Genomic DNA, 144179 nt, shown 5'->3' on the forward strand with positions numbered 1-144179 from the left:
TATGGTTATGGCAGTTAGTGTAGCTGGGTTTAAAAAAGGTTTGGTTAAGTTCCTAGAGCAGAAGTCCATAAACTGCTATTAATCAATAAGGAGTCGTAGTTTGGGATCTATTTATTTAATGTTTGGATACTTGCCAGGTACTTGTGACTTGGTTGGTCACTGTTGGCCACAGGATACTGTGCTTGATGGACCCTTGGTCTGACCCAGTATGGCATAATTTATATTCTTATGTTCTCATCTTGTCTGGACAAATGGACAGGGATGAATGTCTGTGAGATGGTAATAAGGTTCTGTTCTTTCTAGCTGTGCTGCCGATGGGGGTGAGCAATGGAAGCTCACGAGGTCCCACATGGACAGGATCTTTCCACATCTTGTGAGAGTAATTCTTGCACTAGACCAAATCCCCTTGGGTATAGGTAGAGCAATCTGGAGGTGGTGACCAATCAGTTTCCAGTTGTTGGGCTTGCAGCTCCCAGAAAACCTTCTGCAAACCAGAAGCACAGGAGACAACATATCGGGGTATAGTTACATCAGGAGAATATAGGTGGCCTCGCAGGTGCATGGGGCGCCCAGTCCAGAGCTGGAATGGGGTCAAGCCTGTTCATTTCATAGGTGAATTCCTGAGGGCAGAGCCTGCAGCCATGTCCTAGGTAAAGCCTTGAGAGTTTTTCTTATCTGAATTTTCAGAAGATCTTTAATCCATTCTACCAGACCATTAGAGGTGGGATGGTAAACAGAAACAAAGCGGCCCTTAATTCGGAGATCCTGAGTTAGCAGTGAGAGCAATTCATTGCGAAAATGTGAACCATTATCTGTACCTATAGGGCAGGAAGCCCGAATCGGGGTATTAATTGAGTTAGCAGTTTCTGTGCCATGACTTCTGCCATTTCATTTCTCCAGGGGTTCGTCTTCACCCACCTGGAGAAGGGGCAGGCTAACACTAGCAAACATCGGTATCCCTATCAGTAGAGTCTGCATGCCATTCCAGAAATGGGCCCTGACGTACTGCCAAACGTCCCCGCTTGGGGAGTGGAAACATAATGTATGCAATTTTTAACAAAATCAGTGTTTTCCTCCAAATTTGGGGCCCATAAGTGAGTGGACACTTGTAAAAACATCACAGCAGCAGACAGGTGTTCAGGGTAGTGCAATGTGTGTAAAATAAGGTGTAAAGCAGACATGGGAATGCATGGCAAAGCACTTGGAGAGTAGCAGATATCCCAGCTTCCCACATCCCTGGGTCTCCCATGCTGAGGTTGCAGTGATGGGTGCTAAGAAATGACCTCCTGAACATCAGGTCGAGCAGTAAACTAGCTGCCACTTCCTGAGCTGCCTTATCTGCTTGCATATTCCAGTAAGAAATCCAATCCTCTTTTCCTCTATGGGCTCTTACCCTACGGACAGAGGTTTTTAGTCCTTTCTCCTACCTTGCTTCCAATAATTCCAGAATGGTAACCCTAAAGGGGAGAAAAGATATAGGCAACCCTCTGGTCCCTACAAAACTGAAACAGGCTTAGGAGCGGGAACAGGTTTATAACCGCAGGCAACAGGGATGCCTTTCCTGAGGGCATCATTTGATACCATAAATGGTAAATTGGGATACAGCGGGGCTGTGTCTGACCCTGAAACCGGACTTTTTATGGCGACTGCCTCGGCGAGTCCTGATTGATCATACGGGGGCGGACTGGTCAGTTTATCTTTACTTTCTCTTACTAAATCCCATACTTCTAAAATTTGCAAATGTCTCTCAAGAGATTTACCCGTCTTATGTTCTTGTAGAAAACATCGGAGTCCTGAAAGCAAGACATCTGGTAGGGAACCTTCCTGTGGCCAGCATAAAAGGGGACTAGATTTGGCTGCCTTAAACCATTTTTCTGTTATGTTCTAATACAAGCTTTTTATCTAAAGTAAATGCTATACAAACTATACCTACAAAGTAGAATCACACATACTGAATCTTATATATCAAAGTCAGAGATAATCTGAGGATCAGTGGGCGTCCCCAAAAGAAAAAGAAGAAGAAATTTTTATACTTACAACCTCTGGTCCTTTTGGAGTTGTCTTCATATGGTTTAACTTACCGTCAGGGATTCCTCTCGGATGTCTCTGCCAAGGTTACTCTATATCTTTCTGCCCAGGTCATGCCTGGCAATCACGTTGGGGTCACCAAGGGTGGGTTTTCCCCGTGTATAAAAGGCAACCGATCAAATTCTTTATTGACAGTTCGTACTCAGTGTACAGAACATAAGAAGTTGCCATGCTGGGTCAGACTAAGGGTCCATCAAGCCCAGCATCCTGTTTCCAACAGAGGCCAATCCAGGCCACAAGGACCTGGCAAGTACCCAAACACTAAGAAGATCTCATGTTAGTGATGCAATCAGTAGCAGAGTATTGGGAAGGCAGACTGACACCCCAGACAGCTTGGGTATGCCTCAAGCTCGTCCTTCCCTGAATGCTTGTCATAGTTTGGGTATGTATACAATTTTCTTTATGCTCTTTTGAACCTTTACGACTTGCTTCACTGGGCCTTGGCCAAAATCCCCTACCACCCTCTCCTTTCCCAGCATCGTTGCCTTTCTTTTTTCCGTAGACGTGCCAGTTTTGTGTTGTTCCGTTGGCTGCGGTGCCTTGCAGTCAAAACATCACGGGTCATGCCATCTGCAGCTTGGCTGCTTCTTTCTGCCAGATTCACAGGTGTTAAAATGTGTTTCTATATCTCTGATTCTTCACAAAGTATGCAGCCCCAACTTAGCAGCCCACTAACAAGAGAATTTGTTTCATTACTCCTGGCTTACTGGAAGGGGGAACGGGCATGTATCGCCCTAGCCAAGAAAGGCAACAGGTTATGCAGTTGGGCCCCTCCATAAACCATCAAGTGCCTCCTCGTCGCTGTCACAGTGCATGTCTGGGATTGCCTCTTGCTCTAATGTACAAAGTTTAGCAAAAGGCACTAGATCAGGGACCTGTGAAGAAAAGCAAAATAGTTATTTGTGTCATGAGACAAAGGCTGAGCCACCCCCCGAGCTGCAGCATCTGCAAGGGCATTGCTTTTGCTTCAAGGGAATCTTCTTTGGAACATCCAGAACATTTCACCTCTGCTAGCTGTTTGGGCCAGAACAAAGCCATTAGTAATTCTTGTACACATTTCGAAATCTTAATAGGAGGCACTGAGGAGAGAAGACAATCTTGACTCTTCCAAATAGCTCTAAAATTGTGCACAACGCCAAAGGTATATTGAGAATCTGTCTAAATAGTGGCAGTAACATCTTTGGCCCTATGATATGCTCTAGTTAATGCCACAAACTCTGCTATTTGGGCTGAGTTGCACTGTAGAGGAAGATATGCAGTCTCAGTTACCTGAAAAGGAGAACATATGGCATACCTAGTAATCAAAGCCCCTGAAGGCTTCCAACTATAGGAGCCATCCACAAAAAAAAAAAAAGATGACGTCTGAATTTTGAATGAGAGTATCAAACATCAGGGCGAAAATCTGGCAGCCTGTTGCACTGCTTCTTCACAAACATGAGGGCCCCCCATCATCTGGAATGGGCAGCAATGATGCTGGATTCAAAGGAGAGGACCGATGGATAATCACATTTTGCTGACCAGTAAGTAAGTGATCATAGCAAATGAGTCGTGCATGAGACAGCAACTGAGATTTTGAATGAGTCAACAAAGTCATAACTGAATGTGAGCTATATAAATGTACATTTTGACTCAAAATGAAAGATTGAGCCATCTCAACCAGATCTGCAGTCGCCACCACAGCCTTCAAACAAGCAGGGAGTATCTGGGCAATGGAGTCTAATTGGTGTGAAAAGTAAGCCATGGGCCTATGATGACCTCTGTGAGACTGGGTCAAGATCCCAGAAGCTACTCCCTCTTGCTCATGACAGAACAAGAAAAAAAGGAAACTTTTGCATGAACTTAGGGAGTATGGAACACCACCATGTTGCAAAAAAAAAAAAACCAAAAACAAAACCAACTGTAGGTATGGAGAGTAATAAACCAATGCTTGTAGCTTGCTGACTCTTCCAGACAAAGTGATGGGGACTATAAAAAAAACCACTCTCCAGATAAGAAACTTTCAGGAAGCTGATGCCTATGGCCAGAGTTGTAGCCAGGTAATTTGGTACCTATGGCCAAGTGAGAAACTTGTGGAATACAATTTCAGGCAAAAAAAGCATTTAAGAAAGCTGTTAAACAATCTTTCTGCAAGCATTCCGTGACTTGTGTACGTCCTGTTTCATCTTTTTTTTATAATTTTCTGCTGAAACAATTTATTTTAAGTCTCATTTTTAGGTTATAAATTTTTTAGTTTTGAATATTATTTTTTATTATTTATGTGCTGTCATAACCTGCCTCAAACCTTGGAAGGAGCAGAATATAACTACTTTAAAATAAATAATTTTGGCTAGGTTTGCAGATAAGGAGGCAGACGGTAAAATAAATATAGCCTGTATGGCCATGGATTGTAATAGGCTTTCCTGTAAGACAGGTAATACTTCTTGCCTGAGGATTGTTGGTCTGTGGGAGACATCAGGGACAAGACCACTATATTCTGCTCCTTTAATAGGCTACAGTTTCATGTAGCTTGTCTCCAAAGAGGTTGTCCGGGAGACAAGGTGGTCAGCCAATTTCTCATGAACGTCCTCCCAACTGGTGCTGGCCTGAAGCCATGCTATCCTCGAGCGGCTATGGCTGCTGCTATAGTATGTGAGGATGTCTCAAAGGCTTCATATATTGTCCGCAACAGATGTTTAGCAAGTGTTACTTACCTGTAACAGGTGTTCTCACAGGACAGCAGGATGTTAGTCCTCACATATGGGTGACATCATCAGGATGGAGCCCAATCACAGAAAACTTCGGTCAAAGTTTCCAGAACTTTGACTGGCCCCTACTGGGCATGCCCAGCATGGCACTAACCCTGCAGCCAGCAGAGGTTCCCCTTCAGTCTTATTTGATAGCTACAGGCAGTGCCGAAAAAATAAAACAAAACGTTACGAACCCAACACCGCGGGGCGGCGGGTGGGTTTCGTGAGGACTAACATCCTGCTGTCCTGTGAGAACACCTGTTACAGGTAAGCAACACTTGCTTTCTCACAGGACAAGCAGGATGGTAGTCCTCACATATGGGCGAGTACCGAGCTGAGGATGTCCGAACATGCACCAAAGATACCCAACGGCGTGCAACAGGCACAATAACTGGGGTGGAATTTGGTAGAGGGCATCCTGAACCCCACCGGGCAGGCGGAAGGGTGTTGGTACGTCATGTTGGAAATAGGTTACGCAGGACAGATTGGCCGAAGATGGAATCCTGTCTTCCGGCTTTGTCCAAGCAATAGTGGGCTGCGAAAGTGTGGAGAGAACTCCAGGTGGCAGCCCTGCAAATGTCAGGAAGCAGCACCGATCTTAGGTGTGCTACTGAAGCCACCATGGCCCTTACAGAGTGTGCTTTAACACGGTCTTGGAAAGGAATGCCTGCTTGCTGATAGCAAAAAGATATGCAGTCCGCCAACCAGGAGGAGAGAGTCTGCTTACCCACAGGTTGCCCTAATTTGTTAGGATGGAAAGAGACGAATAACTGAGTGCTCTTCCTGTGGGCAACTGTACGATCTAGGTAGAACGCTAGAGCCCGTTTACAGTCGAGGGTATGCAGAGCCTGTTCCCCTGGGTTGGAGTGGGGCCTGGGAAAGAAGATAGGTAGTATGATGGATTGATTAATGTGAAACTCCAAAACTACCTTAGGCAAAAACTTAGTGCAGAGTACCGCCCGGTCCTGCAGGAGTTTAGTGTAAGGCGGATAGGTAACTAGGGCCTGTAACTCACTAACCCTGCGAGCTAAAATGATAGCCAAAAGGAAAATCACTTTCCATGTGAGATATTTTAGGTCACAGGAGTGAAGAGGTTCGAATGGTGGTTTCATGGGCCGCCCAAGAACCAGATTAAGGTCCCAGGAAGGGGCCGGAGGACATAAAGGTGGCTTGATATGGAGCAAGCCTTTAAGAAAACGTGTTACAAGGGGTTGTACCAATATAGGGACATCCCCAACACCTTTATGGAAGGCAGCTACCGCACTGACCTGCATTCTGATGGAAGAGGTCTTTAGACCTGATTCTGATAAGTGCCAGAGATAGTCCAAAAACCTTGGGATTGGACAGGAAAAGGGATCAAGGGATTACGAAGAACACCATGATGTATACCTTTTCCATTTATAGGAATAAGATTTTCTCGTGGAAGGCTTCCGTGAAGCAATCAGGACACGAGAAACCGAATCTGAAAGGTTAAATGGTTGAAGGATTAACCTTTCAACATCCATGCCGGCAGGGACAAGGCCTGAAGATTGGGATGGCGTAGACATCAGTCGTTCTGAGTAATCAGAAGCGGGTGCATTCCCAAGGGAATGTGCCTGCGGATGGAGAGATCCTGGAGTATGGGAAACCACACTTGGCATGGCCAGTGAGGTGCTATCAGGATCATGGTTCCCTTGTCATGACGGAGCTTCACTAGAGTCTTCGAGAGAAGAGGAAGTGGAGGGAATGTATAAAGCAGACCAGTTGCCCACAAGAGGGAGAATGCATCTCTGGGCTGAGAGCGCTCGCTCCAAATGAGGGAGCAGTAGTTGTCCATTTTGTGGTTCTGAGGGGACGCAAAGAGGTCTATTTGGGGATGACCCCATTGTTGGAAGAGAGAGGTCGCTACCGAGGGATTGAGAGACCACTCGTGCAGTTGGAAGACATGACTCAGTTTGTCTGCCAAGACATTGGGCACTCCCGGCAAATAGGTGGCCCTGAGGTACATCAAGTGGGAGAGCGCTTCAGCCCAAATCTGCACAGCTTCCTGACACAGAAGGAAGGAGCCTGTGCCTCCCTGCTTGTTGATGTACCACATGGCCACCTGGTTGTCCATCTGAATCAGGATGACGTGATTTGATAGGCAATCCTGAAAAGCTCTGAGAGCATATCGCATTGCTCGAAGCTCCAGGAAATTTATCTGGTGTTTGGCTTCCTCTGGAGACAAAAATCCTTGTGACTGTAGATCGTTCACATGAGCTCCCCATCCGAGGTTGGAAGCATCGGTGGTGAGAATGAGTTGAGGATCTGGTAGGTGAAAAGGCAGTCCCTGGAAGAGATTGTTCTGATCTTTCCACCAGGCGAGAGACAGACAGAGTGCATTGGTGATGTGGACAATGGTTGACAGAGGCTGAGTCGCTTGAATCCATTATGATCTCAGAGTCCAATACATGACTCTCATGGCCAGGCGGGCCATTGGTGTGAGATGGACTGAGGACGCCATGTGTCCGAGGACAAGGAATTGCCGAGCTGTTGCTGTATACTGAGACTGCAACTGGTGAGCAAGGGACACGAGGGTTTGCACTCGTTGTTCAGGTAGAAAGGCTTTTGCCTGTAAGGTGTCCAAGCCTGCCCCAATGAACGACAAGGTTTGAGATGGGACTAAATAGGATTTCTCGTAATTGACGAGAAATCCTAGTGAAATTAGAGTGCGTAGGGTCAAATCCAGGGACGATCGAGCGGCTTGCTGGGTTGGGGCCCTGATTAACCAGTCGTCTAGATAGGGGTAGACGTGAACACCTTCTTTCCTGAGAAAGGCTGCGACAACTACAAGACATTTGGTAAAGACTCATGGTGCAGATGCTAGGCCGAATGGAAGCACCTGGTATTGATAGTGCCTTGGGCCTACTAAAAATCTGAGGTACTTGCGATGAGCTGGAGCTATCACAATGTGGGTGTATGCATCCTGGAGGTCCAGAGAGCAGAGCCAGTCTCCTCTGTGTAGAAGAGGTAGAAGCGAGCCCAATGTTACCATCTTGAACTTTTCCCAGTGAAGGTACTTGTTGAGGGCACGTAGGTCCAGAATTGGACAAAGCCCCCAGATTTTTTGGGGATCAAAACGTACCGGGAATAGAACCCTAGGCCTTTTTGCAAAAGAGGAACAGGTTCTAGTACCCTTAACTGGAGAAGGGAAACCTCCTGCTCCAGAAGGACAGAGTGGTTGGTTACTCTCCACACTTGTAGAGGTGGTGATTCCGGTGGAAGAGCAAGAAAGTTCAGGTGGTAACCCTGAGCAATGATTGTTAGCACCCATTGGTCAGTAGTGATTGATTGCCACATGCCGTGAAAGTAGTACAATCGACCTCCCACTGGTATGCCTGGCAGAGGAATCAGGCTGCTGCTCTCCAAGGGAAAGTCAAAAACCTGAAGCAGGCCCCGGCTGGGGAGCTGCTTGTGGCTTTTGCTTCCGGGGCTGAGATTTTTTATAAGGCCTCGTAACTCGGGACCCTGTTGGTGGAGGATAGTACTTCCTTGGGCGGAAGAATGACTGCTTAGATTCCTTCTTGAAGGGAAGTCAGAGGGTATCTATGAGAGCTGTTTGAGGGTCCTTTAATTCAGCCACTATTTGCTGAATCTGTTCACCGAACAGATTATCTCCTATACAGGGCAGGTCAGAGAGCCTGTCTTGTACTTCTGAGCGAAGGTCAGAAGACTTGAGCCAGGCCCAGCGTCTTGCCGAAATGGCAGTTGCAGACACTCTAGTGGAGGTGTTGAAAATATCGTAAGCTGTTCTTATCTCATGCTTTCCTGCCTCAAACCCCTTGTTGGCAAGGATTTGAAGATGTTCTTGGAATTGGTCAGGCAGGGTTTTGGAGAAGTCCTGTATTTGCTTGAAAATGACCCTGTTGTATTGGGTCATGTAGAGCTGGTAAGAAGCAATTCTGGAGATGAGCATGGTCCCTTGGAACACTCGTTGACCAATATTGTCTAGGAACTTGTGTTCCTTGACAGGAGGGGTAGAGGAGTGAGGCTTTGTCCTTTTTGCTTTCTTTTGAGCTGATTCTACCACAACTGAGTGGTGGTCGAGCTGAGATTTTTGAAAGCCAGGGGCTGACTGTACTAGATAGGCTGACATTACCTTTCTGTGTACTGGGGCAATGCATCCAGGGTTTTTCCCAGTTCTTTTTGAGGAGGTCAAGAAGAACTTGATGAATGGGAATAGAAGTGATCACTTTAGGGGCATCCAGGAACTGGAGAAGCTCCATCTGGTACCTATCATCTTGCTCCGTCTGAAGCTGAAAAGGGACCAATTCTGACATTTCCTTCACAAAATTAATGAAAGAGAGGTCCTCTGGAGGAGAACACTTTCTACTTTCAGTAGGAGAGGGAGGTGAAGGTAAGTCATCGGTGTCTGTGGAAGTATCATCACCCCAGGTGTCATAAGGATCAGCAGGCTGACCTGTAGGACAAGAAGGGGGTTGGATACCCGAAGGGCCCGGTTGAGGCTCCGAGAAAAATCGAAGGAATCACCGGGGGCACCGTGGACACCCTGGGTGTATTGGTGCCAGCAAAGGCATCAAATGGCGCTGATGTGCGTATCGCCCCCGATGAATGAATTGGTGGCGAGGGACGACATGGCATCGATGGCTGAGGCAATACTCCTGAAGGAGGAATGCGGATCGGTGTTTCTCCTCCCGATGAACCTGTCATCGGGGAGCGCACCAGAGCCATCGGAGACCCGGGAATCACCAGTGGAAGGGCAGTCATGAGCGCCTCCATCCGGGAGTGCAGCAGTGCCAGCGCTGCTGGAATCGGGTCAGTGACCGGTTCCACTCTCGGTGCCGGTGCAACCTGGAGTCGTTGCATCGCCTTGTCGATGGCCTCCTGGACCAGCCGGTCCAGTTCTTCCCGGAGACCTGGGGCAATCAGCCCCGGCTCCATGACGGAAGAGGGAGGCTGAGGCACAGTCGGAGGGACCACCTTTACAGGCGGAATCGCGACTCCCAAACCCCGATCGGGTGAGGGTGGCCTCGATGTCCCAGTCGCAGGAGTGGTCGGTGCTGCTCCTGGACGGGGCTTCTTTGATGGTGGCGAGGTCGATGATTTCGCTCCCTCGACGGTCCGAGACTTACGATGCCGATGGCGATGTTTTTCCCTACGATCCCCTCGATCTTGAGGGGGAAAAACAGGAGTCGATGGCCGTGAAGACGTCGATGGCGGGCGGTCACCGGACTGTTGTCGATGCTGGTGCGACTTTGACGGTGCCGGTTCAGATGACGTCGATGCGATGGACAGTGTCGGGGTGTGAGCACGGAAAAGGAGACCCATCTTCTCCATTCTGGCTTTGCGACCTTTTGGTGTCATGAGGGCACATTTGGTGCAAGTCAGGACATCATGCTCGCGGCCTAAACACATTACACAGACTCCATGAGGGTCTGTGATAGACATGGTGCGAGTACAGTCTGGGCACAGACGAAACCCCGATGCCATGGCCATAGAAAAATCGAGCCGCGGTACGGTCGACAGCCAGTAGGCCGCGAGGGCCAAACTCGACGAAAAACGGTGAAAAACTTACCGGAGTACCGCGGCCTGAGAAAAGAGAGGAGGGACCCCTGTGGGGCAATTTAATTTTAATTAACTCCGTGAGGAAAATGCCTGTCAGGAATCTCTTCAGAGCTCCTAAACCGCGAGGCTACTGCTGCGCGGAAAAAAGAAGACTGAAGGGGGACCTCTGCTGGCTGCAGGGTTAGTGCCATGCTGGCAAAGCAGCAGTAGCTGCTTTACCACTGTGTAATGTAGAATTGGTGCTGCTGGATCTTTGCATGCAGCATGCCTGCCTCTAACACTCTTCTGCTGAAGTCGTCCAGGAACTTACAGTCACCCTGGGGCTTATACAAATGGAGACGTGATTTTTTGGCTCTCTTCAAGGCCAACTTGACCATGCTGTAGAACAGAGATGAACACATCTGGAATTTGAGATGTCTTCCGAGAGGTCACTTGACTGGGAAAGGGGGACTCCCAAGCCTTAGTCATGACAGAGTCTAGTACTGCATGGGGTGGAAAAGCAGTTGGCTCGGCCGGTGCTTCTAAGATCTTCAGGATCCCCAGCACCTCAGCGCGAGGTTCTGGCGCCTTTTGTGTTTCAATCATGCGAGTGCTTGGAATTATAGAGTCATCTAACAGTGACTGGTCCTCACTCACAGTGTTGGTGGCGAAGCCAGTTGGCAGCATAAGGTTTTGCATTGACTTTAAGGTCTCAAACTTGACACATACCCGATGACTCGAGAGGATAAGCTGACTAAACATCTGGGACCAGCAGAGTTCATCTCTACCCTGGACCTTTAAAAAAAAAAAAAAAAAAAAAAGAGTATGGGCAGGTGCCTCATGTCAGCAGCTAAGAAGACTACTGCATTCTCGATACTGGGGGGACTTTTCCAGTTCATTGTCGTCCCTTATGGACTCCATAGTGCCCCTGCAATGTTTCAGTGCTTGATGACCGCTTGTTCCACCCACATCAAGGGTATGTAGCCACCTATTTGGATGACATGGTGTACAGCCCAGATTGGAAAACACCTAAGCCAACTCTAGGCCATGCTAACCACTCTGAGGAAGCAGGACTGACAGCCAACTCGAAGGGCTTCCTGGGGGTGGGGGCAAGAAGTCCAATATCTTGGCTACACCTGGGAAGGGAAAGATTCATCTGCAGACTTGGAAGGTCAAGAACACCCAGGTGCCAGCACACAAACAAAAGCAAAAGCATTCCTAGAATTTTGGAGTATTATAGAAGATTTATCTCCAATTATTCAGAGAAGGCAGAGCCTTTCACAAAGCTGTTGGTGAAGAAAGCACACAAGAAGGTCCTCTGGTCAGATGAAGCAGAGGTCTTCCATGTTCTGAGAGAGGTGTTATGCTCTGAACCGCTCCTGATAAGTTTGGACTTCACCAGACCCTTTACAGTGCAGACCAATGCCTCCGAAGTAGGCTTTGGAGCAGTCTTAGTCCAAGAGAAGGATGGCCAAGAACATCCTATAGCATATATTAGCCAGAAGTTGATGCCACGGGAAAGGTGTTATTTAACAATCGAGGAGGTGGCTCTGGCAGTCAAGTGGGCCTTAGAGGCCTTGCGCTACCACCTGCACTGTTTATGCTCGTGATGGACTATAAACTACTCCTTTGGATAAATAGAAATTAGGAGACCAACACAAGGGTAATGATATGGTTCCTGGCCCTACAACCCTTCAACTACAAAATACACCATGGGGCAGGAAAGGAAAAACACCAATACAGATTTCCTTTCCCAAGAAGTGTCCCTGATGCAGGCAGGTGCTCAAATGAATAAGAGTGAGCTGAGGGGGAGGGTATGTGAGGGAGTCTATAGGAAACTCGCTCAGACTACAGCTGTCTCAACCAGTCCTCCTTAAGATCCAGATCTACAGGGAACAGCCTCCCACCAGAATATAAGAACCCAGGGCCTAGAAGAGTCAGAGAGGCCCCGGTGAGCAGAGAGGAACCCATTTCTATGCAAAGATCTGCTATGTGTGATTTCTGTGCACTACCTGAACTTAAGGTCAACTGTATTTCTTTGACTTTTCCTTCATTCTAAATAAATTGCACATAAAGGAAACAGCCTCCTGGCTGTTTCCCAAGCTGCTCTAAGCTACCACATGCCAACAGTTAATTTTAGCTATTTGGGAGAAATATGTTCAAAATTTGTCTTCTAGATTCAGGAGCTTGAGCTTATTTATCTGCCACTCTGTTCAACATATACCTTTTACCCATTTGCCAGCTACTAAATGATTATCAAATCACCCACTTCCTCTACGCAGATGACATACAACTCCTAATTCCCATCAAAAACTCCATTGACGAAACATACAAAGAAAGATCTTGACTCAAACAACTTCTAACAAAATTAAAACTCAATCAACATTGACAAAACCGAAATAATTATGGGCAGAAAACCCAATCCAACACCACCACCCCAACTCACAGCCAACAATCAAATGAACCCAATATCCCCTGTCACTCACACCAGAAACCTTGGAGTAATTATTGACAAAAACCTATCCTACAAAAACCAAACAACCAAAATCAAAGAAGGATATCACAAACTTCTAACCCTAAGACGTATAAAACCTTTCCTAAGTTTGTACAACTTCAGAACTGTACTGCAACTTCTAATTTTCTCAACCATAGACTACTGCAACTCCCTACTGATTGGCCTTCCATACAACATCAAACCTCTTCAGATTCTACAGAACTCAGCAGCCAGAATCCTAACCGGAAAAAAAAAAAAAAAGAACGATCATATCACCCCCATACTAATTTCACTACACTGGTTTCCTATTAAATCCCGAATTGAACATAAGACCATGACCATCATACATAAATTAGTACACACCAATCAAAAACAAACAGGTCTAAAAATCACCCCACAAAATGCCCATAGGAACCTGCAATCAAACACATTTCGTCTAACAATTCCTCCCCATCAGAGATGCTCACCTATCAACCACAAGAGATAGAGCATTCTCAATCGCCTGCCTGAAAATATGGAACTCCCTACCACCTGATTTGTGAACACAAACCAACATAAAACCATTCAAGAAAGATCTAAAAACATTGCTTTTCCACAAAGTCTACATTGACAATCAGTTAAATCAACGACCTAACAATCAGTACCACCAACCAAACCCACGCAAGAAAGAAACAAAAACCAACATCAACCAGTGCCATACCACTATGAACTTATAAGAAACACAAAGTCTGCCTCTAAGATGAATAAATCTCAATACCGTGACTATCCTCCTTTCCATTTCTTTTCCCCCCATCCAGTCATCCCTCCCACTGTTATTTTTGCAACGATCAACATTGTTTAATTATCTGTATTCTGTTTGAAGCTTGTAAACCATTGTGATGGCTGCACCGAACGATGGTATATAAAACTCAACAAATAAATATGTGGATAAAAGTTAACCGACTTTGGATTTTCAGAAGGCATTTGACAAAGTCCCCAATGGGAGACTCCTCAGGCAAATGTGGCTTGGTCAGAAACAGAGGGTAGGACTAAACTGGAAAAAGGTCATTAGTGGAGTACCACAGAAATTGGTATTGAGACCTGTGCTGTTTAACACACTCATAAATGATCTGGAAAAGGGAACAAATAAAGTACTCAAATCTGCAGATAATACAAAATCATTCAACACTGTTAAAAATAGCAGAAATGCTGATAAGAGTCAGTCATGGCCCTGTGAGCCCTCCTGTTCTGACAGGTTCTGTGGTGGGCCCACCTCCGGCACAGGTTTCCATGATAACTGGAAGCCATGTGAAGGCAGTGGTGTGGCCAACACAGGACCTTTCCATGCAGAATGATTTGCAGGCCCAATGCTGAATTCTGCTGGCATAGCTGCTGCTGTGGGGTTAGTGCCTGGAAGCGATGGGCCTGTTTGGCAGTATAGAAGCATTGGCTCTCCGACACCTATGTAAATTTAGCACCAGAGGCAGTTATCTATGCCTAAATCCAGGCCTGGATACCCAACATAGTTTCATTTGCCTCCCTTTTCCAGTGTGTGGAAAAAAATGATCACCACCAGTTTGGGGTAGCAAATATTATGTTTTTATTTCAGCCATCACAAATGTCAACACTGTTGCTCCTTGTCCTGTGACTGTCACCAATGGCTCATAGATGCAGTTCCCTGAAGATGTGTGTCATGGGTTGCTGTAGAGCTCCAGGTCCCCCTGAAAACCCATGGGAGGCAATGGCAGTTGCCCACAGAAACCTGGAGCTTTTCAGCAGTACTCCACAATGTCTGTCCCTTGCTAAATGCCATGCAGCTACCTGAACTTACAAAGTCACTCCTATAAGTAGTTTTCTGATGGTTTTAGCCTGTGTCGTGATTCAAAATTTAAAAAAAAAAAAAAAAAAAAAAAAGACTATGGTCCTACAAAAGAGTGACCATTCCTGATCAAAACAAAAATCTCAGAAGCAGACATTACAAGAGTCCAATACAAAGATTGTAAACAAAAGGGAAAGTAATCTTATTTTTGTTTATAACACTGCAGCAGAACTGTGTGTGTGCGCACACTTGTGTACAGAACACAAACACACATACCACCTGCATAAACAATATTCTGTCAGTTCCCATGCAGATCACAGAAAAGGCTTCTCCAGAATAAGCATTTAACCCTTTCAGCTGTAATTTCCACAGAGCACTGCAACAAATCATGTACAGTATACACAATTTTTATACACATGTGGATGTACAGTATATTACCAAGCAATACATAAATAAATACACTAGACAGTATTTGTATAGAAAAGTAACAGTCTGCATTGCTGTATTGCTCTGCTTTTCTTGGCCCTAGTGCTGTGTGAAAACACAGTGCAGGTTTCACGTGCTGGGAAATAAAGGACTGGTTTCACAAGATGTTATGTGAGCAGCGGTAGGAAACTTGCGTAGCGTTTTAATTTATTTTGGGAAACAAAATTCATTCAGCATTGGTTGGAAAAGTGACTGTGATGACTTCAAGCTTTGTAGATCTTGATACACACCTAGTGTACAACAGCAAGGAGGTGGGGAAGAGAAGGTCTGTCTGGTGCAAAGTCTTAGCAGCTGTGTTTTAGATGACCCCCTGGGTCCATGAAGTAAGTATTGGCTTCCAGAAGCAGGCACTTGACGTAGACTCGCAAGGTGTAGAAGAGTGTCAGGAAGTCCTGAGTACTGAAGATTGTATCTCCCAGAGCAAATCCCAGAGTGGAAGGAATAAAACCACGGCCATACTCCACCATCCATGTGCCTGCAGTCCACTGCACTGAGGTGGCCTCCCCCTCAGCGTGGATTATAGTGTCACCTGCATATACACACAGAAAGAGGGCAAGCATCATACATCTTTAATTCTTTAGATGCATATACCACACAATCTGACAACTTTAAACATTTAATGGTAAGAAGGTCTTGAATAAATGTGAAAGGGCCAACAGTTTTACATGAACGTGCATTAAAATGCTTAAAGGCATGGTTCTATCTTCACACTGAAAATATCACTATCAAGAATAAGATGATCTAGCACAAATCCTTTATCTTGATTTCTATCCCATTTCCATTTTTGGACTCCACTAGTGTACCTTTAAATAGGCAAGTATAAAGCATATGCTTTCTGGGGGATAGGGAAATACCTATAGTAGATGGAATGTAATAGGCTTTGAAGTTCCTGAAAAAGCAGAATATAATTAAAACAAAATGGAGAAACTGTAGTCGTCTTTACTTCCTTACTGTAAAGGCTAATTTTAATATTTTCTAAACATTTATCAACTCTTAAAATGCCTTCCTCTGTCCTCCTGCACTGTTCAAGGCAGGACCACCTGTTACTGAGGCAAGGCTAGGGAGTGCGGCTGGAGTTTATATACGCAGTTGTGTGATGTCATCAGTGAGCACCGGCAGTCCTGCTTTCCTGCCGCAGGGCCTTTAAGTAGCAGCCAGCACTTAAGGAGAAGCATCATGGAGGCATCTTGCTGCATCAGTATCCTGAAGGCGAGTGTGGCTGGTCATGGGGGTCATCCCGTGGCTGGCCAAGCATTACAGTAACCCCCCCACTTAAGCCCCTTCCTTCAGGTTCTAGGCTTAGGCTTCCAGGGAAAGCCCCAGTGAAAGTCCTTTAGCAGTTGAGGGGCTTGAGGATTAGAGACAGGTTCCCACGAGTTATCCTCAGGGCCAAAGCCTTTTCAAGAGATTAGGTATTGTATTTTATTCCTCACTCTTCTAGAGTCTAAAATCTCTTGGGCCTCGTATTGCATATCTTCCTCAGAAATGACATCCTCAAGTTTGAGAGGAGGCCTCGGCAGGATGGCCGGCTTAAAGAGTGGCATGTGGAATACATTATGTATCTTGAGTGTGGAAATAAGTTTCGGTTGGTAGGCTACACAGCAGATAATGGGGGAACAGCCCCACAAACGTCAATTTCATTTTTAGCAGAAGGCATCTTGATGTAGAGATTTCCAGGTGCTTAGCCACATCAATTTTCCAAGTATGAATTGAGGTGTGGGCCGGCGTTTTTTTTAATCTGCTTGTCTCTTGAATCAGGTGGCTGCCACCGTTAGAAGCTAATGTGTTCTTTTCTGGGCAGGCAACTGATACCAGAACTAGGAGTGGCATCTTAGAATGTCGAAGATGCAGACATGGTTGTGGCAGCAAAATTCAGCCAGAGGACAGAAGCCCAGTCATTTTGGCATTTATTAACATAGGCTCTCAAGAAGCCCTTGACAGTATGTGTGACTCTTTCCATCTATTTCTTGGTGGGGGATACACCGAGGTAAAAGTCCAAGGTGATGCCAAAATGTCTTACAGAGGCTTTTCCAAAAGCGGGCTGTAAACTGTACCCCTCTGTCTGAGAGAATGTGGGAGGGGAGCCCGTGCAACCAGAAAATATATTGGATGAATAATTGGGCCAACTCAGGCGCAGATGGAAGGCCAGGGAGCGGTGTGAAGGGAGCCATCTTTGAAAAGCGATCCACCACTACCCAGATAGTGGTGTAGCCATCAGAGAGAAGTCATCGGTGACAGTTAGTGGCCAAGTGGGTCCAGGGTTCCTGAGAGGCTGGCAATGGCTGTAACAGTCCCCAGAGTCAAGCATGAGAGCTCTTATGACTTGAGGCCACCAGTAATGGCAGAGAATTAGTTCTCGTGACACCAAGGTGTCCTGCTAGGCAGGAGTCAAGGGCCCATTTGAGTACCCTCTCTCTCACACATTTGGGAACTATTGTCTTCCCGGGTGGAACTGGTACCATGGCAGTGACTGCAATTCTTGCTGAATCTATGAGGTAAGGAGGTTCCAAGGAGACTTCTGTTTTAAAAGACTGTGAAAGGGCATCAGCCAGTTTTTCCTCTGCTGGGTGATATCAAAGTAAGTCAAAGCGATTAAAAAAGAAAGACCATCTGGCCTGTCAAGGGTTCAGGCGCTAGGCTTGTGGGAGATATTCCAAGTTCTCGTGGTCCTTATAGATCACAACTGGGTGTCTTAGCTCCCCCTCCAAGAGATGGTGCCACTCCTCTAGCACTAAACTTCACCACCAGAAGCTCCCTGTCCCCAATTGTGAGGTTTTTCTCTGCCAGCATGAATTTCTTGGAGAAATATGAAATTGGCATGAGTGTTCCTTAATCAGTGTGTTGAGAGAGGACAGCCCTGACCCCAATGGCAGAGGTATCTACCTCCACAATGAAAGACTTGGATGGATTGGTATGACAGACAGGGGTCTCTTAAGAACTCCTTCTTAAGGCAGTTGAAGGCTGTGACCACATCCTTTTTGGTAAGGAGTGTGAGCGGAGCCGCCAGCACAAATGGTCATTAATAAAATTGGCAAAGCCAAGGAAGCATTGCTTTGCTTTGAGGCAAGGCAAAAACCAACAAGGGGACAACCTTATACCGTGGAAAGATTTATTAATATTTAATTACAGAGCCCGACTCCGGCCGAGTTTCGCCAATTAAGGCTGCATCAGGGGATGACTTCTGATGTCAAACGAACCTACACAAATAGATTCTTTTGTCAAATTTCAATCTTGATCCTGCATATAATTATTTCCACTTCACAGTCTGACAGCGTGTCACGCTCAAATTTATGTAGAACTAGGGCAAAAATAAATCGATGTATCTGTAATATTTTGCAATGTCTCAAAAGCAATGTCTCAAAAGCAATGAGGCAGGTCCTCGTATCGCTAAAAAATCCGTCTCTGTAACAGACGGATTTTTTAGCGGACCACCTTCCGATTTGCTTTATTGGACCTTTGCTTTGAGGCAGATAGCTTTTACCTTTGTCTGGGTCTATATGTAGCCCACCCCAGAAACAATGTAGCCCAAGAATGGCTGCTCCGATTGCTCAAGTAATTTGGCATTTAAGTAATGTTTTTGAAGTTTTTGCAGAACTTGGCTTACATGCCCACAGTATTGTGCCAGAGAGCAAGAGAAAATGTCATCCAGGTAAACCACTATATGGGAATACAGGAAGTCCCAAGAGAACATTTTGACAAATAGTGGGGCCATTGCAGAGGCCAAATGGAAAGACCAGATATTCATAATGACCATCCCTCATATTGAAGACAGTCTTCCATTCATCACTTTCTCAGATACATATTAGGTTATACGCACCATGGAGATCCAGCTTTGAGAAACTCTGTGCTCCTCAGAGGCGGTAAATCTCCTCTGTATTGAGAGGCCATGGATAATGGTTCTTTGAGTAACTGCATTCAGACCACAGTAATCTATGCATGTGGTCAACAAGCCATCTTTCTCTACAAAGAAGCAGTCTGCTCCTGCAGAGGATGAGGAAGGTCAAATGAACCCCAGCTCCAGGTTTTCTTGTATGTATTTGGACATGGCATCAGTTTCTGATGCAGATAATGTATAGACCCTACTCCTAGGAGGCACTTTCCTGGGACGTAAGTCTATCGGGCAGTCATATGACCAGTGAGGTGGCAGGGTTTCTACCTGTTGCTTGCTAAAAAGGTTGGCAAAATCAACATACTGAGGTGCTACTTCTGATGGGGGCTGGCGTAATAGCTTGGGCTACCTTGACAGGTGGTAGGACACGCAAGAGGCAATGTTTCCAGCAGGAGAGGCCCCAATGGGTAACTTGGAAATCATTCCAGTCTATGTAAGGTTGATGTAATATAAGCCAGGTTACACCAAGGATAAATGGGTTAACTGTGCAGGGCAATGCATAGATCACAATGCTCTTGTGGTGGAAAAGGCCCATCTGCATGGTAAGGGGTAAGGTGGCCATGGTCAAGCGGCCAGGTAAAGGATCGAAATATACTGAGGAAATGGCGAGTGCTGTGGCCAAGGCGGTTGTATCAGCAAACCAATGCTCCTTGATAAAATTGCCACCTGCCCTTTAATCTAGAAACGCTTCAGTTTGAACCGTCATTTCTCCAAAGGTGAGGAAGATATACCACCAGTTGTGGAGAGAAGGGAAACTGGCCTAGGGTTGCCTATATGACCAATTCTAGGTTTGAGAGGTTCCCAACTTTTTGGTGTAATGGCTTGCGAAGTGCCCCTGGCCAGCACAGTAGAGAGAAAGATTAAGTTGTCTCCATCTTTCCTCATCCGAGAGTTTGGAATGACCCAACTGCATGGGTTCTGAAGGAGTTGCCATCACTGGATTGGCAGAAGACACAAGGAGACACTGGAACTTTGGCGCCAGTCAGACAGGTTGTTTGGGTACTCCTTTCTCCTGAGCTTGTTCCTGAAACCTTAAGTCCATCCAGATGGCCAGGGCAATAAGAACTGCCAACTCATCTTTTAATCACTCTGAAAAGCCCTGCCAGTTAGGCTGTCTTCACCCCAGTGCAGCTCAGAGGCCAGGGTATGAAAATGTATCGCATACTAGACAGTGCAGGTATCTTGCTGGATTCATAGCAAGTCCATGGTGCTGATGAAGTATGGCCAGGCTTGTTAAATAGAAAAAATTGCTGTGGAAAATTATCCACATTCTGCAGGAGTGGATCTTGTTCCCAACAAGAGGGAAGCCAAGCCAAAGGCAGGACCATTCAACAAGGAGAGCATGTAGGTCACTTTAGTGCAGGCTGATAGGAAGTGTGCCATGGGACTTTGAAATGCAATTTGTATAAATTTAGGCATCCCCTGCATGCTTTGGGGGTCTCCACCATACCTGGGAGGCAGTGGGAGATGTGGCATGGGTCCCTAACACGGACAGGCATGGCTATAGGAGAAGCCATAGAGAGACTGGTGCCGGTGTCAGTGCAGGTAGTGTCCATGCAAACAGCAAGACCCTTGAGTAGAACAGTTACTTGGTTAAATAGCTTCTGCTGGATTCACTGAGCCAATTCAGGTATGGCCTGGGCTGAATGAGGATCCACTGGGTTCATGGTCTCAGCAATCTGTAATGGTAGTGAGACCTTGTGCTGACACAGCCTAAGAGGCAAACTATTAGGCCCATGCCAACAACTAGCAGACATGCCCTATGCTGGGACTGGGCTGGGCTTTCACTGGTACCAGCCCTGTTCCCCGCAGATTGAGCCCTTGGGTTCTAGGGGCTGGCAGGACTTTGCAAGTGTCCCTGTGGGCGGTTAGAGAAGGAACCCTATAGGCAAGCTGATGGCCCGGCAGTCAGCGAGCAGAGTTACCAAGTTCAGGCCAAGGGTATGGGTTGGCGGTAAGCAAGGCATAGTCAGGGTTTGAGGCAGAGATAGGTACCAGGTAGCAGGCAAAAAGAGTGGTCTGGGTCCATAGCAGAGGTCAATGCCAAGCAGGCAAGAGTAGACATCGGACAAGGCAAGGCAGGAAGTAGTGATGAGACAGATAGGGACAAGGTAGGCTGGACAAGACAGACTGGAATGAGACTTCCGGGTATAGCAAAATGCACTGCTCACGGCAGGAGGCCCTGTTGCTGAGGCAAGCTAGAGAGCGCGGCTGGGGTTTACATCACACAGCTGAGCATATAATCTGTAAGCGCCGGCAGTCCTACTTTCCTGCCTTGGGGCCTTTAGGAAGCAGCACATATGCGCCTAGAGGAACCTGCAGGAGGAGCACCATAGTGGTGTCTTTCTGCATTACATTATTGTCAGGTGAACTAAAGAAAGGTATTGTTATCCCTGGGAGTGAGTAACAAGAATTACATCTATTTATGGGATCTGCCAGGTACTTGCAACCTGGATTGGCCACAGTTGGAGACAAGATGCTGGGCTCATAGGACCTTGGTCTCACACAACATAGCAATTCCTAGGTTTACTTTATATTTGGCATTGCAGCTTAAATCCAGCAAGTTCTGAATGAGATGGGTCCAGACTTCCTTTGAATGATTAAATTCTCTGCGTTTTTGGGGTTCCCCTCAGGCCAGCACAAATTGGTTTCCTGTGAGGGATGATTACAAATGGGAGGACACACTGCAGTGGGAGAAGAGTATGAAAGTGCATCAAATCTAGGACAGAAAATAAAATATAGTTGGATGGTTTTACTTGATTGGATTATTCCTGCCAAATGTGAATATCATGAAAGGAACGAACTTCATTTTTAAGCCGCAGTAATTTGGGTACAACCTCACTTTCCTTAACTTATTGTTAAGTGCTGTTCTCAATACTTGCATTGTGTGAAAAAGCTTCCTTCTTGAGCTCATACGGTATTGCGAAGAGATATGGACAGGAAGTTCTTTTTAATCACAGTGGTGATACATAAGATGATCACAACTATTTCTGTATCTTTGTCTTTTTTCTTTTCTTTCATTTTATTTCCTACTACTTGCTGAAGTTGTCTCTCTCCATATGTAAAAAAAACTAAGCCTTGGGGATGGGAAGTTTGTAGAATCCTCCTGGATTGCTAACCTGAGTTAGGAAACGGTTCTCCATGTTTGCTAACATGATACAAAATCTGGCTCTGTATCAGGCCACTTTCTAACAATACTCTTAATGGTCCCCATCCCTGTTTTGAATAGTGTGGCTATTTCAAGCTAAACCTTTGCCATAAATCTTACAGAATGCATTTGAAATTTGGCAGTCATTCTATAACGTGATCAATAAAAAGATGTAAATTCAATCAGGTGTTTTGCTTCTGTAATTTCTGCATTAATACAAATACAGTAGATATTGGTAATTATGAATTAATAGTCGTGTATGTCGATAAACAGAATAACTAGTAAGGCATCCTCCACAAACAAGAGGTTCAGAAGTACAAAAGTATAAAAAGCATTTAACAAATACAATGAGAGAAATATTGATATTTAAATTTATTTACTATCTAATGGGAACATGAACCTCTGTCCTCCCTCATCCCAAAGCCATTACTGTCCCCATATAAACACAAGAAAATTCTGTGGATCTGGACTAAATTTGGTAGTGATTTTTAAACAAGTTTTTGCTTCAACCCAAAAGGAACAGGTGGGGTCTGTCCTGGGTTGCAGGAGTTCTCTGTCCACAGCCCAATAGCAGGGGTGATCCTGGGACTCTGTAACTCACTTTTCCTTCAGTCTGGCAGCTCTCCCAAGGCTTCATTTCTCCCTATCAACTTTTCCCCACTCTCACCCCCATAAAGGCTGCTCATATTTACTGAGCGGGATTCTAAAGGGATGAACCCAAGTTTCTTCCAGCAGCCTCTCCTAAACTCTTCCTGGTTCTTTAAATCCTCTTTTCCTAAGAACACAGCCAAGATTGTGTTTCCCCCCAATCCCTGGAGAGGCTCGCTGGGAGATATGGAAAGGCTCTGATCTTCTGTAAGAAAGGCTGCTGGTGCCTTTCTTCAATGGACACATCAGTATGAAGAGTAGACTCACCTGGGTAATAAACCTCACTTTTGGTTGTACCTTCCTTCCACTGCCTGAAGGTACCCGAGATGATGGTGTCTGAGATCTCCACCCAATATCGCCCTGCAAGAGAGAGAAGATCCACATCACTAATTCCACAAACCTTGTATCTCCAGGACAAGCCATGTGGTAAACTCTAATTCTCATGGTGAGACTTCCTTGTTCAAAAACCTCATCCCCTTCTCTTTGGTCCCAAGTTCCTACAGCTTCTTCCTATCTCATCCTTGCCACAGTCTGTCCCTTCCTTTTCCAACTCCCCCCCCCCCCCCACACACACACACCCTTATTTATTTTTATTTATTTATTTAAAAGCTTTTCTATACCGGCATTAGGGGGTGCATCACACCAGTTTACATTGTAACAAAATGGTTGAAAATACATATAACAGGGCTAGTAAACAGTAAGGGTAGGGGGCACACTTGAGATAGTAAGGAAGGATAGAGCAATGGCTGATAAACTTCTTAAGAAAGTAAATCAGAAAATACAACTCTTAATTACTAATTGAATAGAGATAATTAGTAATTGACTGAGGCTATATACATATGTGAGTGAAGTATGATTGACTGGAGCTATATACATAAGTAGGAAAGGTTTAACTGGCATTATATACATATATAATTAAGGTATAAATACACGCAGGTAAGGTGAATTGGCATTGTATACATATGTAATTAAGATATAGATACACAATATCTGGATAGGACTTCAAGGAGGGGGCGGCGGCTGTTAATCAGGGAAGGGCAGTTTGAACAGCCATGTTTTGAGTTTCTTTCTGAATTTAAAGTAACATGGTTCGAGACGGAGAGTAGAGGGCAAGGAGTTCCAACGTGCAGGGCCAGCGATTGTGAGGGCGCGTTCTCTTGTAGAAGAAGTGAGATGTGCTGTTTTGAGGGAGGGCACGTGAAGGGATCCTTTGTTGATAGATCTCGTGGGTCGATTTGGGTGCGCAGCCGTGAAGGGAAGGTTGAGCCAGTTGGAATGGTGACAGTAGATGGCTTTGTGGATGATGGTGAGAGTTTTATATAGGATACGAGATGGGATGGGGAGAGCCAGTGAAGGTCTTTGAGGATGGGGGTAATGTGTTCTGTTTTTCGAGTGTTTGTTATGATTCTTGCCATGGAGTTTTGGAGCATTTGGAGGGGTTTTATGGTGGAGTAAGGGAGTCCTAGGAATAGTGAGTTGCAGTAATCCAATTTAGATGAGAGGGTGGTTTGAATTACTGTACGGAAATCATGCGAGTGAAGTAGGGGGTTTGAGTTTTTTTTAAAACGTCTGCCGATTCTAGTCTCTGTATTTGAAATCCACACTCAAAAGCTAAAACTATTTCTACCTAGCTTTTGCAGACTAATTCCGCTGCAATCTCTGTAGTCACAGTAGCATGGCAGTTTTAGGCTGACAGAAGGTGGCAAAAAGGCCATTTCTTTCAGCCTTCTCCATCTACGTCACACCCAGCAACTAAATACCAAAGAAGGGTAAGAGAAAAAAAACAAAATTATTATGTTATAGCACATTGTCTCTCAACAAATATCTGAAAACAGTTTCTAAAGTTTGTCTTCCTGACTCCTAAAATTACTTCCACCGTGATCCTGTGCACCGCATATGGTCTGCACTACTGAAGTGTTGCGCTGTGGTTGGAAGTGTTATAAAATGATTTAACTGAAACAGAAGTGTCCACGGTTCAGACCAGACCACGATGGAGTATATTTACTTGGGCAGAGGGCAGGCAGATGTGAAGAATTCTTAAGCCCTTTTCCTCTGGAAAGTAGTGGTCATAACAAATCTAAACTAATTATTCCAGGAACAAGAGCAATTTAAATAAGAAAAAAAAAACAACTGAGAAGAAAATAAATGTGCAGTGGGACACAGGAATTAGAGGGTGGTCTAACTGAAAGTGCAGAGAATAGATGCAAAAGTTTACAACACAGGAGCAGCTAAGACATTTGCAATTATCTTCTGCATTTATCGACCATGTCTAGTCCTGGGGGAATTCTGTGCTTCTGCGTACATGTCAAGTTAAGACCTTAGTGGATAGTCATTAAAAAAAATCAGCTAACATTGAGAATCATGTATAATAAATTACCATGCTTATTTTAATAGCTTAGAAAAGAAAGGAGATTTTTTTTTTTTGGCTAAAACTCAGGATCAATTTAGGTCAAAATCTGAGAAGTAGGCAGTGGTCACTAAACCCTCTGGTTTACTAATCCAGATTCTACATTTCAGTGCTTCTCAGAATTAGTACGCAAACACATATTGATCTTTGAAGAAGCATTTCTGTTGCCCAGCTACTTCTCACATCTGTGTTCAGACCCAGACTTCTGCATTCTCGAAGGCTAGCTCCTACTGACTAAACAGCAGGAATGGCGGGAGGAGAGGAGGTGAAAGGTTGCAGAGGCACTGGGTAGAAACTAGGAGGGCAGCTCCAGACCCCAGTGCTAGGAAAGAACACACACAAACACACACTACATTTAACAAGACATCCTACCCAGAACTCATGGCACCTACTCTCCGGGATGCACATGTACGTATGTCTGTGGTTCACACAACTGTATGCATCGAAAAAAAAAACTCCTCAAAATTCTCATGTCCCCCCTGAAATGTCTTGAAAATCTGGTGTGGCCTGGACACTCACACACAAGAGTCATTAGAGGGACAGACACAAACAATGGCAATCTCAGAAGTCTTCTCTCTCAGCGAAAAGTAGGCTAAAAAAGAAACACGAGGTCCATGTACTAATCGTCAATGAAGTCTGCCAATCAGGCTTCACATGCAAAATCCTGAAATTTCATCTTATTGTGCATTTTTGCATGTGAAGCCCCTTTGTTTTTGTTACATAGAGAGTAATATTTTCCATGCAGTTCACTGTGTGTGAAATTTTACTGATAAGCTGCTCTGCCCACCCACCATCCCGGTGGGGTAATCCCGGCAGCGGACCATCCAGCCACCGCATCAGTGGGCAGCTCGAGCTCTGACACCGTGAAATCGCACAGCAGACGCTCTACCAGCATAGCAAGAAGAAAGGTCGTCGGCACCAGGTAGGGGAGTCCGCCTTCCGCGAGCCCACCATCCCGGCAAGGTAATCCCGGCGGCCAAAGGAGCGCAAAAAAGCAGCTTGCCCCTTTGTGCAAGCCTGAAGTGCAAGCCCAAAGTGGTTATTTCATTAATTCCTGGCTGGCCTCACTACCTGGCCAGCTTGCGTCTGAAATTTTAACCTCAGCCCAAACCATACATATCATAAAATGGAGCCAGACCACTTCATTGAGATCATAGGACGTGATAAACATCATGGAAAGTGCCAGAGAATTTCAAAACACAAGCAAAGAGGGAACGAAACCCTGATCTATCCCAAGTTAAGTAACAACTCCTATGCAATTTCTCCCTGCCTAATATTTACTCTATGGCTAAATGCACAATCACAATAAAAAAAAAAAATCCCACTAATAAATTATCTACCAGAGGAACTAAAAATCCCTCTATCCTTTATATTACCAAAACATGCTGAAAGATAGTGATAATGTCCTTCTAGACCAGGGGTCGGGAACCCATGGCTCGCGAGCCAGATATGGCTCTTTTGAGGGCTGCATCTGGCTCGCAGACAAGTGTCGCCATACTTCGCGGTTCCCCGCTGACCCAGCTGCTCCCCGGTCCTCCGCCGCCCGGGCTTAAAATGCTGTCAGCCCGGGCGGAACGCGGCAGGACAGCTGGAGTCAGCGGCACCGGCGTGCTCTCTTCTCCTCCCCTCCCCCCCCCCCCCCCCCCCGCGGCCCGGAAGAGGAAGTGGAGAGCATCGGGTGCCTGCGCGGGAAGAAGAGACCACACTAGCGTGGTCTCTTCTTCCGCGCAGGCACCCGATGCTCACCACTTCCTCTTCCGGGCCGCGGGGGGGAGGAGAAGAGAGCACGCCGACTGGAGTCATCCGGGTGCCTGCGCGGGAGTCATCGGGTGTCAGCCGGGTGCCAGCGCTGGAGTCATCGGGTGCCTGCGCGGGAAGAAGACTGCAGCGCGGCTCGGAGGAAAATGAAAATCTTCAACCGCGGCCGATGGGACTCCGCCTTCGCCTCCGTGAGGGCTGAAAATGAAGGAGGTTAGCGTTGGGAGGTGGCTGCTGCTGCCGCGAGTTCCCGGGGGGGGGGGGTGAGAGAGAGTGAATGAATGAGCGAGCAAGCATGTGTGTTTGAGATCCTGTGTGTGTGAGTGAGAGATTGCATGTATGTGAATGATTGAGAGCCTGTATATGTGAAAGAGAGTATGTCTGTGATTGAGAGCCTGCCTGTGAGAGAGAGAGAGAGAGCATGAATGTAAGTTTACCATTGGGAACCTGTATGTGTAAGTTTGTAATTGAAAACCTGTTTGTTTGAAAGAGTATGTGTGTATGATTGAGATCCTTTGTGTGTGAGAGAGATCATGTGTATGTATGATTAAGAGCCTGTGTGTATAAGTAAGAGAGAGATCATGTGTGTCTGTGTCTGATTGACAGCTGGTTTAGGTGAGGGAGCATGTGAGTATGTGATTGAGAGCCTGTGTTTAAATGAGAGAGAGAGACCATGTGTGTCTGTGTGTGATTGAGAGCTGATTTAGGTGAGGGAGCATGTGAGTATGTGATTGAGAGCCTGTGTGTAAATGAGAGAAAGAGAGGACATGTTTGTAAGCATGTGAATGAGAGTCTGTGTGTGAGAGAAAAAGACAGCATGTATTTATGTGATTGAAAGCCTGTGTGTGTGTAAGCGTGAAAAGATAGACAGCATGTGTGTAAATGTGTAATTAAGAGCCTATATAAGTGAGAGAGAAAAAACATTTGTATATGTGAGTGACTGAGAGCATGTGTGTATAGGTGTGTCATTGAGAGCCAGTGTGAGAGAGAGCGCTGGTATGTGACTGAGAGAGGAGAAAGTTCCAAGCAAACCACCCCACCTCCTGCTAATTCAGAACAATCTCAGGACACCTGGATATCAAACGTTCCCAGGTATGCAGAGCAAAAAAATTTTTGTATCCTTATTATTTTTCATTACTGGATCTTTGTGTCTGCTATTTTGAAATATTTTGTTGGTATCTAGAAATGTTTTATATGAGTTTTTAATTATTGGATATTCCACTCATCAGCTGTTTCGAAATATGTTCTTTTTGTTAGTACAGTTTTACTGCTGATGATTTTATATTTCTTGATTTGTTTTATAAGGATGTGTGATGTTTCTTTTTTCCTTTGTTACACTGCATACAGAGACTCTGGCTTGTTGCAGTTTCCAATTCAGTTTTTGTCTGCATGCTTCTTGTTATGCGTTTTGGTCTCTTTATTCTATGTTAGGTGAGGGACAGCACGTGATTCAGGTGAGGTTTTCTGCTGGCGTGTAGTTTCTGTGTAGGACTCTATAGCAGCCTGACTTGGTCCGTTTTCCTAATAGGAGATGTATTGGTGTCTTAAGGCCTGGTGTAATATTTTCAGAGACTTATTGTACTTTAAAAGTGTGATCTTACATAAAATGCACACATTTACTTGTATTTAGTTTTAAACATATTGTATGGCTCTCATGGAATTACATTTTAAAATATGTGGCGTTTATGGCTCTCTCAGCCAAAAAGGTTCCTGACCCCTGTTCTAGACCAAATTGATCACAACTATATCTTTCACTTCCCCAGACAAAACCAAAAAGGTAGGGGTCTATTAACAGTCTGTAAAAAAAGAACAAACTTAAACCCCACAAAGCTGACCTAGACCCACCCAACGAGGTTTGCAATACTAAAGTCACCACTTCTAAATATTGGTTTGAAGTATTGCCCACCTGGATCACCCCAAAAAGACTTCTCACCTCTAATTTAAATCTTCACTAAAGTGTTTCCAGCTCCTGAATCAACTAATATTAGGGGACTTTAACCTACATGTAGACAACATACCTAAATCTACAGCATGTGAAATCTTTCTACATACTATGGAAGCCATGGGCTGGTCTCAGTTTATAACTAAACCCATTCAAAGCAGGACACATTCTTGAACTAATTTCCGCTAATCACAATAACTGCATAATCAGTTCTTCTCACAAGATATTGCCGTTGTGATGGCGAAACCGAACGACGGTATATAAAACCGATAAATAAATAAATAAGATATTGCCTTGTTCTGATCAACAGCTAATAAAAGCAGAAGTAACTCTCCTCACCACAAAACAAAAAAAAACACATAATAATCAAGCCTTTACGTATAGAAAAAAAGACCAGACCAAAAATACTTGAAGAAAATTAAAAATAAAGTAAATGGGCTCGATCACGATAATGCCGCCTCCTCCTTTGACTCCTGGGATAAAAAAATCAATGAAATAGCAGATACCCTATGCCCAATCCAGAAAAAAAGTTCCAAAATGAAGGCAACACAACTAAACAAAAGAAACATTGGTATAACCAAGAGCTAAGACACACTAAACAGACCCTGAGGAAATCTGAAAAGCAATGGCAGAAAGGCCAATTTACAGATTCACTAGGAAAATACAGATCCCTATTAACAAAATAACATGAACAAATCAATAAAGCAAAAAAGAATAACAAAACAGATTCATAGTTTAATATTTAATTCCAAATTACTCTTCGAAACAGTTAAAAACCTAATCAAGACCTATCCTCCTCAATCTAATAACTGAGTTTTCAAAGAATATGCCACATCACTGCTAAACAAAATTAATAATCTAAAAGCACAATTCTCCACCAGCTTAACAATAAAGCCTGAAGAAAAATGTGGTCAGGTGAAATGGAACTCATTCAACCCAGTATCGAAACCTGAAATAAACCAATCACTAAAACAAAGCCTACCACCCACTGGACCCTATCCCTGCAAGTGCCCTGAAAACAGTAAACAGCGTAATAACTCCGATATTCACCACCATAATAAAACCACTCGCTAGCAGAAGGATTGGTCCCCGATAGAGCAAAACAAGCTGTGATTAAACCAACCCTAAAAATAAAACTGGCAGAATCGATGATTGGGACAATTACAGACCAATATCCAACCTGCCTTTCATCGCCAAAGTCCTAGAAAAAGCAGTTTTTTCACAATTAGAGAACCACCTAGAAGACAATAATATACTATATCTGAACCAATTCGGATTTAGGGGAGGGGAAAAAAAATTGCTCAACAGAAGCTCTACTCATTTCCTTAGCAGACCTTGCACTACAGGGGTTTGACAACAATGAATCTTATATCCTGGTACTAGCTGAACTAACAGCAGCATTCAATACAGTTGACCACACCCTGCTATGCCACCAGAGAAATTGGAATAGATGGAAATATTAATAAATGTTCTCTTTCTTCCTAAAAGATAGGACATTTCAAGTCAAACTAGACAAATATCTGACACCTTCCCAATTGATACAGGTGTCCCCGAATGTTCAGCTCTTTAGCCACACTATTCAACATTTGTTGCCTCTATGCACATTACTGACAAATCTAGGAATCAAATTCTTCCTATATGCAGACGACATTCAATTCTACTTCCCTTTTGACAATACATCTGAAAAAACGGTGTCGTTTCCATCAATAATACATGAAGGAAATACAACAAAAGCTCTCTCAACTGAAACTCTAAACCCAAAGAAACCCTGAAATTGTGTGGTTAAGGAGAGATATGATGATTCCCTCACCCCAACATCCCTAATAAGATTTAACAGAAAGTCTCTTCCTCTGTAAGCTGCTGCCCTAGAAATGGTTGCGATGTTAGAAGAGAGAACTGTAGCTTTGAGATGAAACTGAGCATATGCCATATGCTGTTCCATGCATGTGACTAAAATTACACAATAAGCTTATAAAAAGCAAACTGCAACCTTGAAAAAGATAACAGAACATTTTGTAATCGTTTATTAAAAAAAAACAAAAAACCCCCCACAAGAAGTGTCCATGTTTTCCTATAAAAGTAACTGTTTGGCAGCCCAATGAACGGTCCCACGAGCTACTGCACTCACGCTGGTAAAAGATGCCGCCCAGCGCAGCACAACCCACTGAAGACGCCACCATGACCTGGGGCCTTCCTATGCACATGCAGTGTATGCACAGAGCTTGAAATGGGTCTTGGCAGGAAAATCCCTGCGACGCCCTTTGATGACATCATGCAGACTTCCACTATACAAGGCTACCCCGGAACCTCTCAAGATGCCTCAGCAACAGATCTCCCGCATATCTGTTCCAGTGCCTTGGCATTCCTTGTTCCCGTCTTCCAGCCTTGCCTGTCTCATTCCATCCCAGGCCTGATTTCCTGATACGGACCTCTTGCTTTGGACCTGGCCACGCTTGCTTGCCCTGATCCATGGCCTGTCCTGAACCCGGTGTGTCCTTGGACTCTTGCTCTCTCTACTGCCCCCAAGGACCCATCTAAGTCCTGCCAGCCACCAGAACCCCAGGGGCTCAAAACTCAGAGGGAGGCGGTTGGTATGGATGGAGCGTGTCCCACTTCAGGACCCGTTCGCCTACAAGGCTGCGTCAAATGCGCTACAGCATAAAGGGCTCACTCCCACACCACTCATCATAGTAACTAAAAGACTCTGTTGCTAAATAAATATCCTCAGGTATTGGCAGCTCGGAAAAGAGCAGACCTGTGATGTGGCTCTGGTTCCAGCACTGTCTCTATCACATGCTGGCTAACCTAAAAGGACACTTAATCCCACTTTTGTTCAAACTGATTACAAATTCTTGGAAGCAAAGACTCGGCAACAACGTGAATTATTCTGGATCATCCTGTGTGCACATGAGACACTTTATGAACAACTGCAAGGGAGTATGTACAGGCTAGGAGGCATAAGGCGGCCGTTTAAGGAAGCTAAGACCATGAAACTAAATTTCATGGGTACACATACAAGGCACTCTTGCTCAGCAATTATAAGTTATATTTTAGGTCTGAAATAAGCCTTTAAGAATTACAAATTTATTTATTTTTAAGTAGTTAAAAAAAAATCATTAATTACATACAGGCCGATACAGTACAGTGCGCTCCAGCAGAGTGCACTATTAACGCACGTTTTTGGACGCGCTAGCTTTACCCCTTATTCAGTAAGGAGTAATAGCGCGTCGGAAACGCGCGTCCAACCCCCCCCCCCCCCGAAACTAATAGTGCCCGCAACATGCAAATGCATGTTGATGGCCCTATTAGGTATTCACGCGCGATTCAGAAAGTAAAATGTGCAGCCAAGCCGCACATTTTACTTTCAGAAATTAGCACCTACCCAAAGGTAGGCGTTAATTTCTGCTGGCACCGGGAAAGTGCACAGAAAAGCAGTAAAAACTGCTTTTCTGTGCACCCTCCGACTTAATATCATGGCATAAAGCAACACATCCAAGATGTTTCCTTGTTTTACAGTTTTTCTCTTTCCTTATTCAGGAAAACCACTTTCCTCCCAAAGCAACCACATAAAAATATATAAAGCTCAGTCAATATCAGAACTTTGCAATGAATTTACATTATAACTCTGCGTTCTAGATGTTAAACAATTAATAAAGGAATTCCAGATTTGCAAAAATGTAACCTTTTTAGCTAGTTTATACTTATCCAAGTTTAATTTGATGTGTAGAGGTATCCAGTACACATGGAAAATCTTTACCAAACTAACAGGCCAATACAGTAAAGTTCGCGGGAGAGCCCGCTCTGTGCATGCGATTCAAAAAAAAATAAATATTGAAATTAGGGCCCGCTGTAAAAAGAGCAGACGCTCAATTTTGCTGGCCTCTGTTCTCAAACCCACTGACAGGCTCTTTTTACCGCGGGCCCTAATTTCAATATATATTTTTTTTTTTAGTGAATTTTTTTTTTTTAGTGTGTTCGCCTGCTCTCCCGCAAACTTTACTGTATTGGCCTGTTAGTTTGGTAAAGATTTGCCATGTGTACTGGATACCTCTACACATCAAATTAAACTTGGATAAGTATAAACTAGCTAAAAAGGTTACATTTTTGCAGATCTGGAATTCCTTTATTAATTGTTTAACATCTAGAACGCAGAGTTATAATGTAAATTCATTGCAAAGTTCTGATATTGACTGAGCTTTATATATTTTTATGTGGTTGCTTTGGGAGGAAAGTGGTTTTTCTGAATAAGGAAAGAGAAAACTGTAAAACAAGGTAACATCTTGGATGTATTGCTTTATGCTTACTGTTCATGTAGGGGTAGATTTTCAGACCAGCGCGAATAGCCTACTTTTGTTTGCGCTCCAGGCGCAAACAAAAGTACGCTGGATTTTAGTAGATACGCGCGTAGTCGCGCGTATCGGCTAAAATCCTGGATCGGCGCGCGCAAGGCTATCGATTTCGTATAGCCTGCGCGCGCCGAGCCGCGCAGCCTACCCCCGTTCCCTCCTAGGCCGCTCCGAAATCGGAGCGGCCTAGAAGGGAACTTTCCTTTGCCCTCCCCTCACCTTCCCCTCCCTAACCCACCCGCCCGGCCCTGTCTAAACCCCCATCCTACCTTTGTCGGGGGATTTACGCCTCCCGGAGGGAGGCGTAAATCCCCGCGCGCGAGCGGCACTCCTGCGCGCCGGGCCGCGACCTGGGGGCGGGTACGGAGGGCGCGGCCACGCCCCCGGGCCGTAGCCACGCCCCCGTACCCGCCCCCAAAACGCTGCCGACACGCCCCCGAAACGCCGCGACGACCGGGCCCGCCCCCCGACACGCCCCCCTCCGAGAACCCCGGGACTTACGCGAGTCCCGGGGCTCTGCGCGCGCCGGGAGGCCTATGTAAAATAGGCTTCCCGGCGCGCAGGGCCCTGCTCGCGTAAATCCGCCCGGTTTTGGGCGGATTTACGCGAGCAGGGCTCTGAAAATCCGCCCCGTAGTATTCTATGATTGTGTGACCAGCTGAGAGCGATACAGAAGTTTATAAACTTGGAGAAGTATGCAAGGAAGCATTTTTGCTCAGGCAAGCTTTCTTGTAAGCTTGGTTTTTGCTGCATAAGGATTGTACATGATTGTTTTAAATTTGCTTATATTTATTTGTAAATTGCCTAGCACTTCGGCAGTAAGTGATTCATAAATCCATAAAAAAAAATAAGAGATCTGGTGTGAGCAGAACCCAGAGTTGCTACAAAGCCTGTAAAAAGAAAATCCAAAACCCTTTTCTTCCACAGTTTATCCCAAATCCTTCATGTACAGAAACTTTAGAATGGATTCAAATGTTTCCATCTGAAATCTGGCTCAGTGTCTCATTTTTGCTTTGTATGCTTGGCATTAAGAAACCTGATGGACCTTTAACCCCTCCCAGCAAACATCAATGGCTGGGTACCCTGTCACCTTCTATCTTCTTCTTTAAATAAATTATTACTATAAACTGACAAACACACAAACTGAAGAAAGCAGGGAACCGGAACTTTCCCTCCATGACTTAGCTTTATGTTGCTCCCCGCTGGTCTTATTCCTGGCTCTCCTTTATTCTTCAAGCCATTTTCCCCTTTACATTAAAATAAAAATACAAGATGTGTGCTTTTCCCTCTGACTACTGTTATGTTTTTAATGAACTCCCCCTCCTTCCCCACGGGGCTCAACGCCTCAGCTTTCTAATAAAGCAGCTCTGGTGCGCTCACTAGTTTCTAGCAGTACAGCTTCACCTGTGATTGACATCGCTAACTGAAGGTGGTGTACAGGCACGGGAAATGTGACGAAGAATTAAACTAAAGGAACTCAAAAACTTTTCCAACAGATCTTAATCATCAGGGAGAAGAAACCCATAAGAAGAAAGAAAAAAAAAAAAAAGTACTGCACTAATTTTAGCTCTTGCTGAGTTATTTCAAAGAATAACTGCTATCAACTCAGCAACAGTAAGATGACTGAACACAAAGTAGAATCTTACTTTTCAAGACTGCATGCAACAGTAATATATAATACAGCTTATGCAGGAAGAGCTGTTCTGTTTCCTGGATGTAATCAATCACATTCATGTCATCTAACCTCGGCATAAGGCCAGTGAGGCAGCAGTGTTTTACTTTTCATTCCTGCTCTTACTGCTTCCTTTGAGTAGTAAAGCTGTCACAGACATGCATAATGAGCAAGGAATACAAATAAAATGCTATTTTATGGTCTTAAGCCAGAGATTTTCAAGGTGGTCCTCAAGTTCCCCTCTAGTCAGGCTAGTTTTCAGAATAACCACCAAAAAAAAAAAAGAAAATTGAAAAAATTCTGCACATTTGTCAACATATTTTTGCAAGTCATTCTACACTTCTGAACAACCCAGTATTTTCATTTAAATATTAGTTTCAGAAAACTAAAGAGCCTTCACATTTTTCTCAGTGGATTTCCTTCCGGCAAAAAACGAACAGAGAATGTTTCCCTTCTTCATTTGAGAATCAATTCGTTTTCTTTGTGAGCCCAGCATCACTCACCCTCAGTGACATTAGGCTCATCTGCCAGCAGTTGCTGTCACCCCTCCACCTGAGTGTCCCTGGCAACTTGGCTCATCTGCCAGCCGTGGCAGAAGTTGCTGCTGCTGGCAGATGAGCCAGTTGGCAGAGACCTCTGCAATTGTGGCACCACTCCCCCCTCCCTTTCTGGTTGAGAGGGATAGCATCTCAAGGTGTATCTGGTAATGTTCTGCTCAGGGTAGTGGGATGGTCTGGATGATATTCAGAGTTTTTGGAAAAAAGTGTCTGTGGTGCAAGTACTAGGTCTAGGGTGTGGTCTACTTCATGCTTTGCTTCATTGATCCTTTGGAAAAGATCTAATGCTTCCAGCGAGGATAAGAAATCCTGAGAAGTCAACTTTGTCATCAATGTGGAAGCTGAAGTCACCGAAGGTAAGCATACTAGAGTGCTCTAGTATATATTTCAGACATTAAAGTTAGAAGATGCGAGAGGGTCTTTTCTTTGCACCATGGTGGGCGGTATAGAGACTCCATTTGGAGTGAGGGTTTGTCAGAAGCAATATGGTTTTGATTCTGTCCAGTTCACAAATAAGGGTGAAGGGCAGACTCAATGTTTCTTTTAAGAGCATCGTTACTCCACCACCACTCATTTTGGCGTGGAGAATGGGAAATAGGGGTAACTATAGGGCAGATTTGAAGGATCTGGGTGGTTTCAGCCTTGTGTGCCCAAGTGTCTGTTAAGAATGCAACATAGAGAGTGGTCTGAGAGTAGGGTGGATGATTGACGATCAAAGCTTTGATTTTGGAAACTGGAATGTATAATGGGGAGTATTTGCTCCGGCCTGTAATTGTCTTGATGGGGGATGAGTTGGAGGTTAGGTGAGAGAATTATTTGGAGATTCAGTGATAAGTAGGTGTGGTGAATGGTTATAGAGGCTTCTGTTGGAGGACTGAAGTGGATGTTACTGGAAGTGTTTCTGGATGGTCAGGTGTGCAGAGTTGTTCAAGAATCGTCAGAGCATGATCTACTGATTTCTGAACTGCAGAAGATAGTGATCTCTCAAAAAACTGAGGAGGATACAATATCAATTTTGTTGGCGAGGTCAATTCACCTGGCTGGATCAAAAGGGGTATTAAGAGTCTGGAATCTGGGTTGCTATTGAAGGAGAACAAGGTAGACAATCCAGAGGGTGCACACAAAGGGGCATGCTGTTTGGCTTCGGGCCCTTAAAGGGTCGGACACTCAGCGATGAGATGAACAGGTGGAGGAGCTGTCTGCTCCTGCTGCCAAGCGACTGCACTGGTCAGCAAGCCTCAAGTGATGCACACTTCAGGCAGGGGTAGGGGGCCTGGCCATTCACTCACTCCCACTGCCGCAATCTGCTCTTTGTGGGGGGGGGGGGGGGGGGGGGGTTTCGGCACTCGGTGAGGAGGTGAGCAATCTGCTAATCCCCACTCACTTCACCTTTATAATCTAACCTGTAGTTCACTTATGGTTTACCATAAATCTTCTGACTTTACCTCCTCATTTTATTTGAACCTGACAAAGGAAGTATTATCCCCCAAAAGCTAGTCAAGAAAATGTCTCATTTTTTATTGACCATGCAACCAAAAAGTTAAAACCAATTTGCTCACAGTGCTGTGTTCCAGAGGGAGGATGAGTACCATCCCAGGAACAATCAGTACTAGCAAAGAGCAGCTCTAAAAAGGAAATCATTTCTCTGGCAGCAAAATAGGGGAGGAAGAAGAGAAGGCAAGAGACTAAGAAAAGTAGTGTGACAACTTAATACAGCTTTTTCCTGTAAGATATGCATAAAAGAGGGAGGAAGAATTTCTCTCTCATCCGCCCTGAGATCTCCCTCACCAGCATGACCCTCTCTGAGGATCCTCTCCCCCCCCCCCCCCACCCCAAATCAGGAGAAGGATCAGTGCTTCTAGCCTGTGACTGCTGCTGCCTCCTCCCTATGCAGTTCCAATCTCCGATTAAAGCTAGAAGAGGAGGCAGCATACACAGATAAACACTGCTCTCCTCATCTAGCTGGTGGGAAGGAAGAGAGAGTCGGGGGGATTTTACTAACAATACTCTTCCTAGCAGAGGCACCCATAGACATGTTTACTGTGCCTAAGGGGAAATCCATCTCTGAAAGCAAATTAACCAGGAGGAAGGTGGAGGATGACATGAGGGACAGGTAGAGGGCATAAAAAAATGAAAATGAATCAGTCTTTTTACCTGAGTGCCCCCCAGTGTCAACAGCAGTACCAAACAGAATCACATATTCCGTAAGCGAGGCATGTAGCAGGCACATGGATCCCATCCATCCCCCGGCATTCACAAACACCCACTGCAAGTCCTCATCCTGCAGGATGTGACCTGGGTGCTTCTTCCGCAGCTCTGTAATGATCTTGGAGAAGGCCACCTCATAGTCCAGACCTGGAATGCAATGAGCACAGATAGAATGAAACCTTTTCAAAACTCATTAACCTTGCTAATTTCAAAATCCCTGGAATACTATCACCATAAAGATCCAATAAGGCAGATATGGCCAACATTTCATGTACCAAAAGCCAAGAAATCAAAATGTACAGTACCAAAAAGCCACATGTTTTCAAAAGACAAGGGGCGAGGAGAGGGCAGAGTACCCCCTTCCAACAGTATCTCTCCCTCTCAATCAACCTACCTTGTCCCCACCAGTTTCTCTCAATCCCATCTTGTCCCTAGCAGTCTCTCTCTGTCCCACCACCTCTTCCCTTCTTAGTTTTTCAATCCTTTCACCCTATTCCCACAAGTCGGATAACAGAAAGACTCCATGAAGTTAGCATGTGGCACATTTAAAACTAATCGGAGAGAGTTCTTTCACTCAACGCACAATTTGTTACCAGAGGACGTGGTTAGTGCAGTTAGTATAGCTGTGCTTAAAAAAGGATTGGATAAGTTCTTGGAGAAGTCCATTACCTGCTATTAAGTTGACTTAGAAAATAGTTTTTGGGTACTTGCCAGGTTCTTATGGCCTGGATTGGCCACTGTTGGAAACAGGATGCTGGGCTTGACGGACGCTTGGTCTGACCCAGTATGGCATGTTCTTATGTCACTTTCAATTTCACACCCCATTCCCACCAGTCTCTCTCAAACCCATCCTATTTCCCCAATCCCTCAACCTTCCCACCAGCCTCTTTCAATTCCCATATCCTGTCCCCATCAGTCTCTCAATCCTCTCACTTTGTCCCCACTAGTATCTCTCTCAATTCATCTCTGAGTAGCATAACCTTCTTTCTCTTCCCCATGATGTGTCTCTTATCCCCATCAGTCTCTCCCAATCCCCCACCATGATCCCTTTCTAGGGTCTCTCTCGGCAGCCCCAGCGTAACATTCCCAAACCCTGACAAAAACAGGGGCTCAGCAACTCCAACCTTAAAACTCCCATCCCCTGTGCTACTCTGCCCCAACCCCACCCCCTCTGGCTCTCACGCATACATATTCCACCATTACACCTTCTGGCTCTTATACCCTTCCACCCCATTCAAGGCACTGCCACCCCTTGGGTCCCTCTGGGGGCCCTATGTCTGCATCCGAGCGTCCTGAAAACCACCTTGCTGAGCGCCTATCTCGGTGACCAAGTGGGTGTCGGAACGGCCAGATTTGCGACCAGCTGAGCACCTAGATACACGGCCAGAAGAGCACCTGAGCAGCAAGATTAGCTAGGTGCCTGATCATATTTATTTATTTATTTATTTATTTCTTTTGTATACCGACATTCGATCGAGATATCACATCGGTTTCCAGATAACTAAAGGAATAGGGTGGTAACAGCCCTATTTTACATTATAACATGGTATTAAATAGATATAAGAATATTTTACATTATTTACAATATTTACAATATTTTACATATAGATTTTTCTGCCACGAACAGAGTACGAGCAGCCTGATAAGCACCTAGCTCAGTGCCCAAATGCCAAGGTAAGCTAGGCGCCTTTCTGGGCACACGATCATGCAGATTTGCAAGCAACTAAGCGCCCAGCTCAGCGCCCAAACAGCAAGGTAAACTAGGTGCCTTTCTGGGTGTCCTATCATATAGATTTTTCTGCCACGAGCAGAGAACGAGCGGCCTGATAAGTGCATAGCAGAATGCCTCTCTCTGCTTCAGAGTGGCCAGCATAGCAAAGTGTTTTTTACGGCATCCGAGTTAGGTGCTTCCCTGGGCGGACAGATACATGGCCAGAAGAGCGGCAAGATGGTTGTGAATTAGCATCCATGAAAATATTTACCATGTTTTCTGCAGCATAGTTATTGAAAATATTAAATACTTTCCAGGGTCATATTTTCACTTAATAAGGAGACCCATTTGCTTGCTCGCTTTTATGCACAAATTATTGGTGCAGGTTTTGAGTGCGGCTGCGGCCGCTTATTATATAGGCTCTGTACCACGCTTAGGTACGCGCATTTTTCCGTACGTGTGCAGATTTCTGCGCACAAATCATTTGCATAATTTATTTTGTTTACATCCCACAGAAGCAGCAGCTTCAGCCAAGTGTGGTGATCAAAACCCACGCTCACAAGCACCTGTTTTGCCGCGGGTCTTATTACATAGGCCCCAATGTGATTTTTTTTAAAACTTTTATTTATACAGACCCTTATTATGCTGAATCATAATAGTGTCCAATGCATCTCAAGAAACCTTTAGTTTTCACACCTCAGAAGGATAAACAGTATACAATGGACAAATACTGCTCTCTGTTAAATAAATCTATTCTACTATTCTCTTTCATAGATTGGGGCTCTTCAGCTTCAAAAAGACTACTGAGAGGAACATGAGGAAAAATGTAGTCACACCTGTTAATTTCTTCTCCTTAAGTCTGCTAAACCAGTCCAGACAAATGGGTTTTACTCCATTCCCCCCCCCCCCCCCAAGCTGATGGAGACAGAGGGCATGCTTTTTCTGTGACATCACAACTGAATAAAGGGAGGTGCAGCTGGGCCCTTTCCAGTAACCCAAAGCAATGGAACAAGCCTCTAAATCAATGGTATATTTAAAACCAGGCAAAGACCATCTACCAGCATCTCCTCGGCAGAGGAAATGGAACAGATGATGGTAGGTCCAGCTGCTTCCCTATGTCTCTTGAAGGATAAGAACACAAGAAGTTGCCATACTGGGTCAGACCAAGGGTCCATCAAGCCCAGCATCCTGTTTCCAACAGTGGCCAATCCAGATTATAAGTACCTGGCAAGTACCCAAACATTTAACAGATCCCGTTCTACTAATGCCAGTAATAGGCAGTGGCTATTCCCGGAGTCATCTTGATTAATAGCAGTTTATGGACTTCTCCTCCAGGAACCTATCCAAACCTTTTTTAAATCCAGCTACACTAACTGCACTAACCACATCCTCTGGCAATAAATTCCAGAGCTTAACTGTGCATTAAGTGAAAAAATGTATTTGATTTGTTTTAAGTGTGTTAATCGCTAACTTAATGAGAGTGACCCCCCCCCCCCCCTAGTCCTTCTATTATCTGAAAGAGTAAAGAACAGATTCACATTTGCCCATTCTAGTCCTTTCTTGATTTTATAGACCTCTGTCATATCTCATCTTAGCCGTCTTCTCCAATCTGAACAGCCCTAAATCTCTTTAGACTTTCCTCATAGGGGAGACATACCATCTCTATTATTTTGGGTACCTTCTCCAGTACCTTATTTGGGTACCTTCTCCAGTACAACTATAACTTTTTTTTTTATATGCAGCGCTCACAACTGCACACAGTTTTCAAGGTGCGGACTCACCAGGGAGAGATACAGAGGCATTATGACATTTTCTGTTTTATTCACCATTCCCTTCCTAATAATTCCTAACATTCTGTTTGCTTTTTTGACTGCTGCAGCACACTGAGCTGATGATTTCAGTGTATTATCCACTATGACGCTCAGATCTTTTTCCTGGGTGGTAGCTCCTAATATGGAACCTAACATTGTGTAACTATAGCATGGGTTATTTTTCCCTAGCTGTATCACCTTGCACTTGTCCACATCAAGTTTAATCTGTTATTTGGACCCCCAATCTTCCAGTCTTGCAAGATCCACCTGCAATTAATCACAATCTGCATGATTGTGTATTTCTGTTAATTCTGTTATAATTGTTATATTTATTATCATGTTATAATGTAAAAGAGGGCTCTTACCACCCTATTCTTTTAGTTATCTGGAAACCGATGTGATATCTCGATTGAATGTCGGTATATAAAAGAAATAAATAAATAAAATTATATAACTACTCAATAATTTTGTGTCATCTGAAAATTTGATCACTTCACTTGTATCCTTTTTCCACATCATTTCTAAATATAATGAAAAGTGTAAATCCCTGAGGCACTTCACTGTTTACCTTGTCCACTGAGAAAATTGACCATTTAATCCTCCATTTCCTGTCTTAAGCATTTTTGCATTCAGAAACTACCTCCTATCCCATTACTTTTTAGTTTTCTTAGAAGCCTCTCATGAGGGACTTTGTCAAACGCCTTCTGAAAATCCAAATATACTACATCTACGGTTCACCTTTATCCACAGTTTTTTTTTTTAATGTTATAAATAAAGATGTATACAAGCAACAAAGCTTGAAAGTAATGTCATTCCAGCATAAGCCAATCTATATAAGGTAACTATCTACACAAGAAATAGTCCTTGAAAAACTGCAAGCACAAATACCACAAAAAAGGGGGTTGAAGAGACCACTGGAAACGCTCTAAAATTGGGGGGGAATGAATAAAGCCTATTTATCCGCTACTCCTGCAAATCTAAGATATAGGAGTAGAGGCTGGGAACAACACTCCTACTATCTAGTAATATTTTTAACTGACAGAGTTCAAAAGAAAGGAACATTGATTGCAGTCTAACTTAACAAGACATTGTAAAGGGTAATGAAGAAAAAATCTCCCCCTAGGCCAATAGCATTTTTTCTCAACTGGAGAAAAGCCTTCCTGCTGTTTTGAGTTTGTCTTGACACATCGTGGAATATCCAGTTTTGACCCAAGAACAAGACATGTCTATTCCTAAAGAACAATCTCTAATTCGAACAAGAAACCAAAAGAGTTGCCCCCTCTTGAATCACATCCTGAACTGGTTCCAGAAGTCGGTCAGATTTAAGGAGCCCAAGTAAAGTTATACTAACCGAGAATCATTTCCCACAGCTGTTTCTCTCGCCCCCTTAACAGCAACATAATACATTTTAGTAAAGGAAGGCATGTTTTGTCAGAATTTCTTAGGACTAAATAGAGGTGATCGAGGAAAATTAAGCAGACAGTTAAAAACCTTCATCAGTTTTCAAACAACTAATAATAATAGAACAATCATTTATATTGACTTCCTGATAGCTAGATTCACGAGACTTAAGATTTTTCAAATTTATCGAGTTCCTGTTTGAGAGACAGCAATTTGACCCTTAATCAAATCCAACAGAAAAATGTAGCACATTTGTGAGGCAAGACTTCCCTTGGGTTAATCCATGCTGGCTGTGTCCCATTAAAAAGAGAGAGAGAGACAGAGAGAGAGAGAGACACAAATGTGCAACCGCTGCATTCCCAGGTATGTTCTGGACTGGTCTAGTAGGGACTCAAGAAAAAGAAATTAACAGGTTAATTAACAATTTCTTCTCCCTTATCCTGCTAGACCAGTCCAGGTTAGTGGGAGTTACCCAAGATTAGACTAGTTTGAGTGGGTGGAAGACAGATCTACTCTAAGAAGCCTGACCCAAACACACCTGCCTTGGTGTCAACATCCAGTTTGTAATGTTTGACAACGGAATGCAAGGAAATTCAAGTGACTGCTTTACAGATACCTTCTGGAGCCACTGCAAAGGTTTCTGCTCACAATGACACCTGACCCCTCATGGCATGTGCATGGAGCACCTCTGGTGCCCATCAGCAAGCATGCCAATACATTTGCTTCTTTGATCCAGCTTGCCAGAGTAGCCTTGGAAGCTACTCCCTATGGGTGCCATTGAATTGTACAAACAGCCTGCCCATTTTCTGAAAGGGGATTGTCACCTTCAGATACCTGATAAGTATACCTCATATCTAAAAGATGGAGTCTGCTCCTTGCCATGGTACTTACTGCCCCCGAAGGATGGCAGTGAGAGACTGATTCCGATGTAAGGGAGCAGATAATAAACTTCACAGCATCTACGGTAATAATTGAGTGATCAGAACTTTTATTTGCAATGGCAGGTAGAATAAGACCACCCCAGAAATCCAGTAAACACATAGGAGTAAATGTGATATTGGCATCCATTATAATACAGACCTTTTCTATCAGATGCTAGAATTTTTGCACTGCCTACATATTTGAATATGTGACAGTCTCTCACATCCCTTCCAGCACAATGGACTGGATCTTGTAAAATGATGTCTCTGAGAAGACATTAAGACTTCTTGAGTAGCATGTCTAAATCTGGAGGCATTAACTACAAAAGGATAAAGACAGAATGGAAGCAGTTCAAAAGAAACACTACCAACTAGTGCAAGGTCTGTACCAAGTCTTATGAGAGGAGACATAAGAACCTAAACATGTCCAACTAAAAAAACAAACAAAAAAAAACAACACACTAGGAGTGAGAGGTGGGAGTAGGTGTTGAGGTAGATGAAGTTAAACAGGGTGTCCAGTTGTTCAGGTGACTAAAATTCAGCTGCTACCAGGAAGAAAACCAGTCTGGGAAGGTGATGATCAATTGTCACCCAGGGGGCAGACAGAACTGTGGCTACTGAGGCAGGAAGCAGTACTGGAGGTCCTAACTCCAAGGAGGAGCAGCGGGTGGAATGGGGACAGGAAGAGGGAGCAATGAGCTAGGAGGAGGGACTTATGCTGGAGCTGTTAAAAGAGTTAAAGAAACCACAAACGTCCACCTTCTTTCCCTTAAGGATTTTGACAAGCGGCTAAGTTTTCTAAAAATGTTTCCATCCCCACATTCAAATACCTGAAAAATATAGATAATGCATAAGAAAAACTTGAGTAGAAAGCAAATTCTACAAGAGATTATGAGGCTCTGAGGGACTCATATTAGAGAATATTTATTCGTGAAAAGGACAAATTAATATCTTTCTCTGGAAAGGGGGGGGACGGGACAATATAAACCCACCTGGGATAAGTACTAAGGGATCCTTTGTTACAAATGAGTAAAGGGGAAGATAGAAATCGCCTAGGGGCTAAGGCAAATCAATAAGAGTTAAACTGGGCAGGCTAGATGAGGTTTGTAGTCCTAATTTGTCGTCAAATTCGGTTTTTCTCTGAGATGTTAACATGACTGGGGGAATAAACAGAAGAAACTTGAATTGTGTGTCCAGAATTTTTTTTTTCCAAATTGAGCCATTACATTATATAAATCTTAATGACCACAATACTATTAAGAGGAACCACAGTGGCCAGTATTTTTTAAATTCCTCCTGAACCCTTGACTCGCAGATTAACTAACGCCAGCTATGGGGCTGGAGTTAAATTTACTGCGTTAAAAACTGTGCATTGGGTGCCCAGTGATTTTCTGCATGGTGGGGGGGTGTAGGGAGATATCCCATATTTTACCACTGAAAGCACCAAATATGAATCATAACCACCAAGAAATATGCAGTCAAATACCAAGAGGCCCCCAAAAGACACTGTCTCAGTGGAAAAAGAAAAACCCTTGCCTTGATGAGAACTTTACACTGAAGGACACTTTATCTAGATCTGCTTGTTTCTAAATGCCTGTGTAAATATAAGACACAGAAAGACAAAGCAACAACTTAAGCTCATAGGCAGGAGTCAGGGACTGGCCAAGGCAAGTCCAGAGGTCAGAAAGACCCCCACCCTTGGAGGAAGGGGGGCAGTCGGAGCCAGAGAAACACTGACTGATATAACAGCATGGCATACAGAGCTGCAACGTGGCAGGACCCCCCCCCAAAGAAATGGGGAGGGGAAAGACCCACAATGCGGCAAAACCCCTCCAGCCACCATGTGATTATGCATGAGCTTATGCATATTTATCAGCTGGAAAGTATAGGTCAGGGGGCTAAACAAGGAGAAAAAGAGTGACCCTAGGAGCAAAAGAGAGCGACCCCTGAAAGAAAAGGAACCAGAAGAGCAAAAAGGGGAGTCCTAAGCAGACCAGCACAACTTATTATCAAGGAGGGAGAAGACTAGATGTGGCCAAGAGACCGGGGCAGGAGACTGGAGATAGACACTCTGCTCAGGGAGGCTGAGATGGTGAGGGGCGATAGCAAGCCCCAGACAGCCCAGCAAGTACCGAGCCAGAAGCCAGTCTCCTTTCCAAATCACCGCCAGCTCTGCCAGTACCAAACCCAGGAAGCAAGTCCTTCCCTGCACACATTCTCCAGACCTCCAGCCAGCATCTGCTTCAGAGGTGAACAGAGGGGTATTTTCTGAAATTGGGACCAGGGGTAAGTCAACCATAAGTATTAATATGTTAAGCAGGCTAAGGTTTATGGCATGTTGGTAACCACCCTTGGTACAGAACTTTCTTTAGGGAAAGCTGGTGCTTAATGGCCAGGATGTTAGAGACGGGAATTGTTGTCTCTTCTAAATGCGAAGTTCTGCCAAATCTGATAAAAGTCTGTTTCTGAAGAGAACACATCTTTTTCCTAAGCTTAGGATCTTGAAGTGAAGTGAGAGGTGAACTGGAAGTGTCCTGTAGCAGACAGGTCCCTACACCCCTAAACTTGCTTACAGGGTATAATTGCTAATAGCCTCATCTACATGGAATTTATTTGCAATGAGCACTACTGGCTTCGCATTTGGGCATGTGTTTTGGATGTGCTAATATCCTTACTGCATTGGGTGCTAGTTTAGTGCTCAAACATGCGCACCCAACCGTGCATAAACCTGTACTTTAGGCTGGGTGCATTTTATTGTATCAGCCCCTGTGAGAGGTAAAGTGTTCATACCTTCTAGGGTGAGAAGGGAAGTACCTTAAAGTGCCCTCTGTTCGTGAATAAATGCAACTTTTACTTAAACCAGAAGCAAGAGGGGAACTGTTCTTCTTGGGGGAAGGGGGAACTTGTCAGGACAGAAGATAAAAACCTAACCATCCTTAGCCTGCACTGCTGGGATCTTAATGTCATTTTTGCCAGTGCATCTGGTGAATATCCTATTGATGAAAGATGCCATATCAGGCAGGGATTGGCTTACAAGTTAAAAAGCAACAACCATGTTTGGTCTCTGGCAGGCCCCTGCATGGTGCTTCTGCCCATTCTGAATTTAAAAGGGGGGGGGGGAGAAATCACCTCTTGCCAGCATTGCTTGTTAGAAATAAACCACGAGGTCCTATAGCTCTGATTTTCTGTACAGTCAAACTTTTTGCAGTAACATCTGAACACAAAAAGTTTTTTTTAAAGAAAATTGTCTCTCTCCATGGTGCATGGTTGTGCTATAAAAATGAGAGGCACCATTTCTAAGTATATCCCTGTTGAGCAAGTCCAAAGCCAGATTTGTTCAGTTTTCGATAGCAAAACTCAATTTTTCACCCTCTTGGTTACAGAAAATTGCAAAGCAATCATTCAGTAAAAGTTGCGTTATCCCTGCTCAAGCTGTATTAGACAATGAGCTGGCAGAGGCTCAGTGATGTCACAATCAAAGAACACAGCATGGGACAAAACTCATGTGGGCCGATACAATCAGTGCACTCAGCAGAGTGCATGGGTTAACCCGTGGTTGGACATGAGCATACAACTCCTTATGCTGCAAAGGGATTAGTGCATCCAACCCTCCCCACCCCCAAGCTAATAGCGCTAATCACATGTAAATTCATGTTTATGAGATTAGCTATTCCCTCTCCTGATGCAAAAAAAAAGTGCACCCAAAAAGTGTATAGAAAAGTAGAAAATACTGCTTTTCTGTACTTCCTCCGACTTAATAATGTGGCGATATTAAGTTGGAGTCACTGAAAAACTTAGAGCTGTCTAAAAAAAAGAAAAAAAAGAGAAGAAAGTATGCCAGCGGTTATGTTAGGAAAATTGAATGCTCATAAAACCGAGCATCTGTTTCCTTAATCCGCTGACAGCCACCTCTTCTGGGCACCCGCTGCCGAGGAGGCGCAGGGGCGCACAATTTTCCCCATGCGCCTCCTTTTTACTGCAGCAGTCGATTTAAATATTAAAACAGGTGTCTCGGAGAGGTTGATCAGTACACATTAGGATAGTGGGTGCTCAATTATGAGTGCCTGTTTTCCGTGCACCAATAGTGCAGTGGCCTGTTACTAAATTAGCAAAAAATGTATTTAACCCATTTTATATTTCACAACTTCCTTTATGTAGTCTAGTGTGTGTTACATTTTAACATTCACAAAATCTTGCCTGAAAAAGTGTTATACAATTTGCATACATAAAACTGTGCTTAAAGAAAAAGTAAGACAGTATTGGCAAATGAAAGGAAAAGGAGCACAAAGGGTGAAAAAAAAAAGTAAAACAAAAATATTTAGAAAAAAATTCCCTGCTTTATAAAAACTGTATGCTCATACCCATGTTATCTATTTTTTTCATTTCTGGCAGACAGCTTTCAAAATAAGTGGGCAAAGGACAGCAAGGTGTTAGCTAGCTTAGTCAAAATTTCACCTTGCCTGTTTCTAGGTTCTATTGCTTCTGAGCCTCCTTTGGTATTTTTTTGTGTCTCAATATATTTTTACACATTTTTCAGCCCGTCCCTTTTCAAGAACCCAGCCCTTCCACAAGTTACCGGCACATATGTGCATGGCCAGGCTGCATGCGTGCGCATGCCGAGCACATTTTCATTGCGGCCCGGCCACGTGCATTATTATTATTATTATTATTATTTATTTCTTTTATATACCGACATTCAATCGAGATATCACATCGGTTTCCAGATAACCAAGAGAATAGGGCGTAGTCCGTCCTATTTTACATTATAACATGGTAACCAAAAAACAATTATAACATATTATAACAGTAGTACATGGAACAAAAGGTTATAGGATATAACAAAAGGTTATAGGAATAACATATGTACATGAATGTGTTGTTGATAAAATATTTAGGATTAGGGACTTGTTGGTAAAGTAATTTAGGAATAAAGGAGGGAGGGGGGTGAGGGAAGGGAGGGGGGAAGGTGGGGTGGGAGGTAGTGGAGTGAGTGCGTGAGTGAGTGAGTGAGTGGTGAGTGGTGGTGCGTGACTTGGATTTAAAATTCTGTTAGGTACTAAGGTGTTTATTCCCTACCTCAACACCTTTAAAGCACTTATTGCTCCCCTCACGCACTGCATATTTAAACAGATGGCTTAACTCAGTCTTTACTCACTGTAATGGGATTGCTTGTCCTAAGTCTGGCAAGCTGGCTAAGAGAATACATTAATTTGGTAGATCTCATTGGACTCAGTGTTCTCACCAGTGACATCTGCTTCATGTGATTATACAAGTGTGGAATAAACAAACAGATGGATGGTCTCTGTGGTGTGGTAGGAGTTAATCACAACAGAAAGCCAGTTTTCTCTCCCTAAACTATGTTTTGGGAAATGACCTTGCTCTTAAAACATGATTTGAGATGTGCAGACAAAAAGGGTATAATTAACAAATGCATAGGAGGAAGGAGAACAGACAGAATCCTAAACCTTCAGCCCTCTTAATATTTGTAAGAAAAATATTTGTAGTACCTTATTGTAACTAATGTCTGCTATATTACTTTTGCTACAGTGCTTTCTGAAGTGCAAGTTAGTTATTAGTAACAAATCCTTATTTTACCTCTTTCTGTTTCTGTGGCCTGGAATGCTCTGGTGACTTATCTCCAGTTTATGTACAGTGAGATGCTATTTATTTGTTTGACTTGTTAATAAAGGGAGTTGAAGAAGTGGCCTCTGAGTGCTGTAGGTTCACTCTGGGGGTGTGGTAAAAACATATCCACTGCCCTGAAACACAAAGTAGGCCCGTACCCTGTGGGTCTCCTCTCCCCGACAGGATCCGCTGCCCTGAAACACAAATGAAGCCAGTATGCTGCAGCTTTCCCTTTCTGACAGTATCTGCAACACACAGCACTTTACTTCACCCCCACCCTGAGTAGATGCCGGGATAAGCAATGGTTTACTCTGCAGACCTAGTCCAGATCAGATGCTGAAGCAGGCAGATTTTAGCCAGAGCTGACTTGACAAACACCAGGAAAAACAGGCAGCATCCTGTGCTTCCAAGTCAGAGGCTGTTAACCCTTTAGAGTTTGGCGTCCGCTGCACTGAACACAGCAGCAGTGAAGGTGCAGGTGGACCGCCAGTTAGCAGCAAAACAGTCAACAACGAAAGTACACGGAGGAAAGCATCAACATTAGCTACAGAAACAGAAAGGTTACTGTATAAGCAAAACAGTAATTAAACGAATCCTACTTGTGGCCTGATTACTAGATGAATTACCTAAACATCTAATTTAGCTACTACCGCCTCTTTAACAGCCGCTCCAGCACAGATAAGGGCAATGTTTGTACCGTCCCCCATATATTGGAGGCGGGCATAGCACAATGGCCAGGGCGCACCAACTGCCCGAAGTACAGTGAAACCCCTAAAAGGGGAGCATCTCCACCCCCAACAGGAGAAGAGGCTGCGGTCCAGCCTAAGCTCTGGAGAGCGTACAGGCCGCTTCCACAGAAGGACCCGCCGCCGTGGCCGCCCTCTTACCCGCGTGCTGCCGGGCCAGCGAGGCCACCTCCTCGCGGCAGAAGACGTAAGACTTGGTGCGAAGCCAAAACCGGATGACCTGCAGCAGCAAAAGATTAAACAGGAACAGGAGCAACACGGCCCGCAAAGTGCGGGCGCCGAACATGGACATAACCGCTACCACGGCGACGACAGCGGCAGCTGCTCTGCCCCTCACGCGCACCGCAAACTCTCAGCCAATCGAGGAGGCCGGAGAGGGAAAAAAAAAAAAAAAAAAAGTACCGCGCTTCGGGCTGGGAAAAAAAAAAAAAAAACCCCCTCAAACAGCGCGCATGCGTCTTCAACTCCCAGCCCGCAGAGGAAGCTTCCATTGGCCATCGGAAAAGAGGGCGGCAGGACCGGAAGCCAGGGCGCATGCTCCCCAAACTCCCGGCCAATAGTCGAAGCGCGCCGCTCCGGCCGCAAACCCTGAGCGAAGCTCGACTTGGGGGGGTCTCCGCCCCCTTCCTGTCTTTAAAGAGCTATGACCCGCTCCCGCGTGATTGAGGCGTCTCGTGCCGGCTGATTTGGATACGAGGAGGGCTGTGCGAGAAAGAGGCATGGAGTCGGCTGGCACCTTCCATCCCAGCGGTACCGTAACGCGCTGCTTCCCTCTTCTTGTGTAGCGCCTGCTTCCAGCCGTTAGGCAAATTCTGGGCTCGGTAGACTTGCACGTCACACTTCCATCCCATGAACGTTCTGCGGTCTTTAGTTCTATAGTTTACCCAAACCAGGAGAATTCTGGGGACTGTAGTCATGCGGTGTATGCTCCTACTTCTCAGCCCTCCGAAAGTTATACATCTAAACTTTGTAGGAGACTCGTATGCTGCCGGCCCATAATATGGAATTTGTAATACTGCATTTTATCCTTACCAAATCGGAAAGCAAGTAAAGCATAAGAACATAAGAAGAACATAAGAACATGCCATACTGGGTCAGACCAAGGGTCCATCAAGCCCAGCATCCTGTTTCCAACAGTGGCCAATCCAGGCCATAAGAACCTGGCAAGTACCCAAAAACTAAGTCTATTCCATGTTACCGTTGCTAGTAATAGCGGTGGTTATTATCTAAGTCAACTTAATTAATAGCAGGTAATGGACTTCTCGTCCAAGAACTTATCCAATCCTTTTTTAAACACAGCTATACTAACTGCACTAACCACATCCTCTGGCAACAAATTCCAGAGTTTAATTGTGCATTGAGTGAAAAAGAACTTTCTCTGATTAGTCTTAAATGTGCCACATGCTAACTTCATGGAGTGCCCCCTAGTCTTTCTATTATCTGAAAGAATAAATAACCTATTCACATCTACCCGTTCTAGACCTCTCATGATTTTAAACATCTCTATCATATCCCCCCCCCAGCCGTCTCTTCTCCAAGCTGAAAAGTACTAACCTCTTTAGGCTTTCCTCATAGGGGAGCTGTTCCATTCCCTTTATCATTTTGGTAGCCCTTCTCTGTACTTTCTCCATCGCAATTATATCTTTTTGGAGATGCAGTGACCAGAATTGTACACAATATTCAAGGTGTGGTCTCACCATGGAGTGATACAGAGGCATTATGATATTTTCTGTTTTATTCACCATTCCCTTTCTAATAATTCCCAACATTCTGTTTGCTTTTTTGACTGCCGCAGCACACTGAACCGATGATTTCAATGTGTTATCCACTATGACGCTTAGATCTCTTTCTTGGGTAGTAGCACCTAATATGGAACCTAACATTGTGTAACTATAGCATGGGTTATTTTTCCCTATATGCATCACCTTGCACATTAAATTTCATCTGCCATTTAGATGCCCAATTTTCCAGCCTCACAAGGTCTTCCTGCAATTTATCGCAATCTGCTTGTGATTTAACTACTCTGAACAATTTTGTATCATCTGCAATTTTGTATCAGCAGCTGCATTGAACAGTTCCATTTGTTGCCCCATTTTTTTCCTGTTTGCACAGGTTGTTCACCTTTTATGCTAAGATTTTCCATTTCTCCAGCCTATGGAATGAGCTCAGCATTTGCCAATCACACAGATTCCTTACTCCAGCCTCTAGTTAATATACAGTCAGGTGGTGTCTTCTCTCCCAAAGAAGATAGCTCAAAATATAGCTACTTAGAGTAAACCTGGGAAGGTCAAAGCAGGCTGATCCATCAAACACTTTCATCTCAGAATGTATTTATTTATTTGTATTATTTTGTATACTGATATTCTGTATATCAGTCATAATGGTTTACAGCATAAAAGCAGAATAAAATTCACTTAAAACAATATACAAAATACAATATCAGATTTTACATTAAATAAAAGTTTCTTAGTAAATAGATCAGTCAGTAAACAAAGATTAAAGTTAAAACTAAAATAAAGCTAAAAATGAAATTAGCATTAAAATAAAAATTAGAATTAAAATAAAAAGTTAAAAGATTGAAGATAGAACCTATTTCTCCAGGATCTGCTCATCCTTTACATTGTTAACTCGTTACTAAAGGCTTTGTAAATAACCAGGTTTTTAAATCTTTTTTACATTTTTGAAAATGTGGCTCTAATCTTAACTCGGTTGGAATTGAGTTCCAGAGTTTAGGACCAGCTATTGATAATGCTCTTTCCCCTACTTTATTCAAATACGCCATTTTAACTATTGGAATTGAAAGCAAACCTTTATTCGCTGATCTCAGATTGCGTTGAGACATGTAAAAGTGAAGGGAAGCATTTACCCATTCCATTTTATCATTAAATATTCGGATTATTCATGTAAATATATAAATATATATATTCATATAAATATTCATTATTCAATAATCAGATTCGGATTATTTTATTAGCATGCGGTTATAAAGGCCGATGTAATAACAAGGCGGGCTATTTTAACTTGTTTTGGCACACTTTTTTTCTGCCTACATTAACTCTGGCATTTAACAGGGATTTTCACGCCTAAAAAAAATTCATGTTAAAGCCAGGAGTAAAAATCCTGTGCTAAAATGAATGCAGGTTCCTGCAAAAGAAGGCATCAGCTATTCCCCAGCACTGCATGGAGGTGCGTCAAAAGACAGATGGCTTAAAACACATTGGGGCTGATGCAGTATCCTGCACTTAAAAAACATGCATCCCAAGTGGACACATGCTTTTTGAACATACACTCATCCACCTCTCCTGGGAGCCCCATGTAATACATAAATCTTCTTTGAGGCCCTTGCAGCTACTTCAGAATGCTGCTGCCAGATTTCTAACAGGTAAAAGCAAATATGATCACATTACCCCTGTCCTCAACCAATTACAATGGCTCCCAATAAAAAAATGAATTAAATACAAATTTCTTTCATTGATCCACAATGCAATCTACAAAGCCGACTACACTGCCTTTGATGACATTATACACATACTTCGCCCTCAACGTACAACAAGAACTTCTAGTAAACTCCAACCTGTGATTCCCTCACTCCCAAATGCCAAACTATCCTCCACCAGAAACAGAGCCTTCTCCATCATCGGACCAAAACTATGGAATTCACTACCCCACTTCCTCACCGCGCAAGAAAACTCAAAATCCTTCAAAAAAGACCTAAAGTCTTGGCTTCTCAACCATACTCTTAAGGACAACTCTCAATGACTTTATACTATAATCCCATTAACTGCCAACTTTAAATATTCCATTTGGACAATCTCTACTGATTCAAGCCACTGATACCTCCTTTTTGAAGAACCCAGTTATCTCTGCCTTTCTATTCAGTGTATCTACCCTGTTTACACTATGTTCTTTGTTCATATCTCTTATTTTGGTGCCATTTCCCACATCTCCCCCATTCTCAAAAAATTACACTGGCTCCCAATTCACTTCAGAATACTCCACAAGACCATCACCATCATCCATAAAACCATCTACTCTCAAGCCCCACTCAATCTTCAGATACCACTCAGACTATACTCCTCGTCAAGACCAATCAGAGAAGCATACAGAGGATCCCTACACGTTCCACAAACAAAAGCTACACACCATCAAACATTCAGAGAACGGGCCTTTTCCACCGCTGGACCATCATTATGGAATACCATCCCCCCCGACCTCAGACAGGAGCCTTGCCTACCTACATTCAGAAAAAGGCTAAAGACATGGTTGTTTAGGCAAGCCTTTCCTGATCACAACTGACAATCACAATGGACTACTTTCTCCAAAAATACTACATCCACTATGTAATTAATCTGAACACTATGTAATTAATTAATTTATTGTAATTGACTAAATCGTTCCAGCTACTCTTCTTCTTCTCCAAGTTCTAATTTTCCCTTGTTTATTGTAACTTCTTCGCTACATATCAACACCAGTTTTCGTTCAATGTTTATCACTCCCCTGTTTTCTGTAAACCGGCATGATATGATTTTATCATGAATGCCGGTATAAAAAAGCTTTAAATAAATAAATAAATAAAGATTAATGAATCAAACAGAGGACCTTGTTCTCAATCTTAAATTTTATTGGAAGCCAGTGTAGATTTATAAGCATTGGGGTAATGTGATTGTATTTTCTTACACCCATTAGCTACATTCTGCAATAATTGAAGTGGTCTCAGGGTATTATTAGGTAGGCCTAGGAGTAAAGCATCACAATAGTCCAGTTTTGAAAAAATAATGCTTGAAAAACTGTCCGGAAGTCACCCGGGTTCAGTAGAGGTTATAAGTTTTTTATAATGTGTAATTTGATAAAACTTCCTTTTATCATATTGTTTATGCTTTTCTCCATACTCAATTCGCCATCCACAATTACGCCTAAATTATAGATAGCGAATTGAGCATTTAGAGAAACACAAACACGATAATCACATAAGCCCATTATAAACCACATAATAATCACATAAGCCCATTATAAACCAAGCTGGCTCGAAGTTAATTTGCAATGCTGTGTTTATAGTTCTAAGAGCTGCATTGGTCTAGAGAAAACTGCCCTTTATAGGTTGTTTTAGATTTGCTGTAAGAACGCTGGCTGAGTACATCTGATGATCTCAGGCATGTAAAATGATGGAAAAGTTTTCCTTGTTGCGTAAGGGTCGTCTTTCTCTAATTTTATGTAAAGGTTATGGGAGTGAGGTTATGCAGATGGTGAAATGAACCTGCATAGAGCCAGTAGGGGTAGTAATTTGCCACAGCTCTTTGACGGAACAGAGAGTCTTTCTCCCCTCCCCCCCATGAACTCTGGGCCCATGTTATTCATTAGTGCTGGCTCAAGTCTGATATCAATTGTGCAAGATAATTAGTAGGTGTAAAATTCCACAAATAAGTTGACAAATGTATTCGCGTAAACATCTTACAAGGTAGCAACTTGCATTGTGTAGCTCTTGGCCCTAGACCGCCCCTGTTTTTGCGCATAAATGTGTGCATGAGACCAAAATTACTCAGACTTTTGATGTTTTGAAAATAGCGTGTACTTGAGTAAATATTTTGAAAATTCACCCCAATGCATTTGTTCAATCCAGGAGAACTGTAAGAACTATCTAATCCTGATTGCAAGGAAAGCAATCCACAATTCATTTTGTCAAATGGATTTACTGAAAGATGGAGGAGAGAGAATAGGATTGTTATCTTGGGATTTCCTAACCTAAATTAGCAAGAAGCTCATTTAAAACAAATTGAAGAAAATTCTTTTTTTCCCAGCGCATAGTTAAGCTCTGGAATTCATTATGAGAGGTTGTGGTTACAGCAGTTAGTGTAACTGGATTTAAAAAAAGGTTTGGATAAGTTCCTAGAGGAATTAATTCATAAGGAATAGTAGCTTGTGATCTATGTAATGTTTGGGTACTTGCCAGGTACTTGTGACTTGGATTGGCCTCTGTTGGAAACAGGATGCTGGGTTTGATGGACCCTTGGTCTGACCCAGTATGGCAATTTCTTATGTTCTTATGTTCAATTAAAACACAAGCAGACACCACTTTCAAAATACCAAACATGTTAAAAGTTTATTTCTGGGTCTTCCAGCTAGCAACTATACGTGCTATATCAATAGGGGAAAATGGTCAATACTAAATCAGAATTCATGGGATGCAACAGTCAGGGTTAGCATTATCTTCCTCACATCACTCACCAGGAACATGCAATTAAGTTCTGCCAAAAAGATTTTTTCTTTCTGTCAATCCACCCCAGACCAAGGGTTAGGCTAAACTATCAAGTGCCTCTTCAATTTCACCTCACTACTTTGAACTACCACAGTAACCCCACTTCAAATTTGACATCCAAAGGGGATAATGCAATTTTAGGCCGATACAGTACAGTGCGCTCCAACGGAGCGCACTGTTAACCTGTCATTGGACGCGCATTGTCCCTTACCCCTTATTCAGTAAGGGGTGGAAAACGCGCGTCCAACCCGCCAAACCTAATAGCGCCCTCAACATGTAAATGCATGTTGATGGCCCTATTAGGTATTCGCACGCGATTCAGAAAGTAAAATGTGCAGCCAAGCCACATTTTACTTTCAGAAATTAGCGCCTACCCAAAGGTAGGCGCTAATTTCTTCCGGCACCGGGAAAGTGCACAGAAAAGCAGTAAAAACTGCTTTTCTGTGCACCCTCCGACTTAATATCATGGCGATATTAAGTTGGAGGTCCCGAAGAGTAAAAAAAGTTTAAAAAAAAAAAAAAAAAAAAAAAAATTGAAGTCTGCTGGCGGCTGTCGGGTCAAAAACCGGACGCTCAATTTTGCCGGCGTCCGGTTTCTGAGCCCGTGGCTGTAAGCGGGCTCGAGAACCGACGCCTGCAAAATTGAGCGTCTGCTGTCAAACCCGCTGACAGCCACCGCTCCTGTCAAAAAAGGAGGCGCTATGGACGCGCTAGTGTCCCTAGCGCCTCCTTTTGCCCGTTTCTACTGCCGGGCCTCATTTGAATACTGTATCGCGCGCACAGACGAGTGGCCTGTGTGTGCGCCGGGAGAGCGTGCGTTCGCCCGCGGACTTTACTGAATCAGCCTGTTTGTGTTTCCCATAGCTTGTAGGTTTCCCCGGCTTCCTCCATGTAAGGGATCTCTTGAGACATCCTTCATGTTGCAATCACTCTGGACTCCTGCTGCTCTGGCTCATTTCTGCATAGGGAGGGATCACCTTGTCTTCACCCCAGCTTCTGGTTATTATCTCCCTGGGAGGAGGAGTTAAAAAAAAGCAAAACCTATCTTCCTTCCAAGGCCATACGCCTGTCCCCACTGCAGAGCCCTGCACCCATGGGGAGGGGCCCCAGGCCACAAGCCCACAAACTAGCTACTCCAGGTGGCTAAATCCTGAAGGCCCCTTCCCTTGCCAGCCCCCTACCCAAAGGGTAGGATCCAAAAACAGGTTCAGAAGAGGGCTAGCAGAAAAAAGACAAGTCCTGCCACTTTTATACCGCCTGCTAAGCCCCTTTTCCCTTGGGGGTTCTTAAGGGAAAGCACACGCATCCCTTAACCCAAACTGTATTTACACATTTGGTCAGGATGCTCACTTCTCTAAAAGTGCCATCCAGTGGTTATTTGCTAGTACTGCACTTGCAAGCCTACAAAACAGTTCCCAAACAAGTCAACCATGATAAATCCCCAGTCTTCCCCATCCAGATCAGCTTGTGCCACTAGAAACCAAAGAAATTACTCCAAATTTCCCCACAGTAGTGAAATGGTGTAACAAGGAGGAAGCAGAGCTGGAAGAGTGCATATAACCAGCAATAAAAAAAGGAGGTATTGCCTCTACAGCTCATGAGAGGTGATCGCATCTGGAATATTATGTCCCATTCAGTTGGATGTTATCTAGAGTGGAGGCAGTTCAGAGAAGGGCTATCAGAAAGATATAGAGTCTGTACTGAAAGAGGGAGATGTAGCCACAATCAAATGCTACAGTGCGGTTAAAAAAAAAAAAAAAAAAGCTCAAGAATGTAACTTTTCTTTTTCAGCAGAAGGGAAATTCTAGAACAAGGGGGCAGGATATGAAGTCAAAGAAGGGTAGACTCATAAGTAACATTAGAAAATATTTCTTCTCAGAAAGGATGGTGGATACATGGAAGAGCCTTACAGTGGGGGAGGTATGAGGCAAATGCCCCAAAAGAATTCAGGAAATCCTGGGATAAGCACAGAGGATCCTAGTTGCAAAGAAGGGAAGGAAAAACCGGAGATCAGTGGAGGTCTGTGGCAGTGCAAAAGGAAGTGAGTCTGGTAGACTGGATGGGCCTTCCTGCCCTTATGTGCCATGAAGTAGCAGAGCACCACGGGGGTCATTTCTTCAGAGGTGTTCTGTTATGAGCGCCTTTTTTTCCATTGCTGAGGGCTGAGCTTCCAAGTCAGGGGCACATCTGACGACAGGACCTTTGTGGGCAGACAAGGTCTTGGGTAGAGCATAGTCTCTGAATGGTTCTTAGGTTGGTTCAACAGATGGTAGAACACCCTGGGAGCACTTTTATTTACAGTGTTTTCCCCTTATTACTCATCTTGAGTATGCTGTCCCCCGAGAGTAATTCATGTTAGTGTATCGGGTAAATGATTATTTAATCAAGAGTGCTACTGCTTGTTCCATCTGCTTTTGACATATTGAACAATATATATATATATATATATATATATATATTTATATATATATATATATATATATATATATACACACTGAATCGGGCTTAGTTCTTCTAGGAGTTTTATGTTAAAAAATGTTATGACCTGCTGTACACCCTGTTGAGCTCTGTTTGCAAACGCAGTTTATAAGTTGAATGAATAATAATAGGAATGACTGCCACTTTTGGGTCCATTGCCAGCCAAGTATCCTCCTTGGGGATTTCAGAGTTAGAAATGATGCATCACGCTGGAGAACGGCTGGCTGCTGACCTCAGCCAGCTAACCGCTTTGATTGGCAAAATGCCCTCAACGTTCACTTTCCTAGCATGTAGATAGATGGTTTCAGGACTAGTGGATTATGCACATCTACCAGCAGACGGAGACAACTGACGTCACAGTATATTTACTCCTGCAGTGACATCAGCCTGCCAGTATTCACAATCTCCAGCAGATGGTGGACATGCATCTCCCTACTGGGGATTGCTTCAAAATTTAGAGGAGAATTAATTGGATATTTGAGTTGCCCTACCCCTGCGGAGATACCTAATGGTCCCTCCCCCGAGTTGAGAATTCCTGAGGTGATTTCCGTGATCCCTCAGATGAGTGCCTTGGTCCGGTAGCTGGTTATTTGGACTGCGTGGGCTTAGCTGAATTAAGCAGCTGAAAGGCAGTGGGTGCAGGAAGCCGAGCGTGGTAGCGACAGTATATGCCCTCTCCCCTCGCAGCCGGAGACTGTGTCTCTATTCGGCCTGGAAGGATGAGCTCAGGTAAGTTTAAAAAAAAAAAAAAAAAAAAGTCCGAGGGGTTGTTGTAGGACTTCTTCCGGTCTCCGTGCTCGGCGAGCCATTCCAACGTTCATTCTCACTCCTGTGCGGCTTAGGGGTACTGGGCAGCCTGGCGGGTTGAGCAACCCAGGTGGGCTAGACCCCGCTGTTAGGCTTGTTTCTGTGTGCCGTGTGGTGGTAGGCCGCAGCGATGTTGTCACACGCTTTTTTTCTGCGCGTTCGTCTGCCCTCTACGAGACTGTAGGCGTGTGCAAGTGCGTCCAGCTGTGTGTCCGAAGCGTGCACCTAGTTTCCTTGGGCATGCTGCCTGTGCGCACATTCTGGCACATTTTGGTTGTGCGCCCAAGTTTGGCGCGGTGACAGTGTGCATAAGTTTTGTGCGCATAGACTATGTGCACCTAAATCTTTTTTTTTTTTTTTTTAGTGGGAACTTGGCTGGATGTAAATCTTCAGTTGCCTGGTAAGCATACTGATGGACTAATGGTGCTAGTGGCTAAGAAACCTAAGCTCCTTTCCCCCCTCCTCGCTGCCTGTCAATTTCGGGTATCTTAGCCTAGAGTGCCCTTTAATTTGTGCCAGCGCTGCTTAGAGACGCGGGGAGAATTATCTTCCTCTGATTTTACCAAGCCTAGTTTCTTCTAGGCTGATGATGGCCTGATTAAGGACGTGTCAGGAGGAACGCCAGACCTTGGGACTCCCTTGACTGGTTCCTCAGCAGGGGACGGCAGCTCAGTGGGGCCGCACAAGTGCTTCCTGGTTTTGGCATGGATCCTTCTGCCTTTTCTTGGGTAGAATTTTTTTCAAGGACTGCAATCTTTTCTTCAGGCGCAGTCCTCAGCCCTGTCAGGTCAGAGCCTCAGCCGGCGGCCTCTCCCTCTTCCGGTACTAAGTTTAAGCGTCGAAGTACAACTTGAGCTGCAGGTGTTTCCGACAGGAAAAAGGATGGGTCTGATTAGGCAGATTCTGACTCTCTGGAGGATGGGGCAATTCCTCCGTGACTGGAACCGTATGAGACTATATTGTGGTTCTTTCATAGAGATGAACTGCCGGCCCTGATTTCCCAGACGCTAAAGATGCTGGGAGTCCTCTGGGCAGATTCCATGTCTGAACTAAAGAAAAATGCCATTTTGGTTTCTTTGCGTAAAGCCTTGGTTTTTTTTCCCTGTTATGGAGGCCATTCAGGAATTGATTGATCTTAAGTGGGACGCCCCAGAGGCAAATTTTAAAGGGGTTGGCCCTTCGAAGGCCTGTACCCCCTGGATCTGGGAGTGAGAGAGCGTTTCCGTTTTCTGAACATGGATGCGCTTGTCTGTGCCATCTCTAAAAGGACGACTATCCCTGTGGAGGGAAGAGCAGCCTTGAAGGATGAGATTGATAAGAGGATTGAGGCCATCCTTAAGCAAGCATTTGAAGCAGTGGCAATGTCATTGCAAATAGCTTCCTATTGTTTCCTGGTGGCTCGCCTTTGTTTGCTTCTCTCTCAGGAGGTTGATAACGCTGGTGTGCATTCCCAGGCACTTATGGAACCTGTTGCCACCCTTTTAGCAGATGCGGGCTGCGATTTGATCTGCACCTCTGCCAGAGGAGTGGCTTCAAAAATAGCGGCCAGAGAAATTGGATGGCCGATGCAACCTCCAAAGTTAATTTTACGAAACTGCCTTTTAAAGGCTCGCTCCTGTTTGGGAGCGAGTTGGGGAAGATGGCTAGTAAGTGGGGCGAATCTCTGGTTCCTTGGTTGCCTCAGCTGCCGTGCCCCTTTGGTATGAGGGGGTCGTCTCAGGGGTTCCAAGTGGTTTCGTCCCTACAGACGGACGACCTTTCAGAGGACTCGGCCTTTTGGCAGGTCTCAGTCCTTTCGTCCTAAACAGCCCAAGTGAGGCGTGGGCTCGGGTAGAGGAACCTCCCGAGCCTCCCAATGAAGTTTTGCCGACCCACCCCTGGGAACAGGAGATAGGGGGGCGCCTCTCTTTCTTTATCAGAGATGGGTCAAGCTCACATTGGATCAATAGGTCCTAGAGTTGATACAAGAAGGATATGTGCTGGAGTTTCGCAGTGTTCCTTGGGATGTTTTCATGGTTCTCCCTGCCACTCTCCGCAGAAGAAGCAGGTGGTGGAGTGTATCCTGTCCAGACTCCTCTGAAGGCTGTGGTTCCGGTACCCATGTCTCAAAATATTGGTCAATCTTCCATTTATTTTGTTGTGCCTGAGTAGGAGGGCTCCTTTCATCCCAGATTTCATCCTGGATCTCAAAGGGGTCAACTCTTATTTGCAGGAGACTCATTTTTATATGGAAACATTGTGCTCAGTGATAATGGCCGTGCAGTCGGGTGAATTTCTGACCTCCTTGGAATTGTCTGAGACATACCTCCATATTCCCATCTGATTGGAGTACCAATGTTTTCCACATTTCACGGTGCTGGAGTGCCATAAGTTTCGGGTACTGCCTTTTGGTCTGGCCACTGCTCCCAGAACGTTTTCCAAGGTTATGGTGTTACTGGTGGCGGAGCTGAGAGAGGATGGGATCCTAGTTCACCTGTATTTGGACGACTGGTTGATTCAGGCCAAGTCTCTGGAAGAGAGCAACCTGGTGACCCGCAAGGCGATCAACCTGTTAAGGAGCTCAGTTGGGTGGGGAACCTAGCCAAGAGCAGTCTTCAGCCATCTCAGTCGTTGGAATATCTGGGTGTTTGGCTTGACATGAAGCAGGGCAAAGTTTTCCCACCAGAAGCTCGTATTCAGAAGTTGATGTCACAGGTGTCTTTTGGTGAACACTGTACGCCCGACAGTGTGGTCCTATCACACGTCGGGCGTACATGTCGGGCGTACAGTTGCCGCCGGAGTACCTACAGGTACTCTGTTTGGCGGCAACCCTTGAAGTGGTGCCATGGGCAGGGGCACATATGTGTCCTCTTCAGTGCTCCCTGCTGTCTTGTTGGAACCTGCAGTCTCAGGACAATTCGTTTTGGCTCCACCTGCTAATGGAAGTCTGCTCTCACTTCCAGTGGTGGTTGCAAGCAGATCATCTGAGAAAGGGAGTTTCCCTGTCATTGCTAGACTGGTTGGTAACCTCCAGGGTTGGGGAGTTCACTGTCAGGAACTAACAGCGCAAGGGTGATGGAATACAGAGGAGTCTCTGGAACATCAATCTGCTGGAAGCCCGGGCGATCTGGTTGGCATGCTTGCAGTTCATTGGCAGGCTGCGGGGTCAAGTGGTCTGAGTAATGTCAGACAACACAACAACTGTGGCTTACATCAATCGGCAGGGAGGAACCAAGTGCCAGCAAGTGTCACAGGAGATAGACCAACTTATGGAGTGGGCAGAAATGCATCTTCAGGAGATTTTGGCCTCGCACATTGCAGGAAAAGACAACGTAAGAGCAGACTTTCTCAGTAGAAAGAGTCTGGACCCAGGAGAACGGATATTGTTGGATGAGGCATTTCAGCTGATAGTGGATTGGGGCCTTCCATTCCTAGACCTGCTGGCGACTTCTTGCAATGTGAAGGTCCCTCGATTCTTCAGTCACAGGAGAGATCCAAAGACTTGGGTATCGCTGCTGTCATGCAAGTCTGGCTGGAGGACAAACTGCTGTATGCCTTGCCCCCATGGCCCATGTTGGGCAGAATAGTTCGGAGGGTCGAAGTCCACAGGGTGATGGTGCTTCTGGTGGCCGTGGATTGGCCCAGGAGACGATGGTATGCAGATCTGTGAAGACTCCTGGTAGACTCCCGTCTTCCGGTGCACAGGAATCTGTTGCAGCAGGGACCTGTCCTTCATGAAGATCAGACTCTGTTTTTTCTTATAGTATGGCCCTTGAGAGAGCTCATTTGTTGAAGCAAGGATATTCTACTGTGGTGATTGCCACCTTGCTATGAGTGTGAAAATTCTCCACTTCCTTAGCCCATGTGTGGGTTTGGTGAGTGTTTGAGGCTTGGTGTGAAGATCTATAAGTGCTTCCTTGTTCAGTTAAGATCCCACTCATTTTGGAATTTTTGCAGGATTGGTTGAATTAAGGGTTGGCTCTTAATTCCTTGAAGGTACATGTAGCGGCGCTTGCCTGTTTCAGGGGCCAGGTGAATGGTGAATCCTTATCGTCTCATTTCTTGAGGGGGGAATAAAACATCTTTGTCCTCGTTACTGGTTTCTTTGTGGAATCTTAATCTGGTGTTTGATTTCTTGGCTGGACCTACGTTTCAACTGCTGCGTAGCCTTTCATTGCAGTTACTGACCTTGAAACAGTGTTTCTGGTGGCAATGTGTTCTGCGTGTCGAATTTCCGAGCTGCAGGCCTTGTCTTGCCCGGAGCCGTTCCTTCGAGTGACTCCAGGAGTGATACAGCTACATACTGTTCCTTTCTTCTTGCCTAAAGTGGTCTCAGATTTTCACTTGAATCAGTCCATTTCCTTGCTGTCTTTGGATAAGGAAAGAGATTTATTTATTTATTTATTTTTAGTTTTTATAAACCGACGTTCCTGTATAAAATACATATCACACCGGTGTACAGTGAAATAAAACTGTCGCCACGTGGGCGGCTTACATTATAACAAATAATACCACCTGTTGTGTCCCTTGGATGTCAAGAGACAAATCGTGAGATATCTGGAGGTTTCCAACCCTTTCCAAAAGACGGATCGCCTGTTGTCCTTCATGGTGGAGGGAAACAGGGTGAGCCAGCTTTGTGGGCTACAGTAGCTTGCTGATTTAAGGGAACTAGTCATGGCCATGTATGTGGCTGCTGAAAAGCTGTTGCCTTCTCAGGTTAGGGCTCATTCCACTAGGGCTCAGGCAGTGTCATGGGCGGAGATTAGAATGTTGTCTCCCATTGACATTTGACGAACTGTGATGTGATCCTGTTTTCTAACCTTTTCCAGGTATTATCGTCTGGATATGCAGGCCCGGGAGGATGCAGCCTTTGCACTTGCAGTTTTGACTGGACCACCGGCAGCTTCCCACCCTATTCGGGAGTAGCTTGGGTACATCCCACTGGTCCTGAATCCATCTATCTACATGCTAGGAGATGAGAAATTACCCTTTACCTGATGATTTCCTTTTCATTAAGGTAGATAGATGGATTCAGCTTCTCACCCTTGGCTGCCAGTTGATTGTGTTATAGTCCTCCTGTGTGACTACGTGTCCAGGGGATTACAGGTAATTGTTTATCCAGTCCCTAGATTAGTGTTCATACATTCTTGCCTCAGTTCAGTGTTTCTTGTTGGTTGAGTACAGAAATGGTTGTCTGTTTTTAATTGTTTAGTCCACAATTGGCTTTTGAAGAGAATATTAGCAGGCTGATGTCACTCCAGGAGTATATATTCTGTGATGTCAATTTGCTCCATCTCCAACTGCTGATAGAGGTGCATAACCCATTGGTCTTGACTCAATCTACCTACCTTAAGGAAAAGGAAATGATCAGGTAAGTAGTAACTTCTCATTTTTTGCTAGCCACTAGTAGGAAATCCAGTTGATGTTAGGTCTTTTACAGGGCTGGCTGGTATTTGAAAAGCTACCTGTATGAATAGGTTTTGGGCTACTTGCAAGTCAGTGAGATAGCACGACGACTTGTAGGCCTATTAACGTGAGATGGCTCTTTCCATGTGTAGAACACCAGCACATCCGCTATAACCCACTGCGGGACGAGTGGGTGCTGGTATCGGCGCACCGGATGAAGCGGCCCTGGCAGGGCCAGCTGGAGAAACCCCCCGAAGAGGATATCCCACGCTATGATCCCTCCAATCCACTCTGCCCCGGAGCAAGACGGGCAAACGGTGAGGTAATGTGCATCTCTTGTGTCCAGAAAATATGCAGTTAAAATGTAGAACCACTGCTTTTTAAAGACAGTCCCTGCACCCACATTTGGGCCGATATAGTAAAAGTCGTGGGAGAACGGGCGAGCGATTTAGTATTCAAATGAGGGCCCGTGATAAAAAGAGACGCTAGGGACACTAGCGCCTCTTTTTTTGACAGGAGCGGCGGCTGTCAGCGGGTTTGACAGCCGACGCTCAATTTTGCCGGCGTCTGTTCTCAAACCCGCTGACAGCCACAGGTTCGGAAACCGGACGCCGGCAAAATTGAGGTCCGGTTTTCGAGCCGCGGGCCAATTAAAAATTTTTTTTTTAAATTAAAAATTATTTTTTACTTTTGGGACCTCCGACTTAATATCGCCATGATATTAAGTCGGAGGGTGTACAGAAAAGCAGTTTTTACTGCTTTTCTGTGCACTTTCCTGGTGCCGGCAGAAATTAATGCCTACCTTTGGGTAGGCGCTAATTTCTGAAAGTAAAATGTGCGGCTTGGCTGTATCGGCCTGATTGTTCTTAAAATTAAGGTTTTGTATATTGCATGATTGCAGCAGGTGTGAGCCCTTCCTGTGGTTTTAGCTATAGCTAATGAAATATAGACTTGTCCTATTAATAAAACCAACATTTCAAAAAGAGCAGGAAAGGAAAAAAAAATCTAACTCCAGTCAGGCCTGCTGGCTCACTGCTAAATGGCAGGCCTGGATTAGATTTCTGAATGCACTTTCTGCTTCCCGAGGTAGGCTGGGGATTCTGCGGAGGCAGTGTTCACAGCTCCAGGGAGGGGGCATTGTTCATTGCACAACAATGGCACCTGGTGGCCAGACTTGGGGTGGCATGCATGCCAGGATTCAGAGCAGGGTTTTTCACATTTTTATTCAGTGTATTTAGTTTACTGCAGCGGATTTTTCAAGATTCTGTAGCAAATGTTTATAATTTTGCATTGAATTTGCATAAAGATTCATACTTTGACTATGTAAAGAAGTCTTTTTTTTTTTTTATTGAAAGTCACATTTTTATTTAAACTATGAACAAAAAATGTACCAAGTAGAAAGATCACAATTTGAGTTAAGACATACTACGGTAGTTACAAATTTTGAACTGTGAAATGTCATTTTCTCCGAGGACAAGCAGGATGTTAGTCCTTGCACATGGGTGACATCATCAGATGGAGCCCATGCAGAAAACTTATGTCACAATTTCTAGAAACTTTGGCTAGGCACACTGAGCATGCCCTATACCACGCGTCCATGTGGGGGTCCCTCTTCAGTCTTTTTTTTTTTTTTTTCCCGTGGAGCCCCTAGGTTTGATTGATCTCTTAAAAACTTGCCTTTTTGCCTTATGGAAAACTTCGTTTTTCACAATTTTTGCGATCCTTTTCTTTGGTCCGTCACCAGGTCCCTCTCGGTGCCTCCCCATAGTGTCCCCAGTCAGGGTTTTTGGCGTTTCGAGTACGTTTCTTTTCATGGTCTGTTCCCACCATGGTGGCGGTGCCTGAGTGCCCGCCAGCCATCGACACCCACCGCTATTGTTCTGTCCTACTCTTTTGTTTCACCCCGTCATGGCCACATTTAGTTTTTGTTGATGCCCAAGGATCATGTCTGTCACTGATCATCATGAAGTATGCATCTTCTGCATAGGGGCATCGTTTGACGTCCGGGGTTGCTGCTTGTGCACTCAGATGACACTGAAGGGACATCTGCTTCGATTCAACAAGATGGATCTCCTCTTTGGGTCAAAGAAGTGCAAGCCATCAGCATCAAAGGATCTCTGAGCCACACTGATGGACACCTCACCGTAGACATCAGTGGGACTGTTGGTTCCATCGATATCGCTGGTGGATAGGGATGCTGGAGACAAAACGTTGTCAATCTCTGAGCCAAGGACAACTGGGTTCATCATCCTCGACCTGTACACCGGGGAAGGACCGGGCCGCGCATCTAGGGAAGCCTAAGAAGCATTGGCACTGGTCCTAGGCAATGCACTGGCTTTTTCCGCAATGCCCCGAAGCGACCCCATGGTGAGGAGTGCCCAGGCTCTGCGATTGTCTCCACTGGTCCTGGTGCCAGTCATGGATTCCCTTCGTGGGTCTGGGGAAGATCTGGCCACCCCTCATTCCTCCCAGTCGGTGTTGGCATCGGCAATGTTTGAGGAGGAGCTGGAGTGTCGAGTCCAGTTGGCGGCGGAGTGAGTGCTGCAGGGCTTTGGTCCTGTGGCACCGACTGCATGGAGCCGGTGCTGCCCATCCTTGTACAGCTTCTGGAGAAGCTCAGTATGCTTATTGGTGCGTTACCGACCCAGCTGGTTCCTGGGATGGCACCAGTGCCTGGTGTGAGACACTGAGGCCTCCCCCTACTGATATGGTGGTCATCGCTGGTTCCTCCGAGGAGGGGACGGAGGTCTCCCCCTACTGATATGGTGGTCATTGCTGGTTCCTCGGAGGAGGAAGTTCCGCCAAGGCCTGTTGAGACACTGAGGCCTATAGTCCCTCCATCCAGTTCCATCTGTGCCTGCACCTCTGGACAGGAAGTATCTCTAATTTGTGGTGGGGAAAACGGCACTTCCAGTACTGGGTGTTGCCGTTCGGGTTCACGTTCGCCCCACGGGTCTTCACAAACTGCCTGGCCATGTGGTGGCGCACCTCCACAGACTGGGAGTGTATGTTTTCCCGTATCTGGACAATTGGCTGTTCAAGCGCATGTCTCAGGCAAGACACACCAGGTCCATGCACTTGACCATTCAGGTGTTGGAGCCGCTAGAGTTTGTTCTCAACTACCCAAAGTCCCATCTCAGTCCGACACCTCAATTGGACTTCATCAGAGCAATTCTTGACACAGCTCAGGCCAAGATATTTCTGCTGTGCCAGAGGACTGTTGCCTTGGTGACCATTGTGGCAGAAGTTCAACAGAGCCAGCTGGTATCAGCCTAGCACATTTTGAGGCTGTTGAGTCACATGGCTGCGACCATCCATGTCACACCCTTGGCATGCACATGTGCAGAGCCCAAGGGACCCTGAGGTCACAGTGGCGCAGAGCCTCCAGAATTGCATCTGAGTTACCCCATCTCTCAAGGACTTCTTGTCCTGGTGGCAGGTACTTTACAATCTGGTACAAGGGATATCCTTTTGGAGTCTCCCTACTCAAATTGTGCTAACCACGGATGCATCTACCCTGGGATGGAGAGCTCATGTAGATGGGCTCTGCACCCAGGGCCTGTGATCTGCTCAGGAACGTTCTTGTCAGATCAACTTTCTGGATCTCCGGGCGATCAGGTACACACAGTGGGCTTTCAGAGATCGGCTGTCCAACAAAGTTGTCCTGATCCAGACAGACAATCAAGTAGCCATGTGGAATGTCAACAAGCAAGGAGGTACGGGATCGTACTCCTGTGTCAGGAAGCGGTCCAAATCTGGTCAAGGGCCTTGTCTCACGGGATGGTGCTCAGGGTCATGTACCTAGCCAAGACGGAAAATGTGGCGTACAGCCTGAGTCGAGCCTTCAAACCCCACGAGTAGTCCTTGGACCTGGAAGTAGCAAATTGGATATTCCACAACTGGTGGAACCCGGACATAGATCTTTTCATGTCCCTCTGCCTCAGGAAGGTCCCTTTGTTCTTCTTCCTATCCAGGTCAGACAGCAAATCAGCTTCAGATGCCCTGGCCCTTCATTGGAGCAAGGGTATTCTATATGCAAAAACTCTCTTGAAGCTTCGTGAGGACAAAGGGATTATGATCCTCTTAGCCTCTCATTGACTGAGACAGGTCTGGTTTCCACTCCTGCGGGAGTTGTCATTCTGGAAACTGAACAGTCTGGGGACTTCTCCAGATCTCATCATGCAAGATCAAGGCAGGCTGTGGCATCCCAAACACCAGGCCCTGTCACTCACAGCCTGGATGTTGAGAGGTTAATCCTGCAGCCGCTTGATCTTTCTGAGGATGTGTCTCTGGTCTTGGTGGCTTCTAGAAAACCTTCCACTAGAAAGTCCTATGGACTAAAGTGGAGGAGGTTTTCCGTGTGGTGTGACAAAAGGGCCTATATCCTTTCTCCCGTCCGACAAAAATGCTTGATTTCCTTCTACACCTTTCGGAGGCCGGCTTAAAAACCAACACTGTCAGAGTTCATCTTAGTGCAACTGGCGCATACCACCATGATGTAGATGGTACACATGTCTCTGTACAGCCTATAATTGTTCATTTCATTTGGGGCCTGCTTCAATTGAAGCCTCCCCTAAGTCCTCCAGCTGTCTTGGGCCCTCAACGTGGTTTTAGCTCAGCCGATAAAAGCTCCTTTTCAGCTGCTGTGCACCTGTGACCTGAAGTACCTGACCTGGAAGATCATATGTTTGGTGGCAGGGTCAGTGGGCTCCAGGCCTTAGTTGACTTATCCACCTTACACTAAGTTTTATCAGGACATGGTGGTCCCTTCCTAAGGTGGTGATGGATTTCCATTTTAACCAGTCAATCATCCTGCCAATTTTCTTTCCCAGACCCCATTCGTGCCTAGGTGAACGAGCACTGTACAATTTGGAATGCAAGTGAGCCTTAGTCTTATATATGGAGCGGACAGAAGCCCATAGACAGTCTGCTCAACTTTTTGTTCCTTTTTGATAGGAATAGGTTGGGCGTTGCCGTAGCCAAACAGACAATATACAATTGGCTAGCAGATTGCATCTCCTTCTGTTATACCCAGGCAGAATTGCATCTTGGGGGTCATGTCAAGGCTAATTCTGTCAGAGCATTGGTGGCTCACTTGCGAGCAATTCCTGTAGGGGAGATCTGCAAAGCTGCGATGTAGAGTTCTCTGTACACAGTCGCATCATGTTACTATCTGGATAGGAATGGCTGACTTGACAGAAGGTTCGGCCAGTCCGTCCTCCAGGACTTGTTTGAGGTGTTGAACCCAAGTCTCCCAACCTAGGGCCCATTGTTTGGGTTCAGGCTGTCTCATCCCTCTGTTACTAACAGTTCTGTTGTACCTGTTGGCATCTAGTTGGGTGTCTGTTGGCCCCCTTTTGTGTTGGGGAGTAGTCTGTAGCTAGGGATTTGCCCATGTGTGAGGACTACCATCCTGCTTGTCCTCTGAGAAAGCAGAGTTGCTTACTTGTAACAGGTATTCTCAGAGGGTAGCAGGATGTTAGTCCTCACAAAACCCACCCGCCACCCCACGAAGTTGGGTTTCTCTTATTATTTTATCATGATTCTATGTTATGAGACTGAAGAGGAACCCCGCGTGGATGCATGGTATAGGGCATGCTGGGCATGCTCAGTGTGCCTAGTCAAACTTTCTAGAAACTTTGACGTAAGTTTTCCGCATCAGGCTCCATCTGATGTCACCCATGTGTGAGGACTAACATCCTGCTGTCCTCTGAGAACACCTGTAAGCAACTCTTCTTACTTTCTAAGTATATGAGCCTATATGTGCTAAAAACGCCCTGAGCATCAGCATTTTGCCATGCTGTTAATTACACAGAAAGATATTTTCACATGTACTAGATACATGGTAATAAGTACAAAAAGAGGTTGAATTGGCACAAACTGGGTCTTGTCAGCAGTAATGCCAGTCATCAAGCTTCTTTGAATGGAAATGAATGCTCTCTGCCAGCTGTGAGGCGCCAGCAGTTGCAGACTTCCAAAACCACATCCAGCTCTTTGTAAATGGTGTATGATTGGCCACATCTGCAGGTGCAGGAATCTTTGTAAAAAGATGAAATTCTTCTAAACAGATATCATCCAGGATTTATATCAAGCTCATCTTTGGTATGATAAGGATTTAAGATGTCTTTGAGGGATCTTGGTGCACTCCAACTTCACTTCAGGACAGGAGAAAGGGGAGTGGGGAGAGCAACAGAAGAGGAAGGCTCCCTGCAGGCTGTACATGAGGGGAGGGGCTGAAGCAGGAGAGGAGACCGAAGGGAGTCAGGCACCCTGCAGCTTTCTTCAAAAACATTGAATTTTGAGGTGCGAAAACTTTCAGAAATGTTGTACTGGTACCGCAACCCCTCCAGTCACCCAAAGCAGGAGCTGTCATCCAGTGTGTAATGACAGGCCCTGCTCTTCTGCATGGGGTATTGCAGAAAGAGGGACGGGTCAGGGCTTGGCAGCTCCATCCTGACCGCTGCCGTTTGTCGCAAGGTTGGAGCAGAGATCCGTAGGAAGGCAGCACCCATGCTCTTTGTCTCTTTTTGGGGAACCATTGATCCAAAGGGAGTTGCGGTCTGTGGTCACGCCCACACTCCCAGCCCAGGACTGGTGCTGCCACGGGTGGGTTAGATGGAGAAGTGTGTGAGAGAGATTAAAAAATAAAAAATTGAGGAAGCCGTTCCCCATCCTTCAGGTAACTGCAAATAAGAGCCCGATAGCCCAGTTACAGGCTGGTTCTGATGGAACTGGAAGGCAGAGCCAAACAAAATGAATCCTCACGCCCCCTTCCCAACTTCTGCATATGAAATCAAGTTAAGAATAAGCTGTGACCCCCAAAATCATTATAAATAAATGGGACTCCATAGATTGTGCTCTCTCTCTCCAGCCGAAGAACAGAGGCAGATGGTACTATTGCAGTAATCAGAGACTCTTTAACGTGCATTAATGCAATTAACAGAAACACTGATCCCTTGATCAGGACGACAGATGAGGACCGTATGGCCAGTCTGGTGTGCCCAGTTTCATTTCTTCTGCAGTGCCGTTAAGGCCCCCACCCCCCTCCTTACTGATCTCTGCCTTTCCCCTCAAGTTCTTGGCAACCGGGGCTCCCCTGTGTTTCTCCTGGGCTTGCTCAAATTCCGTTGCCGTTGTGGCTTCCACTGAGAAGGCCGTTCCATGCATCCCACCACCCTTTACTCAGATAAATGTCCTAATGTTTCTTCTCAGTCTTCCCCCTTCCAGCCTATCCTGGCTTCTTGTTCTACAGCTTCTTTTCCACTGAAAACGGTATTACCTGTGCATAATTTATACCTGAGGTGTTTGATCCCTCCCCTCTGCAAGTTTGGGCCTCCTCTTGTGTTTAATAACCACATGCTGTCAGATCTGTGCTTAAAGTAGGCCTAGCCTCACAGAAGGCGCTTTGCCTCATACGCTTTGAGAACGTGCACAGGTGCCTCTGTAATTTGCACTCATCCCAATATGCCTGTGTCTCTCCTTCCTGTATCTCTGGTGGGCTGTTTTTGTAAAGTATCCTGTTTCTCCCAAGCCAAAACTTCACTCTGGCTCCAGTGTGGGAAGGAGGCTGGTGCAGGCTGGGCAGAGAGGTACCTGTACCCTGTACGTACCCAGATCAGTCCAGACAGTGGGTTGTCTCTCCCTTCCAGCAGATGGAGTCAGAGAAAAGCTTGAAGGAATGCTCTCTTATAGCCTGGAGCACCCTCTGCGTCTCTTCAGTATTTCTCTGACTCCAGCAGATGAAGGTTGCAGAACATGCGGTTCCCCATTTCAGCTACAGTGGGATAGAAGTTTAGATTTCTCTCTCTCATTCCTTCTTAAATTCTTTCACTGTCTGGATGGATCAAGTTTAAAAAAAAAAAAGAAAAAAATGGCTTCTCAGTCACTTCCAAACTTGCAGGCAGAACTGGTAGCAGTATTACCTGGCATTTTTCAGAGTAGACTTGGTAAGTTTTTGTACTTTTTCCTTCTCCGGCTTCTCTGACTTCAGGGGTGAATGTTGGTGGTCCAACCTCTCCCCCCTCATGACGGCATGCTGCCCTGAGACACCACCTTCCTCGGGGCAGCGCTAGCAGAGAGGTGACATTCCTCTGCTTTTTGTGAAAAAAAAAAAAAAAAGTCAAGTCGTTGTTTTCTAGGCGGAGGTTCTCTTACCCACTCCTGCCAGGCTCCGGGGGTGTTTCTAATTTATTACCAGACTTTCCCTTCCCCCATGCCGCGCTCAGCGCGATGTGCTGCCTGCGGAGAGCCCGGGACACGGCTTTCCCGCGAAGGCATTTGTTCGGGTTGCCTCCCCAGCAGGGAGGGTCCCTCGAGGCTGGCTGGACTTTCAGCTTTGCGCCCCCCAGACGCAACTGCTCACTGGAGGGGGCCAGCCCCGATCCCGTCTAGTGCGGGAACGGCGGCCATTTTGTTTTCAGAGCCGGGCGCTCCTAGGCAGCCAAATGAGGATTCAGACGGTGGTTTTTCTCCTTCCCCACTGGTTTTAACTCCAGTTAACCCCCCCGGGCCAGGGGGCAATGCCAGGGGACCTTCCTGCCATTCCTCACTCGGGACCTCCACCCCCCAGCCTTTTTTCTTTTGCACAATGTTTATTTAGCCAGTTTGGAACAGTGCCAGGATGCATCTTCAGGCCCCCCTCCTCCTAAGGAGATTAGATTGACAGATCCTCTGCAGTCTGCTGCAGTTCCTCAGGGGTCCACTGCATCTCCTCAGGGATCCTCCCGAGTCAGGGTGGCCCCCCCCCAAATCTGGATCCTTCTCCTCAGGGTACTCTCGGGCCGGACTTAGGACCAAGATGATCTGACTTCTCACATGCACATGGAAGGGGATGACCCTAGGGTCTTACGCCTGTTTCAGAGGGATGAACTTGATCCTCTCATCCCCCATGTCCTAGCAGAGTTGGGTATCGAGGCTCCAGAGGATCCACCTAGCACCAGTACGGTACCAGGTGGATACACCTGGCACCATCCTTGCCAGAATGCATCCACCAACGAAAATGTTTCCATTCATCCTATGCTCCTTTAATTGCTATCCAGAGAATGGGATTTGCCAGTCTAGTCTAAGAGTAGGAAGGGCTATGGACAAGTTGTATCCTCTCCCATCTTTGTCCTGTGGAGTGGACCCAAAAGGGGGAACAAGGCTTTTAAAACCACAATTGCTTGCTGATTAAAGGAAGCAATCTCTTCAGCGTATGTTCGTGCTGGTCGGCCACCTCCAGAGGGCATTAAGGCTCATTCACTCCGTGCTCAAGCAGCTTCCTGGGCAGAAAGCCAGGCAGTCTCGCCGCAGGAGATATGCAGAGCAGCTACCTGGAAATCGTTGCACACCTTTGCACGTCACTATCGCTTAAATCTCCAATCACCAGGTTTTGGCTCCTTTGGCGCTCAGGTCATTCGAGCAGGGCTCTCCGGGGCCCACCCAATGTAGGGAAGCTTTGGTACATCCCACTGCCTGGACTGATCTGGGTACATACAGGGAAAAGAAAATTATTCCTTACCTGCTAATTTTCGTTCCTGTAGTACCGCAGATCAGTCCAGACGCCCACCCTAAGAGTAGATATAGGTTTTGGGATCGTCTACATTACTTTTGAATATCAGCTTGAATGATTAACAGTATGAGGACTGTTTGTGTATTACCAATGGTTCCTTTTGCAAGTTTGTTCTCACTACAATTTCTAATCAAAACATTCTTATACATAGTTACAGTTTGAGGTTGGTTTACTTGATCCATTCAATGGTTTCTTCATGCTTTGATATACTCAATACTGAAGGGACGCAGAGGGTGCTCCAGGCTATAAGAGAGCACCCTTCAAGCTTTTCGCTGACTCTATCTGCTGGAAGGGAGACACAACCCACTGTCTGGACTGATCCGTGCTACTACAGGAACGAAAATTAGGTCTTCAGTGAGGGAAGGAGGCTGGTACAGGCGGATACCTTACAAGAGCTGGTTTTAGGGGCAGAGAGGGGAGGGGTGGTTGTCTTCTGGACCAGCACTGATGGTGGGGACGCCGAGAAGGGGCTACTCTGCTTCTCTTGCTGCAGATTCCTGTGATACTACTTGTGTCCTTGAGGTAGGGCCCATGTGTTGAGCAGATGAAGTAACACTGATTCTCTTGTCTCTTCTTTGTGAAGGTGAATCCTGCATATGAGAGCACCTTCCTGTTTGATAATGATTTCCCAGCCTTGCAGCCCGATGCCGTAGAACCTGGTAATGAGATGGAAGTTTTAATCAATGGAAGCCATTGAGGGGTGATGGGTGGGAAGATGGGTCAGCTGGGGGGGGGGGGTGCAGTTTGAGTGTCTGGGGCAGAGGTACTGTGTATTGATGGGCTTTTTTCGGTAGATGGACCCGTGTGGATGGGTGGGGGTGGGTTGGGATGTCTGGTGCAGATGGTCCCAAGTGGTGTTTGGGGCACATGGATCTGTGTTGGACAGGAAAGAGTTGTCTGGGACCAGAGAGGCTGCTGGATAATGCATTGCAACTAGAGCCTTGATAGTGTAGATCTAGATTTTTCAGCCTTGGCCGAATATCTTTGTCATTCCTGTACATACGAAGTAGGGTCTGACTCAGTATGTGGCACTTAGCTCTGTCTTTTTTCTCCTGCTTTGTGGCTCAGCTAGGGGTATTAGCAGCTTTTCCCTGTAGAGTCTTGGCTGGAGTACTGGGAGTAGCTGTGTCCTGCATGTCAGAGCTCACGGCAGTACCAGGAGAGGAGACTGGGAAAATTCCAAGGGGCTTCTCATCATGTCTCGAGCACAGTCTATCAAACTAACATGCAGACATGCATCTGCACTCAATGTCGTCCAAGCTCATCTCAGAACATCTCCAGTACTCTTATTCTTTTCTCACTCTGATTGTTTTCGCAGGTCCCAGCCAGCACCCTCTATTCAGAGCAAAATCCGCCAGAGGAGTTTGGTATGTAGAACGTTGAGCCTGCTGAAATTTCCATCTCTGCCGCCTTGATTACCTGGTTTTGGCTGCACAGTGCTTGCACCAAAGGCCTGGCTGAGTTTGGAGCAGGGCCATAAGCTGAGGGGAGGGAAGAGCATCCTCCAAGTTTCTGAGTATCCCTCATCTGGGTCAGCAATCGGTGATGCATTTTATTTCATGACCTTTCTCAATTGTCTGTCTTGTGCCCCAGGCAATTTACAAAATAAGTATCATAAACACAATAAACAATATAATAAAAAAAAAACTCATACAATAGTTACAAACAGTATATAATCATAAAATAAAAAGTTGCTTTACAGTTAAACCAATCAAGAAGTAATGATGTCCCTATAAGACCATCAGAAAGAGAAACTTAGATCTCCAGAACATTTAGGCATAGGCCAACTACAAGAAATGTGCCCTTAGAGAGTCCCCCAAATTTCAAATAATGTTTTGCCTAACCTCCGTTCCTTTGGTAAAAAATTTCATAGAACTGCAAGAACGCAGGCAAAGGCTTGAGGTCTAGCTTTGGCCAGTCCTGCATTCTGCAAGAAGGCAGAAGAAGCCGGCAATCATTTTCAGACCTGAGATAGCTGTTAGAAACTTGAGCTGGAGCCTGCCCATACAAAGCCTTGAAACTAAGGCAAAGAATCTTAAACTGAAATGTAGAATCGGTAATTGGTAAGCAGTGGAGCTGAGCAAGAACTGGAGAAATCTGTTCTTTCACACATCACCTGGAGATCAGCCCAGTGGCTGTATTCTAGACCAGCTGAATTTTTTCTGTGTTAACCAGTCTTCCTTTGAGAAAAGTTTAACAGTGAATTACAGTAATTCATTGAGATAAAACCAAAATTTGACTACAGTTTAAAAAAAAAAGTGTTTCTCCAAACATTTTGGTGTGGTATCCTTGTGTCCGTGGAGAAGCGCCTTAAGCGTGATTTGGCGCTTAACAAAAACCACCAAAGTTGCAATTTAAAGCAAGCCACCTTACCTGAAAGGTGTAATTTTCAATGTTAAGCAGGGGAATCTAAAGCCAAAGCTAGATTTCTGGCTAGAGATTTCCACATCGGAGAATTCCCATCCAAAATTAATTGGAAATCTGACAGCTTAGCCCCAGCCTGGCTAACCCTCATTACCTCTCTCATAACAACATCTAATGACAGCACATCGAGCCAATCTAGCACTTTCCTTAAGGCAAGCATAAGAGTTCTACCCCGTTGGCTAGGTTATCATTTACATGGAATTGTGACTGGAACCTGAACAGTCTTACAGTATCCAGACCTAGACATAGAATTTATATAAGTATTTCTTTGATTTATTTTCTGCTTTTTCAAGCACTTCAAAACCAATTACATTCAGGCACTGTAGGTATTTCCCTATCTCCAGGGGGCTTGCAATCTAAGGGCTCAGTTTAGTAAAGGTCTTCTCCAGTTCTGTCTCTATGGGAAAAAATTTGTACCTGAGGCAGTAGAGGGAAAAGTGACTTGCTGAAGGTCACAAGATAAGTATTGATGTGAGAAACAATATTGCTCCCTGAGCTAGGATGCAACATCCTCCTTGTCCATACCACAGAATGTCTGATTTGACAAATGATTCAAACCATTGACTCTCCAAGAAGCAGACAAGTCCAATAGATCCATCAGAAATTACCTCCTCTTGTCCAGTCCAAGCCACAAATCATCCACCGTATTCACTAGAGCTGCCTCTGTACTAAAACTGGCTCTCAAGCTAGACTGTCCAAGGGTCTAGACACTGATTTTTGGAGAGAAACTCTTTAAGCTGCCAAGAAAAGGCAAGTTAGCCCCAGGTCTGTCATTATCTACTTGACTGGCATCCAGAGTAGATTTCTTCGGCAGCAGTTTCCTTTGAGCAGATTTAAAAGGTTATGGAAAACTAAGAAGAGTTAATAACTGAAGTCACTGCATTAGTAAGAATAAGCCCTGACAGAGTAATCAGATGAAAGGAATAGGTCTGATTTCCAAGTGGATGGCCGATACTTGCATTGAAGGACAATAATATCAGTACTCGACTGCTCTAAAATCAAGCCACATAGAAAACACATGAGCCAGTGTTCTTATTTTGAGGTTTCAGTGAATTAAGAGTACCCATCATAAGCTGATGAATGTTTTCATTAAAATATACAAAACTCAATCTGAAAATACTAATGGTTGAATCAAATCCTGTACTGTTGCAAAAAGCTGTTGTAAGTCACTCTGACCATGCTCAATTCTAGATTAAGAGCATTTAGCCTTTCTCCATTGACAAGTGGACATGAATCAGCCATAGTTTGTGAGTGACACGGGATAGTGTCGACACGGACCTAGCTCTGAAAGCTCGGTAAAAATCTTAGCGAGCGTGTGAGAGTTCCATGTTGTGCATTCTCACTTGTGAGCTCCTAAGTCTGTCTTCCAAGCTACCGCCCAGACGTGTTCCCAGGCTTTCTCTGTAATTTTCTTTTTGGCCTTGTTAGTTGGCCTAATTATTTTGCATCATTGCATCTTTTTCTCTTTCCGTTGCCTTGGCAGTCTCTCAATAGAGCTTTCCAGTTATTAAAAAAAAAAAATATCCATAGAAAGAAATGGAAAAATCCAGGGCCAAGAAGCACAAGTTCTGCAGTTTTGAGGCCTGTGCTTATGGGCGCTGTATGTGCATTAGATACCCATTCTGTCTGTCGCTCCATGGGCCTGGATCATGATGCTTGCAAGAGTTAGTTTTGGTCTGATGTCCCCCAAGGTCGCAGCAGTACTGTGTCTGGATGACAGAGGCAGGAGGGGCTTTTCTGTGGGAAGCACTGATCTAGATGACCCATCTTATCCTGTTCTAGCTTAGGCTTGCACCATAGTTGTTCTGAGGGCTGATTATCCTGCTTCATTGCTCATGACTTGCTCATCCAAGGAGGAGGCTTTACCCAGGAAGCTACTTGAGATTTCTCAAATGCTAATTCTTTATCCATCCCAGCCTGTGGCCTATTCCATCCTATTGCTTGATATTCCAGTGATCCAGTCATAGGTAAAAGCCAGGATTTTAACTGCCCATAAAAATAGCCGAGGCAACTTTCCTCCTAAATCTTATCAAAGTGAGAGCTAGGGAATCAATAAGATGAATAAGATAAAAATAATCCATGCTGTAGTTACACGATGTTAGGTTCCACATTAGAGCTACACCCAGGAAAGAGATCTAGGTGTCATAGTGGATAATACAGTGAAATTGTCTGCTCAGTGTGCTGTAGCTGTCAGAAAAGCAAACAGAATATTAGAAATTATTAGAAAGGGAATGGCGAATGTCATAATACCTCGAGACCACACCTTGAATACTGTATGCAGTTCTGGTCGCCTCATCTCAAAAAAGATATAGTTGCACTGGAGAAAGTGCAGAGAAAGGCGACCAAAATAATAAAGGGGATGGAACAGCTCCCATATAAGAACATAAGAAATTGCCATGCTGGGTCAGACCAAGGGTCCATCAAGCCCAGCATCCTGTTTCCAACAGTGGCCAATCCAGGCCACAAGAACCTGGTAATTACCCAAATATGAGGAAAGACTAAAGAGGTTAGGACTGTTCAGCTTGGAGAAGAGATGGCTGAGGGGGGATATGATAGAGATTGGCTATTTATTCTTTCAAATAATAGAAAGACTAGGGGGCACTCCATGAAGTTAACAAGTAGCACATTTGAAACTAATCCGAGAAAATTCTTTCACTCAACGCACAATTAAGCTCCAGAATTTGTCGCCAGAGGATGTGGTTACGGCAGTTAGTGTAGCTGGGTTTAAAAAAAGTTTGGGTAAGTTCCTGGAGCAGAAGTTCATAAACTGCTATTTATCAATAAGGATTAGTAGCTTGGGATTATTTCATTCGTTTGGTTACTTGCCAGGTACTTGTGACTTGGCTTGGCCACTGTTGGACACAGGATACTGACCTTAATTGACCCTTGGTCTGACCCAGTAGGGCATTTCTTATATTCTTATGTAGATAAGGTGCAACCCCTTAAAAACTAACAATAAGGACGAAATGGTCTGGCCAGCAAACAGCATCAGGCAGTCTCCAATAGATAAACAAATGTTACTGTTTAAAGAGTAAAAAGCCAGGCCTGGTTTTTTTTTTTTTTTAAACTTCTGTCGCTCTGTATTCTGGGATGTGCGCTCTTGATGTCCTCACTATAGACTGAGCTGTTAAGCAACAAGTATCTATTATTGTGTAGCGGAGGGGGCGGGCGGGCATTTATTTCCCCAGTCCTTCCTTTAAGACACATGGGTTGCTTGAAACGTGGAGTATAGGACTGAGGTGGCAACGTTTGTGGTATCCCAGCTCATTTGCTGTGCAGAGGATGAGCGTTTGGAGATGTTGTGTATCCAGGAGCTGTTCTAATGAAGGTCTTGGCCAAGGGCCTGCATCTGTGGCCTCCACCTTCCTCCCCTCTCATGCCAGAGCCTTCGTGCACACTATAAGCCAGCCTGAGGGGTGGTGAATCCCAGTCTGCCTGTATTTGGGATCCCCAGCATCTATGACCAGATTCTAGGCAGTATCGCGCTATACGATCCAAAGTCAAGCCATGGAGATTCACATATTTAAGGCTTGTAATGGAACAAGGTGACTTTTTTTTTTTTTTTAACAAATACTGTAATACTGGCTCTGTTTGGGAGTTTCTTTTTGAGTTTCTTACTCATCAGGCCTTTGGTGAAACTTTATCTAATTTATTCCCTGCGAGTCCTTATGAGACTCGGGCCTCAGTCCAAACTCGGTTTAGAAATCACTGGGATATTGACCGTTTCCTGCTTCCCCCCCCCCCCCCCCCCCCGCACCATCCTCTTTGGTTTAAATGTCTCCAGGTGATTCATGTCTCTCTCTGCTGACAGACCCACTTCAGAGAGGCTGAACTTCTTGGCACAGGCCTAGGTTGCCTCATCGCCTGAAGGCAGCAGCTCTGCCGGCCGTGAGATGCGAGTGCTCATCAGCTTGGAGGGTGTTGCATGGGTGTAGGATGCACTGTTGTGATGCTAGCACTGTTCAGAATGTAAATACATCTGGCCCTGTATACTGACGAGATATCTGTGACTTGCGCCTTTGGTGGGGAGGGTGGTGGTGAAGGGTTCATTTGGTCATTCTCCTCCTTCTTATTTCACAGCAAGGTCATGTGCTTCCACCCGTGGTCTGATGTGACGCTCCCCCTGATGTCACTGGCAGAAATCCGAGCCATCGTCGACAAGTGGGCAGAAGTCATGGTGGACCTGGGGAACATTTACCAGTGGGTGCAGGTACAGCGAGTTTCAGGGTACTTTTGTACAGTAGTGGGATGCTATTTGGCTCTGCTTCACTATACAGCGCATTGGCGGGGGGGGGGGGTTGGTTACAGTGTTGGAACCAGAGTCCTGCCTTCTGATTAGCTAGAGCAGCGGATAGTAAATAACATTTTTCTCCAAGACAAGCAAGATGGCAGACCTCACAAGTGGGTTACCCCATCCGACTGAGCTCGGCCCAGAATTGTCCAGAATTTCCAGAACTTTGGTTGTGCTTCATTGGGCATGGCCAGTACGCTGCTGCTTATTTATTGATGAAGAATTGATATTATGCCATTTCTCAAAGTTGGTCTCGAGGTAGATTACGATAAATGTAAATGAAGAGGCATTAGAACAGCTTATAGTCAAATCAGTTTTTGCAGTTCGTTTATTTACAAATATGTATATACTGTCCTTCCATAGAGATCAGTGTGGGTAACTAAATAAAACATACATAATAAATTAAACACAAGATAAAAGTAATATACATAATGAGAAAATCTGCTTTTCAGTAAATAAGCATTATTCAGAAATAATAAACATACCTCACAGTAGAAACTCTTAATTTGTATCAAAGGCTCTTTTGAACATTCATGGTTTTAACTCATGTTTAAAGGTTGAGTAGTTTACAGTCAGTCCTCTGGCAAAGCACTCTTAACTATTACTTCACCAAAAACAGCACATCTAAATATGGTACAAAAGAGGGCATTATCATTGGCTGGCCCCAAAATTTGGAATTCATTACCATTAGACATCAGGCTAGAGGCAAATCCACATTCATTTAAAAAAAAATTAAAGAACAAGCTTTCATACAGCCAGAATGATCCCCTGTGCAGATGTTTTATCTATCTTTATTTTATTTCATTTTATTTTTATTTATTCTATTTTACTCTTATTTTATTGTAGTTACTTTTTATTCTATTTTATTTTACTGGAGTTTTTTTTTATTAGCCTGAGTTTCACAGCCTGCTCTTGTTTTTTTAAATTTATTTTATGGGTTTATGGATTGTTTAGGTATCAGTGTTTCTTCCTGTTACTGATTTTAGATGAATCGATGTTTTAAGAATTGTTTAGCCATACGCGAGTTAAATATTTATTATTTATTTATACACTTTTATATACCGACAAAGTGTATAAAAGTTATAAATAAATAATGTTTTGGGTCAAGCTAAGGAAATAGCTCTGTCATGGGCTTCACCCAAATGAGCACTACTTAAAGATGGAAGATTTAGCAAACCTTTGTTTGAGGATCTTAGCACTCTTTGTGGAACTTATAAATTGAGGGCTGTTCCAATCCGATGTATGTCATCCTTATTAATGATTTTATGTATTAATGTGGGTATTTTATATTGGATTTGATACTGGGCAGGTAACCAATGTAAAGCACTTAATATTGAGGTAATATGATCCAGCAAAGGAAAACCCATTTGTGAATAGTTACACAAAACAGACATAACTGGGTCTTGAAACACAATCCCTCAGGGATTCAGGAAGTTGGGCCGTAGGGGAAGGCCATATGTCGACTTTTTCAGTCTCTCCTTTTCTGCGGAGCCACTGGTCATGGTTCCTCACTTTCCTGCTGTTTGGGGTTTTGTCCCCAGCCTATTTTCAGCAGGATTTGTTCTTCACTGGACCCGATGGTCTTTTTCTTCCCCTTCTAGTATCTTAGGTTTTTTGATCCTTGCACCCAAGTAGTGCATCGGCTACACACAGTCATCAAGTCATTCAGTTTTGCATGATTAATTTTCAGGCTTGTCATGGATAAGCAAGCCAGCGGTTTCAAACAGTGCTCCCAGTGTGATGGAGTCATGTCTATCACGGATCCCTATGATAGATATCTTGTGCCCAGGGACATTGTATGACATCCAGAGACATTGCTGTTGCATGACCAGACCTTGAAATAAGATCGGTCTCAGCTACAGCTGATTAAAAAGAACTTCAGGGGGGCGCTGTTGCGCACGCGGTGTGGATGGACGTGTGAGACCTGAGCTCCCGAAATTGGGCTCTCTCTACCCTTATTTTTCACGCGTTCTACTTCAACGGGATACTATTTTTGCTGCCCGCTGTTCTTTATTGCACAAACCATGGCTGCAAAGAAAAAAACAGCTGATCTTAAGCACTACGGGTTCCACAGGCAACCGCCAGAGTTTTCTGCACCCAGCGAGTCGGGGGATGACGCGGCGCAACTCGAGGCGAGTAGCGGGGATGTGACTGTTGAGCTGGGCCCGACCCTCCCCCTCACTGATACAGTCGGGCGCGCGGAGCTCCGGGGCTGGTTTATGGAGATACGTGCAGACTTACGACAACACCGCAGTGAGCTCCTGGCTTCCATGGCGGAGATTAGAGAAGATATGGCGGCCCTGGGCAATCGAGTAGACGAACTAGAGCAGACGGTGGAGGCGCAAGCTATCAACATGGCGTCTCATAACACGCAGCACCATGCTTTGCAGGCTGAGAACCAGGCGATCTTAGAGAAGCTTGAGGACATTGAAAATCGTTCGAGACGCAATAACCTCAGAATTAGAGGCGTCCCCGAAACCGAAGCTTAAAGTGATGCCCTGGAGGTGGCTCGGAAAATTTGCCTTTTTTTTCTCGACCTGCGCTCAACAGCGGAGGCCCCGGAGACAGTGGAGGTTACTCCCTCTGTTGCCATTGAAAGAGCGCACAGAGCACTAGGCCCTCGTCTTCCTAACAAGACTAGAGACATTATTTTTTGCCTTCGTGATTTCCCATTGAAAGCACAAGTTTATGCGGAGTCGAGGAAACAGCCCATGTGGCTTTGGGACGGACTGACAATTGCTCTATTTCAGGATTTAGCTCCCACAACATTGAAAAAGCGCTATGATCTCCGAGAAGCCACAAAAACCCTGCGGGAGGCACAGGTCCGTTACCGATGGACCTTCCCTTTTGGACTTTCATTCCTAGTGCAGGGAGTCACGTATAGAGTAAAGACCCTAGCAGAAGCGGCGGAGGCCTTTAAAGCGGCGAATGTTCCGTTTTCCTTCACCCTGCCTAAGCCAGATTCGGGGCTACCAAAGAAGGCCACCATTGCTCGCTGGCAAAGGGTACCTAATGGGAGACTACGCCTTCGCAGACAGCCAGATGAATCGGGATCCTCTTTTCAGGAGCAGGGTTGACTGTTTATATGGGGACCCGGAACATTCTAACTCTTACTGAGTTTTTCTCATGCAACGCTTGTTTTGTTGTTTCAGATGTTCTACTGTTAACAGATTTCTTTGCTATACCTGGGGAAGGTGATATACATTACAATTCTTGTGCATGTGCTATATGCCTTCACTATATATCTATTCCTGTTGATGTATTTCTATTTGTTAGTTGGAGGGGGGAGGGGCCCTTTGGGGGGCTGTGTAGTCAGCATGCTGCCACACTCGCCCCTAGCGGGTGGGAGCTCTGCCGGATAGGTTGGGCAGACGTTGGGTTTTTTTGGGGGTTATTATCCCTAACACCTTGCACTTGTATTTATATGTCTCTTCTTGATGACAAGCATTTCCCTGTTCTCATTATTAGCTGGCGGACAAGTTTTGTTCGTGCGCTCCTTGCCTTTTATTTGACACACCATGCTTAAGCTGTTTTCTATAAATGTGAAGGGGCTACACACTCACAGAAAGAGACAACTACTATATCAGGACTTACGAGCCCTCCATGTGGACATTGCGTTGCTTCAGGAGACTCACCTGAAAAAGAGACATGAGAAACTGCTAGCTCACTCCTCCTATCCATACCAATACTTTGCTTCCAGCACTGTGCGATCCAAGTATACTGGAGTGGCCATACTGGTATCGTCAAATGTGGTACATGAAGTGTTGCATCAATTCAGTGATCCAGAGGGACGTATTTTGGTCCTGGTGTTGCGCATTGGATCTGACATCTTTACCTTTGTGAATGTATATGCACCCTGCACGGCGCAAGCGACCTTTTTCAAGACTCTTGAGGATTGTTTGAATTGCACTGCGAACAACCACTTGGTGATTGGCGGCGACCTCAACCTGACGCTTCGCCCTCATCTGGATGCTGTTAGTGGGGGTTCTTGTGCCTCTGGAGCGGCTCGTAGTTCTATCCTCCACCTGATGGATAAATGGAATCTTATCGATATTTGGCGTTAACGAAACCCCCGCTCTCGACAATATACCTTTTATTCGCATCCTCACTCTACTTATACCCGCATTGACTATTTACTAGTGGACAAAAGTTTGCAGAATTCTATAACCAGGGTGGAAATAGAACCCATTACATGGTCTGATCATGCACCTGTGTGGTTCGACTTCAAGGTTCCTGAGGTGATCCCGGGCACCCGGTACTGGAGACTTAACGAGAGCCTTCTGGAAGATGATGACTATATTAAAGTGGCTGATTGCCGTTTATCAGAATATTTCCGGAATCAATCATCTTCAGATACTTCTGTCCCTGTGATCTGGGAATGCTCTAAGGCGTTTATCCGTGGAGAGTTTATTGCCCGGGCATCTTACTGTAAGAAATTAGAAGGCGAAAAACGATCTAAGCTTCTACAGGACATCAGATCTCTCTCTCTGCAACATATGCTTAACCCAACTTCGGCGATATTTAAGCGGCTCAACCATGCCCGCCAAGCACTCCTACATTTGGATGATGCGCGCATCGTGCATGCTTTGAATCTTACGAAACAACTCTACTTCGAAGGCGGCAACAAGGCTGGTCGCATGTTGGCGCGTAGACTTAAGAAGTCCATGTTCCGCAACAGTGTTGCTAAAATCAAAAACTGTCAAGGTGTTATGCAAACCACCTCCACTGACATCGGTGCTTGCTTTACCCAATTTTATGCCACCCTTTATAGCGCCCGTGAAGACATCACACAATCCGCTATTGATCAATATCTGCAGACCATTGATCTCCCAGTCCTAAATTCTCGACAACAGCAGCTGTTGGATAATCCCATATCTTTGCTAGAAGTTCAACAAGCGATAAAAACTCTCAAATCAGGCAAGGCACCTGGCCTAGACGGGCTAACCAGCAAATATTATAAAACTTTCTCTACAACGTTGGCTCCACATCTAACTGATCTGTTTAACGCTCTACGAGAGGGAATGGTCCTGGGCCCACATTCTAACACCGCTGGAATTTCGGTTATTGCCAAGCCTGGGAAAGACCCCACTTTGTGTGGGTCGTTTCGACCAATCTCTCTAATAAATTTGGACCTTAAGCTCCTGGCTCGTATATTGGCTGAACGCCTTAACACTATCCTCCCGAACTTGGTACACCCAGACCAGGCTGGATTTATCCCAGACCGCTCAGCTTCAGACAATGTTCGGCGCACTATTGATCTCATCTGGTGGGCTCGCCGGGAACGTATCCCCAGTGCCCTTCTTGCTGTCGACGCTGAAAAAGCGTTCGACATGGTACACTGGCCATTTTTATTTAGCACCCTTTCCAAAATGGGGTTTGGTGTCCATTTCCTCCAGTGGTTGCATCAACTGTATCACCAACCTACCGCACAGGTCAAAGTTAATGGTAGCTACGGTACTAAGTTTCCCATTGCCAGAGGTACATGTCAAGGATGCCCGCTCTCCCCTCTTCTTTTTGCGCTATTCCTTGAACCCTTCGCCGCCATTCGATCTGATGCTGCTATCCAGGGAGTGCAGCTGGGAGAGCGGCAATATAAAATGTCTTTATTCGCGGATGATGTTTTGTTCACGTTAACTCGTCCCCAGACATCCTTACCAGCGGTTCTGGCTGCAATCCAACGGTTTAGCTCTGTATCCGGCTACAAAGTGAATTTAGACAAATCGGAGATCTTACCGATCGATATATCGCCGGATGACGCTCAGCTATTGCAAAGGGACCTACCTTTTCGCTGGACCACTAAACCTATGAAATACCTCTGGGTTTACCTTTCAGCGGATGTGGACCAACTCTTTCAACTCAATTATGTACCGCTGTTCAAGAATATTGATCGTGACCTCCTACGCTGGTACCAAGACTCTCACTCTTGGCTGGGCAGGATCGCTATCATCAAAATGAACGTTCTGCCACGATTGTTGTATTTGTTTCTTACTCTTCCAATTCATCTTTCTACTAATATCCTAAAACTCACGCAGCGGAAGATTTCTGCATTCATTTGGAGAAAACGTCCACCTCGGATTGCCCGCCCTGTCCTTTTTCGTCCAAAGATCAATGGGGGCCTGAGTGTCCCCAACTTGGCCTGGTATTATGCTGCAGCACAAGTGCGAGCGATTCTCCATATCCACAATTGCTCCTCACAGCCGTTACCGTGGCAGCTTATTGAACAGCACATGTTGGGAGCCATGCCGACCACAGCGACATTCTGGCAACCGAGAACGACTTGGAGGCGCACTATCGTTGTTCCTCCCCCGCTACATACCACTCTCCGAGTATGGTCGCGCTGGAAAGATAAATTAGTGGGCGACTTTCCTTATTGTCATTCATCAGCTTTATTTCACAATCTGCGCTCCCCTCTAGGATTACCTAAAGCAGCTTTTGCAACTTGGAAGAAGCTGGGACTTACTACTATGGGAACCCTCATCCATCAGAACTCGGTTATACCCCTCTCCGGTCTTCAGGAGCGTTACCCGGGCATTCCTTTCCCATTTTTAGAATACGCTCAATTGGCGCATTTTATTAGAGGGGAGATGGACTCAGCGCATTTTTGTTTCTCCAAATCTCTGTTTGAATCCTACTGTTCGCAACCTAAAGTGGTGAAAGGGGCGGTCACTTGGCTCTACAAGCTCATACAAGGCGCCTATACAACTAAGCTCCCCTGCGCTCTCAAATGGGAGCGGGAGTTGAACATTACGTGGGATGTGGAAAAGTGGGAGGACATTTTTCTTGTCGCACGCAAGTGTTCGCTGTCGGCACACTTGCAGGAACACTGCTTGAAAATTCTACATCAATGGCACTATGTCCCCACTCGCCTACATCGGATGTATTCAACTTCTTCCATAGATTGTTGGCGGCTATGTGGACAGCCTGGATCTTATGTACATATCTGGTGGGATTGTTCCATAGTGCAAATATACTGGACCATGGTGACTGCTTGGCTCTCCCAAGTTCTTGGGCAACGTGTACCTAATGACCCTACTATAGTTCTTTTGGGGGATTCAGTGGAACACCTCTCTATGTCCCAAAACAGGTTCTGTCTACAAGTATTCATAGTTGCGCGAATGGCTTTGGCCCTTCATTGGAAACAAACGACTATGCCTACCTTACGGAACATTGTGCATCGTCTACACACCATCAATCAGCTAGAACATATCACGGCACTCCGCCAAAAACGCTTGCAGGCCTATAAGTCTGTTTGGTCCGCCTTTCTCGAGTGGCATGGAACCTCGGACTTGTCACAAACTTGAATGTGGCCCCCTGCATGCCTCTTAGTGTTTCTGCAGGTATGTCCACTGACTTTGAACATCACAATCTGACAGGAGTGGGTGCCTGATGTAGTGTTGTTCTCTTTTCTTTCATTGCCTGGTAGTAGTCCAATGTCCTCGTTTACATTGGCTTGCAAGCTGACCAATTATTCTTTAACATTGTCCTCTTAGGCTTATGGGCTAACAGTTTGAGGCAGGTGTACGTAATGCTTCTTGTTTTTGCTATTGCAGATACTTTACTTATTTTATGTTATTTCTTTTCTGTGCAGGTGAGAGGGTGGTGGGTGGGAGGGGATGGTTACGGGATGAAAATCCACTATGTATGATAATGTTTCTATCCTACTGTATTGTATTGTTTTTATTGCTGTCATTGTCAATAAAAATTTCAAATAAAAAAAAAAAGAACTTCAGGCACCAAGAGACCGTCCAATCAGAATTGGCATTGGAGACATCAACATTGATGGATCTGGGAGCTGCACTGGCAATACATTAAACTCCCTCGACATTGAGCATTGGAAGGACCAGGGAGACAAGCTGATACCTGCCACTTGAAAAAGATAACAGATTCCAGCTCTTCGATTCCAACATGAAGCGAAGGCAAAAAGCATAGGCATCTGCCATCATCAGTGCACAATGCCGGGGGCATGTTGTGATCCTGCCTGTTATGCAGCCTCCCAACCACCAGAGGTCCGTATGGAGCTGCTTCTGCTTTCGCTCCAGTCTTAGCCATGACTCAGCAGGGCTCTGCCTATTTAACCCTGCCTCTGGTTTTGCTCTCACTGCCTTGTCATTGAGGCTTGTTAGCTCTCTGCTTGGCCCTGTCCTGCATTGGACTGGGCTTTGGCCTTTTCAGGTCTTCTGCCTTTGCCTTGTCCTCTGGTCTTCTCAGACCTTCTGCCTGGTGGCCTTCTCAAGCCTACTTTCCAGTCTGTTGCCTTCAGGCATTTGTCCTGTCCTTGTCCTGTCCTTGTCTTGTTCTGTCTGTTCCAGTCTGTTCCAGAGTACCATGCTTACTTGCACTCAGTTCCTGATTCCAGCCTCGCCTTGTCTCAAGTCTCCAGTCTTACTCTGCCTGCACCTCTGTCAGCCACAGTCTTAAGTCCTGATGGCTGCCAGAACCTAAGAGCTCAACCTGCGGGGTAAGTGGCTGGTATAGGCAGAAGATCCTTAGTTCTGTCTGTATCTATCCTAACGTCCTGGCCTGTCCATGTGAGGGTTCACCAGCCCTAAGCAGGCCTATAGTTGTAACAGTGCAGGGACAATCTGGCTGCAGCAGTCACTCCCTCAGAGCACTCCCTTGCATTTTGTCCTCCCTTTTTCTTTTTTAGAATTATGGGCCATAACAAAATGGTTGCATTTCTTTATTCTCTATATATTATGATTTTGTTTAAATTGTATTGTGCTTAGAATTTCTTTTTGTTTATCTTGTGTTTACATTAGAAATTTCAAAAAGTAAAACATAAAAAAATAGATTAGTTGCACTTATCTCCTTTCAGTTTTGTCCACTGCGTTCTACTTCCCCTAGATTTTCCAATCCATCTAACGACTCTGAGGTACTTCCCCATTTTGTGAAAGTTAGTTTTCCTGAAATCTAGGACTCTCGCCTTAGAATGAACCTTCATCTCTTGCGTCCTAAAATTGAACCACACCATCTGGCGGTCACTTTTTCCAGATGAGCATCCACCACCATGTTGGTTCTGTTACCAGTTGACAAAATAGTTCAATGAGGACAAGCATGATTTTATTTATTTATTTGTGTTTTTCTATACCGGCATTCACGGAAGTTCGTATCATGTCGGTTTACATAAAACAAGGGGTGAGCAATACATTATAACGTACATAACTAAAACATAAGAGTATACATTACATAATAATAAGTGCATGGAAGAAAAAGTTACAATAAAACAGGGGTTATTCTAACTGGGAGTAGAGTAAGAGGAAAGTAAATGTTTAACAAGAAGTAAACGTTGTAGTGATTAGTTGGTAGTGTCTGGTTCAGTTTAAAAGGAGATGCTCAGTCTTGTTGCGTTTGGTGGAAGAGAATCATTATGGGTCCGGAAATGCTTTCATTTCCGGACACATGATGGCAGTCCTCTCACATGGGTGACATCAGATGGAGTCCTGGCACACAAAACGTATGTCAAAATTTCCAGAACTTTGACTGATCCTCTCTGAGCATGCTCGTTTGCATTATACCATGCATCCATGCGATATAATAAATGTCCTCTGTATCTTTTTTTTTTTTCTGTGAAGCCTCGTGTCATGGCTAACTTGAATCTTTCAATCTTTTCTCATACTTCTTAGGAAATTGGTTTTCTTTCTAATTCTTATTTTTTAGCATCATCGATGCGGGGTCCCTCTGGTTCTCCCCTTATTGATGTAGCCAGGTTTTTCGGCATTTCGTGTAAGTTTACTTTTGCAATCATTTCCTGCTTGATGGTGTCTTCAGTGTCCATTATCATTGTAGGCTGTCTCCATAAGAGTTCGATTTTGCATCCCTTTTGTTTCGAGTCTGCATGTCCACCTCCAGTTATAAGCCATGCCCTGGTGCTCTAGGGCTATGTCAATCACAGATCCCCATGATCAATGTATCTTCTGCCTGGGGTCATCAGACAACGTTCAGGGTTAAAGAAAGTGCACCTAGATGACCCTTAAAGGATGTAGAGCTGGCTTGATAAGATGAAATCTCTCTTCGGGCCAGAGAAGACCAGTCAATCGACTTCGGCATCGAGGAGCCATGGAGCCAAACCGATGGACACTGAGCTATCGATATCGGTGGGATTGTTTGTTTCGTTGACATTAGTGACTGCTAGGGATGCTAGAGACTGGCCAGCATCTGCCTCCCCCATGTCGAAGGCGTCTAGTTCATCTTCAGCCTCTGTACTGGGAAAAGACCAATCCGAGCATCGAGGGAAGCCGAAGAAGCATCTGTTCCCATCGATGCATGGTGCCAGGCATGGGATGCACCAACTTCTGCTGTGATGCTCCCTGAAGTGTCCCCATGGTGAGGAGAGCCAAGCCTCCATTGATACTGTTTGGACAGGGACTCCAGTTGCAACGGTAGGTTTGGCCAGTCTGTTCTATAGAATCCTTGAGGTGTAGAAACTAATTCCACTTACTCTTAGAGTACTTTATTTTTGTTCAAGGCTGCCCCTCCTAGGAAACATTTTAGAAGAAAAAAGATCTGTTGCCAACAAAAACTACTGTATTGTCCTTGTTGGCACTGTTTTGTTCCCCTTTTTCATTTACTGCAGGCTGTGTAGCTAGGGATTCCCTTCTTGTAAAGAATGCCATCCTATTTGCTCTCAGAGAAAAAGCAGAGTTGCTTACCTCTGTAGGAGGTGTTCTCCAAGACTAGCAGGATGTCTATCCTCATAAACCTGGTTGCCTCTCCTTGGAATTAGCTTCTCCTTATTTAAGCTAAGGAATAAGACTGAAGGGATCCCCATGTAGACGCATGACGTAATGGCATGCTACACATGCCCAGTGAGGCACAGCCAAAGTTTTTTTTTTTGTTGTTTTTTTTTTTTTGTTCTAGAAACCTTTGACATAAAAGTTCTGGGTCGGGCTCTATCAGATGATGTCTGAGGACTGACAACCTGCTGGTCCTTGGAGACCACCTGTTACAGGTAGGCAACTCTGCTTTACTTACCTTTCAACTCATTGGAGAAAGACAGTCTGTCTGCATCTGCACAAACACCGTGGGCTTTAGTGACATCCTTTTATGGAAGACAAGTTCTCCGTCCTAATTACTGGAAGTCATACTGTTTTCCCTCAGGCATGCCAGTCATTTCTTATTGGGAGTCCTCTGGGCTGGAGGTGGCCCTCTTAGTGGGGCTGTGGATGTTCCTCTGGAAATCTGTGGAGTCCTTGGGTGTTTTTCTCGTGCAATGAGTGTTGCAGTGGCTGCAGTCTGTGCTGTTCGCTTGCCTGCTTCAGAACCAAGAAAAATCACCGTTCTCTGGCCTGCCAGTTGCCCCAAAAGGCTGATGGACCCTCTATATGGGAGGGGGTATGGTCATCTGTGGTCTGTAGCAGGGCAGGCCCCTTGGTTTGATCTCCGGTTCTCTCACTGGCCGAGGCAGTGAGCTCTGGAGAGAGGGGATGGGGGGTGCTGATGGGCTGGAGAGTATGTAGAGTAAAACGAGAGAAACGTGAATAGAGTGGAAAGGTTTCCTGTCTGCTGCAGTATCAGACTTTTCAGCTTTACTATCAGCTGTTCCTCAGATATTTTCCTGTTACATTTTATGGCAAAGAATTTGGATTTTTTTCCACAAATTTTTCCAAGAAAGTGAAGATTTCTTTTTGAGGGGGGAGGCCTGCAGCTTGCTTCAGTTCCTGGGGGGTGGGGTTCAGCTCACCTGGAGCCCAGGGCTGGGATCTGTTGCCTTGAGCCTTCGTTCGCACTTTTCTTCTGGCATCTTTTTCTTCTATTTCTGTCCCCAGCCAGCGCAGCGAAAGGCCCTCTGGCTGGGGCGATGCACCAGGGTTCTCTCCGGAGCCAGCTTGGACCCTGACTCCGGCCTCCGAGCGTCGGTTATCAGTGACTATGACCTCTGTTTCCTTCAGCCTGGGGGTGGGACAGGACGGTGAATTCTGCCTCGGCCTCAGAATTGAATCGGGGCTCGGGATAAATGGAACGCAGTTTTAGGCAAAGGGGAGTTGGGTTTCGCCTGCGCTTGTGTGTGTGTGTGTGTGTGTGTGTGTGTGTTGATATTGTCTGCCATGCGTGTGTCTGTTTTTCTCTCCTCCATAGTTCTTCTGCTCCTTGTTTTCTTTCAGTAGTCACCATCCCTAGCCGGGCCTATAGAGGCAGTGTATAAAGCCGCCTTTTCCTGTCCCTTTTTTTTTTTTTTACTGCAGATCTTTGAGAATAAAGGGGCCATGATGGGCTGCTCGAACCCCCACCCGCACTGCCAGGTAAGAGGCGCTGGCAGCGGAGGGGGGCCCTGCCTCCTCTCCTGCTGGGTTTGCGTTGGCGATGAGGGCAGCCGTTGACCGTCGGGTGAAAAATGTGGCCTTTTACTTGGGCTATTGCAGGACTGGAAAGTATATTTTTTGATTACTTGGTTTCCGGACCTGACGTCTGCTGGTGGGACAGGCCCCAAGGTGCTGTGGGAGGCCGGCAGCCCCAGTCCCCTGGGAGCGAAGAGGGGAGAGGGCCTCCCGGCCAGTACCCAGCGGGGATGGGATTCAGGGCGTCGGTGGGCTCCTGCTGGGGTATGGGGGGGGGGGGGTCCGGGTTGCCTCATCTTTTGACGTCGCTGGTTTGTCTGCATGTGTACCGGGTCTCCGGGTTCACCCTTTGAAGTCAGCTCTCACTCGATTTCTTTTTTTTTTTTTTTCCTTTCTCCTTTCCTCTCCCGCCTCTAGATCTGGGCTAGTAATTTCCTGCCGAATGAAGCCAAGGCAGAGGATGGGACCCAGAGGCAGCACTGCCTGCAGCATGGCACGTCAATGCTGGTGGAGTACGGCCAGCAGGAGGCTGCGCGGAGGGTAAGTTATTGCGGGGCGTGGGACGCTCTCGGCGAGTGAAACGTAACCGGGTCAGACCGAGGTCCGTCAGGCCCAGCATCCTGCGACGGCAGTGCCCAGTCCAGGTGACAGGTACCCCGCAAGTTTCATGGAGTGTCCTCTTGTTTTAGTATTGTTTGAAAGGGTAAATAACTGTCCTTTTTTTTTTTTTTTTTTAAACCAATCCACCCCAATCATGATTTTATAAACTTGCCAGGTTCTTATGGCCTGGATTGGCCTCTGTTGGAAACAGGATGCTGGGCTTGATGGACCCTTGGTCTGACCCAGTATGGCGTGTTCTTATGTTCTTATCCCTTCTCATCCTTCTCTTTTCCAAGCTGAAGACTCTAACCTGCGCTGCCCCTCGCTGTAGGGCAGTGGTTCTCAACCCTGTCCTGGGGGACCCCCCCAGCCAGTCGGGTTTTCAGGATATCCACAATGAATATGCATGAGAGAAAATTTGCATACATGCAAACCCGACTGGCTGGGGGGGTCCCCCAGGACAGGGTTGAGAACCACTGCCGTAGGGGAAGCCGTTCCAAGCCAATCCGTCCCCTTTTATCATTTTCCTCGCCCTCCTCTGCCCCTTTTCTAGTCCCACTACGTGGCTCTTGAGACGAGGGGGACCAGAGCTGCATAACGATTTGCAAGATGTGCCTGCACCATAGCCCGATGCAGAGTTACTGTCTGTGTTTATTCTCCATTCCTTTTCTGGATCATGCTTTTTTTTTTTTTGACCGCCGCACGCTGAAGCGAGGATTTCGGTCTATTGCCCACGAGGACTAAGAGTTTATTTTCCTGGGTGACTGCTCCTAACACAGAACACCCCCCAGCATTGCGTACCTGCTGCTGTTTATGCTTTGCGTGATCCGGTGACGGAGAGGCGTGTGTACCTTAATACCGTTTAATTTCAGGGCGGGGGGGGGGGGTGGGATGGGACGGGTTCAGATTGATCTCAGGCTGACATGAGAGGGGGGTGGGGGATCAGCTCTTCCGCCGGGATCTCTAGGCTGAAGGTTGGGAGTGGTAGGAAAGAAGCCAGGAGTCTGCATGTAATCAGTTCCCACCCGTCTCTTTGTGACCGGGCCCTGCATTTGCTGCCTGGTGCCATGTTTTCTGGTTGAACGCGCACAAAGATTTCTTTATTTTGAAGCTCTCTTATTTCTGCTTAATGCAATACCAGTCTTTCTAAGCGGATTTTGGCTCTTTGGAGGGGCCGCACCCGTGTACTTGGCCACTGCTTCTTACCTTTTTGTTCCCCGGTTACCCTTGCCCCTGGAACATCTCTGCCCAAATCTCCCTCCTGACGGAGATACAACCGCGGTGGGTCTTAACAGTGCTGCTGATGCGCCTTCACCGTAGCCTGCTGTGGAATAGCCCGAGACGCTGGGTGCCGCGGCGTGGGACCTGCTGCTGTTTCACCCACTTCCTACGCCCCGAGCAGGTCTACAATACTCCGCTTACCGCTGCTTCAGAGCAATTGTGTATGTTGATGCTTTGTGACGTGCTTGTTTGTATTGTGCCCTGCCGAGTGCAAGCTTTTGGATCGGTGGGTTATAAATGCTTTTAGACAGACAGGCACGGGTCTAACCTTGCAGTGTTGTACAGAAAGCGTGGAGGAAGCCCGCCTGAGAGAATATAAGCAGTCAGTTTGGCCTCTCAGCTTGGTGGTCGTTGGCTTGAGGTCATAGTGGGCCCCCGTTGCACTGCTGAGCTGACGGGTCTGGGGCCTGAGAAAATGCCGGGGGGGGGGGGGGGGGGTGGTCCTGTGCTGCCTGGCCAGCGTCTGCTCTCAAGCAGTACTGAAATGCTGCTTATGGAGGGTTATAAATCCAAATGCCTGTTGAGTGCCAAGTACTTCTAATAGCGCTATAAAAAGGATGTGCAATAGCAGTTTGTAGGGTCAGCACCTTGCCAAAGGAATCCTTATTCCTATTGGCCGAGTGTCGGAGAAACCAGGACGTGCCCAGCACCACTGGGAACCTGGAAACACCTTGCAGAAGGGCAGCTGAAAGCTCTTGCGTTTCAACCCTTCTTTTTTTTTTTTTTTTTATTAAGAAATAATTTGCTGCCTCACGATACTGAACCCAGTGACGGGTTGCTGTGATAGGCCGCATAAATCCCATTTAATCTATAGAAAAGCAGTCTGACCACCTGCTGTTTGTGTGGGTTTCCATGCTGGAGGGCAAAATGCCAGCACTTGCAGACGGCGTGCATGGCTCTTTCCAGGCCTTACCCAGACTGCCTGCCGGACCACGCAGGAGCCTCAGCTGAAGACCCGTAGCCTTCGGGAATCTCGCGGTTAGAAGGGCGGGAAAGGGGCAGCATTGCTTCTGTCCCTGCAGACCTGGTCTTGCCCCGTAGGGTAAGGAGGCGGCATCAGAAGACAGGAGGGGAGCGTTTTAGGGTTTGGAAAGTGGGGGGGGATGGCGGGCCCGATAGGCACACCCCCTCTCATTTTTGATGGGCTTTCCAACGATAGGAAAATTATGTTTCTTACCTGATAATTTTCGTTCCTGTAGTACCAAGGATCCATCTGGAGGGGAGGCATAACCCAGCAGTCTGGACTGATCCTGGTACGTACAGGGAATACATAGATATATAGGTCAGTAAGCAAGTGACAGGCGAGTCTTTTTAAAACTGAACTGCCACATGTATTTAACTCTGTGGTGCTCAAACCAGTCCTCGGGAGGCCTCACCCTACCCAGTTTGGGTTTTCAGGCTGTCCCTAATAAATATGGATGACACATTGCATGAAAATATCTCATGTATTATTTGTCAGGGATGTCCTGAACATCCCAGCTGCTTAGTGGGACCAGAAGACCAGTTTGAATCCCACTTGCGCGATCCAATAAAAAGATATCGCCAGTCTTAAAGTGGTGACTAGTGACCTGGTGGTCTGTTTTCAGCCCGACTTAGGTGGCCACATTTGAAGCTGAAAGGTTACCTAAATCAGGTGGCCCAGAGTTTGGTCTGTCGTTGCAGGGCCCGGTGCAATAACATATGAGCTAGAACTGTGCGCGGAGTTTCTTAGCACACAGGTTAAAACTTCTTAAACTCCCGAAGCAATAAGCTCATGCATCTGGAGTTAAAACAGTGCGCTGACCGGAGAATGGGCATACGAACCCCGGTTTAAAATCTGTGCTCGGCACAGGCTTAACGCACATTTTAAACTCGGGGAGGGGGAGCAGGGAAGTCTCTCAGCCATGGTTTCTGAGAACAAAAATGCTTTCAGCGCAGAAAGCATGTTTTCTGCATATAAATTCCTTTTACAAGGCTGACTCCAGCTTCCGCCCATGGCACAAGCGATGTAAACTTTCCGCCACCTCTGACCAGGACTAACGTTTCTAGTGCTAAGAAAACCCGAGTTAACCAGCGCACCTCTCTGCAGTGGGACGCAGTAGTTAATGTCTTCATTTGCATGGGATTTCTATGCGAGGGTGCTAAGCAGGATACTCAGCGTTATGCGCACGGGTTTTCTGCGCAGAATTCCTTGCTGCATTGGGAGTAAAATTTGTGTACAAAAATCATGCATAGAGCTGCGGGTAAAACCGTGCGCTGTGCTGAATGCACCTTATTTCGTCGATCCCATAGTGCCTGGGTCAGATGCCTAGAGCTGAGAGTCCAGCACTGGGTGCTTAACTTTTATCCCCTGACCTAACCCTGCCCCCGGGTCTGCCCACTTCTTGTAGCGGGATGGGGTATAGAGTTTTCTCCCTGTGGAGTCTAACGGCCTAGTTGGGTAGCTAGATCCTGCTGAAAGTCTACCCCATTGTGTTGGCAAATGTGGTTCCAGAATATGGCCTTCTGATAGAACACAGATTACTAATAATTACTCTTCCCTGCCAGTTATTCTGACAAATCTCAACAGCACCCATAAATTTGTTCAGGATTTACAAACGTGTCTCTGTATCGAATCTAACATGCTCTACTGAAGTGTGCTTCGGTGCCCTCAGCGATGCAGCCGTGTCACAGAAGCAGCCATTTAGCTTCATGCATGGTGGCAAGCCTCGTCTCATGCTGGAGTTTCACTTCCTGTCCCAGTGCACGCTGGGATTTGTAGTTCTCCATATTACATATGAGAACGACAAGCCTCAGCTACCTGTGAGACGGAAGGCAAACAAAGCAGGTATCCTCTGCTCCTGCCTTGCTTTTAGGGTGAGCCAAAGATGCATACTTTTGCAAGGCATTACCGATTTGGATTTGGGATTTTCTGATACCAGGTCTTTTGGTGAAGGTCTTGCGAGCGGGACTCTCCAGGTCCCACCCTCTCTAGGAAGCTTTGGTACATCCCAGGAGTCTGGACTGATCCGGGTACGTACAGGGAAAAGAAAATTGGTTCTTACCTGCTAATTTTCGTTCCTGTAGTACCAACGGATCAGTCCAGAACCCACCCGGGTTGGAGGGGAGAGTCTTCCGCTCAGCTATAGTCTTTCCGCACACTTCGCTTTTTGTTGTCAATTTTGTAAAGTTGTTTGACCAGTTTTTTGGTCAGTTTATGGCACATTGTGTTTTTTCAGTTTGGGTACAGATTAATACTGAGCTACTGCAGGTGGCACCATGCCTTTTCAGGCAGTGTCAGCGAGGCTTTTCTCTGTCTCCATCTGCTGGCAGGGATGAATAAACCCAGGAGTCTGGACTGATCCGTTGGTAGTACAGGAACGAAAACTTGCAAGTAAGAACCCATTTTCTTTTAGTGCACGTTTTATAGCACAGGCTCCAAAATCTGAACTCCCCTTCACCACAAGCATAGGCTTTGAGAACACTAAAAGGTAAGATCTGCTTTCCCAGGCCCGCACATCGCGCTGCGCGCCTTCAGGTAGGCCATAATTCAGTCTCAGAGTCTGTTTATTAATGGGAAAGTTAATGAAGTTGAACTGAGCTCTTTTTTTGGGGGGGGGGGGGGGCTTTGAAGCTGTCCTGCTGTCCTCTTCACAGCAGGGATATGCAGTGAGAGCCACAGTCGGTCCTCGAGGATCTCAGAACCTGGCCGGACTTTTTAACCCAGGCAAAATATGCAAGTGAGTGACAGCTTTTGTTGAAATGAAAGTGACCTATGTAAATGAAACTCCTGAATATTCATTGAGGCTAACCTGAAAAAGCTGTTTGGGTCTTTGAGGATCAAGGTTGGCCGTCTTTGGAGTTTACCGTTAAGTGTGACCTCTTTTATTTTTACAATTGATTATTGTCCCTGTTACCGCTAACAGTTTGCGAACGCAAGCCACCAGGGCTTTTACGTATTTCCCTGCTCCGTGGCACCCAGGAATGGCTTTTTGTACCCTTGGGAAGCTGGACTGGCTTCGTTCTTGCTTGGGACATCTCTAGGAAGTGTCATACGCAGGGAGAACACAGGCTCAGCGTCACGGTCCTTTGTCCACGAGCAGAAAATGTAACCGGGTGAGAAAAAGGGGGAATTGTGAGTTAGGTGGCTGGAAAAAGGTGTAAGGAACAGGCAGCCCGGCTTCTCCAAAGAGCCAAAGACTCGCGTTACCACAAGGAGTGCAACGGTTTTAAAACCCAGGCACCTCAATAAATGTGTTTTGTGGGATCCTCTTATTACAGCCCGGCAGCAGCCCATATAACTGAGGAACCCAAGGCCTGCCTTCATGACTCTCCCTCTCTCCCCCCCCCCCCTGTCCCGCCCAGGCATCACATGTGTAGAGAGTTTTTAAGTGCTATCCCTGCTCCTGTTGACTTTCTCTCATCAGTTACACCTGGACAAATCTGCACTAAGATCTGGGAGTGACCGCCAACATTTAGGTGTCTGGATGCAGCATAATGGCTCCTCCCCTGACTGTGCAATCATTCCACCCGTCTCCGATCCTTTACCTATTCCCCCCCCCCCCCCCCCCCCCTTACCTCACCTCATAGCTCCTTATCTATGGGGCAAATACTGTTCAGACTACAAAGCTTTAAACAGCAGCTGACAGGAGGGAAGGTGTGGGCGTTCCACTGTCAGCCTGGACACCTGAGGGGGAAGGGTTTGCATCGGGAGACACCACAGAGTAATTCCAAGGCACCCGTGATTTGTTCAGCTCTGAAACGCTTTTATAGTAAGAGTATAACCTAGCTCTGTATCTGTTGTTGGCAGGAGCGTCTTGTTGTTGAGAATGAGAATTGGCTGGTGGTGGTTCCTTACTGGGCAGTTTGGCCCTTTCAGACGCTTCTGTTGCCAAGGCGGCATGTGTTACGGCTCCAGGACCTCACTGACCAGGAGAGAGACAGTAGGTGACCCTTGTTGATTTTTCCCCCCCCCCCCCAGTTTTCATTTGGTGTCCTACCCATAATATGGCCTCACAAGAAGTGCAAAAGGAGTTAATCTGGTACATAATAAGGAAAGTGAATCAAGGAGAATGTAAATGAGGCTGTTTGGTAATAGTATAAGCTGCTTTAAAGAGAGGAGCTTTCACTTTTGTTTGCCCACAGTGAAGCTTCTTGGACATCTGGAGGGAATTTATTCCCAATCGATCAATCAATCCTCGAGCCACGTAACAGCATCCTCCGTGGCCATATGCAGTTCTTGTAATGCAGAGCTGAGTTTAGACAGGCAGGCCGCGACAATATGTGACATGGGTTTTATTTTACTTTCTGAAAAAGTGCTGAATGCTAATAAAGTTGGGATCGCTGCTTACTCTAAGTCTTGTTATATATATCAACCCCTCCCAAAAATCACATCAAATTTAAGACGCAAAATTATTGACTGTCATAATAGGCTTCATTGTACAATAAAGGTTCACTTTATTGCTCTGCCTTACTTTTAATCATTGGTGAAAGGGTGTTAACTTTTTTTGATTTTCTTGCTGTGTGTGTATACCACCATCACCATTAAAAATTAACAGTTCATGAATTCTTTAAATCAATATCTGGATAGACTTATCTTGTCTTAGTAGGAAATTATCGCCCATCTCGTAAATCAACGGTGCCAATGCTAAAGTCAGGTTGGTCAGGAAGATCCTGCCAATGGAAGTCTGGCCACGCACACATTCTCGCCTGTCCAGAACCTATTCAGCAAGGCCCACTGAGGGATCAGCAGGCCGAAACCAGGGGGGCAGGCTATGGGATTTGTGATGAGGAACCTGAAACCGTGCTAGGAGAGAGAGAGAGCCTGAAATGGAGAGAGGCTTCCTGTTTATCAAGAAAGATGTGGCATCCAGTGACGTGCAAGAGCAGAAAAATAAAATGGCATGAGACCTTAAGTATGTTCCAAAGTGAAAACAAGAAGCTGAAAAACTTGCTCAGTACTCAGCAAGGGAGCTGGTGGAGTGAGCGGAGAGGTGTAGAGTAAAGTGAGAGCAGTTGAGGGCTCCATGCAGCGGAGCTCAGAAGAAGCTGGAGAGCTCATCTTGAGGACTTTGGGACACCAGCCAAGAGACAGTTACAAGTGTCTTAGTAAGAGAAGAGGATAGCATGAAGAAGACGAGCTTTGAAAAGGTCCAGATTTCGTAGATGTGGAGGAGCTGAAAACGAAGACTGAAGCAGAAGTTGGAAACAGGTCTCTCAAGAGAGACCGAGCTAATGGTTATACTGAGACTTCTGGATGAGCCAGAAGAGGGGGGAGAGAAGGACAAAGTGAATCATAAAAAATCCAGAAGGTGGTGAAGAAGCAGGGAAAAACAGGGCTTTTGTTTTGGATGGAGGCTCAAGATAAGAAAATCTGAGTGCCTCTGAAAATACAACAGAAAAACCAAAAGGTACCAAGTTAAATGTTAATAATTAGAATTTATAAAGGCACCTTTTCATCCAACCATGATTCTAAGATACACTTCAAGTTTTAGAACTTCTAAGTTTAATTCAAAATGTTTGTGACTAGCAACCAAATCTGGCTACTTCCCAGCTTTTAGCAAAGGGTCATCGTGCATAACCCAATGAAGAAGAGTTGGTTTGGGAGAGGAACAGCGACATGCATGTTGTAGGGATGCTGTAGGATTTTTTTTTTCTTTTGAGGGTGGGGCAGATTACATTTTTTCATAAAACAGAAGTTTCATAGTCTCCTTAAGAACATAAGAACATGCCATACTGGGTCAGACCAAGGGTCCATCAAGCCCAGCATCCTGTTTCCAACAGTGGCCAAACCAGTCTACAAGTACCTGGCAAATACCCAAAAACTAAACATATCCCATGCTGATGCTAGTAATAGCAGTGGCTATTTTCTAAGTCAACTTGATTAATAGCAGGTAATGGACTTCTCCAAGAATTTATCTAAACCTTTTTTAAACCCAGCTAGAGTAACTGCACTAACCACATCCTCTGGCAACAAATTCCAGAGCTTAATTGTGAGTTGATTGAAAGAATTTTCTCTGATTAATTTTAAATGTGCTACTTGCTAACTTCATGGAGTGCCCCCTAGTCTTTCTACTATCCAAAAGAGTAAATAACCGATTCACATTTACCTATTCTAGATCTCTCATGATTTTAAACACCTCTATCATATCCCCTCAGCCGTCTCTTCTCCAAGCTGAATAGACCTAACCTCTTTAGTCTTTCCTCATGGGGGAGCAGTTCCATCCCCTCTTATTTTGCTCACCATTCTCTGTACCTTCTCCAGTGCAACTATATCTTTTTTGAGATACGGTGACCAGAATTGTACACAGTATTCGAGGTTCGATTTCACCATGGAGCGATATAGAGGCATTATGACATTTTCCATTTTATTCACCATTCCCCTCCTAATAATTCCTAACATTGTTTGCTTTTTTGACTGCCACAGCACACTGTGCCAATGATTTCAATGTATTATCCACTATGATGCCTAGATCTTTTTCCTGGGTGATAGCTTCTAATATGGAACCTAACATTGTGTACCTACAGCAAGGGTTATTTTTCCCTATATGCATCATCTTGCACTTGTCCACATTAAATTTCATCTGCCATCTGGATGCCCAATCTTCCAGTCTCGCAAGGTCCTGCAATTTATCCCAATCCGCTTGTGATTTAATTGCTCTGAATAATTTTGTATCATCTGCAAATTTGATTACCTCACTCACCGTACTCCTTTCCAGATCATTTATAAATATATTGAAAAGCATAGGTCATAGTACAGATCCCTAAGGCACTCCACTGTTTACCCTTTTCCACTGAGAAAATTGACCATTTAATCCTACTCTCTGTTTCCTGTCTTAACCAGTTTTTAATCCACGAAAGGACATTGCCTCCTATCCCATTACTTTTTATTTTTCTTAGAAGCCTCTCATGAGGGACTTTGTCAAACACAGTCTGTAAATCCAAATACACTACATCTACTAGTTCATCTTTATCCACATGTTTATTAACTCTTTCAAACAAAATGAAGCAGATTTGTTAGGCAAGACTTCCCTTGGTTAAATCCATGTTGACTGTGTTCCATTAAACCATGTCTTTCTATATGCTGTACGATTTTGATCTTTAGAATAGATTCCACTGTTTTTCCTGGCACTGAAGTCAGGCTCACTGGTCTGTAGCTTCCTGGATTGCCTCTGGAGCCCTTTTTAAATATTGGGGTTACATTGACCACCCTCCAGTCTTCAGGTACAATGGATGATTTTAATGATAGGTTACAAATTTTAACTAATAGAAATCTCATTTTTTAGTTCCTTCTCTACCCTAGGATGCATGCCATCTGGTCCAGGTGATTTGCTACTCTTTAGTTTGTCAATCTGGCCTACTGCATCTTCCAGGTTCACAGTGATTTGGTTCAGTTCATCTGACTCATCACCCTTGAAAACCATCTCCGGAACTGGTATCTCCCCAACATCCTCATTAGTAAACACAGAAGCAAAGAATTAATTTAGTCTTTCTGCAATGGCCTTATCTTCCCTAAGAGCCCCTTTAAACCCCTCCATCATCTAACAGTCCAACAGACTCCCTCATAGGCTTCTTGCTTCAGATATATTTTTAAAAGTTTTTATTATGAGTTTTTGCCTCTACGGCCAACTTCATTTCAAATTCTCTCTTTGCCTGTCTTATCAATGTTTTCTGCTTATGCTTTTTCCTATTTTCTTCAGATGGATCCTTTTCCAATTTTTGAAGGATTTTTTTTTGGCTAAAATAGCCTTTCACCTCACCTTTTAACCATGCTGGTAATCGTTTTGCCTTCCTTCCACCTTTGTTAATGCGTGGAATACATCTGGACTGCGCCTCTAGGATTGTATTTCTAAACAATGTCCATGCCTGTTGAACACTTTTAACCTTTGCAGCTGCACCTTTCAGTTTTTTCTACTTATTTTCCTCATTTTATCAAAGTTTCCTTTTTGAAAATTTAGTATTAGAGCTGTAGATTTACTTATTTTCCCCTTTCCAGTTATTAGTTTAAATTTGATCATGTTATGATCACTGTTGCCAAGTGGCCCCACCACTGTTACCTCTCACCAAATCCTGCGTTCCACTAAGAATTAAATCTAAAATAACTCCCTCTCTTGTTGGTTCCTGAACCAATTGCTCCATGAAGCAGTCATTTATTACATCCAGGAACTTGATGTCTCTAGGAAGTCCTGATGTTACATTTACCCAGTCAATATTGGGGTAATTTGGGATTTCTACCCATATAGTCTCTTGAGCATTTAGTCTCTTGTATGATCTTTATCCAGTTGGACTCTATACCCTCCCGGACATAAAGTGCCACACCTCCACCAAGTTGATCCTCCCTATCATTGCAATATAATTTGTACCCTGATATAGCACGGTCCCATTGGTTCTCTTCCCTCCACCAGGTCTTTGTGATGCCAATTATGTCAATCTCATCATTTACTGCTAACTCTCTCCCATCTTACTTCTTAGACTTCTGGCATTGGCATACAGACATTTCAAAGTGTGTTTTTTGTTTGTATTAACAACCTGCTTTTCAGTTCTTAGGTATAATTTGGACATCTTTAGCTCAGGTGATTTTTTACATATAGGCACATGGACTATGTTTGCTATTATTGGAACCTCTCTGTCGGGATGCCCTAACTCTCCTGTTTCATTAGTATCCTTCAAGGATGCATCTCTCCAAACCATGCACTGCTGAGTGACTGTCGGCTTTCCCCTTTGTTCTATTTTAAAAGCTGCTCTATCTCCTTTTTAAAAGTTAGTGCCAGCAGCCTGGTTCCACTCTGGTTAAGGTGGAGACCATCCTTTCGGAAAGGTCCCCAGTTTCTTACAAAACTGAATCAGTCAACAAAACTGTCTGATCCAAGGCAGCTCTGGGGCTGCCAGATTGGATTTGACACTTGGCTACTATGTCCCTGAAGGTCTCCTCTATATACCTCTCTGTCTGCCTCAGCTCCTCCAAGTCTGCCACTCTAGCCTCCAGAGATCGGACTCGTTCTCTGAGAGCCAGGAGCTCTTTGCATCGGGTGCACACATACAATCTCTCACCGGTGGGTAAAAAATCATCATGTGACACTCTATGTAAAAGACTGGGAAGCCCCCCTCTTGCTGCTGGGCTGCTGCCTTCATCTCAATTTTGTTGAACTCCTAGTTTACTAATGGAGTTGAAATTAGAGTAATTTTAAATTTACAGGTGTATTTATTAATTAATCTTCTAATGTCCTACAAGGGGATGATTAAACTCTCAATAAGGGCTGGTGCAATAGTATCATTTAGATAAGAACCTGATTAATTTATAGGCAAAAGACCCTTTCTTATTAAAACTCAAGGGGTGAGCTAGGGGTGGGTGGGTAAGACAGACACTAGAGTTAACTCCCTCTGGCTTGCTTATTTAATCTGACACAAAAATTCTAAAGAATATATCCCACTATTTCACCTCTCTCCAGTCTTTGTCCTAAGATTTCCCAAAGCTATACCTACCAATCCTCTTCACCCACCATTAAGTTGACTTTCACTCAAAGGAATGCTGGGAGCAGTATGCAGATGAGCCTTCCAGTCCTTTTCTACTACAAAGGGTGCGGGGCCTCCGGAAGCTGGGGCTGTGGAGTTCAATCCCTGGATCGCTTACTGTGACCTCTGGACTCCTCTCCCAGGGAATGCTGGGAGCAGTATGCAGATGAGCCTTCCGGTCCTCTTCTACTACAAAGGGTGCGGGGCCTCTGGAAGCTGGGGCTGTGGAATTCAATCCCTGGATCGCTTACTGTGACCTTTGGACTCCTCTCCCAGGGAATGCTGGGAGCAGTATGCAGATGAGCCTTCCAGTCCTCTTCTCCATTCCTGCCCCCAAAAAACAAAAGGCACCACACATAAAAAGATGGCTGTTGCCAAAATGTTTAACCCTCTGTATACCTCTGGTAGTTCTGAATGGGATTGCTCTCTTCCTGTTTTGATTCTTCTAAATCTCCCTTGACTCCATTTCAAGTCAAACTCTTGTCCCTCAGGCCTGAAAGCCGTTTTGTTGTGCATGTGAAACGAGCTGTTCCCAGTGGACAGTGTCCACATCACTACACCCATCAGTAGTTAGACACTAGAGGTCAAAGGTTGCCTAGGAATGGAGACAGAATTAGCTCTCCTGCCGTTAGAGGCAGATCACTGCAGAGCAGGGCAGAGACTCAGTAGTCCGGCAGTACGGTAGGAGGGAGGTCCGCGGTGATGCCGTCTTCTGTGGATAACACCCGTTACACAAGCATTGAATTCCCTGTGGAGGAGGAAACGTTAGTGACTTGCTTAAGTGCAATATTCTCGTATAAAGCATGGATACAGCATGAACAGCTGAAGCCCGGGATCTTCATCCGAAGCCCGTGCAGGCTTCGCGCCAGCACCTGCAACCCCTGAACACAGTTCAGACAGCTGAAGAGCGGACCGGAGAACGGCGGTTTATAACAATAAGGGCATGGCTGATGATGATGATGCACAACTTTCAAGCCAGCAAAGTATAAAATCGCAAGCAGGAAAATTATATTAGGTGAAAAGGGAAGCCCAAGAGAGGGATCTAAAAAGGAAAGGATAGCGTTAACGGGGAGGTTGGCTTCTGTGAATCTCGTAGTACTTACAGCTGCTTTAAGCAGAGTCACTTCTTAAAGGTCAGATCCGTGAATGGTCACATCTTGGATAATTCCAGATACAGCTGTCGATATGCGATGTGTGTTGTCTTACAGGGTTGATGCCAGTTTCAGTGCTATCTTGATTTCCCCTTTTGGTTCAGAAGGTCCCTCTTCCATAAGTCAGCATGGACAGCAGGATTGCCTACCACTTTGGACTGGCGGCAGGGAGAGGGGTGCGGCCCGCCCTTGTCACAAGCCGCCAGCACCCAGTGTCCTCAGAAAAATGATGCTGAGGGAGTGTTTGTTCAGAAGTGCTGCCAGATCCCCCAAGATTTTTAAAGGAAAGCAAATTATACAGTATGTCAGAGTAATAAGATTTGTAATTCTCCTTTTGAATAAAGAAATTTTTTTTTCAGCCTCAAAATTACTTCTACATAGATTTGGGAAAAACAGAAGATTATATAGGGATGGAGGGGAGGGCAGCTCTGTCGGGGACAGAAGCAGAGGACAAAAGATAATAGAAGGGCCATGTTGTGGAGGTGGTGACACCTTTTATAAGACCGAGGTGAGAATTATCCAAAGATAATTCCGTACCTGAGCTTTTAAAACCGCGTAGGTTCCCTTCTTCAGATAGAAAAGGTGTGAGAGATGGGAAGATACAGTTAGTGTACCTTGGGAGATCAGAGACCGAGAAGAGCGGTCATATCTAAAGACAAATATTATGGGATTGTTCTAGGAAAATTACGTATTCTTCAGCTCTCTGCTGCACATGTCTTTACAGAGGTGGCCAAATCTGTTCCCTGTTCGGCTCTTCTGTTCCGTGGTTCGACTGGTACTGACCAGCCAGCACCCACAGGCCCTGCTAGGGGTGGGTGGGATCGGGGAGCCCGAGCCATGGCACAATGCCAACAGCCAATGTTTAGATATATAGGACACATGGTCGTAGGGCCCCGTGCCAAAGCTGTCACTGCAATGACCGGCTTAAGTGATTTGGCAGGGGGTAGCTCTCCAGGTAGTTGTGAATTGAAGCCTTCTGGCTCCAGAAACCAATTGAGCTGGAAACCCACCCACCCTCACTGCCACTCCCAAAAAAAAAAAAGGGCAGAAAGAAAACTGCTGGGTCAAAAGAAAAGAAAAAAGATTGCAGATGAAAACTCTCAAGGTACTGCTACCACCGACTGGTTCAAAGAAATGTCCCCCTCCTCCGCATGTCTGCGGAGGAGGGGGACTGCCACTGAAGCGCATCCAGCCTCTCCCTGCACAGCCAGCGTTGAAGTAGCCGCGAGGTGCCCGTGAAGCGCAGCTTGCTCAGGGACATGCGTATTTTGGGGCCGGACCGGTGCTACACACCATCTATAGCAGCACGCAGCACGGCAGAGCAGTGTAGTAGGGCCTGCGCGATCGGCGCCGGAGACCCGCCGGGGTAAGGCCTGATTTTCACTTGCCCACGGCCGCCTCCGACTCCGACCACGAGGCAGCCCATGCCGGCCTCCGTTGAACCGAGACGCTTGAGCCCTCTTCCTCTGGACGCTGAGCCCTCTTCCTGAAACGCTGAGCCCTCTTCCTCCGGACGCAGCACGCAGCACGGCAGAGCAGTGAAGCAGGGCCTGCGCGATCGGCGCCGGAGACCCGCTGGGGTAAGGCCTGATTTTTCACTTACCCACGGCTGCCTCCGACCCCGACCACGAGGCAGCCCCTGCCGGCCTCCGTCGAACCGAGACGCTGACGACATCCGTCTCACCTTCCTCCGCCTCCGAGGGGCACGCCGACCACCTTCAGCCAATCAGGGGACAGCCCTGATTTGGCCTCCTAATTTAAATTGAGAGACACCCAGGCGTCGCGCGCCTAAGGAGCTCGACAAAGGAGCCTGCTCCTTTGTGCGCTCCTTAGTGCACTCCCTTTGTGCACTCCCTATTTGTGGGACCAGTCCTGGTCCCATTCCTCCCAATAGGAGGCCTTCAACTTAGCAAAGGAACCGATGCTACCCAACTACCATACTAGCATGTTATCTATCAACCTATTCATCAGAGTCCGGAAATATAATAGTCCTCGATATAACTGCCGTGACCAGAATCATCCCAGCAACCAGTCAGGCAACCACTCAAGCTCACAGAGGACAAAGCATTCTACCAGCCGAACCAACTAACTTACAAACACTTTCAGCAATTCATCCAAACATCTACTCATACAGATAGACACCTCTCTCTCACCCACTCTCTGACACCTCGTGAATTCCTACAGACTCACACCTCTGGGCCCCAAACCCAGACCCAATCAACCGCATCTCAAAACAAACCTCCACCTGAACCACTCTCACCATGCTCACTTTTAATATCCCAATCATCCACAACCAAAGGCGAACCCCCTTAACTAACTTCACCAACGTCATACAAAAAAGAATCATCCCTATTACGACATCACCATTGAACCAACTTCTAGGCCTCACGCTACTCTCAGTAACTCTCATCAATGCGCAATCCTTAACTAAGAAGACACACATCCTCAATGATTACCTCTTGGATAGCAACCCAGACATCTGTGCCATCACAGAAACCTGGTTAAAAAACTCGGACATTGCATTAACCAATCAACTACCAATTCAGACATACGACATCTTCACCTTCCATAGACTCAAAAAAAGAGGAGGCGGACTTCTTCTAGCCACGAAGAAAGAACTCAGATTGACCGCACATACTATCAAGACAGAATCCAAATTAGAATTGGGTCTAGTCAAATCTAAACACCTACAAATTCTGTTAGTCTACGCTCCCCCGGGAGTTCTAGAAACGGACCCATCACCCCTCGTAGAATCCATAGTGAAACATATTAATGCAGACCTCCCAACAATAATTATGGGGGATTTCAACCTCCACACAAATGCAATACCTCGCTCTACCAACTGTGAAGCTCTCCTCACCACCCTCGGCGCGATGGGATTCACTCAGACCATCAACAGCCCCACACATAAAGCTGGTCACACCCTGGATCAAATATTCATCAATTCGAATTTCACTTGCACAATAGAACCTTCCTGTACCCCAATCCGTTGGTCAGATCATTTCCTAATAGAATCTTCCTTTTCCACACACAGACACACACCTCTCCACACACCTCTACCATTCAATACAGGAAAGCATGTCCTTCTGACATACTCGGCGATCAGCTATCCAAAGAACTCTCCAACCTAGACCTAGCTAATCCTGACTCAGCCCTATCCTCCTGGCAAAAGATTACAGAAACAGTCGCAAACAAATGGTGTCCAATAATCTCCAAATCAATCAACCCAACAAAAAAGGGAAACCAACCTTGGTTCTGCTCGGAACTGAAACAAATGAAACAGGACTTACGCCAGAAAGAAAATAGATGGCGCAAAACCCCAAACAAAACAACCCTCTCTTCATACAAGGGACTCTTAAATCACTACAGGACCGCCATTCTACAGAAAAAGGAGTATTATGCAAACAAAATACACCATTTTCAATATGATGCCCAGGCCCTTTTCGCTTACGTATCACAAATCACTAAATCAACCCCACCACCTATTCCAGATGAACAAGCTCTCTCAAAAGCTATTGAACTCGCTTCTTACTTCCAACAGAAGATCTTAAATACCCTCGCCCTCCTTCCTACAAACACAACTCCCATCAAGTCAGGTGAGAATTCCAATTCTCTAAATAGACCCAAATTTGACTGTTTCGAATCAATCTCCACCAAAGAGATTGAATCCCTTCTAAAAAAAACTGAAACCTGCTAGCCATCCGGCTGACAATATTCCATCGAGACTCCTGCTTCTAATCCCAAACTTGATCTCAGGACCTCTGACCAGCATAATAAACAGCCTCCTATCCCAAGGAAGCTACCCAGACATCCTAAAAACCGCTTCACTCAAGCCCCTCCTCAAGAAACACAATTTGGACCCAAATGTACCAGCAAATTTCAGACCCATCTCTAACCTCCCTTTTGTCACTAAACTAACGGAGAAACTGGTAAACACACACACAGCTTTCTGACTACCTGGAAGACCACAAGATCTTACACCCTTCGCAATATGGTTTCCGTAAATCACGCAACACTGAAACCCTCCTCATCTCACTAACAGACCATATTATTATGGGGTTAGATAAAGGACACTCCTTCCTACTAGTCTTGTTAGATATTTCGGCGGCTTTCGACACCGTCAATCACACCATCCTGTTGGATCGCCTAGCAGATATCTGCATCTCTGGATCTGCGTACAACTGGTTCAAGTCCTTCCTCAGCAATAGGACTTACAAAGTCAAAATCAACAATAAAGAGTCACCCCTAACAAAATCTAATCTTGGCATACCACAAGGATCTTCTTTATCCCCAACCCTCTTCAACATATACCTCCTCCCCCCTCTGCCAAATGTTAACAGATCTCAACCTAATTCATTATCTGTACGCAGACGACGTACAGATTCTAATCCCTATAACAGAATCAATCTCAAAAGCGCTCACCCATTGGAATAACTGCCTACTTTCCATCACCAATCTACTCAACAGCTTAAACTTGGTCCTTAATGCTTCTAAGACAGAGCTTCTCCTCATCTCTTCAAATGACAACAATATCCACCAACCAACACCACTCAACTCTCACATCACATGTAAGTAGGTTAGAGATCTTGGGGTGATTCTAGACAACCGACTAAACCTAAGGAAAATGGTCAATACAACAACGAAAGACTGCTTTTACAGATTACAGGTCCTAAAACGACTTAAACCTCTCTTATTCTTCCACGACTTCAGGACAGTCCTCCAAGCGCTACTGTTCGCCAAAATAGACTACTGCAGCGCCCTTCTACTAGGACTCCCCAAATCCTCTACTAAACCTCTGCAGATGATTCAAAATGCGGCAGCAAGATTGTTAACCAGTACCAGCCGCTACGATCACATATCACCAATTCTCAGGAACCTACACTGGTTACCAGTAAATTACAGAATTCTATACAAATCAATCACCTTAATCCATAAAACCATCCATCATCAACTTCAACTTGACCTGGAAATACCTTTCAAACTCTACTCTTCTATCAGACCAACTAGAGACATTTACAAAGGCACTCTTAATGTTCCCCCCACTAAAGCCACACGCCTCGCTATGACCAAAGACAGAGCCTTTTCGATAGCAGGCCCATCGATCTGGAACAGTATCCCATCAAACCTCAGACTGGAGCCATGCCTTTTATCTTTCAGAAAAAGACTTAAAACCTGGCTCTTTCAACAAGCCTTCCCCGAACCACCAGACAATCACTAGTTGGCCTTCATTCCTACCCGGTCTGGCACTCCGCTTCTCAAAAGAAAAAATAAATGGACTCTGAGACATTCAGGTTAAAGCACTGTCCTTAAGTTTTTAACTTGTACACTCTATGGTAAAATTCCTTTTACCGGCCTTTCTTCTTTCCAGCTGATTGCAAGCTTCCAAGTTCTCTCCCCCTGTTGATTGTAACTTTGACTTATTCCTACTTACTGTTATCTTTCGTTTACGTGAATTTGTTACTCTAGTTTTTCCCTTTGTTAAATTGTAAACCGATCCGATATGGTAATTTACTATGAAGGTCGGTATAAAAAACTGTTAAATAATAAATAAATAAATAATGTCCACGTTAATGTCCCTTCCTCCCGGCTGGTTGCCCTCTTTGTAGCTTCAGGAGTAATAAATATTTCTTTCATATTATTTTTAAAAGAGAGAATGTGGAAGAGAGTGTGACAGGACAGAAATAACCTCGGGTCCAAATATGGCCTTCTGACCTCCTTGTCTCTCTCGTTTCAGCTCTGGCGTCCATAATGAAAAGGCTTCTCACCAAATACGACAATCTGTTTGAGATCTCTTTTCCCTACTCCATGGGCTGGCATGGTAAGAAGGTGGGAGGGTGTTCTTGTGACAGTGTCGTTTAGCAAATCCTGACTCATAAAACTGCTCTTAAGCAAGACTGGCCCCCCTCTCCAGTCTCTGCCAGGAGCAGAAGTCAGGGATCTGGCTCATTAAGGTTCCCTCTCCTCCGTGATGCCTTGAGCTGATGGTGGCATGTCTGTCTCTCTCACCCAGCACCCTGATGGGTGCCGGGCAGAGGAGGAATCCAGGTTCTGTGTGGAAGAAATGACCTTCTAGAGTGCAGTTTGCTTCACAACAGCCCATGCTCCGGAGAGATGGCAGCCTCACCTGGTCACTGAGCTTCCTGCCTGAAGTAGGCAGAGGGTGTGTTTGTAGCAACTCCGCTGTGCGAGCTCTTCCTTTGGAAGGCTGTGTGTATGGGTTTCTGCTGCTGTGAAGTCCTTGTGTGTGTGGTTCTTTAACTTAATATGGGGGAGATGCTTTTATAGTGCTGGCTAAGTTCTCATTAGTGGAGTGCAGAAGTGCAGTGGGGAGTCTCTGCTTTGGAGATGGTGTGTTTTTCTGGGAGGGTCGCTAAAGCTGGTGCAGGTGGGTCTCTACATTGGCGATGGGGTGTCTGTGTGTGGGGGGGGGGCAGGGGGTTTCAGGAGCTTGGAGATGGGGGTGTGTGTGGTGGGGGGGTTCAGGAACTGGTGCAGGTGGGTCTCTACTTTGGAGATGGGGTGTCTGGGGGGGGCAGGGGGTTTCAGGAGCTTGGAGATGGGGTGTCTGTTGGGGGGGGGGCAGGGTTTTCAGGAGCTGGTGCAGGTGGGTCTCTGCTTTGGAGATGGGGGTGTGTGGTGGGCGTTCAGGAGCTGGTGCAGGTAGGTCTCTGATAATATAGTGGGGGGAAAGATCTCTGCCCTGGAACTGGTGAAGGAGGATTCCTGCTTTGGAGATGGTATGTGTGGGGGTCTCTGATAACAGTGAGGGGGTTGGGGTGATGGAGCTGGTGTGGGTGGATGGTGAGTGCTGTGCTGTCTGTAGCCCCCTGAATTGATGAGAACTGCATAGCTTGGTCTTTTAACAATGATTTTTGCTCTGGGAGGGAAGCTCACTCTGTCTTCCGTAGACTCCTCTGTGAGAGGCCTGTTGTGCTCTGGAAAGGATCGCCTTCATTTCTAATGCCCTACCTTGCTTTTTTCTTCATTCTCCTCCTCCTATGCATGCCTTTCATGCACTGAGTTCTGTTTTAGACGTTCTTACCCCGCCGCTTTTGTTTTTTTGTCTAAAACAGAACTCAGTGCATGTAAGGCATGCATAGGAGGAGGAGAATGAAGAAAAAAGCAAGGTAGGGCATTAGAAATGAAGGCGATCCTTTCCAGCGCACAACAGGGCTCCCAGAATAGTATCCTGCAGAAACAGGCATCACGGTGAGGGCAGGGCAAGGGTTAAAAATTTAACACTTTCCAAGGTTCAGGCCCTCCAGATATATCTAGATATTCACCTTCACACACTACACCTTGTGCACAGAGACGCACATCTAACACAGCTTGACTTCCACGTTCTTACCCCGCCGCTTTTGTTTTTTTTGGTGACCCTGGTTTAACTTTTTCTCTCTTTTGGCAGGAGCACCCACGGGCCCTCACCTGCGAGAGGAGGACTGCAGCCACTGGCAGCTCCATGCCCACTACTATCCGCCCCTCCTGCGCTCCGCCACCGTCCGCAAGTTCCTAGTGGGCTACGAGATGCTGGCGCAGGCTCAGCGGGACCTGACGCCAGAGCAGGTGAGGGAGAGAGTCTTGTGCGTACTGGAGTAAATGTTTGAGCTCCCTGAGCAGCCGGAAACGATGTTGGCATTAAAGAGTTTCCTAGCATGTGGACAGATGGATTCAGGGCCCAGTGGGTTATGCACCGCTACCAGCAGATGGAGACGGAGTAAAGCTGACATCGCAGTACATATACCCCTGCAATGACATCAGCCTGCCAGTATTCTCCATCTCCAGCAGATGGTACACTGGGGATTGCTTTGAGTTGCCCTGCTCTCCTGCAGTGATTACCTAATGGTCCTTCCCCCCAAGTAGAGAGAATTCCTGAGGTGATTTCCGTGGTCCCTCAGATGAGTGCCTTGGTCTGGTAGCTGGTTCTTCAGCTGGCGTGGATTTAGCTGATTTAAACAGCTGAAAGGCAGCAGGTGCCGGAAGCCGAGTGAGGCGGTGACTGTATATGCCCTTTCCCCCCTGCAGCTGCATTCAGCCGGGAAAGGCTGAGCTCAGGTAAGCTTAAAAAAAAAAAAAAAAAAAAAAAAAAAGTCAGAGAGTAGAGGGGGCTTGTAGGACTACCTCCGGTCTCCGTGCTCGTTGCGCCGTCCCGACGTTCATTCCTGCTCCCATGGAGGTTAAGGGATCTGAGCAGCCTGGAAGGGTTAGGCCCCGCGGTTAGGCTTCTTGCTGTGCGCCGCCTGGTAGGCCGCAGCGGCGTTTTTTTGCGTGCTTTTTTTTTTTTCCGGTGCGGTCTGCTGCCCTCTGCAGGGACCCGTCTGTGTGTGCGAGTGCGTCCGGCTGTGCATCTGAATTGTGCGCCCAGTTTCTTTTGGGCGCGCCACGTTCTGGAGCCGTAGTGGTTGTGCTCCAAAGGATTAGCGCTGTGACAGTGCGCTTAAGTTTTGCGACGCATAACCCTTAGGACATCCAAATTTTGTGCCCCTAAATTTTTTTTTAGCGGGAATTTGGCTGGATGCACATTTTCAGTCACTTGTTAAGCGTACTGACGGACGAATGGCACCTGTGGCGAGGAAACCTAAGCGCCTTTCCCTTTGAGCTGCCTCTCATATTCGGGTATCTCAGCCTGGAGTGCCTTCTAACTTGTGCCAGCACTGCTAAAGGCTCAGGGAGAATTATCTTCCTCTGATTTTACCAAGCCTGGTTCTTCCCAGCCTGATTTGAGGGCCTGATTAAGGATGTGGTTCCTCAGCAGGGGACGGCAGCTCAGTGGGGCCTGCACAAGTGCCTCCTGGTTTTGGCTTGGATCCTTCTGCCTTTTCTTGGGAAGAATTTTTTTAAGGACTGCAATCCTTGCTTCAGGCGCAGTCTTCAGGTCAGATTATCAAGCGGAGTCCTCTCCCTCTTCCGGTACTACTGAGGCAGATCCTGACTCTGGAGGATGGGGAAATTCCTGCGGGACTGGAACCGTATAGGACTATGTTGCGGTTCTTTCATAGAGATGAACTGCCGGCCCTGATTTCCCAGACGTTGAAGATGCTGGGAGATTCCATGTCTGAACTAAAGAAAAATGCCATTTTGGTTTCTTTGTGAAAAGCCTTTTTTTTTTTTTCCCCTTGGCATGGAAGCCATTCAAGAATTGATTGATCTTGAGTGGGACGCCCGAAGGCTAATTTTCAAAGGGGGTTGGATCTTGGAAGGCCTGTACTCTCTGAATCCAGTGGTGAGAGAGTGCGATTTCCAAATGTGCGTTTGTCTGCGCTGTCACGAAACAGACGACTATCCCCGTGGAGGGAGGAGAGGCCTTGAAGGATGTGCATGATAAGAGGATTGAGGCCATCCTTAAGCAAGCATTTGAAGCAGTGGCAATGACCTTACAGATGGTTTCTTGTTGTGCCCTTGTGGCTTGCTCTTGTTTGCTTCTCTCTCAGGAGGTTCCAGGGCAGTTATGGAACCTGCTGCCACCTTTTTAGCAGATGTGGGCTGCGATTTTGCTCAGCACCTCGGCCAGAGGAGTGGCTTCGGTAATAGCTGTCAAGCGCCAGTTATGAGAAATTGGTTGGCCGTTGCGACCTCCAAAGCTAAGCTTAAGAAATAGCCCTTTAAAGGCTTGTTCTTATTTGGGAGCGAGTTGGTGAAACTTGCCAGTAAGTGGGGCGAATCCTCAGTTGCCGGAGGATAAGAAACAGTCATTTCAAGGGTTCTAAGCAGTTTCGTCCCTACAGAGGTGCAACCTTTCAGAAGACTCGGCCTTTTGATAGGTCTCCGTCCTTTTGTCCCAGACAGCCCAGGCAGGGTGTGGGCTCAGGTAGTGGTACCTCACGATCCTCCCTATGAAGGTTTGCTGATCCACCCCCGGGTATAGGAGACAGGGGGATGTCTCTCTCTTTTATCAAAGGTGGGTCAAAATCACATCAGGATTTGTGCTGGAATTTCGCAGTGTTCCTCTGGACATGTTCATGGTATCTCCCTGCAGAAGAAGCAGGCAGTGGAGGGTACACTGTTAAGGCTCCTCAGTCGGAGGGCTGTGGTTCCAGTACCCATGTCTAAAGAAAATACGGGTTGATATCCCATCTATTTCGTTGTACTCAAGAAGGAGGCCTCCTTTTGTCCCATCTCAAAGGGGTCAACCGTCATTTGCGGGTGACTAATTTTTGCATGGAAACTTTATGCAGTGATAATGGCTATGCAGTTGGGGGAATTTCTGACGACCTTGGATCTGTCTGAGGGGGACCTTCATATTCCCATCCGATTAGAGCACCAACAGTTTCGGCGTTTTGTGGTGTTGGGGTGATATTATCAGTTTCAGGTGCTGCCTTTTGGTCTGGTCACCACTCCTAGGATTTTTTCCAAGGATATTGTGGTGGTGGTGGCGGCAGAGTTGAGAGAGGATGGGATCCTGCCCATATTTGGATGACTAGTTGATTTGGGCAAAGTCTCTGGAAGCGAGCAGCCTGGTGACCCACAAGGTGACTTCCCTGTTGCAGGAGCTTAGTTGGGTAGTGAATCTAGCCATCTAAGTTGTTGGAGTATCTGGGTGTTCGGTTCAACATGAAGCAAGGTAAAGTTTCCTGCCAGAAGCTCGTATTCAGAAGTTGGTGTCACAGGTGCGTCTCTTGATGAACAATATACGCCCGACGTATGGACTTATCTGCAGGAACTCTGGCAGCAACCCTGGAAGTGCTGCCGTGGGCGAGAGCACATATGCGTCCTCTTCATCGCTCCCTGCTGTTTCATTGGAACCCACAGTCTCAGGACTATTTGATTCAGCTTCACCTGCCAATGGAAGTCTGCTCTCACCTCCAGTGGTGGTTGCACGCAGATCATTTGAGAAAGGGAATCTTGCCGGACTGATTGGTACTCGTGCAGATGCGAGCCTCCAGGATTGGGGAGCTCATTGTCAGGAACTAACGGTGCGAGAGCACAGGGATACAGAAGAGTCTCTCTGGAACAACAATTGGCTGGAAGCCTGGGCGGTCCGGTTGACCTGCTTGCAATTCAGCTGCAGGGTGCAGGGTTGAGCGGTGACTGTATATGCTAGGAACCAAGAGCCAGTAAGTGTCACAGGAGATAGGCCAACTTATGGAATGGGCAGAAGTGCATCACCAGGGGATCCCGGCCTCACACACTGCAGGAAAAGAAAACGTAAGAGCAGACTTTCTCAGCAGAGAGAGCCTGGACCCAGGACAGTGGGTATTGTTGAACAAGACATTTCAGCTGATAGTGGATCACTCTGGGGCCTTCCGTTTCTAGACCTGCTGGCGACTTCTCTCAGTACGAAGGTTCCTCGATTCTTTAGTCACAGGAGAGATCCGAAGTCCTTGGGTATCAATGCCCTCGTGCAGGTCTGGCCAGAGGACAAGCTGCTGAATGCCTTTCCCCTGTGGCCCTGTTGGGCAGAATAATTTGGAGGGTTGAAGGTCACAGTGGGATGGTGCTTTTGGTGGCACCAGTTTGGACCAGGAGTCCATGGTATTCAGATCTGCGAAGGCTCCTGTTAGACTCCCCTCCTCTGCCTTTCAGCGCACAGGAATCTGTTGCAGCAGGGACCTGTTCTTCACGAAGATCTGAATCTGTCTTACGGTTTGACCCTTGAGAGGGCTCGCTTGCTGAAACGTGGGTATTCTACTGCAGTGATTACCACCTTGTTAACGAGCATGAAAGTTCTCCACTTCCTTAGCCTATGTGCGGGTTTGGCGAGAGTATGAGGCTTGGTGTGAAGGTTTAGAAGTGCTTCCTCGTTCAGTTAAAATCCCGCTCATTTTGGAATTTTTGCAGGATGGGTTGAATAAAGGGTTGGCCTTTAATTCTTTGAAGGTATAGGTAGTGGCTCTTGCCTGTTTTAGGGGCTAGGTGAATGGTGGACCCTTGTCAGTTCATAAAGATGTGGCCCGTTTCTTGAGGGGAGTGAAACATCTTCATCCTCCCTTGCGGTTACCAGTACCCTTGTGGAGTCTTAATTTGTTGTTGGATATCTTGGCGGGCCCTACATTTAGACCGTTGCATAGCCTTTCATTGCAGTTACTGACCTTGAAAACGGTGTTTCTGGTGGCGATATGTTCTGCGCTTCAAATTTCTGATCTTCAGGCTGTTCCTTCGGGTGGCTCCACGACGATACAGATGCATACTGTTTCTTTTTTTTTGCCTAAAGTGGTCTCGGATTTTCACTTGAATCAGTCCATATCCTTGCTGTCTTTGGATAAGGAAAGAGATGCGGAGGAATATCGCCGGTTGTGTCCTTTGGATGTCAAGACAGGTCATAAGGTATCTGGAGGTTTCTAAATCTTTCCGAAAGACAGATTGCCTGTAGAAGCCTTTTGGGGGCGGCTATCAGTTTATCATGGTATTTGTAGCATCCTAGTAAGTACACAGAAAATTGGGGCATGTGTGACAGTCTTCAATCTGATCTAGGGTTTGCCATGTTTCTTCCGATTTCCCGAGTTTGTGTTATCGCTGGCGTCTCCGTCTCCTAATCATATCATTTTAAAAGTGCCGAATCAGTGCGCATGGACACTGCGTTCACAGTTGGGGGCTGTAAGAGGGGTGGGTTGAGGGTGAGCAGGGATTTCCAGTCATTCAGCAGAATGAAACACAAAGGAGTTTTAGGCCTTTGTGTGCATGGTGTTTCCCCAGGGCAGAATTTGCTGGAGGTTCTGTCTAACAAGAAGATTAGTTTGGGCTACTGCCGGGGGCCCTCCAGTTTTTCTTGTGCAATCTCACAAGGGTGGAAGGTTGCCAGAGTCTGTGTTTAAATATTTGATAAAAGGTAATAGTTCTAATAATCTGGTTAGGGGTGTGGTTTTTTTTTTTTTGGGGGGGGGGGGGGGGGGGAATGGTCACCTTTCAAATGCTTGTTAACACTTGTATTGCGTTCCTGCCATTGTTTTATTGTGTATTGGCTAAAATGCTTGTTTTTGTCGTAAATGCGTGCCTAAATAAATTTGGAGCAAGATGATAAGAGAATGCATTGGATCCAAACCTATTGGATAAGCATATGTTAAATCCTGACTCTGCTCTCCTTACTTACTTCTTCTCCTCCTGTGTCCCGCAGGCAGCAGAGCGGCTCAGGAACCTGCCCGAGGAGCATTACACACTGAAGCAGGCGAGGTCTGCGCAGTAGAAAAGGCTCGCGGGGAGCGTGTTCTCACTGCCTGCAGACTGGTTACTGAAGGACGAGCCCTACTCGCTGCGCAGTGGGCTGGGGGTCGGCTGATCCCTGAATTATGACTTCTGGCGATGGCTTTCAGCTGGCAGTGCAAAGAAGCTGCATCTAATCGAACTGCTTTCAAACTCGGAATCAAAATGTGGTGTGTTTTGGCCTGGGTTTGCTGTTTGGAACGGGACCCGTGCCAGCATGACAAATCACTTCTGTCCTGGTTGTGGTCCTCACCATTGGGATTTTGGGTTGTCTAGGGCTTCATCTCTTCACACAAAGGTCAAAACTTGCAGCACATACAGCCGGCCCCAACATAGTCACTGATCAGTAGCTTCTAGGGTAGAACCAAGAGCTGGAGCCTGTTTCTATTTTTATATCCCACCCACCCAGTGTGACCTTAAATAAAGCACTTAACCTCCTGTTCTACTGGCTGTGGATTCTTAAAGTACTTAACCTCTCTATTGTGCTCAGTTACTGATTTGGAAACTCAGTCAGACAGGGACTCTGCAGGCATCTGCCTTCTCGTTTGTTGTACGGTTCTGCCTACACTCGTACCCTCTCTTTTAGAAAGAGGGCAAGTAACTGCTTTTTTTTTTTCCCCACATCTGTTAGGAAGAGCTACACCTGTGCATCCGCATTGGTCTACTTGAGAAAAACAGACCAAATGTGGATCTAAGGCCTGCTCAGCACGGTCGCATCCTGTGTTTGTGTTGGTCGTAAGGGCTAGGGAAAGTAGTGAAGGCCTTGGATCGTGTGCTGCAGCCGTCACTGGAGTGCGGGACCAGGGGCATGAGGGTGATTGAGTCACATGTTCACAGCCATCCGTGGACCAAAGCAAAGGTGTCACGTACGTGCTCCTATCGGGGTGGGAAGGAGGAGCTGGCAGGTGAGCATAGTGCTTGGTGGGACTATTTCACACTCACACAGCTGTCAGTGGGGCAGGATAGAGAATGGAGGCTGTAACAGCTGTTGTCAGGGCTAGGCAGAGGATGGAATGGGCCCTGACACATAGAGGCATTGCCTACAATATGAGATCCTGTGTGTGATACTTTGCTCTCACCATTTCAGACCAAGGGCTTAGGGCCATATTATCCACTTTTCAGAATAACTTGAGCCTAACTAACTTTTGCTTCTGATACAAGCTGAGCAGCGCTGTTTGCCCTCTGACCCAAGTCCTACCTTTTCGAACAGAAGAAACTGAGGTGTGATTGCTAGGGAGTTTGTGCCTACCTCAGTGTGGTTTTCTGGGCTGTAAAGGTGAGACAGGCATGCAGATGACAGAGGCCACGCTGCCACCGTGCCTGCCAATATCCCTCCCTGTAAGGGGAGCACACTTTTCCTGATCCCTGTCCTCCAAGCTAAGCTAATACTGCTGGGACTGGATAGCAAGGCACAGCTTTTATTCAGTAAGTGATTATGCGGCTGTATTGACAGTTACCAACCCTTTATCAATCACCAGCAACTAACTCCCCCTCTCCTTCCTGGTCCCTGTAACTTCTGAGGAAACTCTTGTGTAAAGGTCACAAAATAAATTGCCATTTTAGGCCTGATTGCTGAAAATAAAAAAAATATCCTCATTTTGGCTGCTGTATCATTTGTGGGTTTGCAGGGACGAGGTACTCTTTTTAATGCTCTGCTGCTTTTGGGTCAGACAGGTCCGGTCCGGTCTGGGGTGAGGCTCTGGCACCAGAAGTTGTCATTTGGAAATATCGGAGGTTCCTTAGGCCTAGGCCACTGTTTCCCACCCCTACCTTGCAGGCACACCTAACTGGGCTGGTTTTCTAGAGCAGTGGTTCTCTACCTTTTTCCCATCGTGACACGCCTGACCGACTACGCTCACATGTGTGACACGCTGCTCATTACAATTCGCAGCGGAAATTTAAAAAAAAAAAAAAAGGCCCAGTATTATTTTTATTGTTAAGAATGACACAAGGGAAAGATAAGTACTGTATCTGAACAGAAATTGCATAAATGTAATGTAAACCGATGTGATATTCTATATTGAACACCGGTATATAAAAACCAATAAATAATAAATAAATACTTCCCATACCAAAAACAGCACCAGATTCCAGCACGCAAACAGAAACCACCTTACCTAAGAAAAGGCAACACTGACAATATTATACCAGGCCTTAAAGCTCCAATAATTCTTCTATTAAGAAAATGGACCAAGCCAGGCTCCTATAGAGCCCTACACAGAAACTACACGCCAGCAGAAAACCTCACCTGAGTCACATGTGCTGACCCTCACCTAACAATGAATAAAGAGATCAAAACGCATAACTAGAAGCATGCAGACAACAACTGAACTGGAAATTACAACAAGACAGAGAGACTGTGTGCAGTGCAACACTGAAAAAGAGAACTCACCAGTCCTTATAAAATCGATAGCTGTAAAACCATACTAAAAAAAAATAAAATTTCCAAACAGCTGATGAATTGGAATTTTCAATTCATCTCTACTTTCCCCCTCCTTTCCCTCCGTTCCTAATGTAATTTCCACCTATTGTTTGTCAAATAGTATTATATAATGCCATTCTCAATCTTTATTAATCTTTGTGTAAATATCCTTTTGCCTCCCATTCACCTAAGCAGCAACCCCTCCAGAGGTGCTTGCTCCTTGTAAATTATAGCCATCTTCCTACTCCTTGTAAATTATAGCCATATTTAATTAGTTGTTTTTGTTTCCTTAATATCACAGTTACCGTTCAATGTAAAGGCTTCGCCTAAAGTTATTAAGTTACTTGTAAACCGATGCGATGTGCAAACGGATGTCAGTATATAAAAGGTTTTAAATAAATAAAATAAATATCAAAAATTTCTAGATGCCAATTAAATATTTCAAAATAGCAGACACAAAACCCAATAATGAAAAATAAGGATAAAAAAATGCTTTGCTCAGCATAGCTGGGAACGTTTGATATGCAGGTGCCCTGAGATTGTTTTGAATTAGCAGGAGGAGGAATAGTTTGTCATATACAAGATCTCACTCTCACACTGGCTCTCAATCACACACACACACGCATGCTGTCTCTCTCACTTACACATACAGGGCCTCAATCACGCACATATACACATGCTTTTTCTCTCTCACTTATATAGACTGTTAATCACACATTTACACACATGCTGTCTGTCTTTCTCTCACTTACACACAGGCTCTCAATCACATACTCACATGCCTGCTCTCTTTATCTCACATACAGACACATGTTCTCTTACTTATGCACACAGGCTCTTAATTATACATGCACGTGATCTCTCACACACATACAGGTTCTCAGTCATACACTTACTTTCATGCTATCTCTCAAATACAAAAGCTCTCAATCACACACACACACAGGCTCTCTTTCACATAAACAGGTTCTCACTCACATACATGCTGTCTCTCTCACTCTCCCCCCCCCTGAACTAGCGACAGCAGCAGCCTCCTCCACTTGCAGCCCTCGCGGCCTCAAGAAAGGAGTCCCATCGGCCGCGGGGGCTGACGGTGCTCCTCTTTTGCTTTGCGCTGCTCTTCTTCAGGCCGATGCTGCCCGCACTAGCATGGTCTCTTCTTCCCGTGCGCACGGCTGCTCCACACCACTTTCTCCTCCGGGGGGTGGGGAGACCATGCTGGTGCTGCTGACTCCAGCTCTCTGGCCATGTTCTGCCCCCCAGGCTATCACCATTTTAAGCCTGCGTGGAGGATGAGTTCCTATTGCGCTAGGGTAGTGGGAGCCTGGGAAGCGGCGATACACCGGTGTCTGCTTGGCGACATACTGGTTGAGAACTGCTGTTCTAGAAAGCCACAAAGCATGTGTATGAGCGAGATTTGCATTCAGTGGACCTCCAAGCCCAGATAGAACCACTGAGCCATTCCTTCAGCAGAGGCGCAGGCGCCAGCTCCCCCTCGTTCTGACTGGTAGGTACAGTTAGCTGAGTTTCCTGCCTGGGGGACTCTGCATGCTGCCAGCTCGAGGGCTCGGCCCTGGAGCCAGTCCTACTTCTGGATCTTTAAAAATGCAAAATGTCATCTTAATAAAGGACCTTAGCTGTTCCAGAACACCTGGCTTTAAACATTTGCCAGGTATGCACAAGGCCTCATTGCTGTTCAGCTTCCAATGCCTTTTTCTTTTACTGAAGTTGTTTTTGGAAATAATATATCACCTTGCATAGTCAAAGCTTCTGTTCATCCCCATTGTCCTTTATGTTGGAGCTACTGCAGGGAGAACAGAGCTAAGCACAGGCGGGGGAGGTACAGCGAGTTCTAGCCGAGTCAAGAGGGCCAGGGCGGCCATGATGGAAACAGTCGAAGATTTGATAGGCTCCGCTGAAGTACAGGAAAGTGAAGTTTTACAGAAAAAAAAAAGAAAATGGAAGGATGAGGGAGGGGGTCATGTGGAACGTTGGAGGTCTAAAGAGGAGAGAATACATGCCCATGGGCAGAGACTGATGGACAACTGCATGAAGGCTCGGATAGCCTGCCCAGGGCGGCTGTGCTTACAGCCCTATCATCCGTGAACTTGCTGGGGATAGGGCAAGGGGTTGGGGCAGTGTTTGCTTAAGCATCTACCTAACAGTGTAGGAAATCAGAAAGGAGGACAACAGGGCAGCCTGACCGTGTCCATTAGTCTTTAGCTGTTGTCTTTGCAAGGTGAAAGGAAGGGGGCAGAGAGTCCTTTGCCGGTAGCCCTGCTGTCTTGAGCCTCTTTCCACTCGAGCACTGGCTGATATGAATTTAGACGGACCCAAAGGGCCTCCAAGGAAGGTTTCCTCTAAGACAGTCCCACTAGCCAGTCGGGTTGTCAGGATATCCACAATGAATATGCATGAGAGAAAATTTGCATGCACTGCCTCCATAACATGCAAATTTTCTCTCATGCATATTCATTGTGGATATCCTGAAAACCCGACTGGCTGGTGGGCCCCCAGGACAGGGTTGGGGACCACTGTAAGATATAAAGGAACCGCAGATATGCGAGGCTTTTGAAACAATGCCTGGCTTCACTGATGACTGCTGCTGTATATCGTTAGGGGTTTCTGCAGACAAAACCTCCCCGCTCCCTTCGTTTCCTGCTCTGTGAATGAAACGCGCTTGGGTGCCGCCTTTTGCTGGCCTTGGCCTGTTTTCTTTGACCTGCACAGATTTCTCTCCGTAAAAGACTGGATCTGACCGAGGTACACTGTGTCCGTTAGGTGGCACTACAGGGCTGCGAGAAGAAATCTGACAGGAGAACCTGTCTCTTAAACCTTTTAGGTTTAATGTAGCGCTACACTGAATAAACAAGCCTTTCTCCTTTTATTGTTGCAGCCTGCTTCCATTCTACTCTGTTTACTTTAACAAGCCCATAATGCTCTGGGCTATTTCTTTCTTCCTCTGCACGATGACGTCACGTGCATCTCGACTCTACCATGCTGGGCTGGCACGTGAGAGCCGCCCCCGCGCGCGCTTACGCTGGTCCTTGGCGATGGTGTGCTCAGACGTCGACGGCCAGGCCCGCGTGAGCGGCGGAGGCTCCGCACCCCTGCTGAGACCAGGAAACGCAGTGCCCGGGTCACGGCCGCCCAGCCAAAAGCGAAAGCGCCTGCCGCTGCCCAGCCCGGGAGGTGGAAGCCGCTCCGACAGGCAAAGGACGCCGCTGGTCGGCTCAGTGGCAGCGGCGTGCCGACGGGAAGCACCCGCGGCTGCTGAGGAAGGGCGACCGGAGCTGGCTCTGGGCTCGGGTGGAATGGGTCCTAGAGATCTGCGCCCAGTGGCACTCGTACGGATCTGCTAGGCCGCTGCAGTAAGAGTGGCACCGATACAGTGCAGACAGCAAGAAGGACAAAGCTGGGCCCAGTAGAGAGAGAGCATTTATTTAAAAAAAAAAAAAAATCCTCCCGAGATGTATGAGAAAAGAAAATTACAAGAAAAAAAAGCCTAAAATGAGGATGTTCTACATGTGGGATAGCACGTAGGAATGTGGGTCCCAAACCCAGTGAGCTTGAACACTCAGAATAGCCTAGACAGAAGAAGAGGAGGGCATTGTGAGCGCCAGGACAGAAGGATAACTCACAACCTTCTTGGGGAGTGGGGCATTAATAGCTTGCCCCATTCCCATCACCTTTACGCTTGACCAGGGGGCACCGATTAATAGATTAGCTAATGGGGAACTAATAGGAAGAAATGCAGAACCATCAGCGAGGCAATTAATGGAGCGCAGAGGATGGGGAAACCCAGGGCCCCTACCCACTAGAGGGATGTGACGCCAGAACTAACGAGGAATTTAGTGCCCAAAGAAATGCGTGTGCAGACTCGCGTTTGTTCATGTTAATCAGGGCGTTCCTTCCCCCAGGCTTAATGCCGGCTTTATTAATGCTGGACGTGTACCTCCTGGGCAGTTTCTGGGGCTAGAGTCAGTCTACGGGGCTGAACCTGAAGTTGGCGGTGCGGGGGGGGGCCCTGCACTCCCGACGTACGTGGATGAAAACACGGTTTGTGCGCTGATCCTGTTTTATGTGCCCCAAAACCTGATTTGTAGGCATAGCACAGGTTTTGTTAAATTACTTATTCATAAGTTGCATTTCTGAGACGCCGGTCAGAGGCTCCGGGTGATTTACCAGCATCATAAATAAATATTAAAGCAAAGTAAATAAAAAGAAAAGGAGTAATATATATATATATAATCCAATATAGAGACATCGACGCAAATAAAACTGATTCCATTACGATGCTTAACAACCTACACTCCTTTCAACCATCTTCTCAAGAATATCAATTTATTTTACGCTAAGCATGGCTCTGCACATTTTCGGGTTAGAAAACTCAACTTTTCCTGAAGTTAAGCGTGCATTTTCTTACTCACATCTCACTACGTCAGGACCGGAGTTATTGCTCCGTCCAGCCAGAGCTAAAAGTCAGCAGACTTAGGCCGGATGGAGAAAAACTTTATGCTTTAAAGACTAGAGAGAGTTAAGATTCCAGAGGGAGAGAGGAAGAGGAGGGAAGCATGATGGTGGTGGCAAAGGTCTCCAACAAAATTACCCGTGCTCCAAGAATGATTTAAATCAACAAAATCATATTAAGTGCTCCCCTTAGCACAGCCTTCATATTATGAAGCAGACTGTATGAGAAGAGTAAGGACAATCTGCTATAGCTTGGAGATAAATAATTCCGACAGCCTAACTCCTGTGCTGGTTACACAATAGAGAGGTCAGCGACTATTCAAGAATGAAATGCAGCCCACGCTCACAATTAGAAATAAGGAAAAATTCCAGCAGAATACGCTCAAGAGGAGAAATATTGCTCAGTTTTATGTGAGCTGCATTCTCTTAAAGGCGACTAGAACGCGTGTGGCGGGAGAGAGCTCCGATGCAGCAGCTTTAATTGGTTGGAAGGGTTCAATCCCCGAGTTAGAAAAAAAAATAAGAAATCTGCAGATAGCAGTCCGACGGTGGGATGGGGCTCTCCAGCCTCTTGCACCGAGTACCTCATGTGTGATAACATCTTCCGCTGGGGGAGAGGTTATGTGTGTGTGTGGGCATCTGGTGCCAAAAGCTCCTGGCCCTCGGAGAATGAGTGGCGGACCTGGAGGAGCCGAAGCAGGGAGCGAAGCATACAGAGGAAACTTCCAGGGACATAGCAGAGTGGTCTCACTTCCGGTCCGGCGGCCTCAGCTGGCAGAGGCAGTCAGCGATCCTGTCGCTGGGACCTGCCTAACCTCGCGTGCTGAAAGATGCGTCTTTATGGTCGAGTGTCCATGAGGGTAGGGATAGAGCTGCTGTTGTTACTGGTGATTTGATCTTTAGGATCAGAGAAAGCTGGGATGACTGGTAGCCATGGGGATCACTTGGTAACTTGCCTGCCTGGTACGAAGGTAGCCGACCTCACACATCCCCTAGTAAGGGCATTTAGAGAGGGCCAGGGAGGAGCCAGCCCTCACGGTCCGTGTGAGCAGCAATGACACAGGGAGGTGCGGAAGGGAGAGGCTGGAGGCTACCTTTAGGCTGCTAGGTAGGAAACCAAAATCCAGAACCCGCAGATGGGCTTCCCCGCTCCGAGCGCAGGATACCGGAGGCGAGCTGAACTCGCGGGGTCTCGTCACCTGGATAATGCTGTAAGGAGGAGGCCTGGTGTTCATTAGGAACTGGAGAGCGTTTGGGAAAGGAGGGAGCCTTAACCAGGAACCCCCTTGTTTTTAATCAAAAGGCGAAAGCCGAGAGCTGCTGAGGTGTGCATGGTTTGGAGCAGGGTATCCATAAAGCAGGACTTCCCAAACCTTTAGCCAATGTGACCCCATTTTAACACTTGAAAATTCACACGACCCCAGAGGACAACCAAACCTAATTAGCGGGGGTGTCGTTCACCTCCAACAATCTCTCCACTCACATTCCTGCACTCCAACTGATCCCCTCTCTCAACCTCTATCCCCCTCCAGCTGATCCCCTCTTACATCCCCCAGTTCCTCTCCTCTTCCCAGCCAAGTCTCTCGCTCACCCACGCCAGCTTTTTACATCCTCCCCACTGAACCTCTCTCACCTCCAAGCCATTTTTGTAACCCCCAATTGATCATCTGTCATCCCCTTCCTCTCTCTTCTCTCACATGTTCCCCCCCCCTCAGTTGATACTCTCACCCCTAACTCCTTTCTTGCCTCCCCCTCTTACCTTCCACAGTCAATTCCTCTCCCACTGATCCAATCCTCAATCCAGCCCCCATCCAAACATCCCCTTGACTGGGATAAGCAGCAACATTTTCCTTTGTGCCTCAGGCGATAAGTGGATGACAGCTCGTGGGAAGAGAGGGCAGGCTGATGACAGGGACAACATTTTTTTCTCTTAGGTAACCTCAGTGATGGGAGAGGATAGAGAAGAAGTGACAACCTGCACACAGACCTGTGCCCACTCTTCCCCAATGGCTGGTCCAATGCCTGATGTTGATCTGCAACTGGCAGCAGTATTATAGTAATGAAAGTCAGCACAGGATCTGTGAGCCAGTAAAAGCTCGCGGGCCCTGCCGTGGCCCCACTCCCTCCTCACACATGGCTTCCTGTTAGCGTGGAAACTCAAGCGAGGGCAGGACCTGAGAGCGCATGCTAGTTCAAAGATCCCATGCTGATTTCCACTACTTCTGCTGCTGGTGATGTCTGGAGAGGGCTGCCCTTTGCGGCATTGGTGACCCCGGCTGGAAGGTTTGTGACCCCATTTGGGGTCCCGGACCCACAGTTTGGGAAGCTCTGCCGTAAAGAATACCATTATAAAGGCTAATTCGGAATGTCCTGACAGAGAAAAAAATTGATTCCAAAATACCTGAAGCAACGGATAGTAAGCGAGTTGTGAAAAAGAATGGAAACAAATGCCGGAAGTCTGAAAAATAAGATGGGAGAGTTAGAGGGTAGGGCACCAGATGAAGATATTGACATAAGCATCTCAGAAACCTGCTGGAAGGACAACCAATGGGACATGATAATTTCAAGGAACAAAATATTTAGAAATGGTCCAGCAGACAGACGTGGTGGTGGTGTGGCCCTATATGTAAAGGACTCCATAAAGTCAAGTAGCATACAGATTCTATAGGAAACCAATTGCTCCTTGCAATCTCTGTGGGTAGAAATTCTGTGCGTGACCGGGAAGGGTATAGCAGTGGGGCTTAGTACCATCCACCCGGCCAGGTTGGTGAAACAGAGTGGGAAATGCTAACAGAGGTTAGACTGGCCACCAAACATGGAAACACAATAATAATGGGAGATTTCACATAGCCCAAAATCAACTGGGAGGATGTCTCATTGGAATTATTCAGAAAGGAACAGAGAGAAAAACAGAGAATATCATAAAGCCCCTGTATAGATCTAGGATGTGACTGCACCATGCGTTCTGTATGCAGTTTGGGTCGCCCCCATTGCAAATATGATATAGGGGAACTGGAAAAGGTGCAGGGAAGGGCAACACAAATGATAAGAGGGAATGGAAGAAAGCTTAAGAGCTCTTTAGCACAGAGAAAAAGCGAATGATAGCGGATGTGATAAGTTTATAAGTTTCACGAGTGAAAGGCGGAACAGATAAATAGGGAACAGTTATTCATCCTTTCAAATAGTAATAGGCCAAGGGGACACTCCTTGAAAGGAACAGGTATTGAATTCAAATAATTGGTGAAAGTGGTGCTTTTTCACTCAATGCACAATTAACCCGTAGAATCTGTCTCTGGTGGATATGGTCGAGACATCTAGCACAGCGGGGTTTAAAGAGGGTAATTTTCAGAGACATCTCTAGGGTAACACACGGGCCAATGCAATGCAGTTCGTTCAGCCGAGCGCACTGGTTAACCCGTAGCTGGACACCCACCCAGAATCCCTTACGCTATAAGGGGATTAGCACGTCCAAAACGCGCGGCCAACCCCCTGCGAAGCTAATAGCACTCATCACATGCAAATGCATATTGATGAGGCTATTAGCTATTCTCCCCCCACTTAAAAAAAAAATGTGCGCCCGACTGCTTTTCTGTACTTCGTTCGACTTAATATCGTGGTGATATTAAGTCGGAAGAACACAAAAATGAGAACTGTAAAAAAAAAAAAAAAAAGTGTGCCAGCAGTCAGGTAAGGGAAACGGATGTTCAATTTTACGAGCGTCCGTTTTCCTAACCCGTTGACAGCCACCTTTCCTGGGCGCCCTCTGCCGAGGAGGCGCTAGGGGGCACACTATTTCCCAGTGCGCCTCCTTTTTACCGCGGCAGCGGATTGAAATATTAAATCGGGCGCTCCGGAGAGGTGGATCGGCGCGCGTTGGGAGAGCGGGTGCTCAGTCATGAGATATTGCATCGGCCTGACTGTGCTTTACCTCCAGAAATGTTGTAGTAAAACTGTCCATCTGACATGCAGGCATATTTACAGGTGCATGTCATGCACACAGCTAAGTGTACGCAGACTGAGTGAAGGTGTCCCCGAGGGCACTGATAGGGGAGGAATTTACACTTAGGTGCATGCGTTATTCGCATACAAGTTCCCAAATCTTTCTGTGCACAACTGAGCCGGTACAATTATGTACGGGCATTTCGGTCCCTTAGATTGTAAGCCCAAGATAGGGAAATATCTACAGTACCTGAAAGCAACCCGTTTTGAAGTGTCGGAAAGGAGCAGTATAAATCAGATAATAATTAGGAGGTCCTTACTGAGCCGCTGTGTGGCTGCACTAGTTACATGGTTATATATAATCAGCTGACTAGTGCTGGCCACGCCGCTGAACATACCCGGCTATCATAAAGTTAGGCGGTTATGTATAACTGGCTAACTTTGGGACAGCCCTTTGGCCCAACCAGAGATGGCTGGATAAATCAGCTGGCTAATTGTGAATATCGAGTTAGCTAGTTAATTTATCCGGCCAATTCGACTCCTCCCCAATCCACTCATTCCCTGCCTCTGACTTATCCAGCCAAAAACTTAGCCAGCTAACAACTAGATTCATCAAAATATATAAATATAGCAGAAATAGTGCCTGCGATTAAAAAAAATGGGCGTGGTTATCCTAATTTCCTGTCTACAGGTAATTCAGGGTGGGTTTGGGCGGGTGTTACCTACACAGTCAGAGGAATTAACTGCAAATGTGCAATCACTGAAGAATTTCTATCATTTGAATCATGAAAGGTACAACGAGAGGAGTTGATCTGTATAATGCAGTCTCTAGCGTTGCGATATTTATTGCGTGCATTAGACCCATTATCGCAGGTTCGGGCCCTAATGCATTTTGATGAATGACCCCGTAAGTCACTTAGGAGGCTAAGTGGTGACCGCTGACCATAGTCGGACATGCAGTGGTGCCACTTAGCTGGCTGAGTGTCATTTTGAATATTAGGCTCTTCGTTTTCTCACTCAGGCAATCCTATAGGACAGATATACCTGCAAAATAAATCTGTCCTCCCTTATTTATGTGCAACAGAACATTGCCTATACTGTAACGTAAATGTCACAAAGCCCCACTTTCTTATTATCACTGAACCCACCTTAGGGAACAAATAATGTCTTCACCTGTTTATGAAACTTCAGGTAGCTTAATTCTGTTCTGTCTGCAACTGGGAGAGTATTCTGTAACTGGGGAGCTGTGACTGAAAAAAGGCCAGCGTAACCTCTGAGTTTGACCTGCTAGCAGTTGGCACCCTTGAGAAGATCCAAGAGGCTGACGGGTTTATGCCAGCCTAATTTATCAAAGAGCTATTTCGGCCCATTGCCTCTCATTGAACGGAAAATAATTGCCAGCAGTTTAAATTTTGCTTTCTCAGCTCTTGGCACCCAGTTGTAAAGCACTAAGCAAAGGAGATGATCTATCACATCCTGATTTACAAAACAATCAGCCTCCAAGCACGTCTTTGTAACAGGGTTTACGGGTCAGTCTAACTGGTAATCCTACCAGCAGCAGAATTTTATCACATGTGTGAAAGCCCAGGGGATAAGCACTGGCTTAGCATGGAGAAAAGCTGGGCACAGAACAAAGGGTTTCCCCTATCTGCCTGGATCTCCTTGAGAGAGTCTGTCCAGGACCCCTGAACATCCATAAACATAGAAATGACGGCAGAAGAAGACCAAATGGCCCATCCAGTCTGCCCAGCAAGCTTTCACACTTTTTTTTCTCTCACATACTTATCTGTTTCTCTTGGCTCTTAGTAACCTTTTTTATTTTATTTCCCTTCCACCCCCGCCAATAATGTAGAGAGCAGTGTTGGAACTGCATTTAAGTGAAATAGCTTAATTAGTTAGGGGTAGTAACCACCGCAATAAGCAAGCTACACCCATGCTTATCTGTTTATCCAGACTATGTAATTCAGTCCTTGTTGGTTGTTGCCTGAATATAGATCCACCTTTCTTCATTCCCTCCTGCCGTATAGGTTCGACACTGTGCACGTATAAAAATGTGTTGTGCAGAGTGGCCAAGTCTCCTCTGTTCCTTCCCCACTGCCTCCTTTGTGGCATAACTTCTCTTTTTGGAAGGACCACAGGATTTGTGCCATGGAGCAATTATTTGAGAAGGGCAAGTTCATGTCTCAGAGACTTTAATGCAGCTTGCAAGACAGCTGTAACGCTCCAGTATTTCAGTTATTGCAATTAAAAGGATTATTTACAAAAGCCCTGTTTCAGAATCCGGGGGGAGGGTGTAGACGTTTAGCAGCCTTTGAAAGCTTGACCGCAGATACCTTTTCTAGTAAAGGTCTAATTTCTAAAACATACCGACTGATAGTAGAAAGGAATGAGAGGGCCCCTGTGAAGAGAGTTATGCACCTGTGGGCAAAAGACATTGGCCAGGAGGTACCTGATAGTGACTGGTCAAAAGGATTTTCTGAGAATAAAGAACAGCAATTCCCTAGGGAGCGAATTTTCAAAACCTCTGTGTGTGTAAAATTAGCATATACATACGTAAGTAGCTTGTGCTTGCACGTTATTATATAAATGTCAAAAGTATGGGTATATTTTTGGTCTCGCGCACGCATTTACGTGCTCAAAAAAAGGGTGTGGTGAAGCAGCGTTCCAAGAGATTTGCACACAGCTTGCTGTTTTATAAGAGGCTTCCGTGTGTACATTTGATGACTTATTCACGTACGCTACTGATTATCTTGCACATTTGCTATCAGACTCGTCTACTGTTTACTATTGGTTGGTTGGGGGTGCAGAGTGAAGAACTTAGGAAGGTCTTGGTGACCTGGAGAGGGACTGGGAGAACCGGTGGAGGCTTCGGCCAACTGGTGACCATTTACACGCGCATGATTTAAAATACAGGGTTGACAGGGTTTTATGGAAGTTGCAATTTTTTCACACACAAAATATATGTTCTTATGTTTTTAAAATAGGTAAGAAAAGCACACGCTTTCAATGCATTAAAGATATTCATGCATATGGAAATATACATGTACAACTTAGGTGGGTACACGTGTGTAATTTATAATCTGCTTGTACCTGATATGTGCAAATTATAAAATACTGTAGTAGATCTCCGTGCAGTCATGTACATGCTTATACGGGACTACACAGAGTTGTCTGAAAGTTACCCTCCCTGAGTAACCACCCAAGAAAATGGTTACAAATTGTTCTACCACTAGTACTACACGCCTGATTGATTATCTAAAATAGGCTGCCTTTCTCTGATAGATAATGGTGGGACCGTGGAGAAAAAGGTTCATTTTCTCATAGCTGATGGACATGCTTGGTTACCAGATACACTGGTCAGAAATTATCTCTTGGATCCACCGTATATCTGGGATCCAGCTACTCTTAGCTCTTACTGTTAACCCTCTTGGCCTACCATCTTGCCCACCACAAGAGGCAGGATTAAACTAGTCATCCAGATGTTAGTGGTTAGGCTGTCACTGGAGATCATCCACACTTCCCTTGTTGACTTCCTGCTTTAAGTTGTTTGGGGAATATATACTATGGATATCGTAACATTCTATGTTAGAGATTTCTATTATGATCATGATCCAAAAGTATGAGAACCTTTTACATTGAATGTGGCTTCATTATTTACTCTCATGCATGATGGTGACAATAGTTGATATTGCAGAGTGGAGCAAATGTCTGAATGCGCCCGTTTAAAATGCTGAATGAAGAAAGGCTCGAGACAGATTGTCCACTCGGGAGAATACAATATTTCAGAATACGTTTCTATATTGAAGATTTTATGTCAAATACACTGCCGCATATGTATAAATGATCCAAGTGCTTTTCCAGATTTCCTTCCCCCTGATGAAGCCCTTTTAGGGTGAAGCAAAGGACCCTTTGTGAAGGGCACTGAAGAACATAACCAGCCGATGCAAATGAAGACTTGCTACTCGCAGTTGAGCGAGCACGGTAGAAACGTTGTCACGTTGACTATAAGAAACATCAAGGGGCTGATGCAATAACTGTGCACAGAAATGGGCATCAGTGTTGAGCGCCTGTTTTCCTAATGCACGTCCAGCCACCTCCCCTGGGCACACGATCCAATGTTTAAATGAGGGGGTTGTGCTAAAAAGGAGACGCTAGGGAAAAATGTGCGTCCCTAGTGCCTCCTCAACATCAGGTGCACAGGAGAGGTGGCTGTCAAGTAGGTTGGGAAAACGGACCCTTAATCTACGAGCATCCGTTTTCTCCCACTAATGCCATAGACCCGCACAAGATCCATGGCCCGGACTGTGTATTTTTGATGTGTATTGGCCATCCAAAATTTTTTTTTTCAAAAATGTTTTTTTTAACTAAATATTGCTTTATTTGGTTCCTCCTACTTAGTATTGTGACGATACTATAAGAAGGAATCATAGAAAGCGGGATTTTTCTTTTATTTCAATGCGCCCTTGAGTGTGGCAAACCTTTACCCCAGCGCCGGGCTGGCGTAAAAATTGCTGCGTTGCAAGGGTGAACTGGCTGTGTGGAAAGTTTATTGGATCGCGGGGATTAACTAATAGCCTCGTCTACATGGTATTTACATGTGAAGAGCACCATTAGCCATGCGCTAATTAGTGCGTTTTGGATGTGCTAATCGGCGTATTGGATCAGGGGTTATGGCGCGCGTCCAATCGCGTGTTAAGCCATGCGCAGCAGCTAGCGCACAGTATTGTATCAGCCCCCAAGACAGCTAAGTCTTGCATTGGATCACTGGTTTATTTGAGGACTGTGATTTTTTGGGGAATATATGAGGTTTGCTGTTGACATGATTTTGTAAGCAATTTGGCTTTAGCCGGTTCAATCTGATCAAAAATAACTTTTGCAATACTAATAAAGATTTATGGCGTGATAAATATTTTGTATTTTGCATAACATTTTTTAAAGAATTTGTTTAATAATCTATGATGTTTAAGTTTTGCATGTGTTCATGCTTTGTAACTTTGACTATATCACTTCTAGAACATTTGTTTATAGATCTGTATTGCCTCATTAGTTTATATATATATATATATATATAGATAATGTGTTGAGAACTGGCCTATTTGGGTCTTGAAATATAATAATATCCACCTGTATTAAATTATTCCTAATTCAATCCAGGGTACATCTCCTTAAGCTCTCTGATAGATCGGTTTTAACAGTTCCACAAGTCCAATTATTTTGATTTTTCTTTTACATAGAATTGTTCTATTTTATGTTTACTGATTTATTGTATATAAATAAAAGTATCAATAAGGGATTCTTAAATTGAAACTGACACAATTGGCATTCCACTTTAAGCTGCAAATATGCTCCCTGAGCTATATGCCCCACATAAGCCTCCAAAGAAAAACTGGAATCCAAAGTATCTCCCAGACTCTTCAACTTCAGCAAAAATAATACAATTATCAAGCGTTGGCTGAACCATCAACGTTGATAACTTATCCCAAGCTGAGCCGATACACAGTTTTAGACTTTATTCACCACCAGTTTAGTGCTCTGAAGCTGTAACCAGATCTTCCTCAAACAATTCAGAAACCTCACAGACTCATCCAAGCCTGTTCCGAAAGGAAAACAGGAACTGGATGTCATCCGCATTCCAGCTCCCGAAAATCCCAACAGCAGCCTCCTAAAAATATTAAACAGCAGTGGAGGGACTCGGGTGTGCAGCAATAGTCTTTAGATCTGTCCTTCCAGTACACGAAGTCAGGACAAAGGCTCCCTTCAAAACAGCTCAGTGAAGGCTTCAGATACAAATCCCGGCTTGAGGCAGCATCCCAGAATCCCTTGACACGGGCCATGTTTCTCCCTGCAGGATGTGTCGAGAGGGAGAGAATAAGGTCTCCCTGGTATCATCTGTCCCAGAAGCAGGGACATCTGAGCTTCCAAGCTACGGACACGGCTGGGTTTTTCCTCCTCTCTTTTTCCTGCCTTGAGAAAAAGCATTTCCTCCTTGGACTACCTGACACCAATCTTTCAAGCAAGAAGGAAGCCAGACTCCGACTGTACCACAAAGTCCCAGCTGCCAACATCTGTCAATCAGAACCTGATGATCAAAAACACCGGAGAGGCCGAGCAAGACCAGAAACGGAGACTGGCCAGCATCCAGAAAATGCAGAGCCTCATTAGTCAAAGGAAGCAAAACAGACTCTGTGCCATTATTGATGTTTGTTAGTTTGAATAAAAATTCTGCATTTATAAACAACAGATTTATTTTACCAGAGAGAGGAGAAATGATACCGATTGCACATTCTCACTGTGCAACCTGCTCTACCGTGTTTTCACAGAATATGCACTGGAGCCACAAACAGGCCAGGTTTTCAGCATATCCACAAGGAGTAAGCATGAGACAGATCTGCATATAAGTGGAGGCGGCACATGCAAATCTATCTCATGCATATTCAGTGTGGGTAACCTGGAGACCTGACCTGTTTGCGCCTCTGGAGACCCGGAGGTGGCTACCCCTGCACCAGAAGAAATGCAGATTAGAATTTCACTTTTCATGCTTTCAGTTTAGCAAATTTTGAACAAGTTTCTTCGGGTCAGTGTTTTCTGCAAGTTCACATTCTTTCGACAAGGTGCATATTAAGCCAATCAGTCTTTCTTCTGTCATTCAGGAAGGAATGTATCTTTCCATCAACTTCAGCTTCGTAAAGCCACCCTCACCACTGGCTAAGACACAAGGAGGATCGAGAGGATATGGATGGCAATAAATCTGTTAGGGGCACTGTCGGATTATTTTTTTTGCGTACAAAGTTCAATACACCTTGTGATGATGCACGATTAAGAACTCGTCTTGCAACAGCTCACAATTCACTGCACAAATCTGAAGCACGGATATCTTTGGAGGCCCCGCGTTTGTAAAGCTTGCTCTGGCTTCAAGCAACGTTCCAGGATTTCCTTTGATGTTCTCTTCGGCTAACTGTGAACATTAGAGAGGAAGCCATAAACAGAACTAATTTAATGCATCTGTGTGAATCTTTCTGGTGCGTTGCTAGAATTGCAGACACGTTTTTCCAATTTTTGGAACCCGTTATCAGGCCGAGATGACACACGAATCGTGTTATGGGTAAACAACCTGTCACAGAAGCAGAACACGGAGTACTGGAGCCGTTGATGGCGCATCGCCTCTCCGCTGGCAAGTTTTTTCTAATTTCTTGTTGAAATTACTTTAGGGAAATTGAATTGCTGAACTCGTCCTGGCGCACGTTCCACCAGGATCCGCTGCACACGAGCAGCGCGTTAGGGCTGGCAAACCGGCTCCAGTGGCAGGGCCACCACATTCTCACCTCCGCGCCATCTTAAATCTTGAGCCTGTCCTGTTCCTCAGACCCTACGACTTGTGAAGCTGTCGGCAAAGCCGTTCCCTCGGCTTCAGACTCAGCCAGATCCTTTGAAGTATCTTTTATCTTGATGTTATGGATGAAGGTATTTCAGCAAGGAATCTTGTTTTTCATCGTGTTCCTTTTCAGACTTCTGTTCACAATGCCCCAGGCAATTTTTTTTTTTTTCTGTCTGCCATGATGTGTCATCAACTGAAAAATACCCAAGAGATTTTTTTTCTAGAAGGGACCTAGCCAGCTCGGTCACAAAGTCTTTGAAAATTGAGTGGTCCATCTGGCTAAATTTAGCTCCCTGCCTTTCACTGGGAGGGCCGGCCTGTGGATGGGGTTAGGTGTGTGTGTGTGGGGGGGGGCTGAAAGTTAGGGGGCTGGTGCTGATTTTCAGTGCTAGCCGCCCAACTCAGCTGGCCTAAATCTATCCAGCCAGCCTCTCCCCTGACATCAACCGGAAAACACATTTCCAGCGACCTGATCCCCATCCTCGCTTCACTGTATTTTTAACAATATCTGTTCCATGGTACCACATTCTCCCCCATCCCCTTTTAACTTTTTTGGTTTTTTTTAAAGACAGTCTGAGGGTGGTGCATCGGTTCCTCCTCCCTGAAGGGCTAAAATCCCAAATGTTCAAGATTTCCTGTCCTCTCCCTCCATCCCTCCTGAATCTAAGTCTCCCAAACGCCTCCCCTAAGCCAACAGGGAGAAGAACTGGGACTTGCCTACTCACCCTCCGCTGAATACTAAGTGCAGGTACAGCTGTCAGGTGCCGGCACTTACTGTTCATTTACTATTCACTTCACTCCCTGTGCAAAGAAACAATCTGTGTTCAAAGCTCATTTCTAAACAGGAATTGGTCCCTTCACTGGTGGTGCCCTGACCATCCCCTCCTCCCCACACTCTCTCACACACACACTCTCACTCACTCTCTCTCTCTAGATCTAGAGTCCTCACCCCCATTCCCAGACCTTTCTCCCTCCCTCCACTCCCAGTTTGGATCCTTTCTCTCTCTCCACCCAATAACCAGACCCCTTTCCCTTTCTCTTCCCCTAGCCATGATACATTTATCACTCAGTCTCCAGCCCTCCCTTCCTCTTGTACTCCTACTCCCTGGCTTCTACCCCAATCCCCATTCCTCTCTTCCTCAGTCTCTGGTCTTCTCTCTCTCTCCTTCTTCCTGCTCCCCTCCCCCTTCTTTCCGGGTTCTTGCTTTCTCTCCTTTATTCCCCATCCTCTGGCCCCCATCCCTGGTTTGATCTTCTCTCTTCTCAGTCCCCAGAAAGCTCGCCTCACATGCCCCCCCAATCCAGCGCTGGAAGTCTGCCCCTACCTCTTTTTCCCATTCCTGGGAAGCTCGTTTCCACATCCCCCACCCCTGGAAGGCTCTGCCTGCATTCTACTCACCCCCCCCCGCCCCCCCATAAAAAGGTCTCTTCCTGCATACATTGTCTCCCACCCTCCCCCCACACTAGAACTCTTCCCGCATTTTCTTCCTCCTGAAAGCTCTCAGCACATCCTCTCTCTGCCCCCCCCCCCATCCCAATTCTCTGCCCTGCAATTCCTAGTGCAGCCCGGTATCCTCCCGATCTGACCTGACCAGCAGGAGGAACGGCACTTAACACAGTGCCAACCTCCTGTGCGACGCAGAACCAGCCTCTTGGTATGAGCCATGAGATCTATGAGACTGGCCACATATGGCACAGGAAGTTGATGTTATGTTAAGCGCCGCATCTCCTGCTGTCGGTGCAGGACAGGGGGAGGATAAGCCAGGCTGTAAAGGGCTGCTCTTTCTCCTGGCTGGGTGAGCAGAAAGGAGAAGCTGGGCTCTGATTACTTAGCCACCAGCAGTCAACTTGGCTGTGTGACTCTGCCTCCTCAGAGTTGCCACCCTATGCAAGTGCACAGTTTGCACAGTGGTCACGTCAACCCTGAAAGAGAGAGAGAGGGGGTCCAATAGTATCAAAGGATTACTGGCCTTCATATTTATTGTTTTATGGATTTAGCTGGTTAGTGCCTGATTTTCAGCACTAACTGGCTGATTTTAGCTAAGGACTGGCTAGATTTAGGAAAAATTCAGCTGAAAATCAAGCCAGTTAGCTTCAGCTGATAAATTTCCTAATGATAAGATAACTGGCAAATTTTTGACAGTTAACTGCTCACCTGGTCTTTGAATATTAGCCTCGTAGCACACACATAAAAGGAGACGTTCCTGGGGTAATTTTCAAAACGATGTACATGCATAAGCTCTGGTTTATACATGGAAGTAGGCTTTTAGAAACCATCTGGTAGCTCCTGCAGGTACCCGTGCACCTCTCCCCAGATTTGAGAGAGGCACCTGATCCTGCTGACCCTAGGCCCAGACTAGGGCCAAAGGTGCCTCCTCCTCTCACCCCAGAAGACATCCCCCCTGCCTTCTCTTCCACCTCAGCCCCAATCGCAGCAAAGACAACACCAAGTAGCATCGTAAATGATGACAGATAAAGACCAAAATGGTCCATCCAGTCTGCCCAGCAAGTTTTATTATTTTATTTAATTTTTTTTTTTTTTAATAAAAGAGTAGTAGCAACTGCCCGCTCCATGAGGGCTACCCCCAAGCAGACATGTAAACGTTAGGTGTAATAGTAACGATACCCCATCTGTTCACGCTGGCCATCTCCTGCTGGCTCTTGCCTCAATCTTTCATCATACGGTGGCCAAAGAAGGCAGAAGGCAGTAATACTGCAAATGTGTTCGTCCAATGTCCCCAATGCCTCCTCCTTCTTCTAGGCCCAGGTTGGGCCAAAGACATCGTGGGGGGGTGTCCAGGCAACTGCCATGTGCTTGCAAGTCATCTGGATTGGCCACTGTTGGAAACAGGATGCTGGGCTCGATAGACCCTCGGTCGGACCCAGCATGGCAACTTCTTATGTTCGTAGCATTCTTTCCTCTGAAAAAAAGTTTGCTTCTTGTGCCTGTTCTATACCTTTCAGGTATTTGAATTTCTCTGTCATACGTCCTGCTGCCACCCCCACCCCACCCCCAACCCTCTGTTTCCGTTCCTCTAGGGTATATGCACTTACGTCTGTAAGTCTCATGCGGCTTTTGGTGCGGCTTCTGCCCCACTTTTGTAGTTTTTCTCTGGAACGTCTTCAGCCTGTCTGTATCCTTTCAGAGTTAGGGCCTTCAGAACGGCACACAATATTCTAGTTGAGGTTTGGCTGCGGCCTTTTGATGGCTTTTTGACAGAGATGGTAGCTTATGGCCTATGCTTCAGAGGACTGATGGATACTGAACAGAATTACGTACACATGAAGAAAAAGGCCCCAAGTCTTGTATTTCATTGCACAAAACCCTAAGGTTGTAATTGCCCACAGGGCACCAGTTTAATAAGCCACCCAGTGTTCAAGGACTTTTCTTACCTTCTCAGAAAACATTTGTTACCCCAGAAAATCATTCAGTGTACTGTAATTTGTCAATTTTTTCTTTGTGGATTTCTTCCTATTCATTTCATATTGTTTGTTCAGTTTCCCAGGATCATTCTGAATTCCAATCCTGTCCTTCGGTCCTCTCAGCTTGGCACCAAAAGGGGAATTTAAAAGATGGGAAGTGTTACAAGTGATGCAAGCGTAAGCCTCGGCAACTCTTTAGAAATGGTTGCCTGAGTGCTGATGCTTTTCGGATCAGGGTGTGCATTCGTTTCAGTTTATCTGTTGGCAGGGGGAAGTTGAAGGTGCAAGTCACATGCTTCCTAGCATCTTTGTTGAATGCTTCTTCCCTTCTCTAAATGACATATGGTCCCCCTCCTCCTCTCGCTCATAATGAAATGTTTTTAATTGCATGATCCATTGCTCCACGCCAGCTGAGGGCTGCAGTCCCAGTTCATTTTCAGTGTGCTGATGGTATTGCTGCTTTAGATTGCTGCTCACGCTATTTGTACTCTTCTCAGAGCTCAAGGCTGAAGAAAACCTGCTTCTGGCAGCCTCTTTATACATTACTGTCACTCAGTAGAAAAGGTGGAGGACTCTGGGGACAGCAGATCCATGACATCAGACTGATCCAAAGAAGAAATCACAAATCTAGCTCTCTGCAGATGTAACTCACAACTCACTTTCCTGTATACACTAGACAGATGTGGGTTGTTTTTTTTGTTTTTGTTTTGCTTTGTTATACCTTGTGTTACTTTCAGTAGAGGCATAGCAAGGCAGGGCTACCCAAATGTTTGGCCAATGTAACCCCATTTTTAGCATTAGAAAATTCACATGACCAGAGAGGATGACCAAAACAAATTAACAGGGGTGTGATCCCTCTCCAACAATCACTCCACTCTCACTGTCACCCCAATTCAACTGATCCCTTCTCTTCTCCTTGACCCGCTCTAGTCGACCCTCTCTCAAGCTCCATCCCCTCCATAGGACCTCCTCTCTTAACCTCCTCTCCTCCAGCATACCAGCTCTGTCAACCTCTGCCCCTCCAGCTTGTACCTTCTGACATCACCCAGCTCCTCTCACCTCCCCAACCCACCTCTTCTCTCACCCCTCCAGCTCTTTCCACCTCCCCCGGTTGACCCTTTCAGCCCCAAGCACTTTTTACAGCTTCCAACAGATCCTCTGTCATCCACTACCTCTCACTCCATCCATCATTTCCTCTCTCTGAACTCCTTGCCTAACTTCCTTCCTGCCAATCCTTCTCCCACTTCCCCAGCTAATCCTCTCTCATCCCCTCATCTCTTACATCTTCAATCAAAATTTCATTCCTCTCCTCTAACCTTCCACAGCCAATTCCTCTTCATTGATCCTACCCTCAGACTCCTCTTGCCTCTGATCCCTCCCTTTAGACAGCCCCTTCTCTAAACATCCCTATAGTCAGGGTCAGTGGCAACATTTTCCTTCGGGCCCCGGGCCAAGGGTGGATGACAACTGGTGAGAAGAGAGGGCAGGCTGATGAGAGGGGCACCATTATTTACCTTGGGAAGGTTCAATAGTGGGAGAGGAAAGAGGAGCCATTCCAATCTCCACCAGCCTGTGTACTCCTGGCTCTCCCCTCCCCTCATGGTTGGCCCTAGGTTTGACAGTGATCTGCATGCGGCAGTTGCGTTAGTAATGAAAGTCAGCATGAGGCCTATGGGCCAGCGCAAGTTCACAGGCTCTGCAGTGGCCCCCAATCCCTCCCCATGCAGGCCCACTCTGTTATTACAGAAGCTAATGCAAGGGCAGTGCTACCACCGGTCTTGTGAGTGTGTGCTGACTCGCAGACCCCACGCTGACCTGTGCTACTAATGCTGCTGGCAGCTGAAGAGCGCTGCCATTTGAGGCACTTGTGACTCCAGCTGAAGGTTTTGTGACCCCATCTGGGAAGCCCTGTTCTAAGGCGTGCTGTGTATAGTACAAGCTGCAGACAGTGAATTTCTTGATAACATGAATAGCCCTTGAAATGCTCTTTTCTTCCTGTGTACTTTTGATTATTTTATTTTATTTGGACATCATGCTGATGTTGCTTACGACTGATGTGACATTACTATAAACTAAAAAGTTTGATCCTTCAGTACAGGAAGGGAATGTACCATCTGATTAGCCATAGTAGGTGAGGGTGGGGGGGGGGGGGGGGAGAGAGAGGATGTCTGGCATTAATCACTGACGAAGCACAGGGCTGTGCTGACAGATGTATGGCTTTTTCCTCAAAGTCTCTTCATCTGTCTTACAATCTAATTACAAACGGAGAACAGAACTTAAATCCACAACAGCAGCATCGTAAAGCCAGATCGTGCGGCAGTGCCCGAACTGCGCACGCGTTGTAGGCCGCATGCACTTGTTCGCTCACGGGTATCACATAGATTCGTCACGCACTAGGAAACCGGCACTTTATTTCACGGTTTATGGAGGAGCTCAGGGTCATAGTGCCCCAGAGCTGTAGCTAGGGGTGACCCCTGTCCGGGTTCACTAGAAAGGTGCCCCTTCAGTAAAGTGTAAAACGCTCCAGCGGAGGGAGGCTCAGGGAGG

The 144179-nt window shown here is 45.8% G+C and overlaps 2 protein-coding genes across 2 annotated transcripts; one reads left to right on the forward strand and one right to left on the reverse strand.

Annotated features, from left to right (window-relative positions):
• Nucleotides 1–14966: 14966 nt before the first annotated feature.
• SIGMAR1 (sigma non-opioid intracellular receptor 1) lies at nucleotides 14967–50293 on the reverse strand. The gene is made up of 4 exons (XM_029581450.1): nucleotides 50046–50293; nucleotides 37637–37837; nucleotides 23068–23160; nucleotides 14967–15644 (listed from the first exon to the last, which is right to left on the reverse strand). Exons 1-4 carry the CDS (start codon nucleotides 50194–50196, stop codon nucleotides 15400–15402), a joined length of 690 nt encoding a protein of 229 aa, XP_029437310.1. The 5' UTR covers nucleotides 50197–50293; the 3' UTR covers nucleotides 14967–15399.
• A 123-nt stretch (nucleotides 50294–50416) lies between these two features.
• Nucleotides 50417–120446, forward strand: GALT (galactose-1-phosphate uridylyltransferase). Its single transcript, XM_029581446.1, has 11 exons — nucleotides 50417–50654; nucleotides 64980–65149; nucleotides 74961–75036; nucleotides 75696–75744; nucleotides 80882–81011; nucleotides 93275–93331; nucleotides 93785–93907; nucleotides 100017–100149; nucleotides 112604–112687; nucleotides 114275–114432; nucleotides 119918–120446. The coding sequence occupies exons 1-11, from the start codon at nucleotides 50624–50626 to the stop codon at nucleotides 119984–119986; spliced, it is 1080 nt and encodes a 359-aa protein (XP_029437306.1). The 5' UTR covers nucleotides 50417–50623; the 3' UTR covers nucleotides 119987–120446.
• Nucleotides 120447–144179: the final 23733 nt, after the last annotated feature.

Source organism: Rhinatrema bivittatum, chromosome 1 (genome assembly GCF_901001135.1).
Source record: "Rhinatrema bivittatum chromosome 1, aRhiBiv1.1, whole genome shotgun sequence".
NCBI classification, from domain to species: Eukaryota; Metazoa; Chordata; class Amphibia; order Gymnophiona; family Rhinatrematidae; genus Rhinatrema; species Rhinatrema bivittatum.

What these genes read in the sequence shown, in the direction of transcription:
- SIGMAR1 (XM_029581450.1), bottom strand. Translation starts at nt 50,196, where the DNA reads ATGTCCATGTTCGGCGCCCGCACTTTGCGGGCCGTGTTGCTCCTGTTC. An exon ending in GCTGGCCCGGCAGCACGCGG is followed by an intron (nt 37,838 to 50,045) that starts GTAAGAGGGCGG and finishes ATTGCATTCCAG; the next exon opens with GTCTGGACTATGAGGTGGCC. An exon ending in TGACACTGGGGGGCACTCAG is followed by an intron (nt 23,161 to 37,636) that starts GTAAAAAGACTG and finishes TCTCTCTTGCAG; the next exon opens with GGCGATATTGGGTGGAGATC.
- GALT (XM_029581446.1), top strand. Translation starts at nt 50,624, where the DNA reads ATGGAGTCGGCTGGCACCTTCCATCCCAGCG. An exon ending in AAATCCGCCAGAGGAGTTTG is followed by an intron (nt 75,745 to 80,881) that starts GTATGTAGAACG and finishes CTTATTTCACAG; the next exon opens with CAAGGTCATGTGCTTCCACC. An exon ending in CTACTCCATGGGCTGGCATG is followed by an intron (nt 112,688 to 114,274) that starts GTAAGAAGGTGG and finishes CTCTTTTGGCAG; the next exon opens with GAGCACCCACGGGCCCTCAC.